At 42.4% G+C, this 144,179-nt stretch overlaps 3 protein-coding genes and 1 long non-coding RNA gene across 8 annotated transcripts in view; 1 reads left to right on the top strand and 3 right to left on the bottom strand.

Moving 5' to 3' along the window:
• The first annotated feature begins 40,285 nt into the window (after nucleotides 1-40,285).
• LOC109909828 (apoptosis regulator Bcl-2-like) lies at nucleotides 40,286-116,701 on the top strand. Its single transcript, XM_020508870.2, has 2 exons — nucleotides 40,286-41,679; nucleotides 112,333-116,701. The coding sequence occupies exons 1-2, from the start codon at nucleotides 41,122-41,124 to the stop codon at nucleotides 112,459-112,461; spliced, it is 687 nt and encodes a 228-aa protein (XP_020364459.1). The 5' UTR covers nucleotides 40,286-41,121; the 3' UTR covers nucleotides 112,462-116,701.
• LOC116354819 (uncharacterized) lies at nucleotides 65,202-66,583 on the bottom strand. The gene is made up of 2 exons (XR_004204044.1): nucleotides 66,414-66,583; nucleotides 65,202-66,303 (listed from the first exon to the last, which is right to left on the bottom strand). It is a non-coding gene; the product is annotated as an uncharacterized LOC116354819 (long non-coding RNA).
• A 1,699-nt stretch (nucleotides 116,702-118,400) lies between the features above and the next one.
• cox4i1l (cytochrome c oxidase subunit 4I1, like) lies at nucleotides 118,401-131,598 on the bottom strand. Of its 2 annotated transcripts, none has more exons than XM_020507593.2 (5): nucleotides 131,470-131,598; nucleotides 130,442-130,535; nucleotides 129,669-129,836; nucleotides 123,373-123,504; nucleotides 118,401-118,795 (listed from the first exon to the last, which is right to left on the bottom strand). In XM_020507593.2, exons 1-5 carry the CDS (start codon nucleotides 131,554-131,556, stop codon nucleotides 118,662-118,664), a joined length of 615 nt encoding a protein of 204 aa, XP_020363182.2. In that variant the 5' UTR covers nucleotides 131,557-131,598; the 3' UTR covers nucleotides 118,401-118,661. The 2 variants fall into 2 exon arrangements, with proteins under 2 accessions (XP_020363182.2, XP_020363183.1); XM_020507594.2 differs by having other exon boundaries at nucleotides 130,442-130,551; nucleotides 131,470-131,547.
• Nucleotides 131,599-135,929: 4,331 nt separating this feature from the next.
• prkag2a (protein kinase, AMP-activated, gamma 2 non-catalytic subunit a) overlaps nucleotides 135,930-144,179 on the bottom strand; it is a 115,808-nt gene continuing 107,558 nt past the window's right edge. For 3 of the 4 annotated variants that reach the window (XM_020508875.2, XM_020508877.2, XM_020508876.2), the window contains 8 exons: nucleotides 143,050-143,095; nucleotides 142,876-142,930; nucleotides 140,608-140,734; nucleotides 139,083-139,248; nucleotides 138,957-138,994; nucleotides 138,687-138,833; nucleotides 138,455-138,548; nucleotides 136,371-137,315 (listed from right to left, as the gene is read on the bottom strand). In XM_020508875.2, coding sequence (XP_020364464.1) covers nucleotides 137,212-137,315; nucleotides 138,455-138,548; nucleotides 138,687-138,833; nucleotides 138,957-138,994; nucleotides 139,083-139,248; nucleotides 140,608-140,734; nucleotides 142,876-142,930; nucleotides 143,050-143,095 — 777 coding nt within the window. In that variant the 3' untranslated portion in view covers nucleotides 136,371-137,211. Of the gene's footprint in view, nucleotides 137,316-138,454; nucleotides 138,549-138,686; nucleotides 138,834-138,956; nucleotides 138,995-139,082; nucleotides 139,249-140,607; nucleotides 140,735-142,875; nucleotides 142,931-143,049; nucleotides 143,096-144,179 lie in introns of all 4 variants that reach the window. The other variant, XM_020508874.2, reaches the window with a different exon arrangement.

The following is a 144,179-nucleotide window of genomic DNA, read 5'->3' as shown; positions in this document are numbered from 1 at the left end:
TGGTATAAGGCACCGGAACAGCAGGCGGGCTCAGGGTCAAGGCAGGCAGAGGTCAATAATTCAGAGATGGTATAAGGCACCGGAACAGCAGGTGGGCTCAGGGTCAGGTCAGGCAGAGGTCAATAATTCAGAGATGGTATAAGGCACCGGAACAGCAGGCGGGCTCAGGGTCAAGGCAGGCAGAGGTCAATAATTCAGAGATGGTATAAGGCACCGGAACAGCAGGCGGGCTCAGGGTCAAGGCAGGCAGAGGTCAATAATTCAGAGATGGTATAAGGCACCGGAACAGCAGGCGGGCTCAGGGTCAAGGCAGGCAGAGGTCAATAATACAGAGATGGTATAAGGCACCGGAACAGCAGGCGGGCTCAGGGTCAGGTCAGGCAGAGGTCAATAATTCAGAGATGGTATAAGGCACCGGAACAGCAGGCGGGCTCAGGGTCAAGGCAGGCAGAGGTCAATAATACAGAGATGGTATAAGGCACCGGAACAGCAGGCGGGCTCAGGGTCAAGGCAGGCAGAGGTCAATAATTCAGAGATGGTATAAGGCACCGGAACAGCAGGCGGGCTCAGGGTCAAGGCAGGCAGAGGTCAATAATTCAGAGATGGTATAAGGCACCGGAACAGCAGGCGGGCTCAGGGTCAAGGCAGGCAGAGGTCAATAATTCAGAGATGGTATAAGGCACCGGAACAGCAGGCGGGCTCAGGGTCAAGGCAGGCAGAGGTCAATAATTCAGAGATGGTATAAGGCACCGGAACAGCAGGCGGGCTCAGGGTCAAGGCAGGCAGAGGTCAATAATTCAGAGATGGTATAAGGCACCGGAACAGCAGGCGGGCTCAGGGTCAAGGCAGGCAGAGGTCAATAATTCAGAGATGGTATAAGGCACCGGAACAGCAGGCGGGCTCAGGGTCAAGGCAGGCAGAGGTCAATAATTCAGAGATGGTATAAGGCACTGGAACAGCAGGCGGGCTCAGGGTCAAGGCAGGCAGAGGTCAATAATACAGAGATGGTATAAGGCACCGGAACAGCAGGCGGGCTCAGGGTCAAGGCAGGCAGAGGTCAATAATTCAGAGATGGTATAAGGCACCGGAACAGCAGGCGGGCTCAGGGTCAAGGCAGGCAGAGGTCAATAATTCAGAGATGGTATAAGGCACCGGAACAGCAGGCGGGCTCAGGGTCAAGGCAGGCAGAGGTCAATAATTCAGAGATGGTATAAGGCACCGGAACAGCAGGCGGGCTCAGGGTCAAGGCAGGCAGAGGTCAATAATTCAGAGATGGTATAAGGCACCGGAACAGCAGGCGGGCTCAGGGTCAAGGCAGGCAGAGGCAATAATTCAGAGATGGTATAAGGCACCGGAACAGCAGGCGGGCTCAGGGTCAAGGCAGGCAGAGGTCAATAATTCAGAGATGGTATAAGGCACTGGAACAGCAGGCGGGCTCAGGGTCAAGGCAGGCAGAGGTCAATAATACAGAGATGGTATAAGGCACCGGAACAGCAGGCGGGCTCAGGGTCAAGGCAGGCAGAGGTCAATAATTCAGAGATGGTATAAGGCACCGGAACAGCAGGCGGGCTCAGGGTCAAGGCAGGCAGAGGTCAATAATTCAGAGATGGTATAAGGCACCGGAACAGCAGGCGGGCTCAGGGTCAAGGCAGGCAGAGGTCAATAATTCAGAGATGGTATAAGGCACCGGAACAGCAGGCGGGCTCAGGGTCAAGGCAGGCAGAGGTCAATAATTCAGAGATGGTATAAGGCACCGGAACAGCAGGCGGGCTCAGGGTCAAGGCAGGCAGAGGCAATAATTCAGAGATGGTATAAGGCACCGGAACAGCAGGCGGGCTCAGGGTCAAGGCAGGCAGAGGTCAATAATTCAGAGATGGTATAAGGCACCGGAACAGCAGGCGGGCTCAGGGTCAGGTCAGGCAGAGGTGGGTAATCCAGAGTAGAGGCAAAGGTACAGGACGGCAGGAGGGCTCAGGGTCAGGGCAGGCCGGAAAGGTAAAAACATGGAAACTAGAAAACAGGGACAATAGCAAAGACAGGAGCAAGGGAAACCACTGATAGATTTGACGAAGAAAATGAACTTGCAAAGCAACTCCTTGTTTCTTCAAGTAGAAAACACAGGTATAAGTACTCGGGAGATAATGGGGAAGATGGGCAACACCTGGAGGGGGGTGGAGACAAGCACAAGGACAGGTGGGACAGATCAGGGCGTGACAAATTGCACATACATTAAAAAGCTCAGCCCCACTACCCCATTTGACATATAGCAACGAAAATCTCTACTGTGTTTGTGAAAATCTAAGAATTTCGTCAAAAGATGACAGAGAAAATTGACATTTTGTAAAGACCAAAGTAAATGTTCCCACACCAAACCCGACTAAACCCAAACTACTTAACTTCTCTGTTATCCATCAAATTGATACTGATTGTGGAGCTGAAGGAAGGTTTACTCTGAAACATGTTGATATTTTCAAAAACATGGAAATAGGATGCAATTCTGTTAACAGTTATTTTAATTTATGCTAATATTTTCAGGCCAATGCCTCATGGGTCCAATATTAAATATTCAAATTCTAAATTAGAAGCCATTGTTGCTGCTTGCACATATATTTCAGTTCAGATTTGTGTTGAATGTTTAGTCCACCAGAGGGCAAACTATCCATAGTTTACAACAATATAGTAAGGCAGGCAGAGCACTCCAGTTACAATGTTTTTGTGTCGATCAAGGATTTAAACCTAATCTCATCTCTCATAATTTAAAGGTAATGATATACATTTACATTGGATTATCAGTTAGGGACATGCATACAACACGCAGAGTAGAGTGCTACTATAATTTGAGGACAGTAAGATACAGTAGCCTAATTTTAAAAAGATTAGTGGTTTAAACTCATACAAGTATTTGGGAGTATGGCTAGATGGTACACTGTCCTTCTCTCAGCACATATCAAAGCTGCAGGCTAAAGTTAAATCTAGACTTGGTTTCCTCTATCGTAAATGCTCCTCTTTCAAACCCAGCTGCCAAATGAACCCTGATTCAGATGACCATCCTACCCATGCTAGATTACGGAGACGTAATTTATAGATCGACAAGTAAGGGGGCTCTCGAGCATCTAGATGTTTTTTACCATTCGGCCATAAGGTTTGCCACCAATGCTCCTTATAGGATACATCACTGCACTCTCTATTCTGTAAACGGGTCATCTCTGTAATACCAGTTGCAAAATCCACTGTTTGATGCTAATTTATAAACCCCTCTTAGGCCTCACCCCCCCTATCTGAGATATCTACTGCAGCCCTCACCCTCCAAATACCTCACCCGTTCTCACAGTCACATTCTGTTTAAAGGTCCCCAAAGCGCACACATCCCTGAGTCGCTTGTCTTTTCAGTTTGCTGCAGCTAGCAACTGGAACTAGCTACAACCCTCAAACCCTCAAACTGGACAGTTTTATTTTTATCTCTTCATTCGAAGACTCAATCATGGACACTCTTACTGACAGTTATGGCTGCTTTGCATGATGTATTGTTGTCTCTACATTCTTGTCCTTTGTGCTGCTGTCCAATAATTGCCCAATAATGTTTATACCCTGTTTTGTGCTGCTACCCTGTTTTGTGCTGCTGCCATGTTGTGTTGCTATCATGTTGTTGTCATGTTGTGTTGCTAACATGCTGTGTTGTCATGTGTTGCTACCTTGCTATGTTGTTGTCTTAGCTGTCTCTTTATGTAGTGTTGTCATGTGTTGCTGCCTTGCTATGTTGTTGTCTTAGCTGTCTCTTTATGTAGTGTTGTCATGTGTTGCTGCCTTGCTATGTTGTTGTATTAGCTGTCTCTTTATGTAGTGTTGTCATGTGTTGCTGCCTTGCTATGTTGTTGTCTTAGCTGTCTCTTTATGTAGTGTTGTCATGTGTTGCTGCCTTGCTATGTTGTTGTATTAGCTGTCTCTTTATGTAGTGTTGTCATGTGTTGCTGCCTTGCTATGTTGTTGTCTTAGCTGTCTCTTTATGTAGTGTTGTCATGTGTTGCTGCCTTGCTATGTTGTTGTCTTAGCTGTCTCTTTATGTAGTGTTGTCATGTGTTGCTGCCTTGCTATGTTGTTGTCTTAGCTGTCTCTTTATGTAGTGTTGTCATGTGTTGCTGCCTTGCTATGTTGTTGTCTTAGCTGTCTCTTTATGTAGTGTTGTCATGTGTTGCTGCCTTGCTATGTTGTTGTCTTAGCTTTCTCTTTATGTAGTGCTGTCATGTGTTGCTGCCTTGCTATGTTGTTGGCTTAGCTGTCTCTTTATGTAGTGTTGTCATGTGTTGCTGCCTTGCTATGTTGTTGTCTTAGCTGTCTCTTTATGTAGTGTTGTCATGTGTTGCTGCCTTGCTATGTTGTTGTCTTAGCTGTCTCTTTATGTAGTGTTGTCATGTGTTGCTGCCTTGCTATGTTGTTGTCTTAGCTGTCTCTTTATGTAGTGTTGTGTCTCTTGTCGTGATGTGTGTTTTGCCCTTTATTTATTGCTAATGTATTTTTAATCCCAGCAGGAGGCCTTTTGCCATTTGGTAGGCCGTCATTGTAAATAAGAATGTGTTCTTAACTGAATTGCTTAGTTAAATAAAATCAAAAACCTGATTAGGATTTATAAGTGATTCTTGGAAAAATATATATAATGGTAGCTATTCTTTTTATGAACTTGAAGGTACTATTATTGACACCTGTGAAGATAGAGTGTGTTTTCAAATGGATGTTTAGAAGAGACAATTGTCCACTCGTCAATGTTATGAAATGGCTCTCCAATGTACAGATGGCTGAAAAACTGAATAGATGTCTACTGATTTGCAAGCACCCACTGCCACTTAATGAGTTCAAACTTTATACGACATCTTTCTGAACTTACTAACTGCATGGCTTGGTCTCTTGGTCTCCTATGTGAATAAGTCACATGAATTAAATGTGAGGTACAACGCTGGAGATGAGAAGCAGGTACAGGGAGGGAACATTTAATTTACCACGGACATGGAACAGGACAGCATCTGGACAGGAACACACAACGACATGTATGCTGACACAGGGATCTAACCAAAGAAACAGACAGACATAGGAGGGGCAATAAACAAATTAAAGTTGTCCAGGTGAGTCCAATGATGCCCTGCTGTGCGTGATGGTGACCAGTGATGAAGCTCAGGTGCACATAATGATGGTGACAGGTGTGTGCAATGAAGGCAGTCTGGCTCCCTCGAGTGCCAGAGAGGGAGAGCAGAAGTAGGCGTGACATTAAACTAATCAACATCTGGAGATGTACTGCCGTACTGATCAGCAGTTTATCTGTCTGCTGTGTGTGGTGTGTGAACATAAAGGTCACGATACAGTCTCAGCTGAATCAGAAAGGACTGAGGGACAGGGAGGATAATCTGTAATTGCTGCTTACGTCGAAAATACCATTCATTGCTGAATATTTGTGACTACTGTACAACATAGCTTGGAAGTCAGCCAACACCCAATCATCTAGCTGTGTTAATATACACACTCACGTGATGTAACATTTACTGAGACCTGAAGAGTTGCGTTGGCTCCTTCAGTTATTGCCTAGGCTTTAGGTTTGCAGGCTAATCCACTTTTCTGGCATGCAGGAGACCTGGGATCGAACCCGATCAGTCATATTCATACAGATGCACACAGACACACACATACCTTTTTTCCTCCATAATGTGTAGACTCTGACCTATCATAAAGTTTGATATGTTTTAACTTAAATAGAATCACTTGAACAAATGAACCATGGATTGACATTTATATTTCATATAAAACACCCTAGTTCTCCTAAATGTGGACCATAGACTCCGAGACAAACCCAGAACTGAATGGCCCATAGTTGACGCTACAATAAGCTGTCCCGTTTGTATTCGAGCAACGCAAGACTATGCTTTGTTTGTAAAAAAAATGGCAAAAGATGGCAAAATGTCAATTTTGTCAAAACAAAAGAAAATGCTCCCACCCCAATCCCAACTAAACCCAAACTACTCAACTTCTCTTTGATTTATCAAATTGATACTGATTGTGGGGCTTAAGGACACTACAAGGAGGGTTTATACTCAAAACATTATATTTTCAAAAACATGGAAACAAGATGCAATTCTGTTGTTAACCTAAACTGTTAGCATTTATGCTAATTCATGCTATTCTTTTTTTGTTATGAAATGGCTTTCCAATCTACAAATGGCTGGAAATCTGAAAAGACTACAACTACAGTAGATTCAGGGCCGGGCCTGGCTGTTCTGCCGCCCTGGGTGAAACAAAACCAATAGAACTGACAGAATGTCTCAACTGCCATTATGTCTTGGTCAAATATGCAATGGTTGTGCAATGTATAATGATGACAACACTCAATAACAAATGACAACTTTTCTGTCAGTTGTCCTGTCTGCTTATGCACTTCCCAAAGTGGGCGACAAAAAAAGTTTGATAGTTGGGATGAAATATTATCTGGAATAGAGTCTAGTTGGTCCTTTTTAAAGTGATTCAATGGTTTTGTTGGAGTACATAGATGCGTAATGACGTTGGCAAATGAGTACAATTAATCAGGAGTCCAAACGACTTTCAAAAAGTAAACATTTCATTCCGGTGTGAATTAAGTGAGATGGCCATGAATCATGACAAAATTACCACCTTGTGACACCCCTTGAGCAAATTAGGGTTAAGTGCCTTGCTCAAGGGCACATCAACATATTTTTCATCTTGGGTACCGGCACAACGCTCAAACCATGACATGCTCCATCAAAGTACAGAGGGGTAAAACAGACAACTATAAATACTTTAGTGTCATCTAGTGGTAGATCTGGGATACACATTAAATTCATCAATACACTGTACCGTACAAACTAACAAACTGTTACAAAATTCAAAAATCATTAGACTTGCAGTAAACAACATAGATGGTTTGTGTCCTCACTTCTCTGGGGATCATTATCAAATATGTAAACATTTGAATAAATTAAATCATGACATTGATGTCTAGATTTTTCTTCCTAATTCCAATTACATTCTTACCCTCTCCTCTTTCCCCTACTGAATAGATGATTGTGACAGACATGTGCATGAATGAGCCTCAAGATGGCGAGGGTGGGCCAGAATGAATTGAATTGCTCACCAGGACCAGAATGAAAAATGCATGTCCTGGTTTAAGGGAGTCTGTTATCCTCTAGCCACCAAGCTCTCTGTTAGGCCATGACATCATTATCCCCATCCTCATTACGCCCACTACTGGACATCAAAATGCTTTTCTTTGCCCACATATGTAAAATACCTAGGTACCCTTCTGTAAGATCCATGAAGAGCAAATAAGGAAAGGAAATGATCTCATCTAAATAAACAAGTACTGTACATAGACTATGAATTTGTCTTTCACAAACTATATCACAAACACACACACACACACACAGAGACACACACTCACGCACACACACTCTCTCATGCACATGATGCACTCCATACACACATCCTTAAATCCAGCTCACCTTGTTCTCTCTCTTTCCTCTTTCTCACGCCACGTTTTAATGTAATATACAGTGGGGCAAAAAAGTATTTAGTCAGCCACCAATTGTGCAAGTTCTCCCACTTAAGATGAGAGAGGCCTGTAATTTTCATCATAGGTACACTTCAACTATGACAGACAAAATGAGAAAAAAAAATCCAGAAAATCACATTGTAGGATTTTTTATGAATTTATTTGCAAGTTATTGTGGAAAATAAGTATTTGGTCACCTACAAGCAAGATTTCTGGCTCTCACAGACCTGTAACTTCTTTTTTTAAGAGGCTCCTCTGTCCTCCACTCGTTACCTGTATTAATGGCACCTGTTTGAACTTGTTATCAGTATAAAAGACCCCTGTCCACAACCTCAAACAGTCACACTCCAAACTCCACTATGGCCAAGACCAAAGAGCTGTCAAAGGACACCAGAAACAAAATTGTAGAACTGCACCAGGCTGGGAAGACTGAATCTGCAATAGGTAAGCAGCTTGGTTTGAAGAAATCAACTGTGGGAGCAATTATTAGGAAATGGAAGACATACAAGACCACTGATAATCTCCCTCGATCTGGGGCTCCACGCAAGATCTCACCCCGTGGGGTCAAAATGATCACAAGAACGGTGAGCAAAAATCCCAGAACCACATGGGGGGACCTAGTGAATGACCTGCAGAGAGCTGGGACCAAAGTAACAAAGCCTACCATCAGTAACACACTACGCCGCCAGTGACTCAAATCCTGCAGTGCCAGGAGTGTCCCCTTGCTTAAGCCAGTACATGTCCAGGCCCGTCTGATGTTTGCTAGAGAGCATTTGGATGATCCAGAAGAAGATTGGGAGAATGTCATATGGTCAGACGAAACCAAAATATAACATTTTGGTAAAAACTCAACTCGTCGTGTTTGGAGGACAAAGAATGCTGAGTTGCATCCAACACCATACCTACTGTGAAGTATGGGGGTGGGGCTGTTTTTCTGCAAATGGACCAGGACGACTGATCCGTGTAAAGGAAAGAATGAATGGGGCCATGTATCGTGAGATTTTGAGTGAAAACCTCCTTCCATCAGCAAGGGCATTGAAGATGAAACGTGGCTGGGTCTTTCAGCATGACAATGATCTTCATAAGAAGCATTTCAAGGTCCTGGAGTGGCCTAGACAGTCTCCAGATCTCAACCCCATAGAAAATCTTTGGAGGGAGTTGAAAGTCCGTGTTGCCCAGCAACAGCCCCAAAACATCACTGCTCTAGAGGAGATCTGCATGGAGGAATGGGCCAAAATACCAGCAACAGTGTGTGAAAACCTTGTGAAGACTTGCAGAAAACGTTTGACCTCTGTCATTGCCAACAAAGGGTATGCAACAAAGTATTGAGAAACTTTTGTTATTGGCCAAATACTTATTTTCCACCATAATTTGCAAATAAATTCATAAAAAATCCTACAATGTGATTTTCTGATTTATTTTTTCTCTCTCATTTTGTCTGTCATAGTTGAAGTGTACCTATGATGAAAATGACAGGCCTCATGTTTTTAAGTGGGAGAACTTGCACAATTGGTGGCTGACTAAATACTTTCTTGCCCTACTGTATGCCTACCAGGGACGTCGCTAGGCCTATTTTAGGGGGGCTTTATCCCCCTAAAATATTCATTAGCCCCCCCCTAAATAAATCAATATATCAGTCAACATATTTTCTCTCTGATTTCTTTTTTTTCCGTCAACTGTTCCATCGCATCTTAAACTTCCTACAGGGCGGACACTAGGACCTGGGGGAGGCTGCTGCTGCAGAGGCTGCTGCACACGCTAGTGACTGTCAGTCTTCTGTGGCTTGAGACTGCTAGCTAACAGTAAACGGATAGGAAAAGGCTCAGACAGGACAGATTCATGCAGATAGACTATGATGTGAATTTGTGGTATGTTAGAACAGACAGAGAGAGAGAGAGTATTCACTACTATAGACTTTGGTCATAATCAAAGCTTTGTTAACCAATAACTTTTTATGTGAGGCTACCTGTAAGTTACAGTGTAACAGACGTTGTGAGCTAGCTAACGGTAACGGTGTCTTTTAAATTCAACGTAAGTTATGTGGCATTAACTTTGTATTTAATGTAGTTTTGCTATCTGTGCCAGGCTATAAATGAGACAGATGACATAACATCAGGCGCATATCTTTTCATACTCAATTGCTTTCATTCAGTAGGCCATTGGAAAACAATTATCAGTAGGTCATGTGTAGAAAAGGTGACATAGTGTTGATCACAGCTTTCTGCTTTGCATGTAGAGTTTTTGGCAAAACCATTACATTTGATTATTTTGTCAGTAATGGCGGCAAAAATGTAAAGAAAAATATTTGTTTGTCTTCGGTAAACATGAGATGGCACAGACACACACAGACAGTGTTGTGGCATGGCAAAGCTACCAGGCAACTAGTAATCATGGGAACACTGCTCAGATTTTAACATCTGGCCATGCTAGTGATATTGCAGCGAGAAGAGAGTATCTGAGGAGAAGTGTTGCTGTCACATCAATGTTAGGAAGACAGGGACTCTCCTTCCGTGCCAATGATGAATCTAGTGAAAAGCACAAATAGAGGGAACTTTCTTGAATCTATGGAGCTTTTGAAGGAGTTTAACCCTTTCCTGCAAAGGTACAATACTCCATCAATACTCCATTAATGGACTGCATGCCAGCTGCGGTCCATGAATGCAGTCGTGGACACGTTAACTGCTATTTTTGATTGTCTAGCTGCCATTGGATCCCCCATGGCTGTTGGTCTGAGAGTAAAGCTTCATAAGTTCTCCACTGTGTATTTGCTACTGATGTTTCAGTCCCTTCTTTCTATAACTGAGGGACGACACAAGTTCCTCCAGAAAGAGACTGTAGACCTGGCAGAAGCTTGTTTCGGCAAACAAACTGTATGTGACACACTGATAGGCAAATGCACAGACGCATTTGCCACATAACTTTATGACAGACCCAAAGCACTCACAAAGCACTCACAATATTCCAGAGGCAGATGCCGCAAGAAAGCGCAAACAAAGGAAAATGGGAGATTTTGTGGTGGAGACCACCTTGGGTTGAGACACAGAATTGTCATGTTCCCAAACAATGAAAACAGGGTTGTTTGACCAGCGATTCAGTATTGATGTTAAAACAGAAGATGTTGGTGGCAAGAAACTTTCTTGTCCGGAAAAGAGAGGCTGGACGTCCTTCCAAAGATATGGTTGCTGTGCATAACCTCCTGGATGATGATATGTTTCCTTCTCTGAAGGAAATCATTCAGGTTGCCCTCACAATCTCTGTGAGCAGCTGCTCCTGTGAAAAGTCCTTCAGTGCACTGCGCCGGCTGCACTCCTGTTTGCGTAAGACAATGGGTCAGAAAAGGCTTGCAAGTCTTGAGGGTGTCCATGTCCAGTGAGGATGAAGTGCTTGAGCCACTAAGCCACAATAGTGTCATTGATCGCTTTGCCACCTTTAAAAATAGGAGGTACACTTTGATGCATCCACCCACACAATAAGCATCAAAAGAAAAAAGCAGTAGGAGCAGTTCTGTAATATATCTTGTAATATTTGTTTGGTATCGTTTAAAAAAAATCAGATTTGATTCCTAATTATTGTTCAGTGTTTTACATTTTATTTAGCTCATTAGTTGAATTTAGTTTTAGTCCCCATTGTGGATGATACTGTTTAATATGTTCCATGTGTCTGAATTATTGGGTTAATTTTGAGCAACAATTAACAGAATAAGTGAAATTTAAATAAAGATTTTTTTTCTAATGGTATAATATGACCTGCATGTCTTCTCTCTCCTCTCGCTCTCTCTCTAAATAAAATCCCAAAGGTATTTGGGCTACGAAGTACAGCCATTTTTATGCCTTTTGGACTTGAATTTCTTTATTTGGATAGAATTTAAGTGAGTTATATTAGATCAGTGTCTAACATAAACTATGAGACAGGTATACTTTTAGCCAACCTTGACCAAAAATGACCTTATTTTGATAGATTTTACACCCGTTGTTACTCTAAAAATACATGATGAAAATACATTTTGAGGGCTTTAAAAAAAATCCAGGGAGAGAATGCCCAGACCCCCCTAAAAGAGGCTTAGCCCCCATATCCATGAATCTCTAGTGATGTCCCTGATGCCTACTATATACAGGCTGGTTTAATGTTATATATGCCTGCTAAATACAGGCTGGTTTAATGTTATATATGCCGACTATATACAGACTGGTTTAATGTTATATAAGCCTACTATATACAGACTGGTTTAATGTTATATATGCATACTATATATAGACTGGTTTAATGTTATATATGCCTACTATATGCAGACTGGTTTAATGTTATATATGCCTACTATATACAGACTGGTTTAATGTTATATAAGCCTACTATATACAGACTGGTTTAATGTTATATATGCCGACTATATACAGACTGGTTTAATGTTATATAAGCCTACTATATACAGACTGGTTTAATGTTATATATGCCTACTATATACAGGCTGGTTTAATGTTATATATGCCTACTATATACAGACTGGTTTAATGTTATATATGCCTACTATATACAGACTGGTTTAATGTTATATATGCCTACTATATACAGGCCAACACTGGAATTTCAATCAACCCTGCTGCCAGTGAACCAAGTCAGGCAAATGCCTGTGAATCTTAAGTGTGGCACGGACAACTCCAGTGAACATGATGAATGGCCCTGTGCTGAGCTGCGTTCCACTGCTGTCACAGTTTGCCAGTTGGATGGCTGACCTGATGGACACTGTCCTTATGTGAACACCAATAGACAACTTGCTACGATGAGATTGTTTGCTCTGCTGTGCTTCTTTCCTGATTAGCTGCTGTGTTCACGTACAGTAGTGCATCTCTTCAGAAATATTTACAACCCTTCCCACATTAAAAGTCCACACGGAATGGCTTGTTCCCATCTTTTGGCCACTGTGCTTCTAAGTTTGTTCAAAGCTGTGAAAATACATGCCTGTGATATTCACCATTACTCCAGCCGTGACACTTTCTGACCAGCTAGACTACTGTGGTGGAATTATTGTAATCAAAAGGAGTGACTTTTAGATTTCTTAAAAACAATCAAACCTTTGTTATTTAATAACTGCAGTAATGGAGGTGGTCAGTAACCAACCCCTGGAGGTGACCCCTGAGAACTCAACCAGCTGGTTTGAGCCACAGCATTTTATAGCAAAGTACATCCTCCTTCAGTCTACATAACACACAACAGATGTATGGAATAGGTCACAAGGTTAAGATTTGTATGAAAGATATTTAGAATTCACAGCAGACAGTATCTGCTGTAAAAACTGTTTTCATTGTGTAGCGACCAGTGTCTGGCCCCCCAACTCCATACTGGAGCCATCTCCTCCTCGTACCACAGTACAGAAACATTTACTCATGCTCTGGACATCACAAAGACATCGTAAATCTCCTGTCAGTGTTATCTCCCAAAGGCCCACTTTCAGTTCACACAGAAATAATAAAAATAACTCTCTATTCTATTGCATAAAACAACCATTTTATGCAATAAAAGTATTATAACATAATTTCATAATTTCCACCATACTACCCCCATGAAAAAGTACTACTGAATTACTACACAAAACCTATTGGTGCAGTAGTGACTATGTAGAGACTTGTAGGGACTGTGAAGTGAATATGTAGTTTATGCCCTACTCAAGACACACAAGTAGAGTTGTGTAGTGCTCAGCAGGAAAACAGTAGTGTTTCCATTAGTAATCAGGTAGAGATTTTTACTACTTGATATTGGTAATAAATAAGTAGCCACAACACTACAGTCAGACTACACTGGTTTTTGCATCCACAGAAGAAGACAAAGCAGGAACGGGGTGGCAGGTAGCCTAGTGGTTAGAGCGTTGGACTAGTAACTGAAAGGTTGCAAGATTGAATCCCCGAGCTGACAAGATGAAAATCTGTCATTCTGCCCCTGAACAAGGCAGTTAACCCACTGTTCCTAGGCTGTCATTGAAAATAAGAGTTTGTTCTTAACTGACTTGCCTAGCTAAATAAAGGTACAAAATAAAAAGGAAGTAGTTGGTTGTTAGCTAGCTACTGTTTCTGACAATCCCTAATGTGATCTTCCATCCATCATCATCCTGTCTTTCATAACACTTATGCTGGCATCATCTGTAAGTTTAACGTTCCTTTATGTTGTAAGCATACTATCATGTCGTTGTTTAGACGTTTATATAACTCTTTACCAGATCAAGAAGATTGCAAGCCAAAACAGTCTTGTATTTAGCCTAGCTGTTTGCTAGCCCCATTGAAATGTAGCTATGTAGTCTTTGTTTTGGTATACTAACTAATACTGTAAGTATGACTGAAGGCCATTGTTGGAAAGATTTAACATTTTATAAACAAGGTTTTTCAGCACCTAAAGAATATTCCGCAATTTCACACAACAGCTGAACTAGAGGGAATAGGCAGTTAAGTGCATTGCCAAGTGCAGCAAAACGTAATCCCCTATGGGGAGGAGTGCATCACTGAGGAACTGCAGATTCATGGCTTTGTAAAAGAAGAGCTTGAATGTTTGCACCTCATCAGATATGTGGTTATGTGCCCACGTCAATAGGCTTTTCATAACTTTCCCACGCAATATTTGTACGTTATAATGTTGTCAAACTGTTGTGTTGGCAACAATCAGAATTCAACAAATAATTCCCTCTCTGTGCTACAGTATATACAAGCCTCCCTCCCTTCTCCACCCTCTATCTATATAACCTAACTTAAAGAGTGACTGAATGCATCGATTCCTCATGTGTTTCTCTGTCGCTCACTCTGCCATTTCCTGGTTAATATATTTCTAATAGTTTGCCTAATTTCAGGTTGTGAGACAAAACAAGCATTTATAGTTTAGAGAATCATTATACCATCTAAACTATACCATCTAAAAATATTATATTTTCAGCTGTTTGAATCTGGTGTACAAAACCGAAAGTAAACAGTGCAAAAACCAAACTTAAGACCGGGAAACAGAAATAGCGCACATAGAATATATCTACCGCTTCTTAGACTTGCTTTCAATGCGAATAACAGATCTATATCTTACAGTATGTAGGATTACGGGCAACATCCGCACTGAGATAAAGTCTAGAGCTGCCGCTTTCAAGGAGCGGGACTCTAACCCGGAAGCTTCTAAGAAATCCCGCTATGCCCTCTGACTAACCATCAAACAGGCAAAGCTTCAATACAGGACGAAGATTGAAACGTAATAGACCGGCTCTGACGCTCGTCAGATGTGGCAGGGCTTGCAAACCATTACAGACTACAAAAGGAAGCACAGCCAAGAGCTGCCCAATGACACAAGCCTACCAGATGAGCTAAACTACTTCTATGCTCGCTTCAAGGGAAATAACACTGAAATATGCATGAGAGCACCAGCTGTTCCGGAAAACTGTGTGATCACGGTCTCCGCAGCCGATGTGAGTAAGACCTTTGACCTGTTAGTGATCCCTTCGCGCGCCAATCCCTTTAGCAGGAAATATTAATATTAATATAAAATATTAATATTCAAGATTCACAAAAATATAAGTGTAATACATCAAAATAAAGTTTAACTTCTTGTTAATCCAGCCGCAGTGTCAGAGTGAGATTATCTGAGGACAGCACCCGCATACAAACACATGAAAATCGTTTTCAACCAGGCAGGTGGCGACAGAAAAGTCAGAAATAGTGATATAGGGGCCTCCCAGGTGGCGCAGTGGTTAAAGGCGCTGCACTGCAGCGCCAGCTGTGCCATCAGAGACTCTGGGTTTGCGCCCAGGCTCTGTCGTAATCGGCCGCGACCGGGAGGTTCGTGGGGCGACACACAATTGGCCTAGCGTCGTCCGGGTTAGGGAGGGTTTGGCCGGTAGGGATATCCTTGTCTCATCGCGCACCAGCGACTCCTGTGGTGGGCCGGGCGCAGTGCGCGCTAACCAAGGTTGCCAGGGGCACTTTGTTTCCTCTGACACATTGGTGCGGCTGGCTTCCGGGTTGGATACGCGCTGTATTAAGAAGCAGTGCGGCTTGGTGGGGTTGTGTATCGGAGACGCATGACTTTCAACCTTCGTCTCTCCTGAGCTTGTACGGGAGTTGTAGCAATGAGACAAGATAGTAGCTACTAAAACAATTGGATACCACGAATTTGGGGAGAAAAAGGGGTAAAATAAAAATAAATAAAAAATAAACAAAATTGTGATATAATTCATGCCTTACCTTTCAAGATCTTCTTCTGATGGCACTCCAAAATGTCCCAGAAACATCACAAATGGTCGTTTTTTAAAAATAAATTTATCCCCAAAATGTCAATTTATTTGTCGCGTTTGATTCAGTAATACACCGGTTCCAACTCAACATGACGACAAAGTATCTAATAAGTTACCTGTAAACTTGGTCCAAACATTTCAAACAACGTTCCTAATCCAACCACTGGAATCCTAAAACGTAAAAAATCTATAAAATTTAAGACGGGATAAAAACTATGTGAAGCGCGTTCCAGTTCACGCGTACCAAACAATAGTCCAACAGGAGTCCACTTGGAGTGACACTTACAATGAACAGCCCTACTTTTTCATTTCTCAAAAGAAAAACATCAACCAATTTCTAAAGACTGTTGACATCTAGTGGAATTGATAATCAACAGTAGCAGCAGCATTTCCGGTCACAACTTGCAGGCTTGTTTTCGAGTTGCTGTGCGTTTTGTTGCCAACCTGTTTTGCTACCTGACAACTTTACGGTTTTCACTTTTTAATTACCGTTCATATATATATATATTTTTTCCTCAACTTTTTCACTCCGGACGCTTTATCTGGACACGATTCGTCAGGACCTCCAACAGCCGAAGCTAAGTAGTAACATTAACATGATGCCTTCTAATTGCAGCCGCTGTACTCGCCTTACGGCGAGGATAGCTGTGCTGCAAGCCCAGCTTCAGACGCAATCGTTAGGCAAGGGTAATTTCAGTGTAGGAAAGGATGAAACAGCGTCTGTGGCACCAGTAAGTACAGATAGTAGTGTAAATCCCCTGGCACAGTCCCCGCAGCCGGACAACTTTCTCACGGTTTCTGGAAGGAAATGCTGTAGGAACGCTCAACCGGTGTCGCTCATTCAGCCGACAGAAACTTTCAACCAGTTTTCCCCATTAAGCAGCGGGTCGGAGTCAGAGGCCGATTCTTCTCTGGTCTCTACTCCTCCCGTTACAGGGTCTGAGACGCCGAAGCTTCCCACCATTAGCTCTGACAAATTGAAAACTCTAGTCATTGGCGACTCCATTACCCGCAGTATTAGACTTAAATCGAATCATCCAGCGATCATACACTGTTTACCCGGGGGCAGGGCTACCGACGTTAAGGCTAATCTGAAGATGGTGCTGGCTAAAGCTAAAACTGGCGAGTGTAGAGAGTATAGAGATATTGTTATTCACGTCGGCACCAACGATGTTAGGATGAAACAGTCAGAAATCACCAAGCGCAACATAGCTTCTGCGTGCATATCAGCTAGAAAGATGTGTCGGCATCGAGTAATTGTCTCTGGGCCCCTCCCAGTTAGGGGGAGTGATGAGCTCTACAGCAGAGTCTCACAACTCAATCGCTGGTTGAAAACTGTTTTCTGCCCCTCCCAAAAGTTAGAATTTGTAGATAATTGGCCCTCTTTCTGGGACTCACCCACAAACAGGACCAAGCCTGACCTGCTGAGGAGTGACGGACTCCATCCTAGCTGGAGGGGTGCTCTCATCTTATCTACCAACATAGACAGGGCTCTAACTCCTCTAGCTCCACAATGAAATAGGGTGCAGGCCAGGCAGCAGGCTGTTAGCCAGCCTGCCAGCATAGTGGAGTCTGCCATTAGCACAGTCAGTGTAGTCAGCTCAGCTATCACCATTGAGACCGTGTCTGTGCCTCGACCTAGGTTGGGCAAAACTAAACATGGCGGTGTTCGCCTTAGCAATCTCACTAGGATAAAGACCACCTCCATTCCTGTCATTACTGAAAGAGATCATGATACCTCACATCTCAAAATAGGGCTACTTAATGTTAGATCCCTTACTTCAAAGGCAATTATAGTCAATGAACTAATCACTGATCATAATCTTGATGTGATTGGCCTGACTGAAACATGGCTTAAGCCTGATGAATTTACTGTTTTAAATGAGGCCTCACCTCCTGGCTACACTAGTGACCATATCCCCCGTGCATCCCGCAAGGCGGAGGTGTTGCTAACATTTACGATAGCAAATTTCAATTTACAAAAAAAAAAATTACATTTTCGTCTTTTGAGCTTCTAGTCATGAAATCTATGCAGCCTACTCAATCACTTTTTATAGCTACTGTTTACAGGCCTCCTGGGCCATATACAGCGTTTCTCACTGAGTTCCCTGAATTCCTATCGGACCTTGTAGTCATAGCAGATAATATTCTAATCTTTGGTGACTTTAATATTCACATGGAAAAGTCCACAGACCCACTCCAAAAGGCTTTCGGAGCCATCATCGACTCAGTGGGTTTTGTCCAACATGTCTCTGGACCCACTCACTGTCACAGTCATACGCTGGACCTAGTTTTGTCCCATGGAATAAATGTGGTGGATCTTAATGTTTTTCCTCATAATCCTGGACTATCGGACCACCATTTTATTACGTTTGCAATTGCAACAAATAATCTGCTTAGACCCCAACCAAGGAACATCAAAAGTCGTGCTATAAATTCACAGACAACACAAAGATTCCTTGATGCCCTTCCAGACTCCCTCTGCCTACCCAAGGACGCCAGAGGACAAAAATCAGTTAACCACCTAACTGAGGATCTCAATTTAACCTTGCGCAATACCCTAGATGCAGTTGCACCCCTAAAAACTAAAAAAATGTCTCATAAGAAACTAGCTCCCTGGTACACAGAAAATACCCGAGCTCTGAAGCAAGCTTCCAGAAAATTGGAACGGAAATGGCGCCACACCAAACTGGAAGTCTTCCGACTAGCTTGGAAGGACGGTACCGTGCAGTACCGTAGAGCCCTTACTGCTGCTCGATCATCCTATTTTTCTAACTTAATTGAGGAAAATAAGAACAATCCAAAATTCCTTTTTAATACTGTCGCAAAGCTAACTAAAAAGCAGCATTCCAAAAGAGAGGATGACTTTCACTTTAGCAGTGATAAATTCATGAACTTCTTTGAGGAAAAGATTATGATTATTAGAAAGCAAATTACGGACTCCTCTTTAAACCTGCGTATTCCTCCAAACCTCAGTTGTCCTGAGTCTGCACAACTCTGCCAGGACCTAGGATCAAGAGAGACGCTCAAGTGTTTTAGTACTATATCTCTTGACACAATGATGAAAATAATCATGGCCTCTAAACCTTCAAGCTGCATACTGGACCCTATTCCAACTAAACTACTGAAAGAGCTGCTTCCTGTGCTTGGCCCTCCTATGTTGAACATAATAAATGGCTCTCTATCCACTGGATGTGTACCAAACTCACTAAAAGTGGCAGTAATAAAGCCTCTCTTGAAAAAGCCAAACCTTGACCCAGAAAATATAAAAAACTATCGGCCTATATCGAATCTTCCATTCCTCTCAAAAATTTTAGAGAAGGCTGTTGCGCAGCAACTCACTGCCTTCCTGAAGACAAACAATGTATACGAAATGCTTCAGTCTGGTTTTAGACCCCATCATAGCACTGAGACGGCACTTGTGAAGGTGGTAAATGACATTTTAATGGCATCGGACCGAGGCTCTGCATCTGTCCTCGTGCTCCTAGACCTTAGTGCTGCTTTTGATACCATCGATCACCACATTCTTTTGGAGAGATTGGAAACCCAAATTGGTCTACACGGACATGTTCTGGCCTGGTTTAGATCTTATCTGTCGGAAAGATATCAGTTTGTCTCTGTGAATGGTTTGTCCTCTGACAAATCAACTGTAAATTTCGGTGTTCCTCAAGGTTCCGTTTTAGGACCACTATTGTTTTCACTATATATTTTACCTCTTGGGGATGTTATTCGAAAACATAATGTTAACTTTCACTGCTATGCGGATGACACACAGCTGTACATTTCAATGAAACATGGTGAAGCCCCAAAATTGCCCTCGCTAGAAGCATGTGTTTCAGACATAAGGAAGTGGATGGCTGCAAACGTTCTACTATTAAACTCGGACAAAACAGAGATGCTTGTTCTAGGTCCCAAGAAACAAAGAGATCTTCTGTTGAATCTGACAATTAATCTTAATGGTTGTACAGTCGTCTCAAATAAAACTGTGAAGGACCTCGGCGTTACTCTGGACCCTGATCTCTCTTTTGAAGAACATATCAAGACCATTTCGAGGACAGCTTTTTTCCATCTACGTAACATTGCAAAAATCAGAAACTTTCTGTCCAAAAATGATGCAGAAAAATGTATCCATGCTTTTGTCACTTCTAGGTTAGACTACTGCAATGCTCTATTTTCCGGCTACCCGGATAAAGCACTAACTTCAGTTACATTACTTGGGCTTGCTCCTACCTATCTCTCTGATTTGGTCCTGCCGTACATACCTACACGTACGCTACGGTCACAAGACGCAGGCCTCCTAATTGTCCCTAGAATTTCTAAGCAAACAGCTGGAGGCAGGGCTTTCTCCTATAGAGCTCCATTTTTATGGAACGGTCTGCCTACCCATGTCAGAGACGCAAACTCGGTCTCAACCTTTAAGTCTTTACTGAAGACTCATCTCTTCAGTGGGTCATATGATTGAGTGTAGTCTGGCCCAGGAGTGGGAAGGTGAACGGAAAGGCTCTGGAGCAACGAACCGCCCTTGCTGTCTCTGCCTGGCCGGTTCCCCTCTTTCCACTGGGATTCTCTGCCTCTAACCCTATTACAGGGGCTGAGTCACTGGCTTGCTGGGGCTCTCTCATGCCGTCCCTGGAGGGGGTGCGTCACCTGAGTGGGTTGATTCACTGTTGTGGTCATCCTGTCTGGGTTGGCGCCCCCCCCTTGGGTTGTGCCGTGGCGGAGATCTTTGTGGGCTATACTCAGCCGTGTCTCAGGATGGTAAGTTGGTGGTTGAAGATATCCCTCTAGTGGTGTGGGGGCTGTGCTTTGGCAAAGTGGGTGGGGTTATATCCTTCCTGTTTGGCCCTGTCCGGGGGTGTCCTCGGATTGGGCCACAGTGTCTCCTGACCCCTCCTGTCTCAGCCTCCAGTATTTATGCTGCAGTAGTTTGTGTCGGGGGGCTGGGGTCAGTTTGTTATATCTGGAGTACTTCTCCTGTCCTATTCGGTGTCCTGTGTGAATCTAAGTGTGCGTTCTCTAATTCTCTCCTTCTCTCTTTCTTTCTCTCTCTCGGAGGACCTGAGCCCTAGGACCATGCCCCAGGACTACCTGACATGATGACTCCTTGCTGTCCCCAGTCCACCTGGCCATGCTGCTGTTCCAGTTTCAACTGACCTGAGCCCTAGGACCATGGCCCAGGACTACCTGACATGATGACTCCTTGCTGTCCCCAGTCCACCTGGCCATGCTGCTGCTCCAGTTTCATCTTCCACCTGACTGTGCTGCTGCTCCAGTTTCAACTGTTCTGCCTTATTATTATTCGACCATGCTGGTCATTTATGAACATTTGAACATCTTGGCCATGTTCTGTTATAATCTCTACCCGGCACAGCAAGAAGAGGACTGGCCACCCCACATAGCCTGGTTCCTCTCTAGGTTTCTTCCTAGGTATTGGCCTTTTCAAGGGAGTTTTTCCTAGCCACCGTGCTACTACACCTGCATTGCTTGCTGTTTGGGGTTTTAGGCTGGGTTTCTGTACAGCACTTTGAGATATCAGCTGATGTACGAAGGGCTATATAAATACATTTGATTTGATTTGATTTAATTTGATATGTGAGAAGTAATGTTCCCTATAATTATTTTCGATGCTGAGAAAATTTCAGGTCTGCTGAGCGCAAACTTGAATGTTGTGAAAATTCTGTGCAATTTCCGTCACGCATTTACTGTGAATACTGAGTCTGTACACGCTTTAATTGACTGTTTACCAGTGGCCAAGTAAGCAACTGTAGCTATTTGATCGTAATATAGGCCTACCAGAATGACCTACCATTGAAAACAATGGAGAAAATGCATCCCATAACATTTTAACATTTAAATAGCGGTTCTATCATTCAGCCTACAGTAGCAGCCAAAGTGTGGTGTTCAATGTATTGACTTCCGGCGCCGACAGAGATGGCCGCCTCGCTTCGCGTTCCTAGGAAACAGTTTTTTGTTTTTTTACTTATTATTTCTTACATTAGTACCCCAGGTCATCTTAGGTTTCATTACATACAGTTGAGAAGAACTACTGAACATAAGAGCAGCGTCAACTCACCATCAGTACGACCAAGAATATGACTTTCGCGAAGCGGATCCTGTGTTCTGCCTTTCACCCAGGACAACGGAATGGATCCCAGCTGGCGACCCAAAAAAACGACTTCGTAAAAGGGGGAAACGGAGCGGTCTTCTGGTCAGACTCCGGAGACGGGCACATCGTGCACCTCTCCCTAGCATTCTTCTTGCCAATGTCCAGTCTCTTGACAACAAGGTTGATGAATCCGAGCAAGGGTAGCATTCCAGAGGGACATCAGAGACTGTAACGCTCTATGCTTCACGGAAACATGGCTCACTGGAGAGACGCTATCGGAATCGGTGCAGCCAGCTGGTTTCTCCACGCATCGCGCAGACAGAAACAAACATCTTTCTGGTAAGAAGAGGGGCGGGGGCGTATGCTTCATGGTTAACGTGATGTGGTGTGATCATAACAACATACAGGTACTCAAGTCCTTCTGTTCACCTGATTTAGAATTCCTCACAATCAAATGTCGACCACATTATCTACCAAGGGAATTCTCTTCGATTATAATCACAGCCGTATATATTCCCCCCCAAGCAGACACATCGATGGCTCTGAACGAACTTTATTTGACTCTTTGCAAACTGGAATCCATTTATCCGGAGGCTGCATTCATTGTAGCTGGGGATTTTAACAAGGCTAATCTGAAAACAAGACTCCCTAAATTTTATCAGCATATCGATTGCGCAACCAGGGCTGGAAAAACCTTGGATCACTGCTATTCTAACTTCCGCGACGCATATAAGGCCCTGCCCCGCCCTCCTTTCGGAAAAGGTGACCACGACTCCATTTTGTTGATCCCTGCCTACAGACAGAAACTAAAACAAGAAGCTCCCGCGCTGAGGTCTGTTAGACACTGGTCTGACCAATCTGATTCCACACTCCAAGACTGCTTCCATCACGTGGACTGGGATATGTTTCGTATTGCGTCAGACAACAACATTGACGAATACGCTGATTCGGTGAGCGAGTTCATTAGAACATGCGTTGAAGATGTCGTTCCCATAGCAACGATTAAAACATTCCCAAACCAGAAACCGTGGATTGATGGCAGCATTCGCATGAAACTGAAAGCCCGAACCACTGCTTTTCATCAGGGCAAGGTGACCGGAAATATGACTGAATACAAACAGTGTAACTATTCCCTCCGCAAGGCAATCAAACAAGCTAAGCGTCAGTATAGAGACAAAGTAGAATCTTAATTCAACGGCTCAGACACAAGAGGTATGTGGCAGGGTCTACAGTCAATCACGGATTACAAAAAGAAAACCAGCCCAGTCACGGACCAGGATGTCTTGCTCCCAGGCAGACTAAATAACTTTTTTGCCCGCTTTGAGGACAATACAGTGCCACTGACACGGCCCGCAACTAAAACATGCGACTCTCCTTCACTGCAGCCGACGTGAGGAAAACATTTAAACGTGTCAACCCTCGCAAGGCTGCAGGCCCAGACGGCATCCCCAGCCGCGCCCTCAGAGCATGCGCAGACCAGCTGGCTGGTGTGTTTACGGACATATTCAATCAATCCCTATCCCAGTCTGTTGTTCCCACATGCTTCAAGAGGGCCACCATTGTTCCTGTTCCCAAGAAAGCTAAGGTAACTGAGCTAAACGACTACCGCCCCGTAGCACTCACTTCCGTCATCATGAAGTGCTTTGAGAGACTAGTCAAGGACCATATCACCTCCACCCTACCTGACACCCTAGACCCACTCCAATTTGCTTACCGCCCAAATAAGTCCACAGACGATGCAATCTCAATCTCAACCACACTGCACACTGCCCTAACCCATCTGGACAAGCGGAATACCTATGTGAGAATGCTGTTCATCGACTACAGCTCGGCATTTAACACCATAGTGCCCTTCAAGCTCGTCATCAAGCTCGAGACCCTGGGTCTCGACCCCGCCCTGTGCAACTGGGTCCTGGACTTCCTGACGGGCCGCCCCCAGGTGGTGAGGGTAGGCAACAACATTTCCACCCCGCTGATCCTCAACACTGGGGCCCCACAAGGGTGCGTTCTGAGCCCTCTCCTGTACTCCCTGTTCACCCATGACTGCGTGGCCACGCACGCCTCCAACTCAATCATCAAGTTTGCGGACGACACAACAGTGGTAGGCTTGATTACCAACAACGACAAGACGGCCTACAGGGAGGAGGTGAAGGCCCTCGGAGTGTGGTGTCAGGAAAATAACCTCACACTCAACGTCAACAAAACTAAGGAGATGATTGTGGACTTCAGGAAACAGCAGAGGGAACACCCCCCTATCCACATTGATGGAACAGTAGTGGAGAGGGTAGTAAGTTTTAAGTTCCTCGGCGTACACATCACAGACAAACTGAATTGGTCGACCCACACAGACAGCATCGTGAAGAAGGCGCAGCAGCGCCTCTTCAACCTCAGGAGGCTGAAGAAATGTGGCTTGTCACCAAAAGCACTCACAAACTTCTACAGATGCACAATCGAGAGCATCCTGTCGGGCTGTATCACCGCCTGGTACGGCAACTGCTCCGCCCACAACCGTAAGGCTCTCCAGAGGGTAGTGAGGTCTGCACAACACATCACCGCGGGCAAACTACCGGCCCTCCAGGACACCTACACCACCCGATGTCACAGGAAGGCCATAAAGATCATCAAGGACAACAACCACCCGAGCCATTGCCTGTTCACCCCGCTATCATCCAGAAGGCGAGGCCAGTACAGGTGCATCAAAGCTGGGACCGAGAGACTGAAAAACAGCTTCTATCTCAAGGCCATCAGACTGTTAAACAGCCACCACTAACATTGAGTGGCTGCTGCCAACACACTGACTCAACTCCAGCCACTTTAATAATGGGAATTGATGGGAAATGATGTAAAATATATCACTAGCCACTTTAAACAATGCTACCTAATATAATGTTTACATACCCTACATTATTCATCTCATATGTATATGTATATACTGTACTCTATATCATCTACTGCATCTTTATGTAATACATGTATCACTAGCCACTTTAACTATGCCACTTTGTTTACATACTCATCTCATATGTATATACTGCACTCAATACCATCTACTGTATCTTGCCTATGCTGCTCTGTACCATCACTCACTCATATATCTTTATGTACATAGTCTTTATCCCCTTACACTTGTGTCTATAAGGTAGTAGTTTTGGAATTGTTAGCTAGATTACTTGTTGGTTATTACTGCATTGTCGGAACTAGAAGCACAAGCATTTCGCTACACTCGCATTAACATCTGCTAACCATGTGTATGTGACAAATAAAATTTGATTTGATTTGAATGTAGGTCTACATTCCATGAGACTTTTGAAAAGAACATACAGGCCTTTGCATTAACCTGTTTATCCACTTGTCCCTCTGACAAGGAGGTGACTGAACATTTTGTTGCGTTGTTTGATGCAAGAAAACACTTTACAAAATAAAATACATTATTATTCCCATACAGTTTGATTGGGTTCAAATCCGGGCTCTGGCTGGGCCACGCAAGGACATTCAGAGACATATCCCGAAGCCACTCCTGCGTTGTATTGGCCATGTGCTTAGGGTAGTTGTCCTGTTGGAAGGTGAACCTTCACTACAGTCTGAAGTCCTGATCAGATTTTCATCAAGGATCTCTCCGTATTTTGCTCTGTTCAACTTTCCCTTGATCCTGACTAGTCACCCAGTCCCTGCCGCTGAAAAACATCCCCACAGCATGATTCTGCCACCACCATGCTTCCCCGTAGGGATGGTGCCAGTGTCATGACTCCAAATAGGTCAGATCAGGTTTGCAATGAATAATTTCAATCAGACCCCACTCCACCTAGAGGGGAAAGGAAAGAACAGCTTGGGGTTAACAACTCCCACCTTGTTGTAAATCAAGGGAGAAGATTCAGGCCTGTGCTCTCAAGAGTCACCAAATGAATGTTCTTAGTTTTGCTGAAACTCTAGCATGTTCAAAAGCGCATACTGGAACAATATTTCTAACGTGGAATGTTCAGAGGCGATCTATAGAACACGAATGGAATTTTGTGTGTTATTTTGTGATGTCATTAAAAATGTTAAAGGAAATACTTTAACTTGGAATGTATACCCACTACATAGTATATGAAGTCTCCATACTGTGCGTTGTGCATGTATTATTTTGTTTTTGCTAAGAGAGGGATGTGATTTGAGAAGCTATAAGAGATCATTGTTTTACCTAACTTTGCACAATGAGCAGACACCACTCGAAGTAAGGTCAGAGAGCATGTCAGTCTGCTGGACCTGCCCCTTTCGAGCAACATGTATTAATGATGGGCTAAGAAAATATAAATACATTTGATTTGATTTGATTTGAAGGCAAAAAAAGGCCATGGTGGCAAAGTAAATACAATATAGCAAGTAAAACACTGGAATGGCAGATTTGCAGTGGAAGAATGTGCAAAGTAGAAATAAAAATAATGGTGTGCAAAGGAGCAAAATAAATAAATAAAATAAATACAGTAGGGAAAGAGGTAGTTGTTTGGGCTAAATTATAGATGGGCTATGTACAGGTGCAGTAATCTGTGAGCTGCTCTGACAGCTGGTGCTTAAAGCTAGTGAGGGAGATAAGTGTTTCCAGTTTCAGAGATTTTTGTAGTTCGTTCCAGTCATTGGCAGCAGAGAACTGGAAGGAGAGGCGGCCAAAGAAATAATTGGTTCTGGGGGTAACCAGAGAGATATACCTGCTGGAGCGTGTGCTACAGGTGGGTGATGCTATGGTGACCAGCGAGCTGAGATAAGGGGGGACTTTACCTAGCAGGGTCTTGTAGATGACATGGAGCCAGTGGGTTTGGCGACAAGTATGAAGCGAGGGCCAGCCAACGAGAGTGTACAGGTCGCAATGGTGGGTAGTATATGGGGCTTTGGTGACAAAACGGATGGCACTGTGATAGACTGCATCCAATTTGTTGAGTAGGGTATTGGAGGCTATTTTGTAAATGACATCGCCGAAGTCGAGGATTGGTAGGATTGTCAGTTTTACAAGGGTATGTTTGGCAGCATGAGTGAAGGATGCTTTGTTGCGAAATAGGAACTTTGGATTGGAGATGTTTGATGTGGGTCTGGAAGGAGAGTTTACAGTCTAACCAGACATCTAGGTATTTGTAGTTGTCCACGTATTCTAAGTCAGAGCCGTCCAGAGTAGTGGTGTTGGACAGGCGGGCAGGTGCAGGCAGCGATCGGTTGAAGAGCATGCATTTAGTTTTACTTGTATTTAAGAGCAATTGGAGGCCACGGAAGGAGAGTTGTATGGCATTGAAGCTTGCCTGGAGGGTTGTTAACACAGTGGCCAAAGAAGGGCCAGAAGTATACAGAATGGTGTCGTCTGCATAGAGATGGATCAGAGACTCACCAGCAGCAAGAGCGACCTCATTGATGTATACAGAGAAGAGAGTCGGTCCAAGAATTTAACCCTGTGGCACCCCCATAGAGACTGCCAGAGGTCCGGACAACAGACCCTCCGATATGACACACTGAACTCTATCAGAGAAGTAGTTGGTGAACCAGGCGAGGCAATCATTTGAGAAACCAAGGCTGTCGAGTCTGCCGATGAGGATGTGGTGATTGACAGAGTCGAAAGCCTTGGCCAGATCAATGAATACGGCTGCACTGTAATGTTTATTATCGATGGCGGTTAAGATATCGTTTAGGACCTTGAGCGTCATTGAGCTGCACCCATGACCAGCTCTGAAACCAGATTGCATAGCAGAGAGGGTATGGTGAGATTCGAAATGGTCGGTAATCTGTTTGTTGACTTGACTTTCGAAGACCTTAGAAAGGCAGGGTAGGATAGATATAGGTCTGTAGCAGTTTGGGTCAAGAGTGTCCCCCCCCTTTGAAGAGGGGGATGACCGCAGCTGCTTTCCAATCTTTGGGAATCTCAGACGACACGAAAGAGAGGTTGAACAGGCTAGTAATCGGGGTGGCAACAAAAAAAATTGAAACTTTTAATCATTCGATGAACAACAGTCGTCACATTAACTAATACAACTTCACAACACAGGCATGTTGGAGCAATTGCACTATCGCTCAGCATTGGCCAGCAGAGCTAGGGTTATTAATGATTCTACTAACACCGGTCACTTCTCTGGTTTAAATGTGGGTTCAAACCCCTTTTGAATGATTTTTAAGCATTGCTAAGATAAAAATACTGAAACAGAACCATACATCCATATTGTTACATTGTAACCACTCCAACAAGTGGTTAGGAAATATTACCAATTTAAATAAATGTATACATGAACGATCCTGACAGTCTTGTCCTTGTGCATTCTGTTATTAAGGATTCCATATACTAAAAGTCTTCCACAGTCATCATGAGCCCTCTACCAGACAGGAACACAGTGTTGTGTCTTTGGCTATGCCAGATTAAGTGATATGACATGCTATTCTATAAAATACTTTCTCTGTAATTAATATTACCTGATTGAGCTAATCATGTAAATGTAATTAACTAGAAAGTCGGGGCACCAAGAACGAGTGTTTATAGAGCTGTTATCTTCCAAATAAACTCTTAAAGACCTAGTAATATTTTACATCAATAGCAGTCAATATTAATCATCACCTTATTTCAGTCTAATCTGAAAGTTGTAAATTCTTGGTTATCTTCACGAACCCTGGCTAACAAGTTGAATCAGCAATACAAAATTGGGTTCAATTATTTATTTACTAAATACCTAACTAATCACACAAAATTACATATACACAGAATATAAATTATGTCATACAGAAAACGTCTCTGGTGGACAGAGCCGACATGACAACTGGTTACACAAAGGAAAGGGGGTTGGGTTTGAGTGAAAGAGCGGGAAGACTGAGGAACAAAGGGAGAAGCTATGCTATCGTAGATACAGAATCTTATGCATTCTAAATTACCGCCCATTTGGAAAAGGAAAATGCAATAACTATTTTCTCTGACCTGCACTTCGGTATGTTGGTCGTAGATGCTGGCCATGCCAGCAAAATGTCTCTGTTGGTAAATTGGATACGTTGTAGTATTGTCGTTGTGTGACAGACTGGATACGTCGTCCGTCTTTCCTAGCCCACGTTTACAGTGGCCGCTGCTAACTCAACGGCTAGGGCGTATCGCTTCTGTAGTGAATAAGAGTTCAAAGTTCATACCATTCACAAGAAAAGCTCACGCTGAGGTTGGCTTCCTTCTGTAGTTATTATCTGAATCTTCTGATATCGGACATTTTCGTCAAGGGCTTATAGAGTGGAGGGAGAGAAGGGTGTGTTTTATAGTTTATAACCCATGTCTCTTCACAGGGGCGTGCCACTGATTGAGCAGAGATCTAACCTTATGAAAACCCAATTCTCTCATTTGGAAGCTCAAATTACATTTAATCTTTTCACAAATAGTTTCATATTTACACATTTAAATTGCACAACAATTCCATGTGTATCTGATAACTAGAATATGTAGACTTTCCCAGATACAGTTTATATCGTCCTGTCATCAGTCATTTCTCAGATGACAACCGAACTGACATCAGTTTGATGTTCCCAGACTCTCTGTGTTTAACCAATACTATTTAAGAGTCCTTCAGTAGAGTCAAGAGAGAGAGGGAAGGGAGAAAGGTATTTATGGGGGTGGTCATAAACCTTACCCACAGGTCAACATCATGTCAACAGGCAGATACAGTTTGTAAAATAAAGACCTTGATACAGTTGAATGGTTATATTGGAGGAGTAATTGGACTGTACAGGCTAGATATAGTTTAGTTAACTGTGATAAACTTTACAGCCAAATGGCTACTAGATCATCACTGTATAGTATAGTAGGTTATTTCCACTGACAGGTCATTGGGAGGACAATGATGTGTTAATAATGCAAGTAGTCTGGGTAGCCATTTGATTAGCTGTTCAGGAGTCTTATGGCTTGGGGGTAGAAGCTATTTAGGAACCTCTTGGACCTAGACTTGGCGCTCCGATACCGCTTGCCGTGCGGTAGCAGAGAGAACAGTCTATGACTAGAGTGGCTGGAGACTTTGACGATTTTTAGGGCCTTCCTCTGACACCGCTTGGTATAGAGCCCCTAGATGGCAGGAAGCTTAGCCCCAGTGATGTACTGATGTGCTGTACGCACTACCCTCTGTAGTGCCTTGCGTTCGGAGACCGAGCAGTTGCCATACCAGGCAGTGGTGCAACCCGTCAGGATGCTCTCGATGGTAAAAACCTTTTGAGGATCTTAGGACCCATGCCAAATCTTTTCAGTCTCCTGAGGGGGAATAGGCAGCTTTTTGAATTGAAACGTGAATTGAAACTTGCATTAGCAAGCAAAACTACATTTATGGTTTTCTCTTCCCTTAAAGTAAACAGATGGAGTCACTTGCAGATTTTAACTATAAAAAGGGTCACCTACTATAAGTATCCTAGGATTTGGTTAGATGAAAATGTACATTTTAAACAGCACATTGATAATTTGACCAAGAAACTGAAGTTGAAATTGGGTTTCTATTTTTGGAATAAATCTTGCTGTTAGTCAGAAAGGATCTTGTTCAAAGCACCTTTCAAAAAAATCAGTGCTGGATTATGGTGATATTGCCTATATGCAGGCCTCAGCAAGTACCTTGAAAACTCTGGAAACAGTGTATCATGGTGCTTTAAGATCTATTATAAACGCTAGATCACTCACCCATCACTGTGATTTGTATGTTATGGTGCAATGGACCTCTCTCTCCACCAGGAGGCTAAAGCACTGGTACATTTTTGTGCACAAAGCATTGATAGGACAAGTCCCTTTGTATCTCTGTTCCTTACTGACCAGAATAGTCACTAAATACCGTCTTCATTCACAGTCGCTTCTGTCCTTGTCTGTTCCTAAGGCTAGAACTGAGATGGGGAAACAATATTTTTCCCATAATGCCCCTTCATCTTGGAACATGCTTCAAAAGATATTAAAGTTAGGGACTTAGTGTCCTTTCCTATTTTTAAGAATCTGATCGACAACACTGTTTGTGATAGCTGCAATAGTTTATAATATTCAATTGTATCCATAACTTGTATTTTTATGTACTGTACACGCTGCTATTTCCCTGTTTTGCTTTCTTGCCAGGTCGCCCTCGCAAAATAGGTTTTTAACCGCAATGTGTTTTACCTGGTTAAATAAAGGCTAAATAAAATTAAAGAAGATACGATTCTCGAATCCTTGGTAAATAAGCAATTTCGCTCTTTTTTATCTGATTATGATATTTTGAATATAAATAAATCTGTGTATAGGCCAGGGCACAGCATCACAGCATCTATATTAGTTGTTAATGATATTGTCAGTGCCGTAGATGCTAAAATGAATTGTGCTGCCTTGTTTGTGTACCTATTCATTCCTTTACATTGTGTGTATAAGGTAGTTGATGTGAAATTGTTAGATTACTCGTTAGATATTACTGCACGGTCGGGACTAGAAGCATAAGCATTTCCTACACTCACATTAACATCTGCTAACCATGTGTATGTGACCAATCAAATTTGATTTGATTGTTTTGTAAAAAATCATTGGATACAGTTGATTTTGCTATTTTATTGAAGAAGTTGTCCTCGATTGGCCTGGGCTCTGACACCTGCTCTTGGTTTTATGATTATCTAAATGATAGAACTCAGGCCATAGTGATTGATGAGGTTAAGTCCGAATTCCTTGAAAAACATAAAGATGCTCTGCAGGGGTCGATTCCACAACCTGTTCTTTTCACTATTTATATAAATGCTGTTGGTCAATCTGTTAAAAGTTGTACATTTCATCTATATGCAGATTATACTATTATGGACGCAATTGCCCCAACTGCTGACCTGGATGTTACAAGGCTACAGTCCAATTTTGTACAGTGTCATGACTTTCCCTCCTGGGTGAGGATCAAAGAGAGCCCCCCCCCCTCCCAGAGAGGAAGGGCGGTAAGTGGGCCGGTCTTATGACTTTAATGACCCAGCATAAACTCTCTCTCTGGACATGCAGTTTTGAACAAAGGAAACTGATGTATTTAGAGAGAGAATCTGCCACCAAAACTCCAACATGCAAAAGTGGATAATGAAATAATATTCCTAACATAAACAATGTGGGAAATGGTTGGTGAGGATCCAAACAATAAATCCTGTCAAAAGGTTATGGTTTTGTGATATCATTAAGGACGGTATAACTAAATAACTGTAACACTACAAATGTATATGTCCTGTTATCAGATTTACATCTAGATGTTGTAAAACTTATATGATAAAAAATGAAACTATGTGTGTGAAGATGAAATGGGATTTTAGCCTTCTAGAGGATAATTGTTTTTCATGTAAGCTCTTGCCGAGTCCGTGACCATGCCCACGTGAGCACAGACATTGTGGCAACATGATGGAACTGCCCTCCAAGGCGAGTGCTTAAATGGACCTGCTGAAGAATTAACATATCAGACTAGAAAGCTTGGAGCGGTGGCTACACGTTGAAATGGTTTAAAACTACAAGACCAGTATACGTGAAAACGGTAACTCTTGAGTAAAGAAGTTAAAGACTACATTGGAACAATTAGTCTGCAGCTGTTTAAGTACCTCAGTCTAGTAAACTCGACCAAGACCGCTGCGTGTGTACCTCTGATGTAACCAGTCTAACGAACAATCAGAGACAAAGAAGCCTATTACTACTACTGAGGACATTGTGACCTCTGGTGAACAACCAGAGACTTACACAACCAGAGACTTACATCGAACTACTCGCCATAGACGGATGCGTGTTTTCAACAGAGAGATGACAAAGGCATACAAGAGTAAATATATGTGTATCTTACCCCTCCCTTCCATTGGGTAACAACTTGTCATATCGGGTTAGTCCACTAGGGAATGTTCATTGCATTATGTTAGTAATCAATTCAACGTGTACCGTGTGTGTGTTTATGTATTTCTGTGTGATTATGTAGTTTGTTAGTAAATAAATAATTAAGACAATTTGTGTATTGCTGAGTCATCATTTAGACTAGCTTTGTGCAGATATCTAAGAATTTTGCGACGTTAATTAATAAATTATAAATTGTAATAAATGTAAATAATAATAATAATAAATTGCAGCTGCCTGGATAATGTCTTCCATAGCACCCTTCGCTTTGTCACAGGTGACAAGTTTAATACTCACCACTGCCTCCTGTATCAAAAGGTTGGCTGGACCTCTTTAAAGTCATGTATATCACATCATTACACTCTTTTTGTTTACAAAACTCTGCTCCATAAGCTTCCAATTTACCTAACTTTACTGTTAAGATTTAAAATTGCAAAGCTAGTTATCAAACCCGTTCACAGGGTTGGTTAACTCAGGAGATTTCTTTAGTAACTACAGATTTAGGTAAATCAGCTTTTAACTTCCTTGCACCGTAAATTTGAAATAATCTCCAAAATACATTACGATTGGAAGCTTTGGTGTCCCAAAGGGCAATTAGACAGTTAACAGAGGATTTTTAAATGAAGGATGTGTTTGTTTTAATTGAATGTGTTTTGCATCTTAATGTGTATTTAATGTGTATAGTGTGTATATTTATGTTAATTTATGTGGGTTTTTTTTGTATTGTGCAGGGCTCATTTGCAAAAGAGACTCTAGTCTCAATATGACATTCCCTTTTGAAATTAAGGTAAATTATGCTGATTATGCCTAGAACCGGCCCTGGTTGTACGTGACCAAGTCAATCGGCTTTTCAAAACTTTTCCATGTTGTAATGTTGCCACAGTGTTGTGTCAACAATAATAATTCAACAAAAAAATTGCTTGTGAAGTACAGTATGGAGAATAGGGTTTCACCATGTCTCCAGTGTTTGGAAGCCTCCCTCCTTTCTCTATCTTCTAACTAACCTGCTTGATAGGATCGGCTGAATAACTCCACATGATGTTCTCACAGCACCTTGCTCACAGCGATCCCCTTGAACACACTGTCAGTCTATGACCATGGATTACCATTGATGCAGTACCAAGTGAAATGGAAGCCCAGTTCACATACTCCAGTGTCTCCCCCTGATCTTCCACCATACCGCCTACTGAATTTGTTCTCCTGAATCGTCACTTCAGTGTTTCTCAATAAATGTTGTAATAACTATGTACTTGGAGGTGTGGTTTGTGTCTAGTGAATTGTCTATTGAGGAGTATACTTCCTCAACGACCTCTGTCCAGTCAAAACCACAATTTTCTGGTCTCTATCCAACGCCACACCCTGTATAAATACAGAGTACACACACAAAACCAGGAAATGCACCGACTCAGAAGCATTCTAGAGAAACTACAGTCTGCACCAAAGTGTGTGCACCGAAATGGCAGCAGCCATGCATTCAATCAGTTGTTCAATATGTCTGAATCTACTGAAGGATCCAGTCACTATTCCCTGTGGACACAGTTACTGTATGGGCTGTATTAAAGACTGCTGGGATCAGGATGATCAGAAGGGTGTCCTGATCAGCTGTCCCCAGTGCAGACAGACTTTCCCCCAAAGGCCTGTTCTTAACAGAAACACTATGTTTGCTTAATTGGTGGAGAATCTGAAAAAGACAGGACTCCCATCTACTCCTCTGCTGACTATTATGTGGCATGTGGCATGTGATGTCTGCACTGAGAGAAAACTCAAAGCTGTTATGTCCTGTCTGGTATGTCTGGTCTCTTACTGTGAGACTCACCTCCAGCCTCACTATGAATCTCCTGCCTTTAAGAAGCACAAGCTGGTCAAAGCCTCTACACAACTAGAGGAGAAGATCTACTCTCGTCATGACAAACTACTGGAGATGTACTGCCGTACTGATCAGCAGTTTATCTGTCTGCTGTGTGTGGTGTGTGAACATAAAGGTCACGATACAGTCTTTTTTTTTTTTTTTACCTTTATTTAACCAGGCAAGTCAGTTAAGAACACATTCTTATTTTCAATGACGGCCTGGGAACAGTGGGTTAACTGCCTGTTCAGGGGCAGAACGACAGATTTGTACCATGTCAGCTCAGGGGTTTGAACTCGCAACCTTCCGGTTACTAGTCCAACGCTCACTAGGCTACGCTGCCGCCCCACTCAGCTGAATCAGAAAGGACTGAGAGACAGGTAAGGACAATCTGTAATTGCTGCTCTTTCAGAGTATCACTGTGAAAATACCATTCATAACTGAATATGAGTGATTACTGTGACAAATACAATTTGATTTGATTTGATAGCTTGGAAGTCAGCCAACACCAAATCATCTAGCTGTGCTAATATTTACACTCGTGATGTAATATTTACTGAGAACTTAAGAGTTGCATTGCCTCCTTCAGTTAATGCCTAGGCTTTAGATTTGCAGGCTAATGCACTTTTCTGGCATGCAGGAGACCCTGGATCGAACCCGATCAGTCACATTCATACAGACGCACACAGACACACACATAACTTTTCCTCCATAATGTGTAGACTCTGACCTATCATAAAGTTTCATCTGTTTTAACTTAGACTTGTACAAAGGAGCCATGGATTGACATGTGTTTAACTGCAGAGCCAGCTGGGGGAGGAACAGCAGAAATCCAAACAGAGAATCCAGAGGAGAGAGAAAGAGATACAGGAGGTGAAACACTCAAGGTGAGTGTTGACCATTTATCAATGGTGGAAAAAGTACCCACTTCTCATACTTGAGTAAAAGTAAATATACCTTCATTGAAAATGACTCAAGAAAAATATAGTTTTAATAAAAGTCTAAAAGTATTTGGTTTTAAATATACTTAAGTATCAAAAGTAAAAGTATAAATAATTTCAAATAACTTATATTAGGCAAACCAGATGGCACCATTTTCACCATCACCTGTTGATTTTTTCTCTCTTTCTGTTTGTCTTAACAGAACTCTGCACAAGCAGCAGTGGAAGACAGTGAGAAGATCTTTACTGAGCTGATCCGCTCCATTGAGAGAAGGTACTCTGAGGTGAAGGAGCAGATCAGAGCCCAAGAGAAGGCTGAAGTGAGTCGAGCTGAAAGACTCCTGGAGCAACTGGAGCAGGAGATGTCTGAGCTGAGGAGGAGAGAAGCTGAGCTGGAGCAACTCTCACACACAGATGACAACATCACATTCCTCCAGGTGACATCACTGGATCTTTGTCCACAGCATCAGGTGTTTCTGATGAAAGTGAAATGTGTTTCTTTCTCAACAATACTATTTTCCCTGTTTTCTGATCTGTTACTGTAGAGTTTCCAGTCTCTCTGTGTCTCTCCTGGATCTGAGGCCTTACACTGCATCACTGTCAACCAGCACATCTCATTTGAGGATGTTAAGAAATCAGTCTCTGGGCCGAAAAGTCAAGTTGAAAAGATCTGCTCTGGGGAAATTGCCGAAATCTCTGGATACAGTGGATACAGTGAAGCTAAAATGTGTAAATGTCTCTCTATAATCGAGCATTTTGGGTTTGAGATCAAATGTTTTATGAGGTGACAGCTCAGAAATTTTAGGGCATTTTTATACATAGATGTTTCAGAAATGAAGGCACGTTATGTGTCTAGTCACCCATTTGATCAAAAAAAAAATCACAAGTATTTTGACAAATTCGCGATGAACACATCTTCAAGTAAGATTTTAAAATACCTGCAGCACATAGTTAGAGAATATTACCAAGTTTAAATAAAGGTGTTCCTGACTGTTCCTTACTGTCTAGTCCTTTTTTAAACATTATTTCATATAAAGCACCCTAGTTCTCCTAAATGTGGACTCTGAAACTAGTCACGCAAGACATAGTGGTAAATTTACATTTTGATTCTGGTTTTGTTACTAACCATACATTACAATATATTACTGTTGTATATTTAACTAATATAGATTTTCTTTCTCACAATTCTGTATTTAAACAAGCAACAATGAATCTGAGGTGTAGAATTAAGGCTTCTAGACACATAGTGGCTGGTAACCTTATGGTTTGGGTTACAGTCTCCCTGCATAGGGCCAATATCTCAAGCTCAGATTGTCAAAAAGTTATACAAATATGCATACAAGCAGAACACCAATAGAGTAATTTTAGGGCTAAACCCTGAACTAAGTGGCCCATAGGTGGCGCTATAATAAGCACTTAAATTCAAAATCTCAGCCCAGCCACATCATTTGACATATAGCAACTCAAGTCTATACTGTGTTTGTAAAAAGCTAAGAATTTTGTCAAAAGATGAGAAAAAATGTCAATTTTGTAAAAACGAAAGTATATGTTCCCACCCCAAACCTAACTAAACTCAAACCACTCACCTTCTTGTTATCCATCCAATTGATACTGACTGGGGCTTAAGGGCACTGCAAGTTAGGTTTATTCTGTGAAACATGTTGATATTTTCAAAAACATGGAAACAGGATGCAATTGTGGGGTGGCAGGTAGCCTGGCAGGTAGGAGCGTTGGGCCAGTAACCGAAAGGTTTCTAGATTAAATCTCAGAGTTGACAAGGTAAAAAATCTGTTGTTCTGCCCCTGACCAAGGGAGTAAACCAACTGTTCCCCGTTGCAGAAGTTGTGGACAACGATTAAGGCTGCCCTCCGCACCTCTCTGATTCAGAGGGGTCGGGTTAAATGCGGAAGACACATTTCAGTTGAATGCATTCAGTTGTACAAATGACTAGGTATCCTCCTGTCTGTTGTGAACCTAAACTGGTAGCATATTTTGGGCCGATACCTCATGGGGCAATAATAAGTTATTAGAAATGTAATATATGTAGAACTCCCAGTGATTTTGTCATTCAAATTCAAATTATGTCGTGGCTAAGAGCCTTTGTTGTTTCTTGCAGCTACATTTCAGTTCAGATTTGTGTTGAATGTTTAGTCCACCAGATGGCAAACTATCCATAGTTTACAACAATATAGTAAGGCAGGCAGAGCACTCCAGTTACAATGTTTTTGAAGTGCAGATCTAGGATTTAAACCTAAACCTAATCCCAATCTCATCCCTCATAATTTTAAAGGTAATGATATACATTTACATTGGATTATCAGTTAGGGACATGCATACAACATGCAGAGTGGAGTGCTGCTATAAATTCTGAGCAGTAAGATACAGTAGATAGCTGTAGCTTAATTTTAAAAAGATAAGTGGTTGAAACTGTGATTAGAATTTATAAGTGATTATTTGAAGAAAAAAAGATATAATGGTAGCTAGTTTTTTTATGAACTTGAAGGTACAACTATTGACACTTGTTGACACTTGTGAAGATAATAGTGTAATGAGGTTTGTGTGTAGCTTGTGTAGAGGAGTCAGGCGCAGGACAGCAGATATGAGTAAATTACGTTTATTTATTAAAATAGACATATACACTACAATAAAGCGAGCCCACATAACAGACCGTATTACATACAAACAATTACTCCCAAACAAACATGGGGAAACAGACGTTTAAATAATGAACGAGTAATTGGGGAATTGAAACCAGGTGTGTAAGACAAAACAAATGGAAAATGAAAAGTGGATCGGCGATGGCTAGAAGGCCAGTGACGTCGACCTCTGAACGCCGCCCAAACAAGGAGAGGGACCGATTTCGGCGGAAGTCGTGACAAATAGTGTGTTTTCAAAATGATGTTTAGAAGAGACAATTGTCCACTCATCAATGTTATGAAATGGCTCTCCAATGTACAAATGGCTACTGATTTGCACCCACTGACCCTTTATGAGTTCAAACTTTATATGACATCCTTCTGTACTTACTAACTGCATGGCTTGGTCTCTTGGTCTCCTATATGAATAAGTCACATTAATTTAATTAATAAAACCAGAATTTCAGAAATGCACGATGGTGAAAAACAGACTAAAATGAAAAATCATAAGCATTTGAATTAAAAGGTGCATTCCATGTTGGCACGATATGATTGTATCTGAAGTGATATAATGAAATCATGAGTGAAAAGGAAATGTTGAAAGGTCTATAATCCATAATCATATAATTTTTTGATCAACGTTTCATAAAAACTGATCAGAGATTCACATACAAGTGTCAGTACGACACATCTAACATATCCAAACCTGCTTAGAGTATCTTCTTTCACTGAATACTTCTACATCACATTCCCTTACCTGACTACAGGAAACACAGGGAACAACGCAGGTAACATAGTGGTTAATAGCTTTGAGCCAGAAATCAAAAGGTTGCTTGTTTGAATCCCCAAACTGACAAGTTGAAAAAACTATTAATGTGCCCTTGAGCAAGGCACTTATCTCCAGTTGCTCTGGATAAGATTAACTGAAATGTAAATATATTGTAAAGCATGACAAGTTAACAAAACAATGACTACAAACCATATGGTATGTAGTAGCAGCAGCCATGCTTGCCTCAATTCCATAGGACCCCAAATGTTGTCACTTGTCTCTCTGGACACATTCAGTACATTCCTTTCCACTATGCCAGTTGCCTATTAAAGTAACTGCCAGTGCAGAGAAGGCTTGGGGACATTGTTTCAAGAAGAGGAATACATCACTATTGCAATGGCGCACCCCAATGATTCATGTAATTGCATTCATGTTCTCACGTGAGACAGGGGTTCTCATTCAGTCGATGTTAGACCGCTGGGCCGCTCGAGAGCACACAATAGCTTTGTTGTGTCATGTTATTTAGTATTCTGCAACATTACTCTTTCTGTTAGGTTTCTTTTAGGCTTTCTAAGTCACCATCCACTACTAGCGTGTGCGTGTGTGTGTATGTGTGTGTATGTGTGTGTATGTGTGTGTGTGTGTATATGTGTATGTGTGTGTATGTGTGTGTATGTGTGTGTATGTGTGTATGTGTGTGTATGTGTGTATGTGTGTGTATGTGTGTGTATGTATGTGTGTGTGTGTGTGTGTGTATGTATGTGCACACACACATACACACACATCCATCTCAACAGTGTAGAAAAATGATGAACATGTGTGGTGTAAGACAGAAAAAACCATGTTTGAAGGATTCTCTTCATGTGAGGAGCTATAGCCCAAACCAAGAGGTCAGGAGAGGACAGTAGTGAGGGTCTGTCGTTTGATATGGGTCAGTGAACTGGAGGTACGGTAGGGGATTTTATAGTATCAGTTCTGATTTTGTTCTGGAAATATGAGTTCTTTGTAACCATCATATTGATAATACATCTACCATATGAGAGTAAGGGCAGTACACCCTTACTTTAACATTGTTACCATACATTTTGATGTCTATTTGTTCTAAACATTTTGATGTTTATAATGTCTTATCATAGGCTTATCCTGTAACTACATGGTAATAATGTAGTATGTAGGCCTCCTGTCCCTAGTTATTCCACTTTATTGGCTAGCTACTCTGTTATCACATATGTAATGTGTTAAATTGTGCAACATAAACAGATGACCATCATATCTTCCTATGGCCATATGCCTTCACTTAATTAACATAATACAAGAAAAGCTTGAATGAGAGTGACGTAGCTAGAAGGAAGTACCTCCCTGAGTGGGAGTGAGTGGCTCGTCTACGAGGGAGTGGACGAGGGGAAAGCTGACGGCTACTGTAACTCACTGCATGAGAGGAGCGTCGCTGAAATCGTCTGAATACAATACACAAGTAACCTGCGCTTTTCTATCCGTATAAATCTTGGACCTTCTGTCTGGTGCTTCTGTTTGAGTTTTTTGTGCATTTCTCTGTGAAATAAGAGTAGGCTATTTCGAGAGCTGCCTTGCAAATAATTTCTCTTCCGTCTTTCTGGGACTTTGTAGTTAATGTCTGAGGATTCAACCCCAGAACGCAATAATGTAACTGAATCAAATACTTCTTTTTTTCCCGGGACAAATAGGCCTAGCTACACAGTGTTGATTGAAGCAACCGATTGAGACAGTCATACGCTCGTGTTCCAAGTGAGGATCAGCTCAAAGCATATCCAAAACGTATTACTGTTCCAATGGATTCCTGAAAAGGGGCGTACCATATGCAAGAACCAGACATTGCGGGCAGATCATTCTACTACATTCTGTACTGTAAAGTTGACTGGCTGCTGGAACTAGAAATGTATGTTAGAATAGCACCATTTCTTTGACCCGATTAAATATTTGAATGTGCATGTTTTTAAAAGAAAACAGTGTTTCCACATGCTCTTATTGGAATATTTGGAAATACGATTTGATTACTTTGTATTATTTTCTACCACGGCTGGAACAAGCGTTGCTATGCAGATCATGCACTGTTGGCCAATGTTAGCGATACATTTGATCGTCTGACACCATATCTCATTTTAGGGGATATCTTTTAGGCTGTCTCAACCAACTATTGGAAATGTATTTTGCTTAAACAGCTTTTTGGATATTACAAAACCATGATGGCAAACGAGAATCCTTATAACAGTCGCTTTATTGTCGAAAAATACATCCATCACAAACTGTTGAAAGTGGGATTTGTATGGAAATTTCAAGGAGAAAACGATTCTCCAAATAATGGCTTTGGGGACCCCTCTACACCCAACTCCCCCGAAGTTTTTGCACGGAGGTCCCAGCCCACTGCCGCGGGAGAGGACACCGACTCTCCTTACCAAAACAGGAGTCCGCAACCTGACCCACATGCCAGGCTCCACAGGGTCCTGCGCGAGGCGGGTGGCGAGATTGAAAGAATGTATCAGCGGGACTTTGCAGAGATGTCGGGGCAGTTGCATTTTACACCCAGCACGGCACAGAGAAGGTTTACCGCTGTAATAGATGAGCTCTTCAGCGACGGGGTAAACTGGGGTCGGATTGTGGCTTTCTTTGAGTTTGGAGGGACAATGTGCGTGGAGAGCGTCAACCGGGAGATGACGTCCCAAGTAGACAACATCGCTCGTTGGATGACGGAGTACTTAAACGGACCCCTACAGAACTGGATCCAGGAGAATGGTGGCTGGGTATGTTTGTTAATAAATCATTCCGCATTTGCTCAGCCTCTATTACACCTATAGGCATATATGCATCAGTTGCAAATGCATCAGTAGTAAGCACATAAACTTACAGTGGATCAATTCCTTCAGGGGAGCATGCACCTGACCCTACCATTACCTCTGTCTCGTCAACAAATCAGACTACTACCATTGTCTAACATTTGGGTTCCAATGTCAGCCAACCCTGTTATCACGATGGGGACAGAATACCTACATACCTACATGTATTGATAATTGTCTGTTTTTGCTGTCCCTATTCGCCTGGCCAATATTTCAGTCAGTCAAGGGAAACCCTACACCTAGTCTGACTGAAGGTCAATCACACACTGAATGAGCTTGACTGCATTTTACTCTGTAATTTGTTTGCCAGATGTTTGGAAATGGCTGACATAATTTCTCTCCCCCAACATGTGTGCTTTGAGTTGAACTACTACACAGCATGATGTCTTCAAAGATAAACTTGGCGTGTTTCCACCATTCCAGTTTGAATGAATGAACAGAGCGTTTCCCTATTTAGCTTGCACATCAAATGGAGAAAAAAAGCCTCCCCTGTTTCAGTGTCTCCTCTTAGTTCTTTACGTCCTGTCCGCCTGTTTTACTGCATCGCTCGAGCATTGAATAATTTATGGCTGAAATTAGAACAGGCACACCATGATGCTTTCATACACTCCCATCTTGGTGTAGTAGAATCTATGTCTAGGTTACCATAATCACGAATGCACTCCTCATTTGGTAGTTAATTCACCCTCTTTTTCTTTGATTGATAATTTGCATAATCACGGATGAGCAAATGAACTGCTCAAATAGAGAAGCAATGGTTACAGGGACATGATGACCAAATCAGTTCCATGGCTGCGTCCCCGTGCGCCATCATGCGCATGCTGATTTGATCTATCCTCACCAGACGCATTCATGACACGCAGATTAAAATACCAAGACCAACTATGAACCAACAATAATTAATTAAGGGAGAGGTCAAAACACATTTGAAACATCCATGTACATTTAGCTAACATTTAGCTAGCTTGCTGTTGCTAGCTAATTTGTTTCGGGTTGTTATTTTACCTGAAATGCATATGGTCCTTTTTTCCCCTGGATCTTTGTAGAATGTTGACCAATTTTGAGTCACACAAAATGTGTGTTTTCTACTCCGACAATTAATCCACGTATAAAAGTGCAAACCTAGTTAGTTTTTATTTGGTTTTCTTTGATTAATATTGCCTTGTACATTCTTATTCTATGGATTTTATATGGGGGTTGGCAACCAACTTTAAGGTGCATAACCGCCATCAACTGTACTGGAGTGGGGACCTCAGTTCATCTTTCAATCACCCACGTGTGTATATGCTGGTTTAAACCAATGAGTAGATGGGAGAGGTGGGACTTGCAGTGCGTCTAAAATATAACTCTATTTTAGCGTCTGGCTGTGCAGTCGCCTGTTGGCGCGCTCTTGTTTCAATTAATTTATTGAATAACATGTATGTGTACATTTAGTTTGGTCAGCATGTTTACATTTGATTTAGAATTAAGTTTATTTAAATGTCATGATATTGATGAGGCAATATCTTTCATGTCCTCTTTACTTGACCCGTCATCACGATTAATGTGGCATGTGTGGTTCCCAACACACAGGCAGAAACTGTATGCATAGACTGCTGTGGAAAAGGAGAGTGGAGGTGGTAGCTGTCTGGACAGAGCAACAACTGGAGCAGAATAAATAGCAGGGGCCACACAAAACAACCACCATCACCAGGGCTGCTAGGGAAATCACATGTTCATCATAAAGTTGCGTGTTATTTTGGCAGTTTCTTGGCGTTATTGAAGTTGTCTTTGCTCCGCAAAACAATAACTGTTTCCCTGTGTGTGCGTGTGTGCGTGTGTGTGTGTGTGTGTGTGTGTGTGTGTGTGTGTGTGTGTGTGTGTGTGTGCGTGCGTGTGCGTGTGTGTGTGTGTGTGTGTGTGTGTGTGTGTGTGTGTGTGTGTGTGTGCGTGCGTGCGTGCGTGCGTGCGTGCGTGCGTGCGTGCGTGCGTGCGTGCGTGCGTGCGTGCGTGCGTGTGTGTGTGTGTGATTTCTGCATGATTCAAGCTGGCAATGAGCCCCGTCGGGTCTTTTTAAAAATGGTGGGTGGGGAAGCGAAACTAATGTGTGATAGTAAGAAGGAGAGATGTTGTGTGGGAAAACTGCATTTTTTCACTTGATCTGTCCAACTTATCACCTTATCGGCTCTAAAGTGTAAATAAAACACTATAACGAGTTTATATAATGTGTGATTGCGTTCCTATTTGAAGGTTTGTGTCGAATTTGAATCAGGTTTTTAGGACGGTGCTAAAGTGATTTTCAGAAGTAAACAGTTTAAACAGAGTCGTGATCGCTTGCAGTGACAAAGCAAAAGATGACTAGGTATCCCCCCTTACCTGCGTCACTGTCCATTTCTTGTTTTTAAACGATGTGAGAATTTCTACACCTGGTGGAGAGAGATTGTAAGACAGAAATAGTTGCTTTATGCATGCTGTTTGTTACGGCATGACACGTCACGATGTAACGGAGGGTCAGTTTTATCAACTTTTCTCCAACACTATAGAGCCCTTACCATGTCGATCAACGCTTGAATAGAAACGTAGTACACACGCCCGGAATTGGTGCAGCCAGCTGGTTTCTATACGCATTGCGCCGACAGAAACAAACATCTTTCTGGTAAGAAGAGGGACGGGGGCGTATGCCTTATGATTAACGAGACGTGGTGTGATCACAACAACATACAGGAACTTAAGTCCTTCTGTTCACCTGATTTAGAATTCCTCACAATCAAATGTCGACCGCATTATCTACCAAGGGAATTCTCTTCGATTATAATCACAGCCGTATATATTTCACCCCAAGCAGACACATCGATGGCTCTGAACGAACTTTATTTGACTCTATGTAAACTGGAAACCACATATCCTGAGGCTGCATTCATTGTAGCTGGGGATTTTAACAAGGCTAATCTGAAAACAAGACTCCCTAAATTGTATCAGCATATTGATTGCGCAACCAGGGCTGGTAAAACCTTGGATCATTGTTATTCTAACTTTCGCGACTCATATAAGGCCCTCCCCCACCCTCCTTTCGGAAAAGCTGACCACGACTCCATTTTGTTGCTCCCTGCCTACAGACAGAAGCTAAAACAAGAAGCTCCCGCGCTCAGGTCTGTTCAACGCTGGTCCGACCAATCTGATTCCACGCTCCAAGACTGCTTCCATCACGTGGACTGGGATATGTTCCGCACTATGTCCAACAACAACATTGACGAATACGCTGATTCGGTGAGTGAGTTCATTAGAAAGTGCGTTGAATATGTCGTTCCCATAGCAACGATTAAAACATTCCCAAACCAGAAACCGTGGATTGATGGCAGCATTCGCGTGAAACTGAAAGCGCGAACCACTGCTTTTAACCAGGGCAAGGTGACCGGAAACATGACCGAATACAAACAGTGTAGCTATTCCCTCCGCAATGCAATCGAACAAGCTAAGCGTCAGTATAGAGACAAAGTAGAATCGCAATTCAACGGCTCAGACACAAGAGGTATGTGGCAGGGTCTACAGTCAATCACGGATTACAAAAAGAAAACCAGCCCCGTCACGGACCAGGATGTCTTGCTCCCAGGTAGACTAAATCACTTTTTTGCCTGCTTTGAGGACAATACAGTGCCACTAACACGGCCCGCAACCAAAACATGCGGACTCTCCTTCACTGCAGGCAAAGTGAGTGAAACATTTAAACGTGTTAACCCTTGCAAGGCTGCAGGCCCAGACGGCATCCCCAGTCGCGCCCTCAGAGCGTGCGCAGACCAGCTGGCTGGTGTGTTTACGGACATATTCAATCAATCCTTAACCCAGTCTGCTGTTCCCACATGCTTCAAGAGGGCCACCATTGTTCCTGCTCCCAAGAAAGCTAAGGTAACGGAGCTAAACGACTACCGCCACGTAGCACTCACTTCCATCATCATGAAGTGCTTTGAGAGACTAGTCAAGGACCATATCACCTCCACCCTACCTGACACCGTAGACCAACTCCAATTTGCTTACCGCCCAAATAAGTCCACAGACGATGCAATCTCAACCACACTGCACACTGCCCTAACCCATCTGGACAAGAGGAATACCTATGTGAGAATGCTGTTCATCGACTACAGCTCAGCATTTAACACCATAGTACCCTCCAAACTCGTCATCAAGCTCGAGACCTTGGGTCTCGACCCCGCCCTGTGCAACTGGGTACTGGACTTCCTGACGGGCCGCCCCCAGGTTGTGAGGGTAGGTAACAACATCTCCACCCCGCTGATCCTCAACACTGGGGCCCCACAAGGGTGCGTTCTGAGCCCTCTCCTGTACTCCCTGTTCACCCATGACTGCGTGGCCATGCACACCTCCAACTCGATCATCAAGTTTGCGGACAACACTACAGTGGTAGGCTTGATTACCAACAACGACGAGACGGCCTACAGGGAGAAGGTGAGGGCCCTCGGAGCGTGGTGTCAGGAAAATAACCTGACACTCAACGTCAACAAAACTAAGGAGATGATTGTGGACTTCAGGAAACAGCAGAGGGAGCACCCCCCTATCCACATCGATGGGACAGTAGTGGAGAGGGTAGTAAGTTTAAAATTCCTCGGCATACACATCACAGACAAACTGAATTGGTCGACCCACACAGACAGCATCGTGAAGAAGGCGCAGCAGCGCCTCTTCAACCTCAGGAGGCTGAATAAATGTGGCTTGTCACCAAAAGCACTCACAAACTTCTACAGATGCACAATCGAGAGCATCCTGTCGGGCTGTATCACCACCTGGTACGGCAACTGCTCCGCCCACAACCGTAAGGCTCTCCAGAGGGTAGTGAGGTCTGCACAACGCATCACCGGGGGCAAACTACCTGCCCTCCAGGACACCTACACCACCCGATGTCACAGGAAGGCCATAAAGATCATCAAGGACAACAACCACCTGAGCCACTGCCTGTTCACCCTGCTATCATCCAGATGGCGAGGTCAGTACAGGTGCATCAAAGCAGGGACCGAGAGACTGAAAAACAGCTTCTATCTCAAGGCCATCAGACTGTTAAACAGCCACCACTAACATTGAGTGGCTGCTGCCAACACACTGACTCAACTCCAGCCACTTTAATAATGGGAATTGGTGTAAAATATATCACTAGCCACTTTAAACAATGCTACTTAATATAATGTTTACATACCCTACATTATTCATCTCATATTTATATACTGTACTCTATATAATCTACTGCATCTTTATGTAATACATGTATCACTAGCCACTTTAAACTATGCCACTTTGTTTACATACCCTACATTACTCATCTCATATGTATATACTGTACTCGATACCTTCTACTCCATCTTGCCTATCCCGTTCTGTACCATCACTCATTCATATATCTTTATGTACATATTCTTTATCCCTTTACACTTGTGTGTATAAGTTAGTCGTTTTGGAATTGTTAGGTTAGATTACTCGTTGGTTAGTACTGCATTGTCGGAACTAGAAGCACAAGCATTTCGCTACACTCGCATTAACATCTGCTAACCATGTGTATGTGACAAATAAATTTGATTTGATTTTGAAGTCAACACAGTCGCTACAGTCCCATTCTTTTCTTCGTAGCCTCGTTTGAATGTCGGGGTTGCGCACATTTGTACGGAATGGGGTGAGTTTACGTTAGCTATTCATTATCATTAGCATTGTTCCAGCAAGACCAGATTTTATAAGTAGATATATTATAGTTATTACTAATGCCTGTATACAATATACTGTATATTGTATTGCTGAGAGAGCTGGTTGTTAAATTTAATTTTCTATATTTGACACCTGTTCGAATATGTTGGGTGAGTCTTGTCTCAGCCTGGTTGGTAAATCAGTACATTGGAGATGAAGGAGATTTGTCCAAATGGGCATCTGGCCACTGGCCGTCTATTCCTAGATTTTGCCTGTGTGGTGTCAGTTACATCAGATTCTGCACATAACGTACAGGTACAGCTTGTTGTCATGCGAAGACAAGCTTGCATCATTCCACTAGTGTATGTATGGATGTGACAGTAAATGAGACAACTGAGTTTTTCTATGCTCTTGCACGGTCACCGCTGAAGCTTTAAAGGTCCAATGCAGTTGTTTTTATCTCAATATCAAATCATTTCTGGGTAACAATTAAGTACCTTACTGTGATGGTTTTCAAATTAAAATGGTCAAAAATAATCAAAAATAGCTTCTTAAAACAAAGAGCAATTTCTCAAGCAATATTTTTGCTCGAACTGTCTGAGTGGGGATGGGGAATCTGAAAACTAGCTGTTATTGGCAGAGAGGTTTGGAACTCTCTTTCTTATTGGTCTATGAACTTATTTACCGCCTGGTGATATCACCGGGCAGGCCAAAACTCCATCCCACCACGACAGGTTCAAATTTCAGGTGGTCTTTTCAAACAGCTCTTATACTAAAAAGGCATTAACATCACAGGAGGTTGGTGGCACCTTAATTGGGGAGGATGGGCTCATAATAATGGCTGGAGAAGAATAAGTGGAATGGTATCAAATGCATGGTTTCTATGTTTGATGCCATTCCATTTGCTCCGTTCCAGCCATTATTATGAGCCGTCCTCCCCTCAGCAGCCTCTACTGATTAACATCATTTTCACAATTTCACAGTAGTATCCCAACCTCATAGTGTGGTAATATACTTTACATTTTTTACTTTGGTTTATTAAGTAAATGTTTTCTTAACTCTAATTCTTGAACTGCATTGTTGGTCAAAGGCTTGTAATTAAGCATTTCACAGTAACCTGTTGTGTTCGGCGCACGTGACATACAATTTGTTTTGATATATACAAAACCCAGGCAAATTACATGTTTGACTACACTGGACCTTTAAATCTTGTTATCCAATTGCGAGGACGAGGAACATACTGTCTTGGGGGTGTTCCTTACATCTTGTCTGTTTCACTGTATGTACAGCACAGGAGGTTGGTGGCACCTTCATTGGGGAGAACGGGCTTGTGGTAAGGACTGGAGCGGAGTCAGTGGAATGGTATCAAATACATCAAACACATTGGTTTCCAGGTGTTTGATGCCATTCCGTTTGCTCCGTTCTCGCCATCGATGTACAGGTCAGGTAATGGAGGGATGTGGTGGGATGGAGAGAAAGGTTGTTCACTATCACATTTTGAGCTGATCATGGTCTTTCCCACAATTCCTCTGATGTGTCCTCCTGGCACAAAGAAATGCGTTTACAACCAAAGTATGGCCATGTCAGTCAGATGCACCCTCTAAATTGGTCAGATGGCTTAGCTTATTTGTCAAGAAGAATTGTCCTTTCCCCCTTATGGCTAAGCTGTACTTATTATCCTTTCTTTTGAATCCATGTGATTCATTAATCCTCGGATAAAGCCTGCCGAATAATTGCGCCGTCTGTGGAGAATACATGATTCAGCTGTGCTACCCTGTGCCTTTTCAGTACTACTGTTATTTCAGATCCCCTGCTGGGACAACCCTATTTTACCAGCCTGTGATCAAGACCCTTTGTCTTGTATTAGCCCAATTAAATTTCTGTTTTATTTTGAGTTTCTGAAGAATTGCCTTCATATCTTCTTTTGTATTTCGTCTACAGGTAACTGTTTGTGGTGACTTATTTTGTTGTTTATTCTGCAGGTTGACGTTTAGTCACATGAGTCTTGGCCTGGAGGCAGAACTGAGCGATTAGATAGGGCAAATGCAAAGTCAGAATTGGCTAAATATTATTTTTTTATGAAAAAAATGTGCATTTTGGTCTTACTTTAAGGCTATGGTTAGGCATTAAGATTAGCAGTGTGGTTAGAATGAAAGTTAGGTTTAAAATGTGTCAGTTCGTGACCACCCTGCAGAGCTGCCTCCAGAACAAGATTCATGATGAAAAACGCTAACCTGCATTTATTGTTTATTACCACAAGAAGAGTTTGACTTTGAATGCTATTTTTGTTTTTGTTTTGAGAGCCTTTTTGTCTGGGGGAATCCAGCCCAAACAACTCAGTGCTGATGACATCCTTAGTAAATAAGGTGGGGAAAGGATGGGAATGTTTACAGACAGGAAAAGGTCACTTGACACCATAGTAAAGGGGGCATGCTTTGCCTTGTGGGTGGCTTGCGATCCAGTTTGTTCATTTCTATGACCCCCTTTACAAAAAATTGTCCAGAGTTACATTCTAGTTATAATAACAACATATGTTTTATACTGTAAGTAAGGCCTAGTATGGGCCACAATTATGAACTTCGATTCTCTTTCTCTGTTGCAGAATAGCCAGAGTATGCTCTGGGGGCCCATTACTGTCTCTTTTTGACCAACTTCTTCTATGCTGGGAAGATTTTCCATTTCTGCTTTGTGTGTCAGGAAAACTTTTAATCACAATAAGAGCTGCATATAGTTGCCTCCAATTAATTGGAAGACTTTGACATTCTTTAGGTCTTGGATTCAAGCTTTGTTCTTTGTTGACGTGAGGGTGTAGTGAGCCAACGTTGCTCTTTCATGTCGAAATGTTTTTTTTTTTAAACGAACAAAAGCCTTCTCAAATTTAAAGTCACTCACTCTTTCGTACTCTGTAGTTAGGATTGTGTCAAGGTAGGACATGCCTGGCATGAAGATGATCACTATACCACATAATACTGTAGTTTACCCCAAATGGTCCAATGGTTAAAATCAGCAAACTGGAAATTTCAGTATCACCAACTTGATTGTTACACTTTTTTAGGGTGTGCAATTTTTTAGGGTATGCAAATGAGGACAGGTGAAGTGTGTCGTTTGCAATTGCCGGATTGCAGCTTGCCTAACGAGGTTTTCATTGTCTGCTTACTGCTAATCTCTAACTAATTTAATGTGTTTTTGTCATGATACAAATTATAGTTGTTGGTTATCATAGTCACCGTACATGTTCCTAACTGCCTATCATGTGGAGGAGGGAGGAATTACATGAATTTAGGGGATTGAGCTGCTTGTTAATGTACTCCGCAGCTCATCCCTTTTGGCTCAGTTTGAGATGATTGCGGTTAGCCTGTTGCTATTAAAAACATTTGAAATAATGTCCATTCATTTGTCTGGACAGGGCATTTGAGCTCAATCAAATATAACGAGTGATAACAAATGACTGTGTTCGCAGGGCACAAATGTCTCTGCAAATTTAATAGCAAATGTATTTTGTATTCTCATTTAATCACTCTGGGTTACATTCTCTGTATCAATAAGTTACCAACCTTTCATCATTTTGCTCTTTAGTTTGTGTGAGTAGGCTAGAGTCATTCAGGTGCTCAACCCACGCAGTGCATACCTGTGGCTCTTGGCATTTGTTTGTCTCGATGAAGGACGCTGATTGGCTATGTTTACTGTCAGGTGGAGCTCAATGAGGCATGTTTGACCTGCTTGGTATTACTGTGGTGGTAGTAGAGGAAGGGGCGTTGAAAGGGAAAGAAAAGTGCTTCAATCAGTGGAACGTCACTCAGGTATTCATTTCCCTGTATATGTGCCTCTTACCAAGAGCTTTCAACTGATATTGTTTATATAAGCGAACTCGACACAGAGCAGTATGTGAAAATCCCCAGAGATAAAGACAAGAAAGACCAAGCAGGAGCTTTTCTCTTTCTGATGTTTCCTACGAAATAATGGCTTCAAACGAACCCACTGCATATTGTGCAGTTGGCGTATCTACCCTCACCCCTCAGGCTATCAGGGCAGAGGAGAGAGAAGAGACGAGAGAACAGAGGGACGGCAGTGGTAAGAAAGGGGTGTGGGCCGAAAGGGAAGAGAACCAGGAGCAGTTTGAAAGGAGAAGAGAGCAAAGCTGATTGCAGAGGTAGAGGGAGACGAGGAAAGGATGAGAAAGGGAAGTGTAGACGGATGGAGGAGATCCGTGGGTCAGCCGTCGCTGTGTGTCCGGCTTACGATGTAGGCTGCAATGTACGGGACCCATTAACCTAGATAATACCAGGATTTTAATGGAATACAAGGAACAGACACCTTTATAATATTTTGGGGAATTGTATCTCTGCATGACATCGTTATGGAGATGAGAAAAAAAAGATGAAAAGCACAAATCACAAACATCTGACAGAATTAATCACAGAGAAGCTCTGATATTTATTTTAAAGAAAGCATTTCTAAAAGAATTCAGAGTACCTACTTTTCAAGATCACAGAGAGGGAGGAACTGTGGAACTGTGCGCTACAGTAGGAGGTCTCAGTAGAAAGTTAAAACCGTAGGGGAAATACCAGAGTAACCTTGAACACACATCTAGAGATTAACAGAACATTTCACTTTTTAGCTTTGAGTCAGAAAATACCCTAAAAACCTTATTGTTGCCACCAAGTTCTTTGTGTTTTTATTAATCGGTCGTTCTGCAGAGCCGCCCTTTTCTGCTAAATGTAAATGTGGTCACATTTTGTTTAAGAAAGTTTTGTGTCTGGGTAAGCCCCTAACACATACAAATACACAATGATCTGCACACACCCCAAATTACTATTGATGTAAAAGGCCAAGCAGATCTGGGTTCAAATACTATTTCAGCATTTGTTATAGCCTGCCTGAAGTGCAAGATGGGTGGTGCTTACACTTTTGGGACTATTGTATTAGTTCCATTTTGCCAGGCAAGCTGAATCAAATCCAGCTAAAGTATTTGCAATGATTTCAAATAGTATTTGAACCCAGATCCGATTCCAAGTCCAATAGAGGTCTGTATACTGTAGTATACAGCAGGTTGGGCCCCTGTCACAGCTCCAGACTGGCTCAGGGATCCTTTGTTGGCCAAAGCAGATTTGCCTTTTGTGAGGACTGTGGATATCTGTAATCTGGTCAGAATTGATTTATATCCCATTTTAAAGTAATGGGCTAGTCGTATGGGTGTTACAAGACTTTTGTCCATCTGCTGTGGCTCCACACCAGCTTACAATTGGTTGGTTTTCTTCCTCAGTTGGTTATCTGCCTGGTTGTGTCAGCTGGTAAACTCTTCGGAAAAAGGTTTCCAAAAGGGTTCTTCGGCTTTCCCCATATGAGAACCCTTTTTGTTTGGGTTCCATGTAGAACTCGTTCCACAGAGGATTCTACATGGGACTCAAAAGGGTTCTATCTGGAACCAAAATGGTTCTACCTGGAACCAAAATGGGTTCTCCTATGGGGACAGCCGAAGAACCCTTTTGGAACCCTTTGTTCTAAGCGTGTATGACAAAAGGTGTCCAGTATGTGTTAGGTTCATACCAAAATTGAAAATGTAGTGAATGGGAAAGAGACTAAAAGTGAGAGATTAAGAGAGAGGATATGTACAACAACATACCTCACAAGGGTTGTCAACATACTGTATAAAGCCATAATTACAGTTGCTGGGACTGCGTTAGGATTCAGAAAATGATCACGAAAACATTTGTTTTTTCAAACTCTACACATTTCCAGACTCATTAGATTAATGACAAACCATCATCCACCTTGCCATTGGGGACCAAACTAGAAGGCTTTGCTCCGGTTTAACCCATGCTATATGGGACATCAACATCAAACCCTTTGCCCATCATCAACTATCGTTTGGAATGTAGCCTGAAGATAAACAGGGGTACATTTTGACCACAAGGGTTAAATAATGTCATCATTTTGAAACCTATTTTTAAATGAAAAATAATCTCTCTTTTGTATACTAGTTGTATACTAAACTGAAAACATGGACTCAATAGTAAACTTTGTGATAAAGGACCAAATTTGGCACAGAGGTAGAGATGTATGTACCCTGAAAAAATATAGATATGGAGCCACCCCAGATTTGGCCATTGGGGGGAGGGCATGGCAGCCACTATAACTGAAAAATACAAATTGTAAATACATATTTAGCTTCCAGTCAATGTCTTTATACCAAGTTGAGTGTCATATTTCAGATGCAATTGGAACTGAGTTGATATCCCATAGTGTTCCGGAGTTCGAGCTAAAAGTCTGATGGCACCGGTGCCCATATCGCGCATATCGATCAAATTTGACTAAAATGTGTGAATTTGTTTAAAAATATGTTTATTTTAGGGTCATTTAAACAATTTACTTGTGTTACAAAAGGTTAATAAAAGAAAGTGTTAATGCTTGACAGACAGTGTCTCTTTGCAATCATTAATTAATACAAAAATTACCCCTATTTTAGGGTTAACTGAAGATGTCAGTTTCATTTCGTAGTGTTATGTATTTCGGCAGCACTAAAGGTATTCAACAACTGTCTCCATCTTGCATGGAGATAGGGACAAAGCACCCTGTCAAGTACATGTTTTCTTCCTCCTATAGCTGTGGAGTCGTCTGTCCCCTGCACAAAGGGAAATCCGTTTTTGTTTGACAAAAAAACCCATGCCAGTACCATGCAATCCACCCCGCTTCCCGTCAAAACACGGTTCATTCAACCACCCACACAGAAGTTGTCAACGCTGACAGTTGGCACATAGGAGCATTTAACTGTAAATCCATGTCTCCCGCTCAGAGCGGGACAGACGCAGACGGTACACACACATACATATAAACAAACAAGTACAAAGACTCAACCGACTGGTATTTACACAAAAGGACATACACACATGAAAAGTACACAGACTTGCATAAGAACAGGGATTTAACACTGAATACTGAATACACACACACAGAGTTGAACAGGTCCACACATTGAAAATAGAAATGGGTTAAAGACGCACTCAGATGTTCAGACGAATATAAACACTGTGTTTGGTGTGCATTCTGCACCACGGTTCTTACATGTGGGAGGGTGTGTGGGCAGGTTTGTGTGGCTTGCTGTAATGGAATTAGTCTGGGAGCAGGGTACAGATTGCCTTGTTCCCTTAGATGTGTTGCTTTTAAACAGTCTCTCTCTCTCCCTACTGTTCTGCAATTGCCTCAGTCTCGATTCTGTGATTTGTTTATTTCCTCAATATACAACCAATATAAAAGTCTCTCTTACTTGTTCATGTAAATACTGGTTATCCACCACATTTGTTTTTTTTTGTGCTTGTTTTCATTTTGTGCTATAGGCTACAGTATTGTGTGCTTCCTTTGTCTCTCTGTTTCTCTCTGGGCAGAAGCACTCATCTGATTTATTATCCATGTCAATGTTATCTTGTCTTTGGATCTTTTTAAACACAAGGAGGTGTGCTAGTTGCTGGAAATGAAATGCACCTGTATATTGCAATTATGGAAAATATAATAGGATTTCTCAACTTTGCTCTGCACCAGTCAGGAAGAAACAAGAAACTCTCCTTTTAAATCGAACTACCTACTGTTTTCATGAATATGTCATTACAGACCAATTTGTCACAGTGGGGGTCTTGTCAAAAGTGTGGTGGAGCACAGGCACCCATTCCAAGTCTGTTATTCCCTTGGCTTATGTTGTCTAAAGGAAACCGATTCTGGGTGCCCTTAAAACAGTGTAGAGGGGCTGAAGCCACGTGTTCCTCCTCTCCAGTACCGCCGGGTTGGGTTCTGGCTCTGTCGCTCGCCATCTGGTGTACCGTTTGCACCCGCCACCACAGGGCCTGTGATCCCCAAAAAAGCATGCACACAAAAAATGACATTTCTTACAGGCGGTCCAACTGGAGCTCAGTACAGTCCTCAAAACATGAATCCCCCTCTTTCATATGTCCACAGTAAGCCTCTCCCTCTGGACTAGAGATAGCCAGAAGACGAGAAACTCGGCTCCCATTCACAACTGAAATGATTTTGGACAATAATAGGTCTGTTTCCTCATTGTGGTTTTGACGTAATTGTGTGTGCGCTTTACACTGTTGTACCCTCTGTAAAACGCAGAGGGCAATACTCCAAAAAAACAATATTCTACCCAGGAGCCATTGCTCACTGCCCCTGTTGAATGCTAATAAGCCGTTATTAAAAAGATACGGCAAAGTTTAAGCAGCACTGATGTCAGATATGGCAGAATCAAAGCTTAGATAAGTCAACCAGTAATTATGTATTTTAGGTTCCCTCCGATGTGCAATGAATTATTCATCATGCCGGCGAAGGAGGCAGTCTTTTCCTGTTAACATTAAACATACTGTCTTTTGAAAATTGATGTCGCTCATTAACTAGCAATGATTACAATTCTTTTCCCCCTTGATCAAGTCTCTCTTGACTGGGTAATGCCTCTGGTCAGTCAATAGGGCGGAGATATTACTCGGTGATTCAAAGGTGTTTTTTTGTGGGGGGGGGGGGGGATAAAAGAAAGTGGTGCTTTGAGTTTGAGACATTTAAAGCTCACATTTAGGTTTTGTCCCATTCCAGTAAAAGCTCCACAAATCAACAGGTGCATTTGAAACACAGCCTTGGAGTTTTTACTCATCTACCCTCCACTGACCTGCTCTTCGGCACATGGATGCATCATGATGAGTCTATTAGCTTCATGTAATCAGTCATTGATTTAAATGAATGATACTAAGGTTTCCATGAAAGCTGGTGGAAGTACAAGATCACTTGCAGGCTTCGGTCTTGTAAATATTGCATCACTACTCTCTTGCACTCTGTCTGTCTGTCTGTCTGTCTGTCTGTCTGTCTGTCTGTCTGTCTGTCTGTCTGTCTGTCTGTCTGTCTGTCTGTCTGTCTGTCTGTCTGTCTGTCTGTTTCTCTCCTCCTTTTTACTTCCCTCAACCCTTTCCTGTAAATTAATAATTCATAGTGATGTTAACATCCAACCCTAAATGGGCCACCCTCACAACAAGAGGGCCATGTCCTAATCTCTGCCACACGGTCATGTTCTTGCATGAGGACGCAGCTGGAGCGAGGATGTGTCCACTCCTCACAGATACATGTCATCACAAGACGTCATGCGGAGGGTTCATAGCAAGCATGCTGGGAATTTTTGGGGGGGGGGCACGTGAGTCGGTGGTGGCTGAACATCGAAAGCCCCAGCAGTGCAGTGTACACATCACGCAGGGCACATTCATGAATGTATTAACATGCAATGTACAGAAGGCCTCCTGCTTTGCTCTTATTGTCTGTCTGTAAAAATAGGCTAATGAGGAAGCATCTGGTAATGCTCCGCTGATGTGGTAATGTTATAGAGCTTTAGGGGAAATGTTGAATAACTTTGACTTAATGGAATCAATTGTATCTTCCATAGGAATCGGAAGTGAAAATACACTATTTTAAATCCTGGCTTAAAACTTTGTTACTCAACCTCAGCGACCACCAAGCTCTATCACACATGTGAAACTCGAGGCCCGCAGGGTTTTAAGAATTGAATTTGAGTTGTTTTTGGGGGGGTGATCTCAATCGACATTGACGTTACTAAAATCAAATTCGAAACTGGGTAGAAATGATAATTAACCTACATTTATAGTCTCTTCACTCTGTCCAGCTTGCTGAGCATCGAACATTTCGAATGCAAATTTTGACATTGAGGAATAAGTATACATTTTAACTGCAGCCCTACGGACCTTGGTGAAGACCGAATTCGGCCCACAGGGAAATTTGTTTGACACCTCTGGTCTATAAGTAGTGTCCACACGTAAGACTGAGGACATGCCAACCCAACCTCACCCTACCCTCAATCTTCATTGTGTCAGGGGATTATAGAGGGATTTCCTGGATCATGCTGAAGCCATGGTCGGTGCCGTCTGCTGGATTAGTGAGAGGCGCTCGCCAGGGTCGTTAGTTGGCCCCGGCTGCATTCGCGTACCACCATGGGTATTATCCCAACAATTTGGAAACTGTGTCGTAATGGGGTCAAGCCTTGGCCACAAGTAGAATGTAATAGGAAGAGGCTGTATGGGGCGCCACTATGTCTTCTTCCTATAGCCTCCAGGTTACCCCCGCCTTGGGCAACACATTTTCACCATCGATGCCACAGCTGAGGCTTCAGAAAGGCTACAGTAGGCCATCTAAAAATAGACATTACTAGTGTCGGCAGCTTCAATTAAAGTGTTTCCCCCGTCCTGTTTGGTATATTTTTTTAAGCAATGACATCATCACCAAGAGACAAGTGACTTCATAAAGATGCTGGTATGATCAAATAAAAATGATGATCAAGATGAATTTTGGCTACTAAAAAATACCATTCTCATTCAATGCCTCTGTCAAATACACTACTGTATATCTACAAAAGTATGTGGACACCCCTTCAAATTAGTGGAGTAAGCTATTTCAACCACACATGTTGCTGACAGGTGTATAAAATCGAACACACGGCCATACATTCTCCATAGACAAATTTTGGCAGTAAATGGCCTTACTGAAGAGCTCAGTGGCATTCAATGTGGCACCGTCATAGGATGCCACCTTTCCAACAAGTCAGTTCGTCAAATTTCTGCCCTGCTAGTGCTTCCCCCGTCAACTGTAGTGTAAGTGCTGTTATTGCAAATCGGACATTTCTAGGAGCAACTACAGCTCAGCCACACAAGCTCACAGAACGGGACCGCCGAGTGCTAAAGCACGTAGCGTGTAAATATTGTCTGTCCTCGTTTGTAACATTCACTACCGAGTTCCAAACTGCCTCTGGAAGGAACGTCAGCACAATAACTGTTCGTCGGGAGCTTCATGAAATGGGTTTCCATGGCCGAGCAGCCGTACACAAGCATAAGATGCCCATGATTTTGGAGTGAGATGTTCAACAATCCTTTTGTGTTCAACAATACTTTTGGTCATGTACTGGAAGAGCGTGAAGCAAAACATTGTCCATGCCATATTTATTCTGCAGCAGGCATCTTTGAGAGTAGAGGTATTACAGTCCGTATTCAGTCAGACAAGGGCTTTCTAGAGAGAGAGGAGGAAGGCAGGATCTACCTTCTGATTCCTGGGCATCATCATGATTGATAAGCATCTAATCTCCTTTTAAATTGGCAAATAGTGCAGGTGGTGGTGGTGCTGGCAGCAGTGGTGCTGGTGGTGATGCTGATGGCAGTGGAGGTGGTGGCAGCAGATTGGAGTTCTCTCAGAGGCTGACTTGGGCTCCCCCCACGGCTTTTGATGGAAGCTGATGGGGTTTGAAGTGCCAGGGAGGGGCGGGGATGGCGATGGGGAGAAGGGGGTATACCAGAGTGATGAAGGGAGATGAAAGCAAGGGAACTGTCACATTCCAATGTATTGTGATGTAGTTGAGGGAAGACAAACTTTCTCACAGGCTTGCAAACATAAACACACACACACACACACAATGATTGAGCATGTATCATTAACATGACACACATCCTTGCATGCACCCAAATACACGTATAGGTGTGTATAACAACATACAAGAACATGTACAGTTCAAGTCGGAAGTTTACATACACTTAGGTTGGAGTCATTAAAACTGGTTTTTCAACCACTCCACACATTTCTTGTTAACTATAGTCTTGGCACGTCAGTTAGGACATCTACTTTGTGCATGACACAAGTCATTTTTCCAACAATTGTTTACAAACATATTATTTCACTTATAATTCACTGTATCACAAACCCAGTGGGTCAGAAGTTTACATACACTAAGTTGCCTGTGCCTTTAAACAGCTTAGAAAATTCCAGAAAATGATGTCATGGCTTTAGAAGCTTCCGATAGGCTAATTGACATAATTTGAGTCAATTGGAGGTGTACATGTGGATGTATTTCAAGGCCAATCTTCAAACTCAGTGCCTCTTTGCTTGGCATCATGGGAAAATCAAAATAAATCAGCCAAGACCTCAGAATTGTTTTTGTAGAACTCCACAAGTCTGGTTCATCCTCGGGAGCAATTTCTAAATGCCTGAAGGTACCACGTTCATCTGTACAAACAATAGAACGCAAGTATAAACACCATGGGACCACACAGCCGTCATACCGCTCAGGAAGGAGACACGTTCTGTCTCCTAGAGATGAATGTAGTTTGGTGCGAAAAGTGCAAATCAATCCCAGAACAACAGCAAAGGACCTTGTGAAGATGCTGGAGGAAACAGGTACAAAAGTATTTATATCCACAGCAAAACGTGTCCTATATTGACATAACCTAAAAGGATGCTCAGCAAGGAAGAAGCCACTACTCCAAAACCGCCATAAAAAGGCCAGACTATGGTTTGCAACTGCACATGGGGACAAAGATAGTACTTTTTGGAGAAATGTCCTCTGGTCTGATGTAAAAAATAAAAAATAAAAAAATAGAACTGTTTGGCCATAATTACCATTGTTATGTTTGGAGGAAAAACGGGGCGGCTTGCAAGCCGGAGAACACCATCCCAACCGTGAAGCACGGGGGTGGCAGCATCATGTTGTGGGGATGCTTTACTGCAGGAGGGACTGGTGCACTTCACAAAATAGATGGCACCATGAGGGAGGAAAATGATGTGGATATATTGAATCAAAATCTCAAGACATCAGTCAGGAAGTTAAAGCTTGGTCACAAATTGGTCTTCCAAATGGACAATGACCCCAAGCATACTTCCAAAGTTGTGGCAAAATGGCTTAAGGACAACAATGTCAAGGTATTGGAGTGGCCATCACAAAGCCCTGACCTCAATCCTATAGAAAATGTGTGGGCAGAACTGAAGAAGTGTGTGCGAGCAAAGAGGCCTACAAACCTGACTCAGTTACATCAGCTCTGTAAGGAGGAATGGGCCAAAATTCACCCAACTTATTGTGGAAGGCTACACGAAACGTTTGATCCAAATAAAAATATTTAAAGGCAATGCTTCTGACCCACTGGGAATGTGATGAAAGAAATAAAAGCTGAAATAAATCATAATCTATACTATTATTTTGACATTTCACATTCTTAAAATAAAGTTGAGGTCCTAACCGACCTAAGACAAGGCATTTTTACTTAAATGTCAGGATTTGTGAAAAACTGAGTTTAAATGTATTTGGCTAAGGTGTATGTAAACTTCCGACTTCAACTGTATGTACTCACACATACACTCATACACATTTGTACTTTGCTGTCAAGCGGACACCTCACACTCATCCTCGTGTTTGTTTGGCAGAGAACACTCTTGGAATCGTTGAGAAATGAATTCCTCCCACTAGCTGCTTTCTGGTTGTTCTGCCCAGCTTAGCTTCAGAAACAAAATCTGTCTGGATAAACTTCACCGTCCCTGATGCTATTGGCTTCTAGTGAGCTGGCTCTACCCTAGGCCTAATTGTACTAATGCATTATGAATGTATAGCTTTTGTGTTTTTCATGGACTGTCATAATGCACAGAGGGCCTGAATACTTACTGGAAATCTGTGCATTTAACTCATGCAGTGATTTCAATGGAAGATGTGTGTACACATTTCAAGTTATGATTCAGGCCCAAGAGTATGTAATAAAATGCTGTATACTGGTCCCCAGGAGTTGCTCCCGAGTGGCGCAGCGTTCGAAGGCACTGCATCTCTGTGCTAGAAGTGTCACTAAAGACCCTGGTTTGATCCTGGGTTGTATCACAACCGGCTGTGATTGGGAGTCCCATAGGGCGGCCTACAATTGGCCCAACGTCGTACGGGTTAGTGGAGGGTTTGGCTAGGGTAGGCCGTCATTGTAAATAAGAATTTGTCCTTAACTTACTTGCCTAATTAAATGAAGGTTAAATTTAAAAAACATATATTTCTTGTTTGAATGCCATTCCACTTGAGCTGAAAAGTATACACTGAATACCAACAGCGAGCGTGAGCCAAACTACAGTGGTTAGGTCGACATATTAAAGTATCAGCATTTTTATGGAGGGGCACGCCTTCAATCTGAAGATTTAACTCATGTGGTGTGTTTCGGGTTCACTTCCTGGGATTTTCCTCGAGCGAGTGCATTCTGGGAAAATGAAGCATAGAGTTGTCTAGACATGGTTCAATGGTATAATAAAGGCAAGGTGGAATTAAAAATGTATCCATGGTGTTTTAAATGGGACCTATAACGTTTTGTCATTGGGTGACATTATAGCATTAACTTCAACGTGTAGGATGGATCGGTGGAGGCAAATGTCTGTGTTTTAACCACAGACTGTGTGGTGGAGACATTTTGTGTGGAAGTGTTTCTGTTTGTTTTGATAGTCTATTAATTTCACTGGCATACACTCTTAGAAAAAGGTTATTCTATAAGGACAGCCGAAGAACCCTTTAAGGTTCTAGATAGCACCTTTTTTTCTAAGAGTGAAGCACACAGTCATCTCACACATGAAGGCAGTTCAACACCTCTGTGAGAGTGATGGAAAGTAACAGTCAATCACAAGTGGCTAGAACTATTGATGCTGTTGACAACGGCACAACACAAGCTGGGCTTAATATGCCGACACACACACACAAAATACCAGTGCACACATACAACTAGTGTACAAAACATTAAGGACACCTGCTCTTTCCATGACATAGACTGACCAGGTGAGTCCAGGTGAAAGCTATTGATCCCTTATTGATGTCACTTGTTAAATCCACTTGAATCAGTGTAGATAAGTATTTTTAAGCCTTGAGACACAGTTGAGACATGGATGTGTGCCATTCAGAGGTTGAATGGGCAAGACAAAAGATAGTAGTAGGTGCCAGGCGCACCGGTTTGTGTCAAGAACTGCAACGCTGCTGTGTTTTTCACACTCAACGGTTTCCCATGTGTATCACGAATGATCCACCACCCAAAGGACATCCAGCCAACTTGACACAACTGTGGGAAGCATTGGAGTCAACATGGGCCAGCATCCCTGTGGAAGCTTTCGACACCTTGTTAGAGTCCATGCCCCGACGAATTGAGGCTGTTCTGAGGGCAAAAGGGGGTGCAACTCAATATTAGGAAGATGTTCTTAATGTTTTGTTTTGTATGCTGCTTACACATCCTCTCTCATGCAAACTGACTTGTTTTATTCAAACTCAAACACACACACACACACACACATATTCTGTAGAGTAGATTGTACAGGTAGCTGCCTAAATAAAGGAAACACCAACATAAAGTGTCTTAATAGGGTGTTGGACAACCACGAGCCAGAACAGCTTCAATCCACCTTGACATAGATTCTACAAGTGTCTGGAAATCTATTGGAGGGATGCGACACCATTCTTCATCAAGAAATTTCCATAATTTTGTGTTTTGCTGATGGTGGTAGAAAACACTGTTTCAGGCATCGCACCAGAATCTCCCATGAGTGTTCAATTGGGTTGAGATCTGGTGACTGAGACACGCACACACACACACACACCCTTTTGGCCCCCTATGCTCCTTTGAAACCTCTCTGTCAAAACCACTGAGATCTCTTCTTCTAGCCATGGTAGCCAAAATAATGGGTAACTGGGCATTTTATACATGACCCTAAGCATGATGGGATGTTAATTGCTTAATTAAGTCAGGAACCACACCTGTGTGGAAGCCACTGCGTTCAATATACTTTGTATCCCTCATTTACTCATGCGTTTCCTTTATTCTGGCAGTTACCTGTAGCTCCACAGGGGCAAGGGGACGGACATAAGGGGAACACAGTGGCAGATGGGTGATTTAGCATTCAGGGAGCCCAGAGGGGCGCCCTACAACCTAAGACTGGATACAGACGAGATGCATAGCAACACACTGTCTCCTCTCTGCTTAATACACCATCGTCTGTGTTTTTGTTTGTATTCCTTTCAAGGGTTGTTGTTTTCATCACATTGCTCTGTGATCCCCCTCATCAGACCCTGGAGGTCCAATCTGTCATACTACGCTTTGGAATATGTGCTTTTCTGGGGTTGGTTTACAAAGCGCTTTGGGAGCTCCAATAGATAGCTGGTTAGTTTGGGGGGTGCTGGGTAGTTTGGGGGTGCTTATATGGTTCAGTGAGGGGAGAGAGTGTGGAGTGTGGGTGTCTAAGTAATGAGCGTTAGCGCCGTGACTTGATGCCCCCAGGGCTGCCACTGAAGAAGACCAGACTAAAAGGATAACAACGCAATGGATATTGGATATTTGACGGCAGGATAGCGGTTGCATTAGCACTATGGCTTCAGTGACAGTGCTATACACACAGAGATGGAGAGAGAGACCTTGAGAATGGAGAGCTGACATCAGTTTGGAGACCTTGACCCCTCAGACGTTAACGGTACCTGTGTTTCCACCCTGATTCCTTGTATTAAACACACCAGACGGACTATTGTGGCTTTGGCAGGATATCTGCGGGCATCATATTGCTTTGGCTGGACCACATTGTCCATGTCAACCTTTCCTAGCAGATGTACAATGCATTGTGAAGGATTATTAGCACGGTACAATTTGTTTTACCTTTATTTAACGAGGCAAGTCAGTTAAGAACAAATTCTTATTTACAGTGACGGCCTACCCCGGCCAAACCTGGATGACATTGGGCCAATTGTGCGCCGCCCTATGGGACCCCCAATCCCAATCACAGAATTGTGAATGAGAGGTCATCAGATGCTAACCAAATATTAGCACGGTACAATGCATTGTAAATGAGAGGTCATCAAATACTAACCAAATATTAGCACGGTACAATGCATTGTGAATGAGAGGTCATCAAATACTAACCAAATATTAGCAGGGTACAATGCATTGTGAATGAGAGGTCATCAAATGCTAACCAAATATTAGCACGGTACAATGCATTGTGAATGAGAGGTCATCAAATGCTAACCAAATATTAGCACGGTACAATGCATTGTGAATGAGAGGTCATCAAATGCTAACCAAATATTAGCACGGTACAATGCATTGTGAATGAGAGGTCATCAAATGCTAACCAAATATTAGCACGGTACAATGCATTGTGAATGAGAGGTCATCAAATGCTAACCAAATATTAGCACGGTACAATGCATTGTGAATGAGAGGTCATCAAATGCTAACCAAATATTAGCATGGTACAATGCATTGTGAATGAGAGGTCATCAAATGCTAACCAAATATTAGCACGCTACAATGCATTGTGAATGAGAGGTCATCAAATGCTAACCAAATATTAGCACGGTACAATGCATTGTGAATGAGAGGTCATCAAATGCTAACCAAATATTAGCACGGTACAATGCGACAGAGATGATTTTGATCGTTTTTTTTTTCTTGTTTTTTTTTTATTTAATTGCCTCCGTTTGAAAGAACCAGTTGGCTCTTGCGGTGATTCGAAAACAAGTTTTGAGTCTCAAAACTGTATTTCAAATTGAAACACAGAGAAAGGGCCCAACTATCCTGTTTTGACACGAATGCAAATATATGCAAAGTTGGAAAATCCCCATTTTATCAGGCATTATCTCTGTTCTGTTTACCATCTTGTTCACCTGACAGAAATTGAAAGTCCCCTTGGTATTCCCCCCTGCAAAAGGAGAACAAACTCAAACATCATAATAGAAACCCTGGGGGCTAAGATGCTCAGTTCTAAGTACCATAAAGCTGGCAATAGGTCATTAAGCCGCTATAATGCTATAAGACATGCGTGATGAAGATGTCATATTATTTTCAATATGAATTAAACATTTTATGACACCACTTATGAAGTGTTATTATATTTTCACATTTCAAATGGACATTCTCATTGTTGCAAATGGTACATGTCAGTAAACGCTGAAATATTATGCACAAAAAAAGACAGAATTATATTGTGAAATTTAATTTTTTATTGGATCTTAATAACAATGCGTGTTTTTGAATGCAGCCTTTGAACAGAAATATCTCTTCAACAAGCAACAGTCATTCAAACCAACAGTATACACCAATCCTACATCCAAGATATGATAGTCCCATTTGACTCTCAGGTGAAGTCATGTTTTCACAGCACTCATCGCATGGTAAAACCTCTCCCTGATATAACACCAGACAGTTTGCCTCATAGGGGGAAATAGTTTGTTCCACACTTTTATCTGGTGATGAGGTCCCTGGCTCCAGCATTGCTCTTTGTGTTTTGTAAAAAGCTGCTTTCTCAAGGATTACGCTCACACAAACTGGGCCTCGCAGCAGAAACATGTAACCGGAGCGTGGGTCGGCCTGAACCGCTGATCCTCATTGTTCTGTTTGGAGAGCGATAACTGGGGAGAAAATAACATCATTCTGTGCTAATTGGCAACTCTGGCTTTCTGTCAACTTTTGTTTGAAGGTCCAGATGGAGGTGGAGCCCATGCTGCCCATGTTTTCTCAACGCTTGATACAGTATTGATAGAGAAGATCTTGCCTCTAATGAGGACAATAGAAGAGAAGAGTTAAGGTGAAGACTAATTAAATGCAAAGTTGTGATTCACCTTGTATTTCAAGTAGAAGAGAAACTTCTCTGAAGCATTGAAGATCAAGGGATCCTCAAAAGTTATTTCACATACTCAAGAATCCCAAAGTTCTACATTTCGTAGAATTTGAAGCAATTGTTCAGGTGTCTGAAAAAGCTCAACATTCGACAGAGACAGCATCTTGGTGTCTGATTTGAGAGTTGTGGTATCCCAGTCGGTATTCAGTCTGTACTGTTGATTGAGTAGTGTTGCTCTTTTGGTTCAATAATGGATGGCCCCTGTTTTGGGTATCCATTGTTCCGTTGATCAGGGAAGCCTCTTATGTGCGTTAGAAGAGATTTGGTGCTGAAGAGCTTGAGGAGAGGATGATGTAGTGGGTGAGGATCATCTCAGATTCTCTTCTTGCGCTCACTTTCTTCATCTCTCTATGTGCTACCCAAGCCTATTAGCCTGAGTACCAGTCATTCCACTCCTTGCCACTCCTGTCATGTCATAATGAAACAGAGTACAAGGAGTGTTAGTTAAGCAGACTGGTACTCAGCTACAAGCTCATTGCACAGAAAGCAAAATAAAGACAGATTGTCTCACTCACCCTTACATCAATGCTTTCCTCTCATTCCTTTACATGGCCAGAATGAGCTCAGCTGATACCCAAAAAACACGCAGAACGAATAAGAGAGAGTTAAGAGAGGTCATTGAACTTTTCCTTGGTTTCCAGCCCAAGACAAAGAGGGAGGAAGGAGTGGGTGTTGACGGAGTGGTGGAGTCAGTCAGGGGGAGGTGTGCGTGGGTGTCAGGGGAAGTTGGGGGTGGCGGGGGTGGAAGAGACCAGTCTGGTTGTGAGCTCTGCTTACATCGTGGTTGGGGGCATAAGCTTCCCTTAAAGTAAATTGAATTAAATTGCCAAAATGATATAGCCTCATTAGCCTACTCCTATCTATACACAAACAAATCCTTCAAAATAGGCACCTACACCAGAAAGCATGATTTGGCCACAAAGGATCATGAGCTTCTTAAAAAAAGTCATCTGTGGATTGTTTTCAATCACATTGCCTAAAGATGGCCATTTGAGCAGCGCTCACTGCAAATACCAAATAGATGATTGTTCAGATGCGACTGTCAGTGAAAAGTAGAGAGGCCAAGCCAGGCATATCGCAATATTTCAAAATTAAATCGAGGGAAAACATAGTTTGGAAAGAAAATGGCTATTGCTGTAAGGAGAAGACAATGAAAAGACTCCCATCTGTCTTTTAGTTATCCAAATTCTCAACTTAGTTGTAGGTCTATAGCCTTATGGAGATCAACAATGGAGAGAGCATCGGTAATATCCCCGGTGAGTGCGCATAGTCACTCTTTATCATTTTTAGGTCAGTGAACACTTGAAAGTTTGTTTTTGGACAATAATTTCCTCCTCCAGGTTAGAAGGATATCATATTGTAATTGTGTCTCCACTTCTCGTAGGCCTAATATATGCATCAGACAACGTTATTTTCATTGATCTGCTTGTCAGTGTCAGCAGAGTGGGCTGCACTGTAATTTGTCGTATTAAAAATGATTCTGCTAATGTCTCCAGTCATAAACTCAGCATAAAAAGAAACGTCCCTTTTTCAGGACCCTGTCTTTCAAAGATAATTCGTAAAAATCGAAATAACGTCACAGATCTTCATTGTAAAGGGTTTAAACACTGTTTCCCATGCTTGTTCAATGAACCATAAACAATTAATGAACATGCACCTGTGGAACGGTCGTTAAGACACTAAAAGTGTACAGAGGGTAGGCCCAGGGTCCCTGCTCATCTGCGTGAACGTGCCTTAGGCATGCAGCAAGGAGGCATGAGGACTGCAGATGTGGCCAGGGCAGTACATTGCAATGTCTGTACTGTGAGACACCTAAGACAGCGCTACAGGGAGACAGGACGGACAGCTGATCGTCCTCGCAGTGGCAGACCACGTGTAACAACACCTGCACAGGATCGGTACACCCGAACATCACACCGGCGGGACAGGTACAGGATGGCAACAACAACTGCTCAAGTTACACCAGGAATGCACAATCCCTCCATCAGTGCTCAGACTGTCCACAATAGGCTGAGAGAGGCTGGACTGAGGGCTTGTAGGTCTGTTGTAAGGCAGGTTCTCACCAGACATCAGACATCATCTTGTTATGTTCATACAAATATTTACACATGTTAAGTTTGCTGAAAATAAACGCAGTTGACAGTGAGAGGACTATTATTTTTTTGCTAAGTTTATAAAGTGTAGTAGAATTGCATGAAATGTGTTTTAAAAGGCCAAATTCTTCCCGTGCAAAGAAAGGAGAAGAACTAATTATTTGTAATTATGTTGCAGCCCCCTGACCATCCATTCAAGAAAGAATCAAATCAAATCAAATTATATTTGTCACATACACATGGTTAGCAGATGTTAATGCGAGTGTAGCGAAATGCTTGTGCTTCTAGTTCCGACAATGCAGTAATAACCAACAAGTAATCTAGCTAACAATTCCAAAACTACTACCTTATAGACACAAGTGTAAGGGGATAAAGAATATGTACATAAAGATATATGAATGAGTGATGGTACAGAGCAGCATAGGCAAGATACAGTAGATGGTATAGAGTACAGTATATACGTATACATATGAGATGAATAATGTAGGGTATGTAAACATTATATTAGGTAGCATTGTTTAAAGTGGCTAGTGTTATATTTTACATCATTTCCCATCAATTCCCATTATTAAAGTGGCTGGAGTTGAGTCAGTGTGTTGGCAGCAGCCACTCAATGTTAGTGGTGGCTGTTTAACAGTCTGATGGCCTTGAGATAGAAGCTGTTTTTCAGTCTCTCGGTCCCAGCTTTGATGCACCTGTACTGACCTCGCCTTCTGGATGATAGCAGGGTGAACAGGCAGTGGCTCGGGTGGTTGTTGTCCTTGATGATCTTTATGGCCTTCCTGTGACATCGGTGGTGTAGGTAGTTGCCCCCGGTGATGCGTTGTGCAGACCTCACTACCCTCTGGAGAGCCTTATGGTTGTGGGCGGAGCAGTTGCCGTACCAGGCGGTGATACAGCCCGACTCTCCACTACTGTTCCATCGATGTGGATAGGGGGGTGTTCCCTCTGCTGTTTCCTGAAGTCCACAATCATCTCCTTTGTTTTGTTGACGTTGAGTGTGAGGTTATTTTCCTGACACCACACTCCGAGGGCCCTCACTTCCTCCCTGTAGGCCGTCTCGTCGTTGTTGGTAATCAAGCCTACCACTGTTGTGTCGTCTGCAAACTTGATGATTGAGTTGGAGGCATGCGTGGCCACGCAGTCGTGGGTGAACAGGGAGTACAGGAGAAGGCTCAGTTGTTGCCTACCCTCACCACCTGGGGGCGGCCCGTCAGGAAGTCCAGTACCCAGTTGCACATGGCGGGGTCGAGACCCAGGGTCTCGAGCTTGATGACGAGCTTGGAGGGCACTATGGTGGACTGTGGCTGAATGTAGTTAATGATCCCTGGCCTTTAGCCTATAGCCAAGGTCTACTCTACGCTATACGCGCTCAGCCATGCATTGAACAGTCTTTTTTTGCGAACAGTGATTGAGTTACATTATTAGCTTAAATTAGGACTATCCAATCAACTCATCACATTAGGAATAGTACAGTAGGCTCACATAAGTTGTATCACAACCGGCTGTGATTGGGCGTCCCATAGGGCGTCACACAATTGGCCCAGCGTCGTCCGGGTTTGGACGATGTAGGCCGTCATTGTAAATAAGAATTTGTTCTTAACTGACTTGCCTTGTTAAATAAAAGTTACATTGAAAAATGTATAATAAGTCTGCACATGCGATGATGGTGAAAATGAGCTTCACCAAACTTAAAACTCACGCGCAGCCTATGGTTGGGGGAAACACGAGATGAGGTCCCAGATTGAAGCATTTCCAGCAGCAGCCCCCTAACAATCCCCCTTTACCGAGCTAATGCTGGAAAAGTGTTTTCTCTTTCCACTGGCTAGGAGAATCTTTCCATCCTATCTGGGCCTCCACGTGGTCTGGTCACCGCCCCCCACAAAGTCTCTCTTCCATCCTATCTGGGCCTCCACATGGTCTGGTCACCGCCCCCCACAAAGTCTCTCTTTCCATCCTATCTGGGCCTCCACGTGGTCTGGTCACCGCCCCCCACAAAGTCTCTCTTTCCATCCTATCTGGGCCTCCATGTGGTCTGGTCACCACCCCCACAAAGTCTCTCTTTCCATCCTATCTGGGCCTCCACGTGGTCTGGTCACCGCCCCCCACAAAGTCTCTCTTTCCATCCTATCTGGGCCTCCACGTGGTCTGGTCACCACCCCCACAAAGTCTCTCTCTCGCTTTCATAATTGTTCTTTCTAGTTGTCTCTTTCCCATCTCTCGTTCTGTCTTCCGTTCCTCTTCTTCCATTTGCTCTTCTCTTTATTTTTTCTTTCTTTTCTCTCTTTCCTTCTCCCTCTCTCTTTCTTTCTCTTTCTTTCATTTTTTTATTTGCTTTCTCTCTGTCTTTCTTTTCTCTCTTTCTTCCTTCCTTCCTCTCTTTTTTTAATTTTTTAATTTCTTCTTTCTTTCTTTCTTTACTATCCTCCATGTATTTTTGTCTATTCCGCAGTTGGAAGTTGCTGTTCACCACAGAGATGTATAAAATCAGATGAATGTGAAACAACATGAAAGAATGTAACCCTGTGCAGGCGTGTGTATTCCCAGGCTTGAGGAAAAGGCTATGGTGGTGAACGTAGGCAGGAAGTGGACTTCCCTGGTGGTAAAAGCAAAAGTTCCTTTTTTGTTTTCAACATAACAGTCTGTCTTCGTTTATTTTTTGGGTGATTATTTGTATCCTTGATCCTATGGAATAGAGTAGACTCGGCTGAGAGAAAATGCCTTTTTCTGTGCATTTGGGATCATCTTCTCTCATTGAAATGCCTGCAAAGTAATGTCTACAGAAGTTTATTATATTATCATAGCTGTTGTTATTGAAGATGTATGAGGCAAATGTATTAAGGCAAATGTATTTAAATATTGGTCCTTGTTACATTTTTCCCGTACTGTCCAATTCGAGCCTCCGATGTCTCATCTGAAGTCCATTAACCTTGAAAGCACAACAGCATTCCCCTGCATTGTTTTAATTATCAGTGATGTAATGCCCTCCCTTTCCCCCTATAACAAATGGGACAGAAATTTGCTCATCCTACGTTGCTGGCTATTACATAAATCTCCAAATAATGAAAATATGTTAAACCAAGGGGTAAAAACACAGCATTTCGCAATAGTCTGCCCCACGCACTTGTGTGTCTCTCTGTGTGTGTGTGTGTGTGTGTGTGTGTGTGTGTGTGTGTGTGTGTGTGTGCTGGAGCAGATCCCCACCAGCTGCAATCTGTTCCATAATCAAGACCTCTACATATACTCAGTCCTGCCAGATCGTAATCTCTGCTCAGTATGTGTGAGCGCATGTCTGCGTAGAAACATAACCATAGATGGATGCATTAGTGGGTAACATGGTATGAAACTGGACTTCCCAGCACTGCAACGTGTTCAAGCACCAAGATAACATCAACATCCACTTAAGGACACTTCCATTCTTAGAATGAACTGGTTGAATTCTTGGAATTATCTGGGGCCTCACGATACGATATTATCATGATACTTAGGTGCCGACACGACATGTATTGCGATACTCATGATTCTCACAATTCTATATGTATTGCAATTCGATACACCAATTTTTTTTGTGATTTGATGTTCCAAACATATTGCTCACTACATGTCTGCTGCAGAGAGACGTGTGATCCTGCGAAAATTTGTTTTGATCAGTCATGGAAATGAAAGTGCTGAAAACATGTTGGCTCACTATTTAAAAAGAAGATGGAGAACAAGCTATAGGATGAACAATACTGGCATTTTGACGCAAGTACAGCCGTCTAGCGCTAGCTAAAGCTACCTACTTTTTCATTGAATTGTTACTTGGAGTCAAAGGATCGATATAATATCTTCCAAAATAATTTTGCGATATGTAACTGTAACAATGTTTTCCCCTATCACTAGTGGTTATTCATTACTACTCTCCTGTTTAAGATGAAAAGACATGTCTCTATTTATGTGGCTCGGTGAAGGGGACATTCCCCTTATTTGCACTGGCTGACTCATAGCAACACACTAGGGGATAAGGTTGCCATTTCTGGAGCACATGATTTAAAAGGAGGGGGAAAGCGGAAAACATATGTTTTGAAACGTGTGTTTGTGTTTTTGTATTCTTTTCCCCTAAGCATTATGGTCTATCGGTATGACGCAGTCTTCTCGTCGCTGTGGGTTCACTGTGAACTTTACATGATACCACAATGCTAACTCTGAGTTTCACTCAGTGGGGTTTGCCATTATAGTGAATATGAAACTGGTTTATTCGAGCCAAATTACTTGAATGAGAAAATCCCCCCTTTGAAGCCAAGGTGTAAAAAGTGATGATAATGTATCTTAGCTGAGCTGGCGCAACACGCATCGCTTTATTGGTCAAAGTCTGGGCGGATCCAGAATGCTTTGTTCACCTGCTGCTCACGCTGTGAAAATATGTATTTTGGAGTGAATCAGTCTACCCACTTCAAAGCCAGGCCCATAGTTCTCCTGAAACACATAATTGATACCGCTCCCATTAATGGCTATGGGAGTTTCACAAACAACTCAACCACAGTGTATTAAACTGCTCGGCCCCTCCATTTGTGGCTTTTTAATTAGCTAAAATCTCAATGTGAGAAAATCAAACATCAAAAGGTTGTGGAGATAATGTGTTCTATACCATGAAGACTTGGATGTGAGGGCGAAGACTGCTTTGAAATCATTACATGTTTTAAAGTAGCAAGAAGGGAATCCGGTCTGCTTAGGTAGATATTACATAAGTGTCATGGTGAGGGGAGTGTCATGGTGAGGGGAGTGTCATGGTGAGGGGAGTGTCATGGTGATGGGAGTGTCATGGTGAGGGGAGTGTCATGGTGAGGGGAGTGTCATGGTGAGGGGAGTGTCATGGTGAAGGGAGTGTCATGGTGAGGGGAGTGTCATGGTTAGGGGAGTGTCATGGTGAGGGGAGTGTCATGGTGAGGGGAGTGTCATGGTGAGGGGAGTGTCATGGTGAGGGGAGTGTCATGGTGAGGGGAGTGTCATGGTTAGGGGAGTGTCATGGTGAGGGGAGTGTCATGGTGAGGGGAGTGTCATGGTTAGGGGAGTGTCATGGTGAGGGGAGTGTCATGGTGAGGGGAGTGTCATGGTGAGGGGAGTGTCATGGTGAGGGGAGTGTCATGGTGAGGGGAGTGTCATGGTGAGGGGAGTGTCATGGTGAGGGGAGTGTCATGGTGAGGGGAGTGTCATGGTTAGGGGAGTGTCATGGTGAGGGGAGTGTCATGGTTAGGGGAGTGTCATGGTTAGGGGAGTGTCATGGTGAGGGGAGTGTCATGGTTAGGGGAGTGTCATGGTTAGGGGAGTGTCATGGTGAGGGGAGTGTCATGGTGAGGGGAGTGTCATGGTTAGGGGAGTGTCATGGTGAGGGGAGTGTCATGGTGAGGGGAGTGTCATGGTGAGGGGAGTGTCATGGTTAGGGGAGTGTCATGGTGAGGGGAGTGTCATGGTGAGGGGAGTGTCATGGTGAGGGGAGTGTCATGGTTAGGGGAGTGTCATGGTGAGGGGAGTGTCATGGTGAGGGGAGTGTCATGGTTAGGGGAGTGTCATGGTGAGGGGAGTGTCATGGTGAGGGGAGTGTCATGGTGAGGGGAGTGTCATGGTTAGGGGAGTGTCATGGTGAGGGGAGTGTCATGGTGAGGGGAGTGTCATGGTGAGGGGAGTGTCATGGTGAGGGGAGTGTCATGGTGAGGGGAGTGTCATGGTGAGGGGAGTGTCATGGTGAGGGAGTGTCATGGTGAGGGGAGTGTCATGGTTAGGGGAGTGTCATGGTGAGGGGAGTGTCATGGTTAGGGGAGTGTCATGGTGAGGGGAGTGTCATGGTGAGGGGAGTGTCATGGTGAGGGGAGTGTCATGGTTAGGGGAGTGTCATGGTGAGGGGAGTGTCATGGTGAGGGGAGTGTCATGGTGAGGGGAGTGTCATGGTGAGGGGAGTGTCATGGTGAGGGGAGTGTCATGGTGAGGGGAGTGTCATGGTTAGGGGAGTGTCATGGTTAGGGGAGTGTCATGGTGAGGGGAGTGTCATGGTGAGGGGAGTGTCATGGTGAGGGGAGTGTCATGGTTAGGGGAGTGTCATGGTGAGGGGAGTGTCATGGTGAGGGGAGTGTCATGGTTAGGGGAGTGTCATGGTTAGGGGAGTGTCATGGTGAGGGGAGTGTCATGGTTAGGGGAGTGTCATGGTGAGGGGAGTGTCATGGTGAGGGGAGTGTCATGGTTAGGGGAGTGTCATGGTTAGGGGAGTGTCATGGTGAGGGGAGTGTCATGGTGAGGGGAGTGTCATGGTTAGGGGAGTGTCATGGTGAGGGGAGTGTCATGGTGAGGGGAGTGTCATGGTTAGGGGAGTGTCATGGTTAGGGGAGTGTCATGGTTAGGGGAGTGTCATGGTTAGGGGAGTGTCATGGTGAGGTTTTTTATATTATTGCAGAAAAAAAAGTGAAGTATTTTCAGATTGATTTGTACTGTACTGTATTAACACCTTTTATTGCAGTGGGCTAAATCAGAGTTACACAGAGTGCTTCTTGGTAGTCTGAAACAGATCTACTTTGAAACAAAGTATACACCTCACACACATGGTTATGGGCTTAAAAAAAGAAGACACCTGTACCATGTCAGATTAGGAGTTTAAATGTATTAAAGTTTGAGTTTGCATCCCAATATTATGCTTTATATACATCACAGAAGACATATAAAAAAACAGCAGTTTTTCAGCAGTTTAAAAAATATATATATTTATTTATAATGAAATTATTAAAAAAATATATGAATAACCTTCCACCCATGAGGCCACTAGAGGGAGATTTGGGCTTTTGACTGCTGGAAATAGCTCCTTACTATTCAACACTTTGGTCGACCAGCGACTGAAACCTGATTACATGTATTGTGATGGAACGTCCATCTTCAACTGAATGATTAAACACATGTATTATGAAGCTACATAGGCCTACAACAGATCATATTGATATTGTTTTCAAATTATTCTCTTTCTGGGCATGGATGTGTCACATTTCAATAAATAGCCATTTAGCTAAGTAGTAGTTGACTTAGCGACCAGAAACAAAATGCTACTTCGTTAACTAAACCTTGGGATCACTTTGCAGACCAAATGGAACAACTATAAAACTGTATAGACCAAATCGAATTAAAAGGAAGTCAAAAACTTTTGCTTTCTTTTCTCATTTTTTTTCTCTCTCTCACTCTCTCTTGGTTTGTGGTTCAGCCCAGTTTTATCTTAATTAGAACTCTGTGTGTATTTGGTAATACCCAGAAAACCCTTTCCAGGTAATCGCTGAGCTTCCATTTCCTGCTTCGAGCTTCAATCAGCTGAGCTGTGGTGTGAACGCCTGTTCAAAAGGTCAAGCCACAGGATTGCTGATACAATGATTCCCAAGTTTCTACCAGCTTAGTTCTGTTGAAATCACGTGCTTGTATGTCTTTGCTATTGAGCACATAAACAAAGGTTGAGTGAATTCTGAAAGATTAAAGTGTTAGTGTATGGGTCGTTTAAGTGTGTATCATATGTTGAGTTTGAAAATGAACATGTTTTGACCACTTGATTTAAGTAGTGCAGGCCATTCACAAAACAATGTAAACGCCATTTTAGGAAGCAGTTTCTCAATGCCATTTCATTTCAAGAAATTATTACTGGACAACTGGCACCAGGGGAATAGAAAAAAGCTGAATGGCGGATGGATATGAATCAACAAGAATGTCAAAGGCCGTAGCATATCAGCAGCCTAAATACTTGTATGTATGTAAATGTGTGTGTGTGTGTGCGTGCGTGCGAGTGCTTGAGAGAGAGAAGGAACCAGTTGATTCACGACTTTATACTCCCCCAACCTCAAACACCTCTATCAGAGAATTTCTTGAGAAATGATTACGACACTTTAGCTGTATGTATGTCTACATCTGCTTGGCTTGTAGGGCAACAAAGCCACAGCCTTTAGGGCACATGGTATGAAATGCATCTCTGCATCTTTCTGCTACACTATAAAAAGACATAGCAGAAAGAAATTAGTGCACAGAGCTTGCACTGCATTCCAAATTTATACCAAGCGATATATTCAGTCCATAGAGCCTGGTATTTGCCCTAACTCTAAGAATACCGGTTGTGGTGAATCTCTTCCATTCTCAGAACTGGGGTGAGGCTTGCTACAGAATAGAGGAGGATGACTTTTGTGAAGATAAAGACAGATCCAAACCAAAGGGAGTTGACGTGTTAATGGTGTGGTGTCAAAAAAAATACAAATAAACAAACCTCCCAGGCTCACAGAAATGGTAGCCTCTGTACATTTCAGCTCACTGTTCTATTAATTAAATGTGACTTTTATAGATTTAAACTTAGCGATAAATTTAATTTTGAGTATTGTGCAGGCATTGGCAGTTTTGGTTCAAATCAAATTTAGGTCATGTACAACTATTCCGAATGATAGTAACATAAATTACTATGTCATGTAGATATGGCCACCTCGCTTACAGTGTACTACCATTAACATGGCAACGCTTGTGACAAGGCTCTGATGATTATTTCATGGTTTTCAGGTGAACAGACTTTTTTATCTGGAGAGAAAAAGGACACAAGTGTCAGGAGCAGTTTTGCTCCACCCACCTTTCTTTAATATGATGGAGTAATCCCCTGAGATCTGCAGGGCGACTGCACAAAGATGACACGGAATACCCCCGTATGGTTTTTGAGAAAATGAATCTGATGGGCACGAATTCCATGTTTGGTGTTTAGATATTCTAGAAAGGACCTTTTAAGACCTATAATAACATGCAATTGTGATCTAAAGATATGACTAGACCAGATTTTTCCATATCCTTTCATCCAAGGTCTATACATTTGTTTGTTGGTTACCATAGTTACTTGGACTCAGAAAAAGGGGGAAAGCACCATAAAACTAAACCACAACAGTGCAATTACGGTACTTACAACTGCAATGTGGGCCCCAGCATTGAGTCGGCAGCCTTGGTAAAGCATGGAATGCTACCAAAACAGCAATGTGTTATTTTGTACCGTTTACCTAGATTAAAGTGCACTCCGCTGAATATGCACAAGTGCTGAAATCATTCATGGGACCATGAAGGAGACTATGGATTCTTATGTATTTACATTCAGGTTCCCTCTCTCTCTCTCCCCTCTCTCTCTATATATATATATATACAGTGGGGTAAAAAAGTATTTAGTCAGCCACCAATTGTGCAAGTTCTCCCACTTAAAAAGATGAGAGAGGCCTGTAATTTTCATCATAGGTACACTTCAACTATGACAGACAAAATGAGAAAAGAAATCCAGAACATCACATTGTAGGATTAATATACAGTGTTTGCTGTATATTAAAGGGTGCGAAACTCGATCGCCATCTAAGCGACACTATGGGAGCCTTGACGGAGGGACAGGAGTCGGAGGGACAGGAGTCGGAGGGACAGGGTGGTCAAAGACTCTCCTCCTCTCCTCCGTGAAGCTGGAGCAGGAGGAGCAGACAGGGGACTGTTTCTCCCACACAGCCGTGGCCCAAGAAAGCGATGCTCCACAGAGGCTGCCAATCAGGAAGGAAATCTTGGCCCGTTCGCTAGCATAAGCGTAGGGCTTTTGCTCGTTGTAACAAAAACATTGTAACAAAAAGGCTCTGCAAGCTCCGAGGTTGCCGTCGTAACGCTCAGGGGCTGGAACAAACGGCTCACGGAGCAGAGGAGGCGAACTATGGGCTGGTGGCGAGCTCTGGGCGAAGGTTCGGCCCTGTAGGTCAGACAGGCTCCGTGACAACTCCTTGATGTGCTCCAGAAGGGTTTTCAGGGCTTGGTCATGTTGCTCGAGCAGGGCGCCTTGGCCAGCGAGGGTTTGGTGGAGAGGATCTGAGTCTGCTGGGTTCATGTCTTTGGCCAGATCGTAATGTCACGCGGAGCGGAACAGCTGAACCCAAGAGTAAACTCTGACAAGGAGACTGGGAAGTTCGGGCTGGTTGCAGGAAACTAGGTGTTGGGACAGGGTAAGCAAGTCTGGAGGGGAATCCAAGGGAGCGTAGAGTGGAATCCAGGACAGAGTAGCAGGACTGACAAGAAGTAAGACTGGACACAGTGACCAGAGTCATAGCGGGCAGAATTGTAGGGGAGAGGAAAACAGCGTCAGGCAAGGGAAAACAGGCACAACGGGAACAAACAGCTAGAAACATGGTCTGACTGAGCAGAGATTACGATCTGGCAGGACTGAGTATATGTAGAGGTCTTGATTATGGAACAGATTTCAGCTGGTGGGGATCTGCTCTGACTCCAGCACACCTTCTACACACACACACACACACACACACACACACACACACACACACACACACACACACACACACACACAGAGCGAGCACTGGGGGAGTGGCATGCACTTGTTGGCAGGCACTTAGAGTACCTTAGAAAACACACACAATTACTTCCAGGTTATGGTCTCAGAGAATACTTAAAGAGTTATCCTGGTCACCAAATGTAATGTTTTTTAATTGCCTGCAAGTCTTTGTTTCATCAGGATAGTTTTAAAGCAATCTACCTCTTACCTATACGGGTTAAATGCAACAGTCAATCTTTCACAGATTAAACTCAGTCTCCCATTTCAATAAAATCATCTTGATCTATAAAGAGAGATGCAAAAAATGTGAACTTACATACTTCTGTCGTACTGGTAAATACTGGTAAATTTGTCATAACATCTCATGAGCAACCCAAATCATTTTTCACAAAGAAGCATCTCAATAAATGTGTTAGAAAATTGATAGATTTAGACTTCCATGTGTCATGACAAAGAAAGCAGTTATATTGTACCATAGTATTTGATTGGCTGCGGTTCCGGATTTTCTGGAAACCCGATTTGTTAATAAGATACAGAGATTTCTGTGCATGTGCTGCATTTTTTTAAACGTAGCTGCTGCACACTCAGCTGCATAGGTAGCTGCTGCCCAGTGCTCCAATGCCACTTCCCACTCCTTGATCAGCGATGAACACCATTGTCTAGGGTAGCCTACAAACGGCATGTTGTACACAAAGGACATGGTTGACATGTTTTAACTACTGCATTGCATGCCTCAGAAGGTTATTAAGCATAAGCACGATTTCATGTTCTTTTTTTCAGGAGGAGAGTTAGGCTACATGCAGCTATTTACATGTTGTACACTAAAGACATGATCAATACAAGCAAGACACAGACACACAGTCTAATTCACAATTGAATGTTCTTTTTTTAATCCTCATTGCAAACATTGACTTTTATTTATTTATTTTATTTTATTTTACCTTTATTTAACCAGGTAGGCAAGTTGAGAACAAGTTCTCATTTACAATTGCGACCTGGCCAAGATAAAGCAAAGCAGTTCGACAGATACAACGACACAGAGTTACACATGGAGTAAAACAAACATACAGTCAATAATACAGTATAAACAAGTCTATATACAATGTGAGCAAATGAGGTGAGAAGGGAGGTAAAGGCAAAAAAGGCCATGGTGGCAAAGTAAATACAATATAGCAAGTAAAACACTGGAATGGTAGTTTTGCAATGGAAGAATGTGCAAAGTAGAAATAAAAATAATGGGGTGCAAAGGAGCAAAATAAATTAATTAATTAAATACAGTTGGGAAAGAGGTAGTTGTTTGGGCTAAATTATAGGTGGGCTATGTACAGGTGCAGTAATCTGTGAGCTGCTCTGACAGCTGGTGCTTTAATCTAGTGAGGGAGATAAGTGTTTCCAGTTTCAGAGATTTTTGTAGTTCGTTCCAGTCATTGGCAGCAGAGAACTGGAAGGAGAGGCGGCCAAAGAAAGAATTGGTTTTGGGGGTGACTAGAGAGATATACCTGCTGGAGCGTGTGCTACAGGTGGGAGATGCTATGGTGACCAGCGAGCTGAGATAAGGGGGGACTTTACCTAGCAGGGTCTTGTAGATGACATGGAGCCAGTGGGTTTGGCGACAGGTATGAAGCGAGGGCCAGCCAACGAGAGCGTACAGGTCGCAATGGTGGGTAGTATATGGGGCTTTGGTGACAAAACGGATTGCACTGTGATAGACTGCATCCAATTTGTTGAGTAGGGTATTGGAGGCTATTTTGTAAATGACATCGCCAAAGTCGAGGATTGGTAGGATGGTCAGTTTTACAAGGGTATGTTTGGCAGCATGAGTGAAGGATGCTTTGTTGCGAAATAGGAAGCCAATTCTAGATTTAACTTTGGATTGGAGATGTTTGATATGGGTCTGGAAGGAGAGTTTACAGTCTAACCAGACACCTAAGTATTTGTAGTTGTCCACGTATTCTAAGTCAGAACCTTCCAGAGTAGTGATGTTGGACAGGCGGGTAGGTGCAGGTAGCGATCGGTTGAAGAGCATGCATTTAGTTTTACTTGTATTTAAGAGCAATTGGAGGCCACGGAAGGAGAGCTGTATGGCATTGAAGCTTGCCTGGAGGGTTGTTAACACAGTGTCCAAAGAAGGGCCGGAAGTATACAGAATGGTGTCGTCTGCGTAGAGGTGGATCAGAGACTCACCAGCAGCAAGAGCGACCTCATTGATGTATACAGAGAGGAGAGTCGGTCCAAGAATTGAACCCTGTGGCACCCACATAGAGACTGCCAGAGGTCCGGACAGCAGACCCTCCGATTTCACACACTGAACTCTATCAGAGAAGTAGTTGGTGAACCAGGCGAGGCAATCATTTGAGAAACCAAGGCTGTCGAGTCTGCCGATGAGGATGTGGTGATTGACAGAGTCGAAAGCCTTGGCCAGATCAATGAATACGGCTGCACAGTAATGTTTCTTATCAATGGCGATTAAGATATCGTTTAGGACCTTGAGCGTGGCTGAGGTGCACCCATGACCAGCTCTGAAACCAGATTGCATAGCAGAGAAGGTATGGTGAGATTCGAATTGGTCGGTAATCTGTTTGTTGACTTGGCTTTCGAAGACCTTAGAAAGGCATGGTAGGATAGATATAGGTCTGTAGCAGTTTGGGTCAAGAGTGTCCCCCCCTTTGAAGAGGGGGATGACCGCAGCTGCTTTCCAATCTTTGGGAATCTCAGACGACACGAAAGAGAGGTTGAACAGGCTAGTAATAGGGGTGGCAACATTTTCGGCAGATAATTTTAGAAAGAAAGGGTCCAGATTGTCTAACCCGGCTGATTCGTAGGGGTCCAGATTTTGCAGCTCTTTCAGAACATCAGCTGAATGGATTTGGGAGAAGGACAAATGGGGAAGGCTTGGGCGAGTTGCTGTTGGGGGTGCAGTGCTGTTGACCGGGGTAGGAGTAGCCAGGTGGAAAGCATGGCCAGCCGTAGAAAAATGCTTATTGAAATTCTCAATTATGGTGGATTTATCAGTGGTGACAGTGTTCTTATTCTCCATGGACTTTTATTTACAGTGTCCCAGAACTTTTTTGAGTTAGTGTTGCAGGAAGCAAATTTCTGCTTGAAAAAGCTAGCCTTGGCATTTCTAACTGCCTGTGTATAATGGTTTCTAGCTTCCCTGAACAGCTGCATATCACGGGGGCTGTTCGATGCTAATGCAGAATGCCATAGGATGTTTTTGTGTTGGTTAAGGGCAGTTAGGTCTGGGGAGAACCAAGGGCTATATCTGTTCCTGGTTCTAAATTTCTTGAATGGGGCATGTTTATTTAAGATGGTTAGGAAGGCATTTAAAAAAAATATCCAGGCATCCTCTACTGACGGGATGAGATCAATATCCTTCCAGGATACCCCGGCCAGGTCGATTAGAAAGGCTTCGCTAAAGTGTTTCAGGGAGCGTTTTACAGTGATGAGTGGAGGTCGTTTGACCGCTGACCCATTACGGATGCAGGCAATGAGGCAGTGATCGCTGAGATCTTGGTTGAAGACAGCAGAGGTGTATTTAGAGGGGAAGTTGGTTAGGATGATATCAATTAGGGTGCCCGTGTTTAAGGCTTAGGGGAGGTACCTGGTAGGTTCATTGATAATTTGTGTGAGATTGAGGGCATCAAGTTTAGATTGTAGGATGGCTGGGGTGTTAAGCATGTTCCAGTTTAGGTCGCCTAGCAGCACGAGCTCTGAAGATAGATGGGGGGCAATCAGTTCACATATGGTGTCCAGAGCACAGCTGGGGGCAGAGGGTGGTCTATAGCAGTGAGAGACTTGTTTTTAGAGAGGTGGATTTTTAAAAGTAGAAGTTCAAATTGTTTGGGTACAGACCTGGATAGTAGGACAGAACTCTGCAGGCTATCTTTGCAGTAGATTGCAACACCGCCCCCTTTGGCAGTTCTATCTTGTCTGAAAATGTTGTAGTTTGGAATAAAAATGTCTGAATTTTTGGTGGTCTTCCTAAGCCAGGATTCAGACACAGCTAGAAAATCCGGGTTGGCAGAGTGTGCTAAAGCAGTGAATAGCACAAACTTAGGGAGGAGGCTTCTAATGTTAACATGCATGAAACCAAGGCTATTACGGTTACAGAAGTCGTCAAAAGAGAGCACCTGGAGAATAGGAGTGGAGCTAGGCACTGCAGGGCCTGGATTCACCTCTACATCGCCAGAGGAACATAGGAGGAGTAGAATAAGGGTGCGGCTAAAAGCAATAAGAATTGGTCGTCTAGAACGTCTGGAACAGAGAGTAAAAGGAGGTTTCTGGGGGCGATAAAATAGCATCAAGGTATAATGTACAGACAAAGGTATGTTAGGATGTGAATACAGTGGAGGTAAACCTAGGTATTGAGTGATGAAGAGAGAGATATTGTCTCTAGAAACATCATTGAATCCAGGAGATGTCATTGCATGTGTGGGTGGTGGAACTAATAGGTTGGATAAGGTATAGTGAGCAGGACTAGAGGCTCTACAGTGAAATAAGCCAATAAACACTAACCAGAACAGCAATGGACAAGACATATTGACATTAAGGAGAGGCATGCTTAGTCGAGTGATCAAAAGGGTCCAGTGAGTGGAGAGGTTGGTTGGGGGTCACGGCGATTTAGACAGCTAGCCAGGCCATCGGTAGCAAGCTAGCATAGGATGGAGGTCTGTTGTTAGCCACCTCTTGCGTTCCGTCAGTAGATTAGTGGGGTTCCGTGTGGTAGAGGGGATTAATCCAAATCACACAACAACAACAAAAATAAAAACAATAGATATAGTTATAGAGGCCCAAGAAGAAAACATAATAATAATAAAAATAAATAAATTGTCCGATTGTCTATTCAGATAGCAGCCGGTAAGACAGCTAACGGTTAGCAGGCCACAGATGGGCGTTCAGGTAACGTCGCGACGGAGAAGCCAGCCGGATCTCCTTCGGGTAGATAACGTCGGCAGTCCAGTTGTGAAGGCCCGGTGGGGCTCCGCGTAGGCAGTAAAACGGGTCCGGATAGGTGACTGTAGCCCAGGAGTGATTGACGGAGCTGGCTAGCTCCGGAATAATTGATGTTTGCTCCGGAATCGACGAAAGCCGATAGTCACACGGATAGCAGCTAGCTAGCTGTGAGATCTGGGTATGAATGTCCAGAGAGCAGTTGAAATCCAGGGACATGGAGAGAAAAATTGGTTCGGTATGTTGTCGTGGAAATTTCCTCTATTTACCAAATCATGGGAGCAAACCACACACACAAGTCAGAGTTAGTTATAAAAGTCCATCTTTAATTATATAAGCTCTATAGCATTTTGACTTTCAACAGTTCAGTATCTCTAATGAAAAGTTGACAGTCCCCCCACAATGGCAAAATGGGATCCTTTATAGCCAAGATCACACATAGTCAGACAGCATAGACATAATTCATCGTTCAGCTTTGTCTCCTTTCCCAAACCCCAGAACCATAAACCAATCCTCCAAATCAACAGGCATATATCAAATTGTCATTTAGATACAACCCACTCTAAATACAAACTCCTGGACAAACTCACGGAGAGGAGAATGAGGCTATAGGTTAAGATAGAAACAACATTAGAGGGAGCATAGAATGATTCCAGACACTGCCACCCTCCTTTCCCCACTAGAAAAGGGAGTGAAAAAGGGAGTGAAAGATATGTTTACACATGATGACACTTTGACCTCTCCCCTCTCAGCGGCCCATGCAACTTAGTCTTGACATAGAACAGATAACTGCAACCTCGCCACAGTATTATACAAAAATACCATTCTGATGAGAATTAACTTACACACATTTGATGAATATAAAACATCTTACATATGTTACCAACAAATTCTGACTCTTCCACGACAATGTTCCGTTCCGAGCCGCGCTGCGCCGTACAAAACGGGCGATAGATTTTCGAGCTAAAGGATAGCTGATGACCACAAACCGTGGTTAGCTGAATACTAACGATTTGCCAGTAAAGAAGCTAACTAGCTTCTGAACTAGCTTCTGATTAGCTTCTGGATTAGCTTCTGGGCTAGCTTCTGGCTAGTTTCAGGCTAGCTTCTTGGAGTTTCTGGCTAGCTTCTTAGAGGATTACAGATTTGAGGTAAATAATACTTTTTTATAAATATAAATTGGTGAGGCGGGTAAACTGATAGAGACATACCCCAAGCGACTTACAGCTGTAATCGCAGCAAAAGGTGGCGCTACAAAGTATTAACTTAAGGGGGCTGAATAATTTTGCACGCCCAATGTTTCAGTTTTTGATTTGTTAAAAAAGTTTGAAATATCCAATAAATGTCGTTCCACTTCATGATTGTGTCCCAAATGTTGTTGATTCTTCACAAAAAAATACAGTTTTATATCTTTATGTTTGAAGCCTGAAATGTGGCAAAAGGTCGCAAAGTCCAAGGGGGCCGAATACTTTCGCAAGGCACTGTATATACAGGACACGACAAGACGAGGACAAAAGACGTCTGAACTGCTATGCCATCTTGGTTGATGACTAAGCAGGAGCCAGACAGTAGTAGGGCAGTGACGATACCAGTATTTTTTCAATGGCAAAAATGAAAACGCGAACAAGACCTACTTCTATGGTTCCTTTAAAAACCTGCTGTTTGTAAAATGTTGTGTGCTATGGCTTGGAAAATAAATACATGTGGCTCTGGAGGACAGCCTAATGATGTTTGTTTCCAACATTAGGGCTGTTCTCCTAAAGAAGTTAAATCCGCTTCATGTTTTGTTTCCTTGCCACGATACTAATGAGTATCACGATACTGGTATCACGTCTCTAGCAGACAGGCAATCAAAGTAGTAGTGTTCTTTTTCAGCAACTCTGACTAGGGGCTAAGATATGGCAACAACAGACAGAGAAGTGCAGAGAAGGATTGTAGCCTTCATAAAGGCCTTGAATGTTCATTCAAATCGCTGCTGGGTTTTTATTTCAGCTATTCAGAAATATGAGGCAGAGACATAGGCTACATCATCATGGTTCAGAAGAGGGTGAGCAACAGCTACTTAGAACAAAACGTGTGCGTAAAATTACACGTGCAGAACGTGATCAGGATCCGTAGCTTTGTGAAAGAGACTTTCCAGAGGGGCGGGGCCGGGTGGTGTTTCTACTTTTATAACAATTGTTATTACATATCTCAATGTTGTGAGAGATAGAAAAGTTGTATGTTAAGTGTCATCACCCTTTCTTGCTATTGAAACATGTAGCCTCATAACCCTTGGGGCTAAGCCTGATACCCTGACTACACCGCTCGCGTCGCGTGCGCCAACGAACGTCTGCGTGGCCAAGGGCTAAAATAGAAGTCATTCCTATTTCTGATGCAGATCGCGCTGCAAGTCCTGCCTCTCCTATCTCCTCACTGGTTTATAGAAGCAGGTACCCAAGTGCCATCTCTTCATTGGTTATACCCACGTGGGTGATTGAAAGACGAACTGTTTTGCCAGCTGTCCTGGTAATACTATGAAAGTGTAGATGCCAATCAGCATATACGTTCAAAGATGAAAAAGTCTGGAAGGAGAAGAGATGACTAGAAACGATTCGGTTGACCGTTTTATGTCTGGATTAATTTTCGTAGTAGAGGACCTTGTGCATTTCAGGTAAAATAACAACTCAAGGTAGCAACAGCAAGCTAGCTAAATAGGACAAATTAGCTAGTAAGTGCAAGCTAACTAGCTAAATTGCCATACATGTTTAATGCTTTTCGACCTGTCCCCAAATGAATGTCATTGGTTCAGAGTTTGTTTTGAGTTTGTTTTGTTTTGTTTTTTAACCTGCATGTCGTGATCACGTTTGGTGTAGGGGGACAAAATACATTTATGCACGATAGCGCACGATGGCGCACGCACGCAGCCGGTTTGGGTTCCGTGTGAGAACTCTCACCAAATGCCACACCTAAGGGCTTTTTAAAAGATTCAGTCTGTTGACTATGACCCTGCGGCCTGAGCTAGTTGGAGGTTGTTAAACCCACAGCAACGCTGTGCATCCTCGGTGCAATGGCTTCTCCCCTTTGAATGCTTGGAATCTTCAGTCACCCACTGGTTCCCCCTCTTCTCCTTAAGAAATGGTTTCTTCCAAGCCTGGGTTGGCTCCCGAGATTCTGAGAAAAAGTAATGCAAACGCTTTCACTGGTTTCAGAGGCTAAATGGTTAGCGTAGCCCTTAGCCTGCAGGGTCCTTACATTGCATTATTTATGAATTACAGTACTCAGCAATCCGGATTCCTCATCCATTATTACATATTCTCACTTGAAAGTGGACATTTTGTCCATCAATTAGTTGCTGAATTCAATATATTTGACTTGGGATTCAGATGGATCAAGATCAATGGCAGAGAGACCAGTGAAAGTGTGGTAGAACTTTGTGTCGTAGAGACTTTTCGGTCCTAACAGGTCTTAACAGATCTCAGGGGGGGGGTTGAGTTGAGTTAAACTGGTTTATACCAACCTTTAAAGCAATGAGAAGGAACACCAACAGAAACTCCGTATGTTGACTACTACTGGGAGATTTGGAAGGGCACATCGTGACTTTCAGGATGGAGGCAAAGCACTTGTTTCCTTTCCACTGTACGTGAGAGATATGTACATGTGCCAATCCCAGAGAGACTGCAGCCAAAATCGCCTTCGCACCACCGCCTCTTACCGCCATCACGACTCTCTCTCATGCATTCCAATGTCACACATTGACTGCACATTCAAAACAGCTCTACTGCCAGTGAAAGAGGCCATGTAGCCGAAGCAGAGACAGCATTATTATAGACTAAATGTTTCTGCAGTATGTTTGCATTTTGGGTATATTACTTCTTCAATGCTAACGTAACATCTCCCTGTCTTTAGAGGTCACTCAACTTTGTTGCCCAACTGTAGCCTGAATGTTCCGGAACAATAGTCATTGTTTGAAGTTCTATCGTGAAGTGAATTATTTGTTTGTTAGAAGCACATTTTCCAGTCTGATCTGATGTTTTCTTGTGTGTATTTAACAGCAATAATGAGAGTCCAGGAAAAAATTACAAATATCGACTTGTATTTGTATTTTTTTAAACGCAATATACTCATAGATTCTTGAAGAATATAACTTCATGAGCTTAGTTCAACTGTCATAGACCAACAGAACCCCCAAAATAAAACTTTTAATCCATTTTGTGAACAACGGAATTGTAAACAAATGCTGTATAGCCTCAACACATGGTTCAAACTATCATATTGATCTCCTGGATGGCCAGTCCTTACATCAATACCTTTGTTTATGATTTTGAGAGTGGTTACACTTCTCAAGCCCTGTCCTTCAGCTGTTCACTGAAACAGTGACGGGTTGTAGTATTTTATATTGTTTGAACCGCAGATTTCTCCTTTTGAGAATGGATAACACATGTTATCGATGGGAATATTCTGTTCCTCAGAAGAAGTACAAACTGTTAAACTGGAGGTGGATGAAGTCTGGCTGGAAATGTCATACTGGAGATTGTGTGTCATGTACAGTCAACCAGCTGCGGCTGTTTTTGTCTCTTTTTGCCCTTTTAACTGTCTATGGGGAAGTGTATCTGTATGTAACTGTATGCCCCTCTGTGTTCGGTCCCCCCTAGCCTCTTTGTTCCAGTGAGAGATTCTCTTCTCCTCGCTCTCATTTCTGGGCAGTCCACACATAGGCTATCGCTGATTCATCATTTCAGGGAAATGCGAACAAGAGATGAATTGCTATTTTCGGCAGTTTTATGGTGTTATTTGTTGCAATAGAAAGACATTTGTTTGGCATTGTTTCAATTTGGGGAATGAGTTGATGCTAGAGAGGTTAGTCATTGACATGTCAAATTGATACCGTTGTCGTGCTCTAGCAAGCACATTTAACTAGAAATTACTGTAATTACAATAAATAGTTCATTAGATCAAAAAGCCCTTGTCTGTTGTTGAGCAAAAATGTCAACGTGCTGATTACTGATATCCTCTACCGTTCTGATCAAGGATCAGTCATGTCATAATCAAGGATGGCAAAGGCTTCTATACTGATCAGTTTTCCGTTTGGTATAGCAGTGGAGGCTGCTGATGGGAGAACCTGGAAACCATTGTGTTTGATGTATTTGATACCATTCCACTGATTCCGCTCCAGCCATTACCACAAACCCGTTCTCCCAATAAAGGTGCCGCCAACCTCCTGTGTGATATCGTGTCTATATTAGGGATGCACGATTTATTGGTGAACATATCGGAATCGGACGATATTAGATAAAAATGCCAACATCAGTATCGGTATCGATGTGCAAAACCGATGTCAAAGCTGACGTGCATACCTATATAACGTAGGTACGTGACGTAATAGCTAGCCATCTACTTAAACCTGTTGCCCAAAGCTAACGTTATAAGCAGCCAGCTAGCTTCATCTGGCTTGTGAGGCTCGACAGGACCGGGTTGTGTGTGTGAAGCTAGCCACAATAAGGATAAGGCACAATAGTGGAATTTGTGGTTTGCCTTCAAAATAAAAGTATGTCATTGACAGTGATGCAAATGAATACAATTAGTAGAATTATGCCATACTTTTATTTTGAAGGCTAACCGCAAAGTCCGCTGTTGTGGCTAATCCTTATTGTGGCTAGCTTCACATAGATGGGTCCGGCCACCATTAATCAAATAAGAACTGTGTTATAAATGAGGGTCATTTAAGATGATGACACCTAGCTGTAAAGTTAGCCAGCTAACTATAGCTACTGAAACAGGTTATGTTGTTTTGCTATGTTTTTGGGGAAGAACATTGTTTGCATCCATGAGCTAGCTAGCTTTTTTTAATGACCAGCACACCAAGGAACTTGAAGCTCTCAACCTGCTCTACTGCAGCCCCGTCAATGAGAATGTGACCTTACTCGGTCCTCTTTTTCCTGTAGTCCACAATGATCTCCTTTGTCTTGATCACGTTGAGGGAGAGGTTGTTGTCCTGGCACCACATGGCCAGGTTTCTGACATCCTCCCTATAGGCTGTCTCGTTGTTCTCTGTGATCAGGCCTGCCACTGTTGTGTCATCAGGAAATTGAATGATGGTGTTGGAGTCGTGCCTGGCCGTGCAGTCATGAGTGAACAGGGAGTACAGGAGGGGACTGAGCACGGACACCTGAGGGGCCCCTGTGTTGAGGATCAGCGTGGCGGATGTGTTGTTACCTACACTTACCACCTGGGGGCGGCCCGTCAGAAAGTCCAGGATCCAGTTGCAGAGGGAGGTGTTTAGATCCAGGGTCCTTAGATTATTGATGAGCTTTGAGGGCACTATGATGTTGAATGCTGAGCTGTAGTCAATGAATAGCATTCATACATAGGTGTTCCTTTTGTCCATGTGGGAAAGGGCAGTGTGGAGTGCAATAGAGATTGCATCATTTGTGGATCTGTTGGGGTGGTATGCAAATTGGAGTGGGTCTAGTGTTTCTGGGATGATGGTGTTGATGCCTTTCAAAGCACTTCATGGCTACAGACTTGAGTGCTACGGGTCGGTAGTCATTTAGGCAGTGTTCTTGGGTACATGCACTATGGTGGTCTGTTTAAAACATGTTGGTATTACAGACTCGGACAGGGAGAGGTTGAAAATGTCAGTAAAGACACTTGCCAGCTGGTCAGCACATGCTCGCAGTACACATCCTGGTAATACGTCTGGCCCTATGGCCTTGTGAATGTTGACCTGTTTAAAGGTCTTACTCATATCGGCTGCGGAGAGCGTGATCACAGTCTTCCTGGAACAGCTGGTGGTCTCATGCATGTTTCAGTGTTATTTTCCTCGAAGTGAGTATAAAAGTTGTTTAGCTCATCTGGTAGGCTTGTCACTGGGCAGCTCTCGCCTGTGCTTCCCTTTGAGGTCTGTAATGGTTTGCAAGCCCTGCCACATCTGACGAGCGTCAGAGCCTGTGTAGTACGATTCGATCTTAGTCCTGTATTGAAGCTTTGCCTGTTTGAAACTTTGCCTGTACGGTCACTGTGGAGACGATGTCATCAATGCACTTATTGATGAAGCCAATGACTTATGTGTTGTACTCCTCAATTCCATCGGAGGAATCCCGGAACATATACCAGTCTGTGCTAGCAAAATAGTCCACTAGCTTAGCATCTGTTTCATCTGACCAATTTTTGATCTAGTCACAGGTGCTTCCTGCTTTTATTTTAGCTTGTAAGCAGGAATCGGGAAGATAGAATTATGGTCAGATTTGCCAAATGGGGGGCGAGGGGGAGCTTTGTATGCGTCTCTGTGTGTGGAGTATAGGTGGTCCAGAGTTCTTTATCCTCTGGTTGCACATTTAACATGCTGATAGAAATTTGGTAAAACAGATGTAAGTTTCACTGCATTAAAGTCCCTGGCTACTAGGATGGGTGGGTGAGTGTTTTCTTGCTTGCTTATGGCAGAATACAGCTTATTCAATGCTGTCTTAGTGCCAGCCTCTGACTGTGGTGGTATGTAAACAGCTACGAATAATAGAAATTAAAACTCTCTCGTAGGTAGAGTGGTCTACAGCTTATCATGAGATACTCTACCTCAGGCGAGCAATAGCTCGAGATTTCCTTTGATATCGTGCATCAGCTGTTATTTACAAAAATACATAGTCCGCTGCCCATTGTCTTACCTGCCGGTACATTGTATAACCAGCAAGGTGTATGTTGATATTGCATGTTTGCTAGCAGAATGGAGGGAAGTGGGGGTTTATTTGATCGCCTACCAATTCTCAAAAGGCAGCCCGCCCTTCGCCCCCTCTTTCTCCGCCAACTCTTCACGCAGATCATCCTTCGCGTCGGGCCCATCAGAGTCATGAAAGGATAAATAGGATTCTGCTAGTCCGTGATGAGTACTCACAGTCCTGATGTCTAGAAGTTATTTTTGGTCACGAGACAATAGCGGCAACATTATGTACGAAATAAGTACAAAAATAAGTTACAAACAACGCAAAGAAACGAACCAAAAACACAATTGACTGGAGGCATGTAAAACATCTGCCTTCTTCTCCGTCACCATCGGTTATCGGTATCTTTTTTTGGGCACGGAAATATCAGATATCGGTATCGGACATAAATGTCATATTGGTGTATCACTAGTATGTACTGTATAAATACCACTGGTCTCGTAGGCCTTGGGCCCCTAAAACATGTAAGCAATGCCAAGCCATTAGAGTTAGAGGGCCTAGATCTATTGCATTACCAATTTCCTTGAAATTAGAATTAGCAATGCTAATAACACAATAATGTATTTTGCTCTCTAAAGCCCCTACCCTCCATGCCTGCTGGGATGTCTCTACCGACTGGCAAACCAACATGTAGAAACCTACGAAGATGACGGCAGTCAAATGCAACCGCCGGATGGTTGAACCGACGAACGATAGATGAACGCGCAGAATGAACGGCAGATGAACAGAAGATGAACGGCAGATGAATGGTTAACAGACAGTCCGTGTGGTGTGTGTGATCTCTTAGCATGAGATGGGTGGGTGGTATGGGGAAGGATGGTGGTTACTGATTGTAACCCTGAGCAAGGCGGCCCAGGTGGGGTGGAACTTACTAGCTAGCACATCCTGTCTGCTGGTGCCAGTCATTCAGTGATGACTCAGTCTGCCAGTTACTCTACAGTGTCACCCCCTTTTCCCCTTAATGGGCCATCTTTGTTTAAAGATTAAGTACTTTTATAGAGCGTCACACACTCTGCTATGGGTCTGTTTATTTTTTAGCATTAGCAGCACCTATTGTACACTAGAGGTCTTTGATAGCATTGAAGACCAGGACTCAAAGACTCTTTCTTTGACACCTTATATAAACAATTGTTCAATAATTGTACTGTGTAATAATTGTACTTTCCATGACATAGACTGGCCAGGTGAATCCAGGAAAAACTATGATCTACAAACTAGATCAAACTATGAACTACAAAAACTATGATCCAGGAAAAACTTTCTTCCTAGGTATTGGCCTTTCTAGGGAGTTTTTCCTAGCCACCGTGCTTCTCCACCTGCATTGCTTGCTGTTTGGGGTTTTAGGCTGGGTTTCTGTACAGCACTTTGAGATATCAGCTGATGTACGAAGGGCTATATAAATAAATTTGATTTGATTTGATTTTGATTTGATCCCTTATTGATGTCACTTGTTAAATCCACTTCAATCAGTGTAGATGAAGGGGAGACAATTGAGACATGGATTATGTGTGTGTCATTCAGAGGGTGGATGGGCAAGACAAAAGATTGAAGTGCCGGTTTGTGTCAAGAACTGCAACACTGCTGGGTTTTTCACGCTCAACAGTTTCCCGTGTGTATCAACAATGGTCCCCCAACCAAAGGACATCCAGCCAACTTGACACAACTGTGAGAAGCATTGGAGTCAACATTGGCCAGCATCCCTGTGGAAGACTTTCGACCATTGAGGCTCTTCTTAGCGCACAAGGGGGTGCAACTCTCCCACCTATTTCTTCTCCCAAAATCAGAGAGTCATTATCTATGCATAGATGTGCAAATTCCACATTATGGATCACTGTCTGGAAGAAGAGTCATTTTTGTTATGTCCAGGAGTATCATTAATTCAGTAAGTGTGCATTCTGCCTTACCGGAAGACGAGCCTTGAGTGGGTTCTGCCTGATACATATGATGTATTGCATGTAACACCATCTTAATCCCTTGTTGGATGAATATTTGATGCCCCAGTCATAATAAAGGACTATGTATTTACAACAGGCATCAAGCTGCTAAATTATGCATGAACATTGAGTTGATAGACATCAGGTATGGTTTCGTGAATGGACAGTCAGGGCTTTTAGAGAGACCAATAATCTTCTAGGGAAAACTTTAGAGGATGATTCTTTCTCAGCTTCTCTGCAGGATGGAAGTTACTTTATGGCAGATTATTGAATTGGATGCTTTGATTATTCCTCCCAAACCATCAAGGTTATGGTACCGTGGAGCAGAGTGAGCCAGGATACTGCTATGTCTATCCTAATGTGGAAACAGAATCAATGTGTAAGTCTCATTGTGTGTGTGTGTGTGTGTGTGTGTGTGTGTGTGTGTGTGTGTGTGTGTGTGTGTGTGTGTGTGTGTGTGTGTGTGTGTGTGTGTGTGTGTGTGTGTGTGTGTGTGTGTGTGTGTGTGTGTGTGTGTGTGTGTGTGTGTGTGTGTGTGTGTTCGGGATAATGTTCCCTTGGATACTCTCAAATTGTAATTATGAAGAGCGATGAGACAAAAAGTTTAAAAGCCTTAAATAAAGACTTCTGGGTGAATGTCTCCTCATACCTGATAGGCCCACCTCTCTATCCCAATTTACCTAGTTTCACTCTCTGTAATAAACTACTAATACCAGTAATGCTCATGTTAAACTGTTGTTTATAATGGGATAACAGAAACCAAGGAGATAAAAATCCTGATATTCAATCATTTAATCAAGTCCTGGTTTGGAGTACTGAGCGATTAGTGATTTTTAAGGTCGGTTCAGTTCCGGTTAGATTATTAAAAATAATCACGGTTTTTGATTTTGAGAATTTTTGTAAACATTAAATGCAATATGCATTATGTGGGTAGAATGCTGTAACAACACAGAATATAACAATTAATAAAAGTCCCATGATGGTAGTGACTGCCCATTACTGCTTATCACTTATTAACCATCATTTATACACATTACTTGTGAAATATTTCAGTTGTGTGTATTACATTTGCTTTATTTGATGACTAAATTATTTAATTCCAAGTCATCACCTCATCTCTATACAACTGCTGCCTATGTTTTCTGGCAAAATCACTATTTTTGTAACGGCGTTCTTCGTTTGTTGAAAGAGAGTCGGACCGAAATGCAGCGTGGTGGTTACTCATGTCTTTAATGAAAAAAGTGACGGTACATGAAATAACTAATAAATACAAAAAAACAACAAACGGAACGTGAAACTTATTACAGCCTATCTGGTGAAACTACACAGAGACAGGAACAATCACCCACGAAAGACAAAGCGAACTCAGGCTACCTAAATACGGTTCCCAATCAGAGGCAACGAGAAGCACCTGACTGCTGATTGAGAACCGCCTCAGGCAGCCAAGCCTATACAACACCCCTAATCAGCCGCGATCCCAAATACTACAAACCCCAATACGAAACACAACACACAAACCCATGTCACACCCTGGCCTGAACAAATAATTAAAGAAAACACAAAATACTAAGACCAAGGCGTGACAATTTTAGTAGTTCTTCAAAATAAATAAGGCATACTTTTATGACTGCTGAATACCAACGATCAATCACTTAGATCAGGTATTTTCAGGTAGTGATACCTTAGGAATAAACTTCTCTCTATCCCCTTGATCAAACATTCTTGTCTCTTTTTCCCCTAGACACGTCTGCCTCACACTAACCTAATATAGCAGGCGTAAGAGAAACACACAGACCGGACAAGTAGGCACACAATGGATTATGGTCATTGTAGTTAATTACCACGTTTTCTGCGCTAAACTATGTTGAATAGTTGGAAGCTATAACTCCCTACTGCATTGCCCAATAAAATGAAATTAAAATATTTGAACAAACATACACTACCGGTCAAAAGTTTTAGAACACCTACTCATTCAAGAGTTTTTCATTATTTTTACTATTTTCTACATTGTAGAACAGTAGTGAAGACATCAAAACTATGAAATAACACATGTAATCATGTAGTAACCAAAAAAGTGTTAAACAAATCAAAATATATTTTATATTTGAGAATCTTCACATAGCCACCATTTGCTTTGATGACAGCTTTGCACAGTCTTGGCATTCTCTCAACCAGCTTCATGAGGTAGTCACCTGGAATACATTTTAATTAACAGGTCTGCCTTCTTAAAAGTACATTTCTGGAATGTATTTTCTTAATGCGTTTGAGCCAATCAGTTGTGCTCTGACAAGGTTGGGGGAGGGGGGGGGGGGGGTATACAGAAGATAGCCCTATCTGGTAAAAGACCAAGTAGATATTATGGCAAGAACAGCTCAAATAATCAAAGAGAAATGACAGTCCATCATCACTTTAAGACATGAAGGTTAGTCAATACAGAACATTTCAAGAACATTGAAAGTTTCTTCAAGTGCATCAAGCGCTATAATGAAACTGGCTCTCTTGAGGACAACCACAGGAATGGAAGACCCAGAGTTACCACTGCTGCAGAGGATAAGTTCATTAGTTACCAGCCTCAGAAATTGCAGCCCAAATAAATGCTTCACAGAGTTCAAGTCAAAGACACATCTCAAAAACAACTGTTCAGAGGAGACTGTGTGAATCAGGCCTTCATGGTCGAATTGCTGCAAAGAAACCACTGCTAAAGGACACCAATAATAAGAAGAGACCTTCTTGGGCCAAGAAACACAAGCAATGGACATTAGACCGGTGGAAATGTATCCTTTGGTCTGGAGTCCAAATTGGAGATTTTTGACTCCAACCGCGGTGTCTTTGTGAGACAGTGTGGGTGAATGGATGATCTCTGAAAGTATATTTCTCACCGTAAAGCATGGAGGAGGTGGTGTTATGGTGTGGGGGTGGTTTGCTGGTGAGACTGTCTGTGATTTATTTAGAATTCAAGGCACACTTAATCAGCATGGCTACCACAGCATTCTGCAGCGATATGTCATCCCATCTGGTTTGTGCTTAGTGGGACTATCATTTGTTTTTCAACAGGACAATGACTCAACACACCTCCAGGCTGTGTAAGGGCTATTTTACCAAGAAGGAGCGTGATGGAGTGTTGTATCAGATGACCTGGACTCCACAATCCCCCAACTTCAAACAAACTGAGATGGTATGGGATGAGTCGGGACCCCAGATTGAAGGAAAAGCAGCCAACAAGTGCTCAGCATATGTGGAAACTCCATCAAGACTGTTGGGAAAGCATTCCAGGTGAAGCTGGTTGAGAGAATGCCAAGAGTGTGCAAAGCTGTCATCATGGTAAAGGGTGGCTATTTGAAGAATCTCAGGATTCCATATTTGTTATTTCATAGTTTTGATGTCTTCACTATTATTCTACAATGCAGAAAATAGTAAAAAATTAAGAAAAACCCTTGAATGAGTAGCAGTGTCCAAACTTTTGACCGGTAGTGTAGATCAATTTTTTGTTTCGTAACTAACCGAAAAATAAGCAACATTTTGGTTAATCGCTCCCCTACCAGTTTAAAAGGCTGATAGAGGAGCCTCTATGAAAGGCCTCAACGTGATATGGAGACAGCCATACAAACAGAAAAGTTGGCTGAAACCAGGCTTGGACTAAACACAAAATATATATAAAGATATCTTGAAATTCATCTAAACTTGACAGTGTCAAGTGAAATTAAATGTTGTGCTTTCTCTTTGCCCATTTTGTCGCTTTGTCATTGCGATGCTAATACTAAGTGTTTGTTGGCACTTTTCTTGTTAAGATACTTAAAAGTGTGCAGCAGGGTTATTCTTCAGTTAAGGCAGTCTTGCTGAAGAAAATATATATTGTTGCTTCTGACAACATTTCGGAAGAACCTTGAACATCCTCTGACATTGACCTATGAATCCGAAGGATTTACATGATATCAGTGCTTCAACAATCCAACCACTACAATCAATCTGTAGATGCCTCATCGAGCAACACTATGATGTCATGTGACGTAATGCTATAGTCTCTGTCATGCAATAAGGCAGTGTCAATATGTACATTATACCTCACCAAATAGTGTGGGGTTTAGTTTTAGGTTCTTTTAATCTCTTTTTGCCTCTACGTTTGGGTAGAGATCTAGTTGCTGCTCTCACAGCGAACTTGAGCTGCCATGGGAACGCAGGGCACTGGTGGGGGGACTAGATTCTGTGGCTCCAACATCAAACAACCTCAGTGCCATTGTATGACCAGCCACACACACACACGCACACACACACACATTCCCCCCTGTGATCGTGTCTTGCTGTTCTGAAAGCTGATACAAAATCCTACCCCTGTTTAAAGCCAGCAAGCTGGTGTGTGTGGTTGAAATGTGAAGGAGAGGTTGAAGAGAGAATGGACTGAGGAAGGGATATATAATGTACCACACATCATCAGGGGAACAGAAAGGCCAGGTTGAGGGATACGGTACGTTACACACATCATCAGTGGAACAGAAAGGTCAGGTTGAGGGATACGGTACGGGAGGAGGATGGTGAGGTTGAGAATGTTTCGCCTTCCAAAGACCCAACTGAAAGTTAGCAGCAATTTTATTGTATTTATCCTGTATTTGGAACCCTTTCACTAATACAAGGTTTTAAGCAGCACCTTTTTCACCACCAAAGGGTTCTACCTGGAACCAAAAAGAGTTATCCTATGGGGACATGTCCTTGGCAGTGTGTATCAGAGTCAGCACAGAGTCAACACCTCGCCCCATGACAAAGACAATGGGTGCGTCAACCTTTGCCATCCCGTTGATAGATTCTTCTTGGAACGCTGTGTTTTTTCACAGGTTTGCAGGTACTGGGCGGGCGGTAGAGTCTGTCTCACTTCTAGACACTGCAGGGATTTCACCTCATGCTAATGAATAGCGAGCGCTAAATGTGAGTCAGATTCTCTACTGCTGCGGCCCTTTACACACACAAACAAACACATACACACACACACATATACAGGATTTTTTTTTTTAAATGGGTTTCCTAAATACTAAAGCTTCCTAATCATAGTCAGCTTCTTATGACTTCCTGTGATTTAGTATACTGCAACTGTTCCTTCTGAAAAATATAATGCCTAAGTTACCAAGCCAAGGCAGCCTCAAGTCTGTATCCAAGCTCATGGACTGTTTCGCAAGGCTTTTCCATCCCTATCATGAGGAAACATGCCTCTAGATCAGTTTCTTTCCCCTGACATGTTTTAAACAGTCAGAGCAGATTAATTATCAGGCCACATTAACAACAGCTAACTGCACTTACCACAGACGCTAAAGGCCAAGCAGGTCTTCACTGCTCTCTGGTGTAGTGGTGTCAAACATACAGAACAGCCTGTAAACCTGGGATGGCTCTGTGGTGGAAGGGACCAACGGTTCCTTCAGCCATTAATACATCAGATTATAAATAACCTTCAGCACCTTTTAGAGAAGAAAGAAAGAGTCCTGGTGAAGGGGGAGACTCAATGCCTCCACAGACTGAATGGCCTCCTGACTCTGTTGTGGTCAGTGTGTTCCATCCTAATAAGGACGGTGACAGTTGTCAGTGACAGAGGGTTGGATTTCAGAGTGACAGATTCATCGTTTCCTCGGATGTCCTGGGCGGCCTTGCTTGGCGCTAAGCCAAGAGATGACCTCACCTAACCTCCCCCTCAGAGTTAACAGTATGAACACAGCAACTCTAGACTAGGAACTGAGACACTCTTCGTCCTTAGTCATATTTAAAATCTTTATCTAAAAGAGAACGGGGTTGATGTTGAGGATGGGACATGTCTGTTCACGCTAAAGGTTCATTTTTAATATGTGTTGATTTGTTTCATCAAAGTACACCGGTGACATGCTTTCTCTGATCTTAATCAACGCCTTGTTTCATACATTTTAGATGTGCCCCCAACCCCCTCTGTCTTTGCTTCCTCCCTCATACATCATTCACTTTGACTAGCGTACACACAGAACACACCCACGCCCACTCATTACCATACAGTAATGTTCCAACAATGGTGAGCATTTTACAAACTAAAGGTTACTTAAGGTTCTTACAGCTTTGAACTATTATTCAATGTGTTCATTCTCACTTCATCTGCCTCTGTTCAAGAACAAGCATTTCGTCACTAAATAATAAACTCTTTTTTTTTTCATTAGCTAATATAAGTTTCTGCATGTGACACAATTTATACTCTTCCTGGGAGGGACTTTTTGCATAAATCCCTGTTGCCTTACATTTTGGGCATTGGATATGGGGACAGAGAGACAAGGGGAAGGGGAGACAGCTGGACGGGGGGGGGACGGGGGGTAATTCTATTTATTTTCCCCCACTCTTCTTGTACCCTAATTGGCTCTCTAGGATCCTTTGGCAGAATGGTGAATGAAACCAGATCGGTGGACCCCATTGGCCGGGAGTAGTTTCACCCCCTCCATCCCTCTATTTCCTGTCCAGTGCATCTGTTGAAGATAGCTATGCTCAGCCATGAACAGGACATGCACTAGGGTTGAATGGCGGGAACCCGGTTACCAAGATTGGCCGGGATTTGCCAACCAAAAACACTCCCCTTTTTCCCGTGAAAAATAACTGAGAAAAATGTAAATTATAATAAATGATTTATATGAATAGCATGGCGTGAAATGGAACTGCTAAATTATATGTGATTAAATCTGGCTAAATCTGGCTTCTCTACAGCCTCTGCATGATGAATCAACGCTCAGGGTGGGGACAGACAGCCCATCTCAATATGGAGTGCAGTTCACAATGCATGTAGACATATCATCTCATCATGGTAACTTTTTTTCTTGTGACAGGTAGGTCTTCACTTGCTGCAGCATAGCCTCTGCTACAGTAATATAAAGACCGAATGCGCGTTAAATTTACCCATCTCCATCTGGCTTTCTTTTTTTATTGTAAAGATTATTGCACACTCAAATGACCATTGTGACGGTCAATTTAGACCAAAGCCAAAAGCGTTGAGGAACAACACATTCAACATGGCTGTTTTTAGCAGAAACAAACAAACATGCATAGTGACAGATGGGAGATACAGTATCTCTTTGTCTTCCTTACAAATTAGGACATAGGTTACTAGGGATGTGTGTGATACCATGATCATACACTGTCAATCTCCCCTAAGATGCCATTCTAAGCAGATCTAAGCTTTATTCCCTATTACAACAACATACAATGGGGGAGAGTGGGGTAAGTTGAGCCACCCTTGTTTCTAGGAAACCATGCACAAAATGAATAATTTGACCAAATATTTAGGTAGAGGTCATCATTTCATGGAGTCTGTGAAGGAAGAAAAAATGGAAAGCAAGTTAGATCCTAAAAACAGATTTTCACCAGGTTAAATTAGTTTGTGTTAGAGGTTTCATGATGCTTGTATCTAAACCAAAGTAGATCATTTAAAGATTGTTATATACATCAGTTGGGGTCTCTATAAGCTTCAATATGAAGTCTGAAACCTAGCATAAGTTAAGCTAATAGTTGAGCCAATGGCAAGTTGAGCACATTGAAGTGTTTTCTTCCCAGTGTAATGCAAGGCATTATCGCTGGGATATGAGGTAACAACAGGGCCTGACCTATGTTAATAAAATTTGATTTGATTTGAAATTCTTTAAAACAGTACAAAGTGTTTGTTAGGTGTTAAGCCTGTGTTAAAATATGATTAAAATGATTAAAGGACAAAAACGCGATTGTGATTGTGTTGAATTGTGTTTGGGAAGTGAAGATACATGGTTTTGAAAAGGTAGTGGTAATATTTCATTCAGTACAGACATTTGTAGGTGGCTAAACTCACCATGTCCCGCGGCACAACATACCCCATTCCCGGTAAGTTGTGCCAAGAGACCACTTTTTTAAGACAATTATGATTATTTCCAGGGATACACAACACTCTGAAATATACTAAGTATACCAATCATTAGGAACACCTTCCTAATATTGAGTTGCACCCCCCTTTTTACCTTCAGAACAGACTCGATTTGAGGGGCATGGACTACAAGGTGTCGAATGCCTTCCACAGGGATGCTGGCCCATGTTGACTCCAATGCTTCCCACAGTAGTGTCAAGTTGGCTGGATGAACTGTTGATTGTGAAAAACGCAGCAGCATTGCAGTTCTTGACACAAACTGGCAACTACTACTATAGTTGCCAGTTCAAAGGCACTTACATTTTTTGTCTAGCCCATTCCTCTCTGAATGGCACACATACACAATCGTTGACTCAGTTATCTCAAGGCTTAAAAACCCTTCTTTAACCTGTCTCCTCCCCTTCAACTACACTGATTGAAGTGGATTTAACAAGTGATGTCAATAAGTGATCATAGTTTTCACCTGGATTCACCTGGTCAGTCTTTGTCATGGAAAGAGCAGGTGTTTTAAATGTTTTGTACACTCAGTGTATATGTAGATATCTTTGTTAAAAAGAATACTACATTTCCCTTGAAGGAGTGATATTGAATGTAAAAAAAATGGCTCAACTTACCCTACTGTCCCCTAGAGAATTATTCCAAACCAAAACACGGTCAAGGGGAGGAGAGGACAAAGGGACTAAATAAAACCCCATCAAGTAAAGTGGAGATGGGCTGGGGGGACATGCCCCAACCCTCCAAGAAAGAGGACTTTCCAAGGTGGCCAATGTCATTACCCATAAGGCTCTCCCGAAAGAGCAACAGTGTGACCCTCCTCTTGGTTCAGTTTCTGGTGCCATGTTACACACTTCGAACCCTCCTAAACCTCAAACCTCTCATGTCAGTGTGGGGCTGCCCGCCATGGGTCACAGGGGTCAATGCGATAAAAGACGAAATAGAAGCAGAGTGGGGAAGCACAGAAGGGGGGGATTGAACCTTGACCTCGTAATCCAATGCATCCTAAAAAAGGTAATTGTTTTCAGTTTAAACTCCTGACTCTGGTACAGAGCAACAGACAAAATATAGATCTCTCTCCAGGCTTCGTACATTTAACAACATTATTCATGTCTCATGCCTCTTACTCTTGCCAAAAGTATTGTTAGGCCTTAAAGCATAACACTGAAATTGTGTTTCATCATTCAATTAAGGATATTCTCAGAGGTATAAAGTGTGAGAAAATAATGATATTAGGTCTTGACTAAGCTGCAGATTTCTATGTGCTACCGCAAGTTAGTTACCGCTTCATGAGAATGTCACCGTATGTTTTTTGCATTAAACACACGATAACATAACAAAATAAAATATATGAAACTGGGTCGACAAGACGCTAAGAGCAAAGACATTTTCTAGAAAAGTTAATGTTTCCTCTATGGGAAATAAGAAACATCACAAAGGGACAACATCTGCCCCAAGCTACTTCATCTAAACAAAATGATTTCCTGCTTTCTGCGTTACGCTTGCCCGGCCGTGGGGTGCATGCAGTGGAAGGTGCATCTGGAGCTAACGTTCAGGCCCTGTGGTTACTACATCAAAGCGGACACAATCCCCTTTCCCCACCGCTACTCTCTCTCTCTACCACACACACATTCACATGCTCACACACACACCCTGGTCTACACACTGATTGGATAGAACTGGGAGGCTGTGTGCTTTTTAATTTCCGTTTTTATCTGTGATGCTGACCCCCTGATGGAAGGTACCCTGGGAAGGGCTACAGGGGCCCCTGAAGTCAGGGGTGTGTCAACCTGTGCACAGTAGGGGGTCTGTCTTCACCTCCACTGCATTGCCTTAATGACTGGAATCTCGTTATCTCAAGGAGAAAAAAAATGCTTGTAAGACCTCATTAGTCCCCAGCGGGTCCATGATAGTGAGCTGTAAGAAGAGGACGTGTTGCTAGGGTAACAGCTAAAAGGAAAGTTCTGAGAAATTAACACATTTCGTTTTAGTGTCGTGGTCTGGGGCACTAGGGGCATAGTTTTTTTGTGTCAGATATCAATTTCCCCCGGTAGTCACTCTACGTTGTTTGAATTTAAAGTCGACGTGATAAACTGAACAGTACATGTATAACACAACACCGGTGTAGTTATTTCTGTGTTTGATGTGTATGAATCGTTCTAAAACATTGAAACGTTGTTGTTTGTAAATCCCAGCATGCATCTGTTCCAACAGTAACACACCATGACCTAGTTACCGAGTCATGATTGCAATCAAATTCCTGACCGTTTAGTCATGGTAACTAGTCTTCTCCAAGACTGTACTCTGATGCCCCTGATGGTCATTAGTAGCCTATGAAAGTGGCTAACTGCCAGTCACTAATGGCTTGGTACTCAGCGCTCTATTGTCCTGACATCAATGCAAATATACCCCTGTACCGACAGGTGTATGATAATGGTCCATTCTCAATCAAAATAATTTCACACGTATATTATTTAGTATATGTAAAAACAAGATTGAGAATTCAGAATAGTCTAATGTGGGCCAATATTGTCACATGTGACTGATGCATTATTACCACCTGTGAATGAAGTCCAGCGTGTGCAGTCTAAGGCAAGAAACAGCACATGCCTTTATTTGGACTTTTTCAAATCATAGTCACACACATCATGTAGCCTTGCCCATAGGCCTATATGTTTTGATAAGGTTTGGATCACAACTAAAGTGTCCAAATAACTCCAAACTGAGCCTATAATCCTCGGACCCCTGGAACATAGTTGGAGAGCACATTGCCTACAGAGCCTACATAGCCTACAGAGCCTACAGAGCCTAGTGAAACGTGTTCTTATAAGCCCAGTCATTGCGCAATCATGTATGAAAACAGAGTTTTGACTGGCCCAGTTTGTTTCGTGCTACGATATTTCTTGCTTAATTCTTAAAATGAAGCACATTGATTTGCTTTACATCCAGTGTAGCATACATAGGTGGCACGTGTGTTTCAAGTTTGTGGAAGCTAATAAAAAATTTTTTTTTTAACTAGGCAAGTCAGTTAAGAAGAACAAATTCTTATTTACAGAAACACACACACACAGTCAATTTTGTTCTGTGTACAATCCCAGTTTCGTCAATTGAGGTCACAACCAAAAGCTCCAAGGCAGTACGATTTACTATCTTTCCTTGAATTTACAATAACGAATCAAAGGGCCTGGCTTTTGATGCAAATAACAGGTCAACTCTCATCTGTCAATATACAATAACGAATTCCATGCATCATTGCATTTACAGACATGTAAAATACCATACTATACCTTATGTGATGATTGGATAGTCGTTAGTAATTTTGGCTGATAATTTAACTGCAAAATGTCTGTTCAATGGCTGAGCGCATATAACGTAGAGTGTCCAAAACACTTTTAAGTGGTACTGACCCAACAATGATAAATAGTGAATATGCAAAGTGCGCACTCACCGGAGATACTGCCGATGCTATCCGCTGGTGCCAATAAAATAGGTTATAGGCCTACTGTTGTCCTCTCAATTAAGTTTAGAATTTGGATAACTAAAAGACACAGACATTTGGCATAGCCAGATCAGAGCCTAACATAAGGACAACTCAGAATATGCTATTCTGTACTTCTGAAATAGGCAACATTTTCTTCATATCATGTTTCTTTAGGCAACATTTTCTTCATGTCATGTTTCTTTAGACCTGTCTAAAATAAATAATGGAGTGATTGTGATGGTGTAGGCTATTACGTTGATTTATTCAACCTTTTTAAAATGTAGATGTTCCAAGGGTCCGCATCAGTGGCTTGTAGGCTATGCATGGAAGCCAGGAGATGCTAAATGTGTTTTATGTTAATTAACGGTCAATTAAAGTGAGACTGGCAGATGTTTGCATGACGATCACCGCCACAGCTCTACACACTCCTCTTCTTAGGCAGTGCAGTGTTAATCGTGCCTTGTTCCCTTTCCCATGGTGCATTTATATCTGTGGCCAGCTAATTAATCCGCTCTGATGGCTGAAAACATGACGGGGAAAACCTTACCCAGAGTCATGCTTCCATGTGATTGGATGGATGGAGACATTCGTGTTCAGCTCTGGGGTTATGTGAGACCTGAAGCCTTCTTAGCTGTATGGTACAGTTGTCAGTTGGTACGCTTGACTCAGGTTAAATGGCTGTGTGAAAGGATGTCATAATGTGTTAGGGTAAGGTTCATAGGAGGCCTGTGAGCCAAACACACAGTGCATCATGGGATAGGCAGCAAGTAGATCAGCAAATAATTGCATTCTTTAATTCAGGAATGGGTGATTGTCTGAGCTCATAATTGTCCAGGACTGACTACACTTGACATGTGACGTGACAAAGCCAAAGACCTGGAGGCCATGACATGAACTAAGGCCTTGTTTTCTCTGTAAGAGACTCAAATGAACAGAAACACACACACACAGTCAATGTTATTATGTGTACAATCCCAGCATTGTCAATTGAGGCCACAACCAAAAGCTCCAAGGCAATACGATTTACATTCTTTCCTTGAACTTACAACAATGAATCAAAGGGTCTGGCTTTTGACGCAAATAACAGGTCAACTGTCACCTGACACAGTGGGTAGGCCTGAATCGGAAGCCTCCCCATTTTCAGAGAGTTTTGCTTCCTTTCTCCTCTATTGCGACATCCTTCTGGCAATCTAAAACCGTTAAACTATTTTTTTTATGCCTGCCAGAAAAGAGGCCCTCTTAATAAAATCTGTGTGAGGGGTTGAGGGGAGGAGTTGAGGGGAGGAGGTTGGGGTCAGTGGAGGTTTTTCAGCACAAATGAGAGGCAGGGGGGATGTGTTGTTGCCAACATGTGACAGGTGCCTGAGCAGGGCAAAGCCCTCAACGTTCCTATTCTCATTCTCAACTCCCTGCCTGACAAGAATCCAAGAAGTAGTCCTTTGTTGGTGCTTTGGGAATAACCAATCTCTTTTTGTTTTACACTAAGAACAACCAGGGATTTTTCTCAGTCCTTCCACATTAAGAAGACTACCTCACCTGGAATTGGAGCACCTACGTCATTTGATCAAAGACGATTACCTGGTATAGACTCTGGTTATACACTACCGGTCCAGAGTTTTAGAACACCTACTCATTCAAGGGTTTTTCTTTATTTTGACTATTTTATACATTACAGAATAATAGTGAAGACATCAAAACTATGAAATAAAACATATGGAATCGTGGTAACCAAAACCAGTCAAAATTATTTGCCTTGATGACAGCTTTGCACACTCTTGCTATTCTCTCAACCAGCTTCATGAGCTAGTCACCTGGAATGCATTTCAATTAACAGGTGTTCTTTGTTAAAAGTTCATTTGTGGAATTTCTTTCCTTCTTAATGAGTTAGATCAGTTGTGTTGTGACAAGGTAGGGGTGGAATAAAGAAGATAGCCCTATTTGGAATAAGGATGTAACGTAACAAAATGTGGTAAAAGTTAAGGGGTCTGAATATTTTCCGAATGCACTGTAAATATATGTATATATAAATATGTATATTTATATGTCCTAGTTAGTGTATGTAAGTAGAGAGAGGTGGAGTGAGAGACAGAGGGCTCGATTAAATCCATAGCGCTGAAGACCTGTACTACAACGCAATAAATTTGAAAGTAATGTTCCCGCGGAGACTGCATTCACACTAAACGCTGCGTATGTTGGCTCAATTGGAAATTCACTTTAAATTTCAACTGTGCTGCAGCGCAGAACTTCAGCGCTATGGATTGAATCAAGCCCAGAGACAGAGATAAAGAACAAACAGAGAGGGATGTGTATGATAGAGGTGAGAGACCCAGGGATATGGATATGAGACAGAGGAAAGAGACCCAGGGATAAGGAAATGAGAGAGAAAAGAGACCCAGGGATAAGGAAATGAGAGAGAGGATAGAGACCCAGGGATAAGGAAATGAGAGAGAAAAGAGACCCAGGGATAAGGAAATGAGAGAGAAAAGAGACCCAGGGATAAGGAAATGAGAGAGAGGGTAGAGACCCAAGGATAAAGAAATGAGAGAGAAAAGAGACCCAGGGATATGGATATGAGACAGAGGAAAGAGACCCAGGGATAAGGAAATGAGAGAGAGGATAGAGACCCAGGGATAAAGAAATGAGAGAGAAAAGAGACCCAGGGATAAAGAAATGAGAGAGGAAAGAGACCCAGGGATAAAGAAATGAGAGAGGAAAGAGACCCGGGAATAAGGAAATGAGAGAGAGGAAAGAGAAAGAGAGCACTTATGAGTTTGATGGTCTCTCCACAGTGAGCCATCCCATCATGCTGAACCCCCAGTGAACCGGCAGAGAAAACTCCCCAGATGAAGCATTCCTCCATTACCCAGTCGGATGCCCTAATCAGCATCTCATGCAAATCCGTCTAAATCCCATCCATTCGGCTAATCCCCCTGGATTAAACGACCTCAAACCCTAATAACCCATGTGTGGGTACAGTGAGAGCCTGTCACATTTGGCTGGCTTTGTTACATTACCTGGGCTCTGATCCAATCCATTAGGGAAAACTCTGGGAAAGGGCTTGGTTGGCTGTTTTTAGGTAGAATTGCTATTGATATTCCAAGGAAGTCAGTTATCATTGCGCTAATCAGGTTGTTGAAGAATAGGTACACTGATGGGTCAAATCAAAATAATTATTGGTCACATACAGGTGTTTGGCAGATGTTATTGTGGGTGTAGCGAAATGCTTGTGCTTCTAGCTCTGACAGTGCAGTAATATCTAACAATTAATATCTAACAATTACTCAACATATACCCAATAAACACAAATCTAGTAACTGAATGGAATTAAGAATATAAAAATATATGGACGAGCAATGTCAGAGCAGCATAGAAAAAGATACTGTAGAATAGTATAGGAAACAGTTTATACATATGAGATGGGTAATGCAAGATATGTAGACATTATTAAAGTGACTAGTGTTCCATTTATTAAAGTGGCCAGTGATTTCATGTCTAGGCAGCAGCCTCTATGTGCTTGTGATGGCTATTTAACAGTCTGATGGCCTTGAGATAAAAGCTGTTTTTCAGTCTCTCGGTCCCAGCTTTGATGCTCTTGTACTGACCTCGCCTTCTGGATGATAACAGGCAGTGGCTCGGGTAGATAACAACATTTACACCCCACTGATCCTCAACACTGGGGTCCCACAAGGGTGCGTTCTGAGCCTGTACTCCCTGTTCACCCACGACTGCGTGGCCATGCACACCTCCAACTCAATCATCAAGTTTGCAGATGACACTACAGTGGTAGGCTTGTTTACCAACAACGACGAGACGGCCTACAGGGAGGAGTTGCAGTGTATTCGTCAATGTTATTCTCAGAAGCTACCCGGAACATATCCCATATCAACTTTATTATCCAGAGACTGAACATTAGCGAGTAATATACTCGGAAGCGGTGGGTGCTGTGCGCGTCTCCTAAATCGGACTAGAAGACCACTCCGAGTACCTCTCCTTCACCGCCATTGTTTTGGGTCGGCTTCTGGAATCAGTTCAATTGCCCTGGGGGGTGCGAAAAAATAATTTGTTTTGGGTCGTGATGCTGGTAGTGCTGGTGAGTTACTGCCTCTCTGATATCCAATAATTCTTCCCGAGTTCTGGGCTAACAATATAAGAAATAATACATAAAAAAAAACGAAATAATGCAAAGTTTCCTCAGAGCAAGAAGTGTCATCGTTTTGTTTGTAAAGAGATGTCAGTAACACTACTTCTTAGAATGCATATAAAGCTTCTGCAAAGTCTGCATAACAAAGAATGACATCTGTTTATATAGCAATAGTCAGATGTGACATTCGGAAGATTCACAACTTACCCTTTACTAATATTTACTGACATCTTTACATAGTGGACACTTTTTTCATTCACCTCGCTGTTAGCATTAACATTACGTAAGCCCAAACAAGTAGGCTAGTATATCCTGGTGGCCATGACGGCACTGGTGAAGCAAGTGGGTTTACTCTGCCCAAAATTCTGTCCACAAAATAAGACCAGGAAGTGAGGAATTTTTGTATGGAGGTCAATGAGAGAATGTTGAATTTGGTCAACATAAAATGTAATGATTAATTTGCTACATTAGGCTTATTTGATTGAATAGAAGTTTTGTAATGGCTAGGTTGTTACAAATGCACTGATAATAAGTGGACACGTGGCATTTCTGCAAAAATGTTCACACGCGTATCTGCCCTTTCATTGGCTAGAATGGTCCCACCTGATCTCGCTTGCTCTCGCGTTCCATCTTTGAGAACATGTATTTCCATTGTTTAGACCGGTCACTGGTCCATCTTGTCAATATAACAGATCATCTTTGACTCAGCTAGCTAGCTCAGCTGCTCCATCTAAAAGTCAGAGCTGCGTTCAGAGGCTATTAGTACTGGCCTTGGGCAAACAGAGCCGGTCTGTTCAAACACACGCCGGAAGCTTGCCGAGTGACAATGTTTGCTGAGGTGGGGGGAAAAACGTAAAGCAAACAGGGATGGTGGTAGCCAACCTGTCAACATGTTGGAAATCCAAGGGGCCCTGTCTGTCACCGACCCTCTGGCTAGCAAACAGGATAGCTGCTAAGAAAGGTTTACTCCCAAATTAAAGTCATTGCATTCCTTGGGGACCTGCTCTTGTATTTGTGAGAGCAAAACATTAGACGAGGAGGCATGGAAGCCATTGGAGAGGACAGCACCATAAAGTAACCTGAAGGGAAAGAGAGATAGAGGAGGAGAGAGAGGGGACAGAGTGTGTGTGTATCAGGTGATCAACAAAGCAGCTGTTGTTGCAGGTGTAAACACCTAATAGCCCTTGCTTGTGTGTCATAATGAAATACACACTGCACGTCTGCTCTATCTGGCCAGAGGGGGAACAAACGAGTCGAGAGAATGGAATAAACCATGACATCAAACCAGCGTTGGTATCTTAGGACTGACGTATGTCTATGTTTTGTACAGCTCTCTTGTCAGTGCTAGTGTATATCCCCATACTGTGGAAGCACGACAGTGGAAACAACTGTGAAAACAGGGAACCAGTGTGACATCTACTCTTTACAGTACATCCACAGGGTTGCTTTGTTTACGCTGGATATGCATGATCAACTGTACTCATCTGGACAACTGTTCCCACCAGCTGGAATCGATTCATGTAATTAGCCTTGATAGGACAACGTTTAGGAATAAGCTAATGAGGCAAGTAGAGGCAGTTCCTATTGGGATGCTGTCATGCCTCTGTATGACCAGACTGAGCAATCAAGGAATTTCCCATGATGTCATCAATCTCTTTTTTTGCTGAGTGGTAGAAATGTAGAGAAATTGTTCTCGTAATTGAACACTTTGAATCATGCACTTTTAGATTGATCACCTTTACTACAGTAAGCACCGTGGGTGAATATTGGAAGTGGGAAGGATGGCTATAATGAGGGAAGGTATGGGAAATTGTGATTTACTCCAAGACTTAAATCCAACTTCGTTGGCCTATCCATTCTAACTAGAGGATGATTCGGGACTATGAAGAATGACTTGTGTGAGCTACACCTCTGGATAAATGGTACTGAATATTGCATCAGTGCTCTGACTTGAGCTAGCTCTTCTTTGCTCTCTGTCTCTCCTCTTCCCTCCACGTCTCATCTGCTCTAACTGGTTTTGATGTGTGGCGGTTGTGGGTTAACCTTCTCCCATGCAGCACGTTGGGGAAGCTTCCTTTTTGCAGTCTGTTACCCTCCTCCCAGGCAGCACGTTGTGGAACGCTGAACTCAGATGACGGGTTTGAGCTGCAGATGAGAGTCTGTGCCAAGTGTAATATGGTTCAAGTACGCTGCAATAAAAACAATGTGGCTTTACTTATTAAGCAGACTACTCCTCTGCGTATGGGGAGGTGGGGAAGAAATCGAAGGCATACTAGTATTCAATCTAGTTTCAAGTTTCAAGTTTGAATGTCACATGCACAAGTACAGTGAAATGCCTTACAATCTACCAACCAACCACACACACACACACGCACGCACGCACGCGCACACACACACACACACACACACACTAGGATCTAGGGTTCTGGCCATAGAGTTCTGGCTATAAAAAAGAAACACACATTTGTGAATACAGTGTTACATACCCAGCTCTTACTGCACAGCCTGGGGTCACAGGTCACAGGTCACAACCACACACAGTAACAGTGTTTACAGTGATAAAACAGCCTTCGATGTCGACCAAAATACCTCAAACACTGGAGGCAGTCTAGCACCTGAGGCAGTATTACATCCTCTTAAACTAACTTTGGAAAGATTCCATCTAGATGAGCTGCAGTGGGATTATATTGCATCAGATTACATTTTTTCCAACTAGTTATAAAAAGCTAAGTATTACCAGGAACAGAGATTCATGTCCCCTTGCTTATTATATTACAATTACACTACACTGAACAAGCAGGGGGAAGAACCTGAACATTTCCTTGTAACCGGTCCAGTGGACACATTTGGGGAAGAACCTGTTGTAAACCAAGATATGCTGAGATACATTTACATGTGGTTCAGAGTCTTGTGGAATTTGATGTTTTGGTCTTACTATGCCTGGTATGCAAAGAAGGAGCGTAAATGTGTGTGTGTGTGTGTGTGTGTGTGTGTGTGTGTGTGTGTGTGTGTGTGTGTGTGTGTGTGTGTGTGTGTGTGTGTGTGTGTGTGTGTGTGTGTGTGTGTGTGTGTGTGTGTGTGTGTGTGTCTGTGTGTCTGTGTGTGTGTGGGAGGCATTAAACTGAGTCTCTTTCTTACTGAGAGGTTGGCTGTGAGACATGGTCGTCTGTTCCTGTCTTTTGTCCCTATGTGTACCACAGACAGAGGAGGCTCAGGAGTAGAGCCACAGAGATCTGGGCCACATGCAGCCATTGTCATTGAGACCTTGCTGGACCAAGGCCCAGGGGGGGGTTGGGTTTCCTAATGCCTAGTGCCTATACATACACTGAGTGGACAAAACATTTCCATGACATAGACTGACCAGGTGAATCAGGTGAAAGCTATGATCACTTATTGATGTCACTTGTGAAATCCACTTCAATCAGTGTAGATGAAGGGAAGGAGACAGGTTAAAGAACGATTTTTAAGCCTTGAGACAATTGAGACATGGATTGTGTATGTGTGCCATTCAGAGGGTGAATGGGCAAAACAACATATTTAAGTGCATTTAAATGGGGCATGGTAGGAGTTGCCGGGCGCACCGGTTTGTGTCAAGAACTGCAATGCTGCTGGGTTTTTCACGCTCAACAGTTTCCCGTGTGTATCAAGAATGATCCACCACCCAAAGGACATTCAGCCAACTTGACACAACTGTGGGGAGCTTTGGAGACGAATTGAGGCTATTCTGAGGGCAAAATGTTGCAACACAATATTAGGAAGGTGTTCCTAATGTCTTGTATACTCGGGGCTTGATGGGACAAACTGATAATGTAACAAAGACACATACACAGCAGTGAATGTTCAGTAACCAGAAAAAATAACAGATGTAATGTTAAAGGGTGGCTTTGATGATGGTGAGACTAACCTCTCTCTCTCCCAATCTCTCTCTCTCCCAGGACGCCTTTGTGGAGATCTATGAGCAGCAGAGGATCTCTCACTCCTGGCCGTACTTAAAGACAGTGTTCGGCCTGGCCGCCCTGGGAGCCGCCGGAGTCACCATCGGAGCCTTGTTCACCCAGAAGTGATCCAAAAGGCCCCAGAAGACCCCCCCCCCTCGTCAATCGCCTGCTACCAGATGAAGGCTCCTTACCCAGTAGCCCCCCCCCCCAAAAGGCCCCAGTAGCCCCCCCCCCCAAAAGGCCCCAGTAGCCCCCCCCCCCCCCAAAAGGCCCCAGTAGCCCCCCCCCAAAAGGCCCCAGTAGCCCCCCCCCCCCACAAAAGGCCCCAGTAGCCCCCCCCAAAAGGCCCCAGTAGACCCCCCCCCCCAAAAGGCCCCAGTAGCCCCCCCCCCCCCCCCCCCCCCAAAAGGCCCACAGCAAGTTTTCTTTCCAAAAAACTGTCAGCCTATAACTTTGCTGTGCGCAGACTACAATATTTCGTCTCTCGTTCCCATCACCTTCTTTTTTCCTCATGTATCTTTGACAGCACCTCACAGCTTAGCACTGCCCAGCCTGGGCCTGTAGCCTGGTTCTATCCCAGAGCTCCCGGCTCTTCAAATGAAACTGCACAACTCTGTTACTCCCCAACTGCCAACGGAACAGTTCTTTCATACTCTATGACCCATCCTCCTGCGAAATGAAAAGTACAGCCTTGTATATGCACACACACACAGGTAGATGCACCCATGCATATTCTATACTACTGTAGGAGCTTAACAACAAGGAACATCTATGGAAAGATTGCATACATACTTGTTGGATAATTATACACTCATACATAGACACACACCAACAGACACAATGAATATTGCATTTTGGAGGTGAACATATTCACACAAACTCAAGCGTGCGTTCTCACAACCAAATGACTTGTATGATATATGGTTAATGAACATAACACAACAAGTGATTGTTTATCCATAAACTGAAAAACAAACTTTTTTTTTTTAGATAACTGTTTTCAGCATGATTCTGTGGTACATGTAACATTGTAACATTGACACTGACCGAAAGGTAAAACAAAAACAAGCAAAAAACATCCCAAATGTACAGTACACACCCAGCTTCCATCGCCAGCATGTGTGGTGAAGGTGGCCATTTTTGCCAGTGTCCATGTATGCATGATGACTTTTGATGACATGGAGCACGTTTAGCAGAATGATTGGTTCGGACAAAGTCAGGGTTGTGTTCAGTGGGCCCGAAATGGAAGAGAACGGCCCAAAACCAGGAGTTACAATCCAAACTTGTCCAATAAGAAATGCTCCTTTTTTGTTTTTCGGCCTATTAAACACAGCCTAGGTGTTTTTCTCTGTGTTTGGTTGGTGAAAGCTCACTGTACACAAACCCCCCAATGGAACTTCAATCAACAGATGAATTCCTTATTAAAGCGCTGATTCATCCTCCCTGTTTCTCTCTTTGTGGAACTAATGTTGACAAGGAGTTTCTCTCACTTATGTTCTGAGGGTAGGAGGCCCTTTTCAAGCACGCCTGAATGTAATTAGCCGGTCCCTTCCCCTTGACCCAAACCCTTCCTGTTTCTGTGTGAGCAGAAGGTGTTGAGAGAACCTAGATAAGCGTCATGTGGAGCATCATGACTTTCGCTGACCCACCTGGGAAAGGCCTTTCTCCCATTGGATGCTCCACAGAGAAAAGACTGTTAATCCCAAGCAGCTGTTTGTGTGTGTGTGTGTGTGTGTGTGTGTGTGTGTGTGTGTGTGTGTGTGTGTGTGTGTGTGTGTGTGTGTGTGTGTGTGTGTGTGTGTGTGTGTGTGTGTGTGTGTGTGTGTGTGTGTGTGTGTGTGTGTGTGTGTGTGTTAACAGAGGAGCTACTGAAGCTGCTATGGGAAAACAAGGTTGATAGGGCTTTAGTTTAGTGATGGTCCAGAATCCCCTCCACCTCCCAACCAAGGTCACATATTGGTGCATTCCACAGGTGTGCTTCTGCTGTTACTATTCTGCTATTACACTCACCCTCTTAGCTACAGCATCTGCTCTTCTCTCTCAACTTATTGTCTTTATCGCCCCCTTTTCTTCACTTTTTCTCTGTCTCACACACACACACACACACATGCACGCACGCACGCAGACAGCCAGACAGACAGACAGACACAGACACATTCTCTCATTCTCTCTCTCTCTTTCTCTTTCTCTCTCTCTCCCATTCTATCTCATACATACACACAACTCATTATTTCTCTCTCTCTCACACTCACGGCTCATTCTCTCTCTCTGACACACACACTCACGGCTCATTCTCTCTCTCTCTCTCTCACACGCACAGACGCACACACACACACACAACTCATTCTCTCTGTCTCTCTCTCCCTCTCTCTCACATATGCTCATTCTCTCTCTCATACACACACACAGTCGACTCATTCTCTCTCTCACACACACACACGGCTCATTCTCTCTCCATCTCTTTGTCACTATCTCTATCCCACTCTCTCACCCCCTCGTTTCCTGGCTTGTAATTCTTAATTGGCTAAAGCTAAGCCCAGACAAACAAACATATGGTACAGTGATAATGGCACATTACAGTGATAATGGTTTTTTTGTAAATGTTTTTTTTTAACCAAATCTGTCTGCTGCCACTTCCACCCAAGAGAGAGACGCATCGATCACCTGGTATCATATAACAACCCAATGATGGGAGGGTTGATTTCCCATCAGTGGAGGCAAAGACACTGAGGCACCACTCTTCCCATCAGGGAGACATTTAATTTTTAAAGCCTCTTATTGGACAGAGCTGGTGTTCCATGGCCTCTGGTTGGTTACTTCCGATGTCTAATGAAACTGCTGTCATTGGACCTTCTGAATTGCTATGTCCTGAAAAGCAGGGGTCGGTTCAGAAGGGTACAAGGCTAGGATTAAGATAGAAATGTATTGTGTATCTTGAGGTGAGATAAATTAGACTGCAACCCTGAAAGTCCAGTTGCAATGTCATTACAAATAATGCTGTGTAGTTTGCATATAGTATATTAACTACAGGTTGTAGGATACACCATAGGGTAAATCTTTTGACTGTTTCTGACGATTGTGTGATAAGACTGTTGAAGCTGAACATATAAAGGACGCTCCAAAAAAGTATTGTTTGGCAGCTTTTTGTTTTCCAACTGCTCCCTCTCTTATCTGGTTCGACCGATCAGGTCATTCATTTTCCCACTGCTCCCTCTCTTATCTGTCTCGACTGATCAGGTCATTCATTTTCCCACTGCTCCCTCTCTTATCTGGCTCAACTGATCAGGTCATTCATTTTCCCACTGCTCCCTCTCTTATCTGGCTCGACTGATCAGGTCATTCATTTTCCCACTGCTCCCTCTCTTATCTGGCTCGACTGATCAGGTCATTCATTTTCCCACTGCTCCCTCTCTTATCTGGCTCGACTGATCAGGTCATTCATTTTCCCACTGCTCCCTCTCTTATCTGGCTCGACTGATCAGGTCATTCATTTTCCCACTGCTCCCTCTCTTATCTGGCTCGACAGATCAGGTCATTCATTTTCATTTGAACTTCCATTGTCTTTTTTTTGTTTCGATCCTCAGTTTTCACAGTTTACCTTGCTACTCTGTAGGCTACGTGATAAATTGCAAAGCTGGGGAAATCCTATAACACTGATCATAGCTACATTTTAATTTGCTTTTACTCATTAGACCGCAGAGGTCCATGAGACGTCTTCCTAAAGCTGAGATTGGAGTGAGTAAAAATAGCAAAAATATAACAGACACAAAATAATTGATGAATCATGATTTCCATGTGGAAATATCAAAATATATAAAGACAGACTTAAATACGATGCACATGCGTCTCGAGTATGGCAGTATCAGTGATAGCAATACTATACTGCAGTTCATGGTCTTGTATCATCAGGAAAATGTCTGCAATGCAGAGTGGTGTGATGAGATCCATCAAGATCTCCAACTGCACTGAAGATTACAAATATGTTATTGAACTAAAGTCTTTTTTAGTTTTTCCTCTCTTCAGCACGAAACAAAATAAGATTTGAACAGCACATAGGGATTGATTAGTTACTGGATATTGATCTGAACAAACAACATGAAGAGGTGATAGTCAGCCTACCAATCGTACCAAAACATGAGTGAGGGCTAGGTCTACAAACCACGGTTTGTGTTTAATTGATATTTATGTGTTTAATTGATATTTCACTGCCAAGGCAGGAGTAATTTTGATAATCTGTACACAGAGCTGCTAGTATTTGATTGTTCCACATTGTATTATGTCTATGTTGAAGAAGCCACATGAGAATTAATGAGGTGAGATGAAATTAAAGAGAGTCAGATATGGAAATAAACAAGAGAAAATGTTATCTTGTTTTGTGTATTCTTGGAGTCGAAGGACCTGTTTTGCATCTGTTGTTGACTAAAACTGAAACACGCAGGACAAACAGAAGAAAAGAAGATAGTTCTGTATCTTGTTTGACCTTCTGTTGTTAACTTCTTAGCAAACCAACTTTCTCAGTGAAATCTAAATAGATACACACATAAAAAGGTTTACAATTAAGTTATTTTAATGATAATTCTGTATTTAGGCTACGCCTTTAGTCTCCATGGTAGTATCAAATTGTATAGCCATGCTATTTTCATTATGAATGAGGATAACACTTTAATCTCTCACTCTTTTAAACTTGTCATATCTTTGATAGTAGTTCAAGCATGACTATGTTTTTTTTGTGTTTTTTTTACGGTTTTGAAGAAAAAAGCAACGCTTGGGATCGGAGTATGCCATGACACAAGCATTCATGGGTATTTTTTCAATATTTTGTGTTCTTCTGACTAAAATATCTGTTTGATATGTATGCTTTGAAAGGAATTGGTAGCCTATCTCACTGACTTGGTTGAAAGTACTTTGGCTTTGTTTACACAGACAGACCAATTCCGATCTTTTGCCCAGTTCTTGGTCTTTTGATCAGAGTCAGATCTTTTTCCAGTAATTGGGCAAAAATAGCAGTATTGGCCTGCCTGGGTTTAACACAGCCTTTGAGACGAGTTGGGCATGAAATTTAAAAACATGCTAATATCTGGTACATTGACTTGCATCGGTTGTTGGTTAGACAACTGTGTGTGTGTGTGTGTGTGTGATGATACCACTGGGTACTAAAGCTTCTGTGCGCACACAGACACACTTGAGGGTGGTATTTATCATAGCTTCCCCATTGCAGTATTACAGTAATAGTCACCTGAGGGAAGGAACAAAGCTGTGAAGTGTGACAATGACTCGTCGGGAGGTCGCTGGCATCAAAATGCACCCAGGTTTATGCCTGTACCAAATGGCAACCTCTGCTATCTATTTTACCTGCCTATCTACTGCTGTTGCAGCTGCCACAGAGGACGATGGTGATGATGATGATGATGATGATGATGATGGTAGTCATCGTTGATCACACTATGATCAGCCCTATGATTAAGATGATGATCTGTATTCATCCAACTGTGCCAGGGCAAGGCACAGTTTAATTACTATGTCTCCCTGGATAACCAGCTTCTGGCTCCAAATGAAGGCTGCTTTGACCCGTCTCAGCATCCCACACCCACAGGATTTAACCCCGCCCTCAGAATTCTAGTGTGGGAGCTACATCCTGCCAAGAACTAGAGAATTAATTTAATTTGAGTCCAGAGTTATCACTGTTAAGAAGAAACTGTATGTAACACTTGAGCTACATAGGAGAAGAAAGAGAATTTTAAATCATGTGGAAAAAATAAGTTGTGTTTTTTTAGTTAGCAGTTTCACTTGCGGGGAAGTTAGTTGTGTGGATAGCAAGATAATTACTGGCATCGAGGCCTGTTTTTTGCTAATTTTTCAGGCATCAAAAATGATGACGGTCGCAGAATTTAAGACTGTGTTTAATTTCAGGGTTGGAACTGAATGTGGCGAACACGAGTATGTTTAGTTTAGCTTTTTCAGAGACAAAAAGGAATGCAATTCCAGAAACATGTGCTTAAAAACTCTGAAATGTTGCAGCAGCTTATCATCAGTTCCAACAGAGATTTTGCAAGATGAACAAAATCTGACCTTTAAAGGAAATTGGTCACAGTATATGTTTATTTGGTTTATAGAATGAATCCATCTTAAAATAAGAATAGATGTTCAGCCCTGAAAGTGAGAGCAATGTTACTGAGGCACTTAAAGGGATAGTTCACTCGAAATACAAATTAACATGATTTCCCACTAACCTTTTAACGACAACCAAGGGAACTGGCAAAATCATGTTCATTTGTATTTAGAGTGAACTAACGCGACAAAAACGGCTCATATACAAACACAAGTTCCTATTTCCACTGCTTCTTCACGTAGTCCCAGTGATAGGCGAACCCACCGACGGGGTTTATCCTCATGTCAATCATTCTCTGGGTCTGCTTCTCCACCCATTCATCAGACAGAGTGTGAGGAACCTCACCAAACACTGAGAAAGAGAGAGAGAAGGAGAGAGAGAGTGAGATAGGGAAAGGGAGAGAGAGAAAAAGTAGAGAGAAAGGGAGAGGGAAAAGGGAGAGAGAGAGAAAGGGAGAGAGAGAGAAAGACATGACTGTTGCATTAGACAATGTCAGTCTCAAGAGATAAAACGTGACTGTCTCCACACAATGGCAAAACTGTGTTGCAAGATGTTTTTGTGGATCATACAAGGACACAGAAGGGTAAACATCATTTATAAGAATCAATTGTTTATCGTTTCATGAATCTTCCAGGACACTCTTCTTGTAAAAACATTGTCTCAGTGAGGCAAACAGTTTGGGTCTGTTTCCTGGACAGAGATTAAGCCTAGTCCAGGGCAAAACAACTGGCATCAATGGAGGTGCTCTACTTTTTAGCCGAGGACTAGTATTATTAAACTGTATCCTGGAAAACCGGTCCACAGTCAGGTGTTTTGTGTTTTCTTCCTCAGTGCATTGGATGAGACATTGCATGGGACCAAAAAGGCATTAGGGCGTGAGTTTCGTGAGAAACCATTCATATCACTTTCCACAGATATATAGTCATCTTGAGGTAGTTCGTCTTGAGTGTCAGGCCATGTACACCAGTCCGTGCAGAAGCAGAAGTGAACTCAGCTTCACTCGAGCTGAAGTAAAGAATCTATTATTTTAGGTTTTATATTAAAAGCACTTATGTTTTGAGTCTGCATGCATGAAGCCATGAAGTCATTCTGCTTAAATTATTTTACAGAAGGTGTTTCAACCATGAACCATGACAATTTGACCAACTCAATGATCACATTCGCCTTAAAGGGGATTGTTATTTCTACATCAAACAAATGTTCATTCCATTCAGTTACTAACTAACGGACACTCACTCAGCCACAAGACAGTTAACTTCACACATTAAATAATGGTATAAACAAATGTAAAACAGTTGATTGTACAAAATCACCCTTGATAGCCCCCCCCCCCCCCAATCTAGTCTTCTTACTGCCGCTACACTGGAGGAAAAAGGGAAGGTAGTAATTAATCATGGCACCAGAGCGTACAGCAGACAGAAAAGTGCCAAATGCCCTTCTGTCACGTTATCTTCAGTAGTAGAGTGATTACACAATAAATAAATGAGTGTTAGTGAATTCCAGGGGCAGCATATTGTCTGAGAGTGAGCCCAGAGAGAGTGCAAAACATACAACCAACAGTTGGTTAGCAAGCTAGCCTGGCTAAACTCAGAAAACTGAAAAGGGTTTTGGGTTGTCCACATAGGATAACCCTTTGAAGAAGCCATGTTGGTTCCAGGTAGAAACCTTTAAGAACCAAAAAGAAACCAAAAATAATTTTACCTGGAACCAAAAAGGCTTCTCCTATGGGGACAGCTGAAGAACCCTTTTGGGACCCTTTTTTCTAAGAGTGTAGCATCAACCAACAGTTAGCTAGCCCTAGCCTACATAGCATTAAACAACAGGTAGCAAGCCTTAACCTACCTAGCAACAACCAACAGTTAGCTAGCCCTAGCCTGCCAAGCATCAACCGACAGTAAGCAAGCCTTAGCCTACCTTGTATCAACCAACAATTCGCTAGCCCTAGTCTACGCAGCATTAAGCAACAGTTAGCTAGCTCTAGCCTACCATGCATCAACCAAAAGTTAGCTATCCCTAGCCTACCTAGCATCAAACAACAGTTAGTTAGCCCTAGCCTACCTACAGTAGTATCAACCTTTTATCATATTTTCTATAGATGACGAGTGTAGTGGAGAAATTGAGTGTGAAATGAATAGATTATTATGTTATGAAACAGATGATCCCTATCAACTGTTAACAATGCTACTGTAAATCACAGGAGGTTGGTGGCACCTTAACTGGGCAGAACGGGCTTGTGGTAAGGACTGGAGCAGAATCAGTGGAATGGTATCAAATACATCAAACACATTGGTTTCTAGGAGTTTGATGCCATTCCATTTGCTCTGTTCCGGCAAAGGGGAGCTGTCCACCCCTCAGCAGCTTACTGTGCTGTAAATACACCACACAGTGAGGAGGGTACTACTGTACTGTGCCAACTGAGAAGTAAAGCACCTATACCCATTGGAGAATTTCAACCTTCAATATTCCAATGCCTAGAGAGCTACTCTAACATCACAACGCTCCAATATCAAAACCAACCTTTGTGACAAAGTGATGCTGAGGCACTCAAAGGCACACAAAACCATCAACTACAAGGAATACCAAACATTCTTTAAGGGAGCATTCCCAAAATGGGAATTCTGTGGGAACGGTGAAAGCCACTTGTGTATCGTAATGTTCCGGAGGCGAGCGGGAGTGAACCTGTATCCTGAGGGGAAGAGAGAGATTGGGAAAATCACCCTTGATCTTTATCCGCTCTCTTAGAAGAGTAGCGAGTGGTAAAGTCTATCCAGGAAGCAACTATTTTTTTCTCTAATTAGGTGGAGGGAGCCCCCTCAGCATTGCATGCACCCTGCTTTTCAGGTCCCAACCTGAACTCCAAACTAAGGGAAATACCCCATCCTTAACTGAATTGGCTTCCCGTCTGTCTGTGGGTCTCCCTCTTTTTGTCTCTCTCTCTATCCGTGTATCAGTCTCTTAATTCCTCTTTCCTTTCCTTATCTCATTTGCTCATTGACACACTTCACGTCAACCTATTTTTCTTTTGCACTCTCCCTTTTCTTCACTTGCCCTTTGTCTCCCTTGCTTTGCTTCTAACTCCATCTCTTTCCCTACCTTTGTTCCTCACTCTTGTCCCGTGTGTCTCTCTCTCTCTCTGTTCTCTGCCTCTTTCTCTGTGTTGTGGTCCTATTCATTTCCAGGCTGGCTTTCTCCTGATATAGCATTTTACTTCCTCCCTGAACGCTATGGGGTTTCTCAAGGAGGAGATGGAGAGAAAGAGAAGGAATTTGTGCCAACAGATAGACACACGCACAACCTTGAAACTAGACCAGGTGCTCATCACCATCATTGTTAACAGGGTGTGTCTAGGGGGATTCCTCAACTGAAGCCCTGGCTCAAACACCAGAGTCTCTCTCTCTCTCTCTCTCTCTCTCAGCATGATCCAATTATTCTAGCTTGTGGAGAGATTGAGTGAACTCTGTTAAACAAGGAGCGGGTGCTGCAGGTGAAGAGTCTGTGTCTACTGCAAGTCTGACACTGTGAATCTGAGATCTGCACTACAGTAGGCTAATAGAACAACAGAGTTGACCATTTTCTTCCTGGTTGACTGAATATATACTTATTTAATAATCCCTGATATAAAGTATAACATTTTGGATTTCAGCCAAGCCATAATATATGTTTTTTTTTTTCTTTAGCACATTGCCTATCGGTCTATAATAAAAAATTATTTAAAAAATCTTTTAAAAAATTTATATATTTTGTGATACAATTCTAATGTTATGATAATTAAATCAGAATCACTTGTACCGAGACCATTCTCTGTAACAACCCAACACTGCACCAAACTGTCTAGTGAAGTAACGTCTAGTAACACTTAGCTTAAACCCATTCCATTTCCTCTGCATTATTTCCACAGTATTAGTGTGAGATGTCAGAAGAAGTCATTAAGAGCAAATGTATAAAATGACAGAAATTAGCCGTATATTAGCCGTTATAATACATTAATAAAATAAGACTGGTCTAGAAATACAACAATACAGCATCGAGTGTGTGTTACAGGGACACGCAAGTGAGTCTACCTTTAAAGGCCCAGTGCAGTCACAATTCTGAGCCCTGTGTTTCATATCATATTATAAAATGTGTGGATCAAGCCCTGAATGCTGATTGGCTGAAAGCCGTGGTATACCAGACCGTATACCACAGGTATGACAAAACATTATTTTTTATTGTTCTAATTACGTTGGTAACCAGTTTATAATAGCAATAAGGCACCTTAGATGTTTGTAGTATATGGCCAATATACCAGAGCTAATGGCTGTATCCAGGCACTCCACGTTGCATCGTGCAGAGAGCAGCCCTTAGCCGTGGTATATTGCCAATATACCACAGCCCTTCAGGCCTTATTGCTTAATTGTACAACAGCTGATAAACTTTTAATCAGTGATATTTCCTGATAGTTACTGGTTGAAAATACAATCTACACAAGACCTTCTAAATCAGCAGGATTGCATGGGCAGGAATGTCGGCTTTCCATGGTGACATCACCATGCGGTAAATTGGTTAATAGACCAACAACAAAGAGCGTTACAAACCTCTCTGCCAATAACAGGTTTCCTCTAAGCACTTAGACCACTCCCAGACAGTCCGAGCTAAATTCTTGCTTGAGAAATAGTTTTTTTGCTAAAAAGCTACTTTTGACCATTTTAATGGAAATCCATTACAGTACAGCTTTTTTTTTTTTTTATCTATTACAGTAAGGTACTTAATTGTAACAAAGGAATTATTTGATATTGATAAATTATTTGACTTTGATATAAAAAAATATATTAAAAAAACAACTACAATGGGCTTTTAACTGGCCTAGGTTAAGAGTGGATCGGGAGATCCACTCTTTACCCACTATATAACAACAACTGAAATAATGACAAAGTGACAGGGAGACCCACCAAAGATCCTCTGCCACCAGACCAGCATGCCAGAGAAGCCCAGGAAGATGAAGACCCCTCCCAGTACTGTCTTCCACTCACTGGAGCCTCTCCTCATCTCAGGGTAGGTCAGCTCATGGGTCAGACGGTACACTGTCAGACAACAGGAGGGATGGAGGGAGGGACACGAAGAGAGAACGAGGGAGACAGAGACAGAGAGAGAGCTCATCAGGATTGCATATCAATGTTTAAATATTTTTTTGTAACTATCTGATTGAAAATGAAGAGGGTTTGATACATTATGTAATTCAAAGTATTTCTTTGCATAATTGCTTGATCCAAATCATATTTCATATTTAATTCTGATCAATATTCAGGAGTCACTGTCTTCATTGTGAGAAGACAATATCTCTTTTGATTACAATATTATATGCAATATTATTGTAGCTTATTATCAAACTGGTAAATAATATCTCTTTGAGTTGTCATCTCATATGGGCAGCCTAGAATCTGTTCAGAACAATGCACCATGAGAATTAACTCTTGCATAAAGTGAGTTTATATTGCCACCTTGTGTTTGAACTACACATTGTCAATATTCAAGTGATGTTCATGCAGATTCAACAGTAACAGTGATCTTTCACCTATTTATGAATGTTAGTGGTCAGTATTACACCTTCACACATAACATCCTAATCCTACGAAAAAAATACAATTCCAAATCTAATCAAACTAATGTGGTCATAAAACAAGATAGGAAAATGGCACCACATTTATACTGCATTACAAGATTCCAACGTTAAACGCTCAGACTGAATCTATTGAGAGCTGTATCACTTGACAGCTCAATCTATTGAGAGCTGTATCACTTGACAGCTCAATCTATTGAGAGCTGTATCACTTGACAGCTCAATCTATTGAGAGCTGTATCACTTGACAGCTCAATCTATTGAGAGCTGTATCACTTGACAGCTCAATCTATTGAGAGCTGTATCACTTGACAGCTCAATCTATTGAGAGCTGTATCACTTGACAGCTCAATCTATTGAGAGCTGAATCTATTGAGAGCTAAATCTATTGAGAGCTGAATCTATTGAGAGCTAAATCTATTGAGAGCTAAATCTATTGAGAGCTAAATCTATTGAGAGCTTAATCTATTGAGAACTTAATCTATTGAGAACTGAATCTATTGAGAACTGAATCTATTGAGAACTTAATCTATTGAGAACTGAATCTATTGAGAACTTAATCTATTGAGAACTTAATCTATTGACGGCTGAATCTATTGACGGCTGAATCTATTGAGAACTTAATCTATTGACGGCTGAATCTATTGAGAACTTAATCTATTGACGGCTGAATCTATTGACGGCTGAATCTATTGACGGCTGAATCTATTGAGAACTTAATCTATTGACGGCTGAAGCTATTGAGAACTTAATCTATTGACGGCTGAATCTATTGACGGCTGAATCTATTGACGGCTGAATCTATTGAGAACTTAATCTATTGACAGCTGAATCTATTGAGAGATGAATACACCTGCATTGCTTGCTGTTTGGGGTTTTAGGCTGGGTTTCTGTACAGCACTTTGAGATATCAGCTGATGTACGAAGGGCTATATAAATACATTTGATTTGATTTGATTTGATTTGATGAATCTATTGACGGCTGAATCTATTGACGTGGAAGGATCAGAATTTGTTGGTAACATTTGTAAGATGTTTAATATTCATCAAATGTGTGTTAAGTTACTTCTCATCAGAATGGTATTTTTGTGTAATTCTGTGGTGAGGTTGCAGTTATCTGTTCTATGTCAAAACTAAGTTGCATGGGCCGCTGAGAGGGGAGAGGTCAAAGTGTCATCATGTGTAAACATATCTTTCACTCCCTACCTTTCCCATGGTGGGGAAAGGAAGGTTGCAGTGTCTGGAATAATTCTATGCTCCCTCTTATGTTGTTTCTATCTTAACCTATAGCCTCACCCTCCTCTCCGTGAGTTTGTCCAGGAGGTTGTATTTTGAGTTGGTTGTATCTAAATGACAATTTGATATATGCCTGTTGATATGGAGGATTGGTTTATGGTTCTGGGGTTTGGGAAAAGAGACAAAGCTGAACGATGAATTATGTCTATGCTGTCTGACTATGTGTGTTCTTTGCTATTAAAGGAACTCAGTTGCATTGTAAGGGGGCTCTCAGAGAATTCAGGGGGAGACACTGAATTTATCTGAGAGTCACAGGATTGTGATAGAGCTCATATAATTAAAGATGGACTTTGATAACTAACTCTGACGTGTGTGTGTGGTTTGCTCCCATGATTTGGTAAATAGAGGAAATTTCCACGACATTTGGCGACGAGGAGGGGATGTGAATCTTCACTCGGTGACCGTTCCTACGATCTAGGTAAATAAATCGTGGGATATTGGGATCTCAGGGAGAACCACACTTCGGGAACGAAGCAGATGGACCAACCTTTGATCTAAGAGGAAGCGAGCCGAGTGGATTCCACATCTCGAATAGAGTTTTTTTTTTTTAAGTAAAAGGTGAGCGAACAACACACAGATTTGAAGTCGAGTTTTTTAATTATGCCTGTTACGTATACTCTGAGCGTGAATTCCTTTGTAAGGAAGGCACCTTGGCGGCGTAAGCAGGGCCGAGTCAGAGGAGAGTAATCTGGGGGTTTAGTGGACTCAAAAGATACTCTGCGCTGTCCGGTTGCCAGTGACCAAGAGCCCTCCTGACACTGAATTGATCACAGTGGGGATTTGGTGAGGTCTGTCGGGGTGATGGGCCAGGGGGTCTGTGTGTTCTAGGTGAAACACGGCACTTGGTGAAGCCCTATTGGAAGAAGGACCTCATTCTGTGTATCTGTGTGATTTGTCTAAGTGACCCTCAGATGTGGTGAATTCCAATTATTTTAAATGTGCTTGCCAGGTATGCTTTAGGATTACTCTGTGTGAGTATGTAATAGTGAGTCGGACCGTTCTGTGTGAGCGGGATAGGGTTTACTCTGTGTGGGCAAACTTTTTGGTGTTCTGTGTGTATAAAGTAATGCTGAAAATGATTAGATACAATTTAAACCACCCATTCGTAGACATAAGTAGGTTTTGAGTTGATATCTTAAATGGATAATTTGATAAAGATGACGTTTTTAAGCACTATTAAAATAATCTACAAAATCTGGGAAATTGAGCTCTAGAAACTGATTAGAGTGTGTCCACTTTTGGTTATCTTACCCTAACGATGTAACTATAAGAACGCATATTGGATTATCTCCGTCTGGGTGAAACATGTTAAATTAAACTGCCCTTAAGGTCTGATCATGTTATAATTTTTCTCCCCAGTATGAGAGAAATTGCAGGATTTATTGAATAAACTGTTTTCCATAAAGTTAAAGAGAATTCGAGGGATGCTCGATGTAATTTATTAATGTCGTACAAAGCCTAAGGTTTTCCATCAAACTAATTATCCTTGCGTGATTAATGTGATGTAGTAAAGTAATTGAAATACGTTGCATAAGTAAACATAATCTACTTTTACTGTTTCCTAGTCATTAACTGTCGATTTTATTCTTTGATTGCTAATATGTGTAATTTGGAATTTGAGAATCATGGCTGGAATTTGAGAATCATAGCTGGAGTAACGTTTGTACTATTAAAATTGGGCTATTATTCTTCTGGGAATTACCGATAGTGACGTGTTTTGATTTTACTTTGTAAATGGGGTTTATATCCGGAGTAATTTTAGTTATTCGCAATAGCATTGGTGGTTCAGTGGTACAATTCTCTCCTGCCACGCGGGAGGCCCGAGTTCCATTCCCAGTCATGGCGCTGGCTGAATTCAGAGTTTTTGATTGTAAATAATCTATTTGTATGTTTTGCCTGGAAAGTTATGGTCGCTAGTGTTTGTATAAGAGATAAATTGAACGTTTTCAATAGATTGTTTAGGTTAAATTGATAGGTTAATTCAATTTAAAATAATAACGAAGCGAATTCTGATGCAAGAAGATGTCTGTTCACTAAATTATCTGCTGGAATAATGTATTGAGAATTGGGTCGGATTTAAATTACTGTATCAATAGAGAAGACAGTTACCTAAATTACCTAAGACACTGAATGATAGCGGGGAAAGAATAGCGATAGAAAGTGGTTACCGAAATGTTTTTAATTCTTATAGATTGACTGACGCATGTTATAATTTTAGCGCTGTGTGTTATTTTTAAAGAAATAGGATACATTTCATAAGTGTGGAGAGCAGAAGAGGAAGTTATAAAGTTGGGTTTTAATCTTACGATAGAGGTAAGGAAAAACGTTGAAATGAGAGGGGTTATATTTTTGCCCACTGGGGGAAAAAGAGGTAGGAAAGTTTAGTTGAAAGTATGGAAGAGTGTTAGTTGTTATGTTGGCTACTAATTGTCAGGGAAAGTCGCTGGAGGCAGGTAGATTGTCGTAGAATAACGTACATTTGCGTTATTAGTTTGAATATACAATACCCTTACTCTAATTGTTTTGACCGTTGTTCAGGTACATTTTTTTCTGTATTTCTAGCAGCTGATTCGCTAGGTGGGCAACATAGATTTGTGGCGTTTATATTTACTGTATTAGGCTATGAGAATTGGGAGACTGGATGTCTGAATCATAAAACATCGTAAGTATAGATTCTGATGGTTATTGATTCTTGGTTTGATTGTTTAAGTGACACTAGTTAATTTGAGCAGGAAAGTTCATGTAGTCTAACGTTATGGTATGTTTCCATTATATGGAACAATGTCAGGTCATTAAAGAGGGTTGCTGGTTTGAATAGTACGCCAACCTGTTGACAGAAGACTGAATGGGTATGAATGTTGAAAAGCAAGATTGGGCCAAAGACTAAACTAGTATGTTAAGTGGGGGAGTATCATAGATTTTAATTATGGATGTGCTATAGTAGTGAGTTTTTTTGTAGTCTGTTATTTGCATGAATTTATCAATGTATCAGCTGCATACATTGGAATTTCAGACCCTGTACAGACTAAATGAAGATCATTAATGGATGTGCTGAACAGTATTGACCTTTGTGGATATCAGTGGGGGAAAAAAACGTTTATTTGTATTTTTACGATGAGACAGCACCGACTTTTGAAGGATTTTAGATTTGTTTAAAAAAAAAAAATCAGGATTGGTTTTTACTAAATTTATATCAACAGATTGAAATTATTAGGTTGCTGATTAAGAGTTTTTTTAGGGGTTGATTTAATTTAATTAAACATTGTATCATACATATACATTGATTTGATTACAACTTATGATTAATGATTTGAGGTACAGTGGAATTATCGTTAGGTTTGGTTTATAGTTTCACGTTTGAGTTTTTGAATCGATGTAGTGTAAATGAATAATAAGTGTTTTTGTGTTTTCTCCGGGAAAATTGATATTTCACTGTCTCTCTCTGGAATGTGTCCAGGGACGATACTCTTGGGGAGAGTGAGTGAAGGGAGGCCATAAAACTACCACATTGGAGGGGGCCGGGAAGTTTTTTGTTGTAGTGCAAAGGTATTATAGGGGCACTTTTATTTTATTTTCTGACTTTTCATTACACACGCAAATTCTTTTGATAAAGGAATGTTCTGGGAACATGGAAATACGTTGATTATTGTTTTCAAATTGTTTCATATAGTGTAAAACACTGCTTTGGAGGGTTTCGTATAACCTATGACCTTCTGATGACTTTCCGTTGTGGCTTGACCCGCATTGGAAAGCCATTTGGATAATGAAATTATGGTCATTTGTAATACTATGGTCATTTGTGACACTATTCTACCTTTGAAGCACTTACAGAATATGTTTTTCAAAAGATTATTCCTACCCATTCACCTGCTATAAATCCAGTGTAGCCCAGTGTACCATACTGTAGGTGTGTCTCTGAACTAAAGATGCACTATTACCCAGTGAGGGATTCAAAAGAACTGTATACAGCCCTTTCCAACATAAAGGGAGAGCTTTCTTATCATGTACCAAACACCTGGGGCCAAAGTCCATCATTGTATCGCATGAGGAAATGTGATTGTAATTTGTATTTGACACTGTCAAACATTTAGAAATAGTTCAATTCTTTCGTCTTTGTTTTCATATGAATGGATATTTGTTGACCGACAGAGGTCATTTTCATTAGGCACCAAACTGAAGCAAACTAACTGAAACAGGGGGTAACTACCTGGCCTTGCCCAACAAGAAACTGCTATTGTCATTTTCCATTACAAAACAATTGAAAGGAGTTTCTGTTGTGTGCCCTGATGAACATAATCCAGTTTTGAATGGGATTTGATCACTAGGATTTACATGCAATTTTCTCCTCCTTGGTGAGCTTGGTCCAGGGTCCCTTCTCCTTCTCCTTGAGCTGCCTCTGCTCTGAGTTGAGGTTCCTAACGAATGGAACATCAGAGAGAGGAGTGTCTAGGCGGTTGTTGTACTGTTGCACTGAGGGGTCAAGCACATCAGGGCTCATATCTATATATTCGGACACAAAAACAGAGACAGACAGTGACATCAATGGTGTTTGGTAAACTGATTGGAAACTGTCTTTATTTGTAATGTTTGTGATATCATGTATTTCAAAGATCCTATCAAATTTAGCCTACGTTAACTCACACAGGACAGTCAATGATATTATCACTCCCTCTACTGGCAGAATAGTGCGTAGTTCAGCGCCATACAGCACTCCCAATGACCTTGTGACGTGGTTGGCGCAAAGACCAGACCGTGTGGAATGTGATATCCATAGTGTGTGCCTTAACTGTCTGAGTGGCTCCAAAGCAAGTGGCACCTGACAGCTTAATCAATATACTATGCCAGTCTTGTCCTAAACTCAATTTGCGAGGACACCCTTGTACTTACCAATTTCCACCATGCTTATATCATGAAAACCAAACACTGTTTTAAAATGTGGCCAATGTGCATTGTGTAGCGGTTTAGGCAAGCGTGTGTAAAAGTATGAGCCCGCGTATTTACAAAGGTATTTGCTTAGGGGTAACCTATCAAATCAGACCTCGGGAGATTACCACTCTCTAATGTAGCCTAAACTGTGGGACAAGAGAATTATAGGAAGAGTTTACCTTTTCCATGAGCAGCCTGCACGCTGCTGGTAGATGAAAGTGGTCTCCAAAACCCGCTCTTCAGCCCGCGCACGAGTGCTCGAGAGGTCAACATCTGAACAGACACAAAGCTATGGTCACTTTATACAAAGCAGTTGCAGTTATGGTAGGACATTTTACTCTTAACAGTTGCATAAAATACATAAACCCAGTTTCCACGTACGGTATTAATTTGGGGTGAAATGGTAAAATATTCCAAATATAATTTTGATGTTGATTTGGACGTTGTCAAAACCACATTATGGATGGATTTCCTAAATGAATGTTTCCTATGCAACACCAATTGAGCGCATATACAGTATTTGGGTCTGTTGAGTAAATCAATACACTATAAGCAGTAAACGACAGCAGAAGTTGATTCGAAAATAGCGTCCAGCCGACTGTGCCTCGTATTGAGCAGGTGTCGGGAAAACTAGAGAATGCTGCTAACTCGAGTGTGAATGTGTGCGCACCGACTGTCACGTAGTGCTTTGGGTGCTAAGGAGTTGCTACATTTACAACAAGGGGGCGCATGCATGAGATACTGTATGACGTTTTATTGTCAATTTTGCAAACCAAAAGGCATTTTATTGTGCATTTGCACGTCTTATAATGCCAGATATTTGCCCAATAGCCTACGATAAATCATCTATAACAAAAAGAGCCAACAATCTCCCATGTTAGAATCATTTTGCTGACAATAAAATAGCCTATGCATTCAAAAACGACTTCACACGCTTGCACTTGTAATTGATTGAAATCTATTCATAGCGACAAACAATTCGTAGGCTACATTTAATTAATTAATGAATCAAGGTAGCCAATAAATCCAACTATTTGGGTTTTAAGACAAATAACTAAATATTATCCAATTATTACAGGTGGTCTATAGGTATAGATATATCTGAATGTTGCACACTTGTTGCGTAAACGTGAGTGTACATACCGTTCCTGTGGCATGAATAACAATAGAAGGCTTTATAAGAAATCATCATTTCTAAAATAATTACCTTTAAATAGGGATTATATTCAGCTCTCTCTGTCTGTCCGATGTGCCTACGTGCTATCTCTATGGGAGTGTATGGACAATTTATCATGTCTATGTAGAGTTTTTAGTCAGGTGTCCCTCACTATCAGTAGAAACAACCAATGAGATGCTTTCAGGAAGCGCTCCAACTGAAGTTATTCTACTTTATTCCAAGCATGAAGCGCCTGCCGGTGTGACAGTAACTTGAACCATACCAGGATTGTGTCTACGTGAGTTTGATCAGAATCACATTCGAATAGCTCATATCAATAGGCTGTGTACTGCCTAGTATACTTTTTAGCACATATCATAGGCTAATACGCACACATCTGTGCTCGGAAAGACAGCGCGCGCTCACAAACCACTTTCGGAAGTGATACTTCCTGCACATTTATCTCACGCTTTCATTTTGAATTTGTTCAAAATAACTTTCTTACATTGATTTGCCATACAGAATTCAATAATTGAATTATCTGTTATTGATAAGAACCATTTTGCCAATCAGCTTGGCCATTATGCGTTCCAATTCTATTTTTATTTTACCTTTATTTAACCAGGCAAGTCAGTTAAGAACACATTCTTATTTTCAATGACGGCCTGGGAACAGTGGGTTAACTGCCTGTTCAGGGGCAGAACGACAGATTTGTACCTTGTCAGCTCGGGGGTTTGAACTCACAACCTTCCGGTTACTAGTCCAACGCACTAACCACTAGGCTACCCTGCCGCCCCAATCACCATGGATATTTTCATTGCAACTAACATTGAAATTAGGCTGTGTTTAAAATGGAGCAGTAAGCTAATAGGCTTACTTTATTTTCAGCACTTAATAGCATTAACCCATCTTGTATTCTAGTAACTTATTAATTTACATACCTAGGCATAGCCTGACCTTTCTCCCACTCTTTTAAATGTGTCAGTTTCCTTTTTGTTGCGGTCAGGGCAGGTAAAAAATGTTTGAATGGTCAGGCAGATTTGAAAACCCATCAATTTGTCACGAATCCCGTTTCCTGAGTCTGTTTTTTGCCTGTGTTCTATCCTGGAGTGTTTTTTCCGGCGTCCTGGAACGCACCCTGTCTGGTTGCCGGGCAATGTAGCCAGTTGGGAGTTCTGATTACCCGCACCTGTATCCCATCAGCACACCTGGTCCTGATCATCTCTCCTCTTCATAAGCCTGGACCTGACATCTATTTACTGCTGGATCGTTAGCCATGAACAGTATGTTTTTTTTTGTTTTTTTTTTAACGTATTGCTTGCCTTAAACTTACCTCCGTTTGTTCTGTCTTCAGTTACTCACCCGGATCATTTACCCCATTCCCGCCTGGTCGTCGGAGGATTCCGCTTCCCCATTGGATCCACCTATTTACTCCCATCAACTCTCCACCGCTGCCCGCTACGCCACCTGGATATCTACTCATTCACTTGTAAATAAATACTCTCCTTCTTCCTACTCTCCTTGTCCTGGTCTGCTTCTGGGTTCGGTTTTGAAGAAACGTGACAATTTCCCTGCCCCCAGTTTTTCTAAAGTTACATTGGATTTCAGCAATCAGATAGGATTAAATGTAACAATTGGGTTTTGCAAAACTGAAACATGTGTTTCTGATCCTCCAGATAGGGATTCAGATTGGTCCTTTTCAAAGGTGATTAGGATAGTATTGATCCCACTGGAATGGTGGATTCGGGGTGGAATTAGGATGGTGAATGGCACTACAAACAAGAAATGTCAATATACCTAAGGTGAGTGACAAGGTTTAAAAAAATTCTTACATCTGACAACCAAAGCCTCATTATGTTAAAATGACAGCAGTAGGCTATAGATGGGCTCAGTTGTTATATTGTGTCAAATACAGTGGGGAGAACAAGTGTTTGATACACTGCAGGTTTTCCTACTTACAAAGCATGTAGGTCTGTAATTTTTATCATAGCTACACTTCAACTGTGAGAGACGGAATCTAAAAACCAAAATCCAAAAAAAAATCACGTATGATTTAAGTAATTAATTTGCATTTTAGAGCATGACCAGTATTTGATACATCAGAAAAGCAGAACTTAATATTTGGTACAGAAACTTTTTTTGCAATTACAGACATATGTTTTCTGTAGTTCTTGACCAGGTTTGCACACACTGCAGCAGGGATTTTGGCCCACTCCTCCATACAGACCTTCTCCAGATCCTTCAGGTTTCGGGGCTGTCGCTGGGCAATATGGACTTTCAGCTCCCTCCAAAGATGTTCTATTGGGTTCAGGTCTGGAGACTGGCTAGGCCACTCCAGGACCTTGAGATGCTTCTTACAGAGCCACTCCTTAGTTGCCCTGACTGTGTTTCGAGTCGTGGTCATGCGACCCATCTTCAATGCTCTTACTGAGGGAAGGTTGTTGGCCAAGATCTCGCGATACATGGCCCCATCCATCCTCCCCAGTCATCCTGTCCCCTTTGCAGTAAAGCATCCCCAAAGACTGTTTCCACCTCCATGCTTCACGGTTGAGATGGTGTTCTTGGGGTTGTACTCATCCTTCTTCCTCCAAACACAACGAGTGGAGTTTAGACCAAAAAGCTCTATTTTTGTCTCATCAGACCACATGACCTTCTCCCATTCCTCCTCTGGATCATCCAGATGGTCATTGGCAAACTTCAGACGGGCCTGGACATGCGCTGGAGCAGGGGGACCTTGCATACGCTGCAGGATTTTAATCCATGACGGCGTAGTGTGTTATTAATGGTTTTCTTTGAGACTGTGGTCCCAGCTCTCTTCAGGTCATTGACCAGGTCCTGTCGTGTAGTTCTGGGCTGATCCCTCACCTTCCTCATGATCATTGATGCCCCACGAGGTGAGATCTTGCATGGAGCCCCAGACCGAGGGTGATTGACCGTCATCTTGAACTAATTCCATTTTCTAATAATTGCGCCAACAGTTGTTGCCTTCTCACCAAGCTGCTTGCCTATTGTCCTGTAGCCCATCCCAGCCTTGTGCAGTTCTACAATTTTACCCCTGATGTCCTTACACAACTCTCTGGTCTTGGCCATTGTGGAGAGGTTGGAGTCTGTTTGATTGTGTGTGGACAGGTGTCTTTTATACAGGTAATGAGTTCAAACGGGTGCAGTTAATACAGGTAATGAGTGGAGAACAGGAGGGCTTCTTAAAGAAAAAGTAACAGGTCTGTGAGAGCCAGAATTCTTACTGGTTGGTAGGTGATCAAATACTTATGGCATGCAATAAAATGCAAATTAATTACTTAAAAATCATACGTGATTTAATGCATTTTTGTTTTAGATTCCATCTCTCACAATTAAAGTGTACCTATGATTTAAAAAAAATACAGACCTCTACATGCTTTGTAAGTAGGAAAACATGCAGAATCGGCAGTGTATCAAATACTTGTTCTCCCCACTGTAAATGTGTGTACTTAAGTGATATGCAGGCTCTTACCTTTATATAGTTTACGCATGCGTTTCCTTTTGCCTTAACAGGCTTACTTTGGTTACCTCATGGATATTCAGTCTGAAAGAAGTCTGCTTAAAAAAGATTAAAGTAAAAATTTACAACTTTACTGGTTGTCTGTTTTGTTGGTCTTTTTGGCGGTAGGAGGTGGAGATAGGGTAATCGCAGGAAAGTGTTTTTTTGCATTTTTGCAGCATTGATGGTTCGGTCGCTTGTATTTTCAATCTCCTGAGGCATTGAACTTGATGCACAATATGGAAACAATAGCCAAATTTAACCCAACATAGTCGACTGAGGAGAGTTCTCGCAATCAGCTGGAAGGGTTTGTGGAATATGCCAGCTGATCGCATGGGACAATATTCTGTCTGGTTCGGCTTTGCTATATTTTGGAAGTGTTTTTTTGTGTGCAGACAACAGGTAAAGTAATTTGAAATTAAGTTTATTCAACTTTCTGACTTGGGACTGCTCTGGAATTCTGAGCCTACATGTTGATATTTTTAGAATCCGAGAGGGAAATTCTTACAAAGCCTGTTTCCCTCAGTGTAGCAGTAGTAGCATAACCTGTCCAGTTTAAAACACTGAAAATACACATTTTGATTTTGATACTGTGGTATCTAGATCAAAATATTCCAGATTTTTTTGTTGAAAATAAAGTTGAAATAAACAGCTAAATGGATCGATCCTGGATTGCAAAAGAGGATTACAGAATCCAGAATTCTTTTTATAGCAACTGGGCTCTGATGATCTGGATCTTCTCTTAGTTTGCGGCAGGTAGCCTAGCGGTTAATAGTATTGGGCCAGTAACCAAAAGGTTTCTGGTTCAAATCCCTGAGCCGAACAGGTAAAACAATCTGTTGATGTGCCCTTGAGCAAGGCACTTAAACCAAATTGCTCCTGTAAATTGCTAAATGTGTAGCCGAGTTCAATGTGTCATTTGCACAATTGTGCCACTAAGTGGTGTCATAATACTTCAATGAAATACCACAATCAACCATACACACAAGACTAGGTTTTATTACTTTTATTTAAACAGCAAAAGAACTTAAATAACAGAAACATGTATTATGTGGCACTCATGACACATCTGTTCATTTTCAATAGATAAACCACTCATCTGAGACTATCAACAATATAACTTCAAAATCTGAATGACAAGAAAATGATCAGTAAATATTACAGAAAGAACATGATCTTACAATATTGACTAAAGAGAAAAAAATATAACTGTCCTTTCTCTGGCACTTAGTTTCCTCAGTACAAAAGGTTTCTCTATATTTCCAGTATGATCGATACAGAGTACAAGATGTATCTTGCATGCCTCTAAGTAACTGGAGAAATGTAAATACATATTGGATATAGGCAGCTGCTGCATCTTCTTCTTGAATTGCATTGAGCAACAAAGTCGTCATACCATCACCTCTTTCGCTCTCTTTCAAAAATACTTTAAAAAAAATATCTCGAAAGGCACCAATGACTTTAAAGAGGACAGCAAGCTCCGCCCACTGTCACAGGAACATCATAAGTAGCAGGGGGAATGGATGTAGTTTTCGGAGAGCCACCGACATCCCTTGTTTCCATTCACAAAACCTTGTGCAAATAAAGAAAAAAACAACACAATACTCTTTCCCTGAAGGAGAGCAGACACGATTATGATTCAAATGGAAAATAACCTGCAACTAAAAGCAAGCTTATAATAACTCAAACCACCTCGAGGGCTTCTGATATACTAGCCATGTTGCTAATACCTTCCCACTCATGTCAAATCTAAATGAGGGCCTAGGGGGTAGGGGTTATTTCTGGAACATCCAGGGGGTAAAAGTAGAGAGGAGTGATGATGCACAATCTTGAGGGGGGAGAAGAGGAGGCACCACCGCCAAACCCTCTAGTAAAATAATCCCAGGTTGGTCAGCCCGAGTCAGTCACCCATGTGACCACGTTTCCCCTATCACAGCAAATTACCCATCAGGGCCCTGGTTACCCAGAGGGTCACTTTGACTGTACCACCCATCCCACCAGTCCGATCCAACCCTTTTCTCAGCCCAGACAATGCATCAGTCTGGGGGTTCAACTTCCATCAGTCTTCCGAGTCAACTTCCTCTCACAGCAATGTCCCGTGTCACGGCAGATCAGTCACACACAGCACATACGCCGCCTTTCCCTCAGCGTCTTTTGGTCCAGCTTCAGTCTCTACCTTCACTACTGCCTCAGTCTTTGCCACGGCTTCAGCGTTCTCCATCTCAGTCTCAACTTCAGACTTAACCCCCACTACCTCATTCTCGGTCTCAGCTTCAGTTTCCAGCCCCTACTACCTGTGCCTCTACCAATGTTTCTGGTGGTGCCTCTGCCTCTACCAATGTTTCTGATTGTGCTTGGCTGCTCTTCCTGCCGATGCCTGGAGAGAGAAAGAGCGAGAAGAGTTTGGTTGGTATGGAAGCGTCTCAGAGGCTCTTGTCCATGCTCATGCAGCTGCATTCAGAGATGTGGAAATGACCCGTTAGCAGTGGAAATCTATTTTTGTTGTTCTCATTAAGTGTAATTAGCTGCATACCCATTCAAACTTAAGTCTTGGGTTTCCTGATTAGATAAGATAACCTAAATTAAGCATGAGGCGAAATCTATTTGTCTGATCTCGCATCGTGTCTCTAATCAAGTAAAAATATTTGTGATTCAATTATTGCTGCTGCTCAGTAGAGGCCACCTAGTGGTTTGTTGGTGCAATCTCTGTGTGTGTTCTTATATTTTTTAAAAAGTCTTATCCTCAGAAATGTGAGGTTTTTGCATTTCTGTTTTAAGACTTGACATTCACCACACTTCCTCAAGCGCCAGGCAAGCTCAATCAAGCAAAGCTGATTATTTTAAAGAAAATTACTATTTAAACCAATGCTGGATGGTTATCGCAGGGGGGAGTTGTTGACATGTAGAAATGAGAGAGCCTGTCTGATGGAGGAGAGAGGAACGGGGAGGAGGGAACGTGGAACGTGGAGGAGGGAACGAGGAACGTGGAGGAGGGAACGGGGGAGGAGGGAACGGGGAACGGGGGAGGAGGGAACGGGGGAACGGGGAGGAGGGAACGGGGAGGAGGGAGGAGAGAAAGAGGAAAGAGGGAAAGAGGAGAGATGAGGGGAAGTAGTAGAGAAGCAATCCATCAGGGAGGAGATAGAGAGGAGAGGGTGGGGCATGAACACATGTAGTGTCAGGATAAATAGAGGGGCCTGCTCATCATTCATCATTATTAGCCTTCATGACGTGGCACACACACACACTGAAGGAACATTGTCACTCTTGCTAGAACATGTATTTGAATACAACAGAAACAGACACAGCCTTAGCCACAAACGATACTAAATACACACAAGCTTGCTGACCCAGACTAGCCCAAGCCATACCATGCCGGTCTACAGTGGCCTACGTTTTGGTGTCTATTGTTGGGGGTGAGAGGTGATGGGAGCCAGTCCCATTGTGGGGGGTGGAGACAGAACAGGGCAGGGTGGAGTGGGGGGGGGGGTTAGGAGGAACACTGGGCGTTTATACCTGCAGGGGTGAGCACCAGGGCCTGCAGGATGTCCGACAGGGAAACGATGCCCACGATGTGGGCGTTGTCACCCACCACCACCAGCCTGTGGACCTGGAGACGAGAGAAAGAGAGAAGAGGAGTGGGGAAGAAGAGGATTTCATGGAAATGGGAAAAAAAGAAGATGTTATTAGCTATCATGTCAGACTGACAGGAGAGGGTTCAGGTCAGGTGTGTGTGTCTCAATCTCACCTCCGCTTTGACTATTCTGTCCACGATGGTCTCCAGTGTCTCGAGCCGGTTGCACTTCATCACGCCCTCAAAGTACTGCGAGCGATGCCTCAGAGCCTGGGTCACCGTGATGTCCAGGTTGTTGTAGGTCTTCTCAGCAGCAAGGTTCTACACACAGCAAAGACAAACAACTAGTTGGTCCATCTTGGAATGTTCACCGTACACTAACAACAAATTAGTAATATTCCTAAAAGGGTGCTCCATGAAGTGTTACCTAAAGGGATTACTTACAATGACATCAAACTTGGAATAAATATCCACGACTTTCCCTGAAAAGAGCAAAACAAAAAGAAATTGAGAATCCAACTTCACAAAAATAATACATTGGCAAAGACATAGTCTGACACACACACATACCTGACTCATCCACCACTGGCAGTGCGGACACCCTCCGGACCACGAAGATGTTCAGGGCCTTGATGATGGGTGTGTCGGGGTGGATGAAGGCGATGTTGTGGTAGGTGCCGATGGTCAGCTCCTCCAGGGTCTGCTTCATAAAGGCAGGCTTTGGCATCTCACACACCTGGGATATCAAATCAAAGTTTATTTGTCACGTGCGACGAATACAACAGGTGTAAACCTTACAGTGAAATGCTTACTTACAGGCTCAAACCAATAGAGCAAAAAAAAGGTGTGTGTGTGTGTGTGTGTGTGTAGGTAAGTAAAGAAATAAAACAGTAAAACAGACATATTCAGAAGAGAGATTTGGGGGGGGGGGGATGTTAGAAAACAGACTGAAACCAGGTAGAAGTACCTGGCCAATGAGAAACACCCAATTTTGTTTTCTGTTTAGAAATGTAGCAAAAGTTTGTTGCGAGCCCTAATGAGGACATTTGAGTATCAACTAAACTGGTTTCATCTCCATTTGGCCATCTAATGTAGTGTTTCTAGCAGTGTACATGTCCCATTTGATATTGTCCATGTCGGTCTGTCTGTCCTTCTCATATAACTAATGAAAGTGTCTTTTTTCCAATCTGTCTCATATTCTCTCTGTCCGTGTGTGCAGTCACCTAAGGCCTATCATTTCGTCTAGCCCAGGACAGACGGATGTCATTTGGTCAAGTGGGTTCATGTTTCCAAACTTCTTTCCTGCTGTCTATTTCATTATGCAGAGGTGGTTTACATTTCACTCTCACTTCTACACATAAGACACCTTATATTTAGACAATACTGCTTCTCTAGCCGGCAGAATGCTACAGTACCTACCTGTTAACATGGTCAATTCAGGAAATCTAACACAATGGAATATAGTTCACAGGAATTCAAGGAATCCTCATTGGACTCCAACTCCCAAATTCATCTCCTGAATGAATGGATTTGAAACAGGTGAACTACAATTGTATAGTCACCATATTCTCTCCTCTAGACTGGTGAGGTCGTCATCCCAGACAATCAGATAGATTAAACTAATCCTCTCCTGAATCAGGACAGCTCTCTAGGCTGTGTTGCCATCCTTTTCTGTTTCCCTTTCGTCAGATGGGGCGGCAGGTAGCCTAGTGGTTGCGAATGTTGGGCCAGTAATGGAAAGGTCACTGTTTTGAATCCCAGAGCAGTCTAGGTGTAACATCTGTCGATGTGCCCTTGAGCAAGGCACTCAACCCTAAATGATCATGTAAGTCGCTCAGGATAAGAGTGTCTGCTAAATGACTAAAATGTCATCTTTAATTCCATGGAGATCCAACAGGGGGCAGCATGCTCTTACATTCCAATCCACTGTTTGCTTACATAAGAGCCCATGCTTCATCAATCCACTGTTTGCTTACATAAGAGCCCATGCTTCATCAATCCACTGTTTGCTTACATAAGAGCCCATGCTTCATCAATCCACTGTTTGCTTACATAAGAGCCCATGCTTCATCAATCCAGTGCTAGGCCTACTTACAAAGAGCTGGAGGAACTTGAGGATTCTCTTGTGTGTGAGGATATAAAGTGCGTTTCCGCTGACTGGGTCGATGACGGGCAGCCGGTGGATCTTGTTCTTGATGAGCGAGTATACTGCGTCAAATATACTGAGAGAGGGGGGGGGGGGGGGGTAAGATAGAAGATCAAGTTAAAATAACAGACAACTTGTTGTTGCCAATAAAGCACTCGAGATAGCGGGTGTTGACTCATCATCAATCAATAGTCTCCATCTTTAAAACAACACATGCTATGGTGGAGTCTTCTACAAAATAACAGGTTCAAAGTCCAAGTTACCTTTAAGTGCCATCATTCATCCTACTTAGTCAATCTGATGTTAAGAGCATAGAACAATAACAGTGAGTGTGCTGCAAGAGAGCTCTATTGAATTAAAGTGATAGTGAATAGTTGAGAGAAAGCACACCGAGAATACAAAACATTAAGAACAGCTCTTTCCATGACAGACTGGTCAGGTGACTCAAGGTGAAAGCTATGATCCCTTATTGATGTCACCTGTTAAATCAGTGTAGATGAAGGGGAGGAGAAAGGTAAAAATTATTTTTCATCCTTGACAGATTGTGTGTGCGCCATTCAGAAGGTGAATGGGAAAGAAAATATTGAAGTGACTTTGAACGGGGTATAGTAGTAGGTGCCAGGCACACGGTTTGAGTGTGTCAAGAACTGCAACGCTGCAGGGTTTTTCACGCTCAACATTTTCCAGTGTGTATCAAAGAATGGTCCACCACCCAAAGGACATCCAGCCAACTTGACAACTGTGGGACGTATGAGTCAACATGGGCGAGCATCCCTGTGGAACACTTGACACCTTGTAGTTCATGCCCCGAAGAATTGAGGCTGTTTCGGAGTGCCAAAGGGGGCACAACTCAATATTTAGTAAAGAGCTGAAGCAAATTGACCAGATGTGCGCACACAAAGCAACCATGTGTGTTAAACCAGAAACCATACAGGAAGTCATCAGAAACAAGGGACTATCCGGGATGGCCCAACAGTCAGTCTGTTTATCTCTCCCTTAAAACAAATACACTAGAGTACATAATCAGTAAGACCTGGCCATGAAGACAGCTGAATCAGTCAGTAAGACCTGGCCATGAAGACAGCTGAATCAGTCAGTAAGACCTGGCCATGAAGACAGCTGAATCAGTCAGTAAGACCTGGCCATGAAGACAGCTGAATCAGTCAGTAAGACCTGGCCATGAAGACAGCTGAATCAGTCAGTAAGACCTGGCCATGAAGACAGCTGAATCAGTCAGTAAGACCTGGCCATGAAGACAGCTGAATCAGTCAGTAAGACCTGGCCATGAAGACAGCTGAATCAGTCAGTAAGACCTGGCCATGAAGACAGCTGAATCAGTCAGTAAGACCTGGCCATGAAGACAGCTGAATCAGTCAGTAAGACCTGGCCATGAAGACAGCTGAATCAGTCAGTAAGACCTGGCCATGAAGACAGCTGAATCAGTCAGTAAGACCTGGCCATGAAGACAGCTGAATCAGTCAGTAAGACCTGGCCATGAAGACAGCTGACTCAGTCACTAAGCAATTAAATGATGCTGGTGTTCTACCAAAAGGAGCCAGAAAATGGCCATAACCAAACTAGAGGCTTGAGTTGATTAACCTGGGATGATGGAGAAGTTGAGTAGTATTTTAAGCAAAGTATTTTTTAGTTTTGTTTTTTTTAAATGAAAGAGTCTGGCCAATACATCTTTTCACAAAATGGACCTTGAATTATTCAGAGTGAGGAAAATAAACTATGCTCCCAATCAAAAGAACATGGACAAGGGTGCAGAAATACAAGGGGAAAATACCAGACCTTCCCAGGGGAAATGTAGGGAATGGACAACAAATATACAACTCCACATGGGAGAGTATTGACAGTAAATTACTATACCTATAAATTCAAGTGGAGTGAGACTTATTTACTGTGTTTATGACCATATAATTATATTTATATGTGGGGTGGGAAGTAGGGAAAATTAGATTTAACATTTTAATTCTCAATCAACTATGAGATGATTATAGATTGTTCGTATAAACAGACTGATTAAACCCAAAGGAAGCTCCTCTACGTAATAATGAGCAAAGAGCTCTGAATGGTCACACACTGTAAGTCAATCATGAATGGATCATTATCCTATTCATGGTCTGCAGTTTCATTTCCCTCCATCATAACTTATTTAAACCACATAAAATAAAGACAAATAGGAAATGCAGGTGTCATGTATAACAGGCTTACCTTGCATCAGGTGATATGTTCACTAACGGCTTAAAGGTTTCTTGTAGGTAGAGTTCTTCAAAAAAACAACATCATCAAACTACAAAATAAATTGCTTTATTATTTGTTGAACTGATAAAAATATTGGTTTTGAAATGGGAAATTTGCTGTAAAATAACTGGAAAGTCCCCATACCTCTCCACGTTTCAATTTTATGCTCCTCCAGCTCATATATTTGTACCTAAAATAGACAGAACATTAAACAATTAGTGATATTTAACATTCATTCCATGATTTGAACATGGCAGACATTACATTTGCAACGTTTTATTTTGTAAAAAGAAGAGTGATAGAAATAGCAACTTAATGAAACAGAAAAATATATAAAATCACAGCAATTCTCTCTGGAGAAGAAAAACAAACTACATGTAATGTGGCATCATAAAATCTAACCGGTTCCCTAGAGGGTCTCAATCAGGTCCACGTCAGCCCTCTCCGACATAAGACAGTTATGAGAACCGCTGCTAATAAATAACCACAGCACGAGGAAAGGACAGAGTAGTAGGTCCTCGAATTCATTACAAAAAACAAAAGGCAATTTCTACAGCACCCACGGCTACATTGAGCTCATTATCATGAACAGCTGGGGACGTGCCATTTCCTAGGTCATGTGTGTTGAAGGACTGGGGACGTGCCATTTCCTAGGTCATGTGTGTTGAAGGACTGGGGACGTGCCATTTCCTAGGTCATGTGTGTTGAAGGACTGGGGACGTGCCACTTCCTAGGTCATGTGTTGAAGGACTGGGGACGTGTCATTTCCTAGGTCATGTGTGTTGAAGGACCTTTTTTCCCCTGTAGAGTGGTTGCAGTGTTTCCTCTATACACAGTAAGCACCACCGCTGCTAAAAAAATGACAATGTAGATGTATGCCTCAGAAACATCTGAGGCCTTTTCCAGTTTCCTGTAAACAGAAGCTACAATCAATCATTAAATTACTGATCCAGGGGTGAGTGAGTGAGTGTGAGTGAGAGAGTGTTGGATAAAAATGCAAGGTTTTTGGCTAGCCCACTCATCATAGTCAGTCCAAACTAAAGGAAGAGCAACTAAGGTTGCAAAATACAAGTATCGTTCTATAATGTCGAAGTTTTCCAGAAATCCCATCTGAAGGATTCCAGATTTGCAGCATATTGAATCTTCCAACCGGAATCTCTGAAAAACTTATGAATTTGGGGAAAGTGACCAGAACTTGGCAACCATATCTCAGACTTAACTCCCGAGATTAGAGGCACCGACTCCAGTTCTGCATGAATATACAGGAGTCTGAT

The sequence above is a fragment of the Oncorhynchus kisutch genome, linkage group LG18, assembly GCF_002021735.2.
Source record: "Oncorhynchus kisutch isolate 150728-3 linkage group LG18, Okis_V2, whole genome shotgun sequence".
Taxonomy (NCBI): Eukaryota; Metazoa; Chordata; class Actinopteri; order Salmoniformes; family Salmonidae; genus Oncorhynchus; species Oncorhynchus kisutch.
The sequence above is the reverse complement of the archived record's forward strand: the minus strand, read 5'-3'. Positions and strand labels throughout refer to the sequence as shown.

Bases quoted from the DNA above. Each gene is read 5' to 3' on its own strand.
- LOC109909828 (XM_020508870.2), top strand. From the start codon at position 41,122: ATGATGGCAAACGAGAATCCTTATAACAGTCGCTTTATTGTCGAAAAA. The intron at 41,680-112,332 runs GTATGTTTGTTA...TCTCTCTCCCAG, and splicing joins TCCAGGAGAATGGTGGCTGG to GACGCCTTTGTGGAGATCTA.
- cox4i1l (XM_020507593.2), bottom strand. From the start codon at position 131,556: ATGATAAATTGTCCATACACTCCCATAGAGATAGCACGTAGGCACATC. The intron at 130,536-131,469 runs GTAATTATTTTA...GTGTCTGTTCAG, and splicing joins AATATAATCCCTATTTAAAG to ATGTTGACCTCTCGAGCACT. The intron at 129,837-130,441 runs GTAAACTCTTCC...CCGAATATATAG, and splicing joins GCAGGCTGCTCATGGAAAAG to ATATGAGCCCTGATGTGCTT.